Source organism: Cornus florida, unplaced genomic scaffold, assembly GCF_030987335.1.
Source record: "Cornus florida cultivar Cherokee Brave unplaced genomic scaffold, ASM3098733v1 CherokeeBrave_3.0.0_Hap2_Chr04, whole genome shotgun sequence".
NCBI lineage: Eukaryota > Viridiplantae > Streptophyta > Magnoliopsida > Cornales > Cornaceae > Cornus > Cornus florida.
Window position 1 is genome coordinate 70,712,685 of NW_026775574.1, and position 144,179 is coordinate 70,856,863.

The following is a 144,179-nucleotide window of genomic DNA, read 5'->3' on the forward strand; positions in this document are numbered from 1 at the left end:
GATCCTCCAAACCAAATTTCTTGCTGATTAAAATTAAGTCCTTGGGTGTTCAAAAGTTAATTAACTTCCTTGATTAATAATCACATTCAGTGGGAACAAGAATTAAACAAAATAATTTAAAAATGGTTAACATGCACCTACAAGGAAACATGTTGTTCAACTTCTTCTCCAACTCTGGCAACTTTGTTCCTCCAACCCAAGTTTATAACTGATCAAAACTAAGTCTTAAGGTATTTTAGAGTTAACTAAATTCTTTACTTATTAATCAAATTCAATCAGAACAAGAATCAAGCAAAACAGATTAAAACCGAATGGAAACACATACATGAACACATACTATTTTGAAACAATTACTTGTGCAACCATATTAATTTAACTTTATTACTTCCTGGAACTAAATTAGCGATGCAAAGAACACAGACCAAAGAGATAGAGTTAGTTATAGAACTTGCCTATGAGATTCGGTTCAAAAATCTCAACGTCTTTCTTCTAAGTTTTCCGGCGAACTACCTTCTCCTAACTCCCCTGATACTTCTGCCTCCAATACGTGTGGTTAGGGTTCTAAACCCTTGGCAGTCTTATACGGATATATATATAGGCCAACTAAACCTAGGTGCAATTAAACCCTAATCCTATTACTAGACAGAAAAAAAAAAAACAAGTCGGCTAAATACGTGGCTTCCCTAAACTGATAAAACCCTAATTTAATAAATAAAACATTTAACTTAATTCAAATAAATACTAACTAACATAAACAACCAATTTAAAACAAAACAATTTAAAGTAAAACAAATAATCAATTTAAGTAATTAAAGCAAAACAAAAATTTAACTAAATAACAATTTAAATAAATAAACAAACACAACAACTACAAATAACCAACTAAATAAACTAAAAATACAATTAAACATTTAAATAAATTCCAGAACTATCCTTATAAAATTAGGGGTGTTACAGCAACTGTATACTTTGTGCCCTAAAATTGCTTATTGTTAGCAATATCCTTTTCTTTAGTGGCACAGGTGTAGACTTACTTTAAAATGTCCTCTAGGTGGAGTCTATTGACTTTCCTAGTTGATTTATTCAAAGTTTCTAACTTTGAGTTATATTAAGAACACACAACTACACCTTTAATATAAAAGACATATTCACTCTTGGATTTGAAGTCTTTAATATCCCACATCCAGATTGCATCACTATTATACCTCCAATTTAGTTAGACACCTTGATCTATGCAATATTGGACTTAGGGTGTATCTCAACTACCCAATTTGTTGCTTTTCAGTGATCCTATCTTGGATTGAAAATGTGTAACTAAACATAGTTATTAAGATGCCTTGCAATCTCAACCAATGATGTACTTTGACTAGTATTTATATTTGAGATTTACATCTACAAAAGTTAGCTACGCTTTTGTTGTCATAACTAGTATTATCACAATCTCACTCTATTGAGAATATACTATGTTATCAGATGTTAAATCTTTCACATCAAATACACTAATTAGTATATAATTAAATTTTTTTTTTAAAGCATACAATGACTTATGCATCATATTTATGTCATTCTCTTGGTAGTAGCTTTAATCCATTCAAGGACTTATAAGCTTGCACACTTGACTTTTCAACTAGAACAAATAACTCAGCTCTTCAGCTGTAAAAAGAACTTTTTTAGTTGTTCCATAATATTTTCCTCGTAGGAAACAACATTCACTATTGTTATAATACTATAAATGATTTTTGGTTCTATCCAAAATCTCTTAGGATTAAAAACCTCCATATTTATAAGTATTTCTTATCTGATGAGGTAACCCGTAACAAATTTCATCTATGGACAATATCCCCCCGTAACTTTGGGATAATCCTGAAATTTTATATATGATATACTTCTTATGGTTTTTCAACTCTTGAAATACCATATATTAAATATTTCACCTCATCTACCTTTCTAATGTTCTATATTCGTTTCTCAACAAGCATGTATAACAGTCTCTAGTGCATATGTATTTACTTTATCTCTAGTTCGTTCTTATAATATGTCACAGACGTTACTGCGAATTAATGCTAGAGATATTAATTACAATGGGCTCAAATTAATATTTGCTTCTACATCTCTTGTATTTATGAATTGAGTTATACATGTGTCACACATCACATAACTCAATCATTTAAGTAAATAATTATCTTATTATTTAAACTTTGGATACAATCACCACAGAGTGAACACTCACTTCTCAGCTATCATTATCATTACTAGTTAAAAGTGAGTTCTTAGCTATCATTACTAGCTTAGATTAAGCACACTCTTCTCATTAATCACTTCTAGTTTATAATAAGCACCCACTTTTCTGCTATTACCACTAGCTTGAAGTTAAGTTTACCCAATTTTCAATTCTAGTAGCTCTTAACTTTAGTACACACCTATCTAAGTAGTTTAACTTGGTAGTAGAGTAATTTGTTTTGAAGAATATTATTTAAAAACTATTATTTTACAAGTAGTATTATTCCCTTTTACATGAGCAAATATGATGTATAACTCAAATAGCTTATGGCTAAAATGACTACTGATCACCCTCGTGTTTTTTTACTACCAAGTTGAGAGTTAGAATCAGCTAACAGATTTTCATCTTCCTCTTAGATTTTGTGCACCTCATTAATCATTTTAATTTATAGTTAAGCTAACTAGTTTGCAACTCAATAACATTTTAGCTTTTAGTTAAATTGTATATTAGAGCTAACTAGCTTGATTTAGCTTGTCTCGATGTACTTGCTTAGTGTATCCATAACATTTTTCATTAAACTCTTTAGAGTTATTAGAAAATCTTCTCTTATTTAGCCCATTTACAGCTATACGTGTCTTAAACACCAGTACAGATCTTTTTCCCTTGACTATCGGAAGAATTGACATAGTTGGACTAGTCAACTTTTGTTTGTTGTATTACATACACAAACTAGTCATGAACTCATACAAATTTAATAATATCACAGATTAAATAAACTATATTGTAAAATTGAATTACAATGCACACTAACTAATTCAATTACATAGTTTAATATTATAATAAATATTTATAATTACAATATTGAACTCGCATAAATAAATATAGTTTAATATTATATTACATGATGAATTATATCACATAATTAATTTTAAGAAATAATAATAATCAAGAGAAGAATTTGCTTCCTTAAAACTTTATGGCTCATTCTCCAATAAACATGCTAGAAAATCAGGAATAAAAGATTTAGACGTTCTAGTCTTCTTACTACCTCTAAGCTCATCTTTATTGTATGATTTATGCACAAGAAAATGATATGTAATACTGTTATGAGCATAACCTATCAAAGGTTTTATGTACCGATCCACTCCACCACATGGTATGATATTATCTGTTTTGGGCCCGAGCCGGCATGGTTTTGTTTTTGGGTTTTATCCCAAAAGGCCTCATACCAATTAGAGATAACTCCACCACGTAAAAACACTTCACATTTCCCTTACGTAGGTGGTGTGAGACTGTGCACCTGTAGCTCGCTCAGTGTGGTAGCATGTCGTGCCTCTTGCACTCTCCCACGGTATACCCACCCACAAGGTCGCCACATTATAGGTCCTACTTTAACTTTCTTAGGAGTATGAACTGTAACCTTAGTTAAACACCCACACACTTCTAAGAATTTATAGTAAGGTTTTCGACCTTTCCATAATTCATATAGTGTCGCCTTAGTTTCTTTTGAGGTATTTTATTGATAACATAATTTGCGGAAAACAAAACTTCCCCCACAAATTCTGAGTTAAACCAAAACTTGTCAACATAACATTCATCATTTCTTCGTGAATGATACCATGTTCTGAATAAATATCAGCAAATGACGTTTCGTATTCACGAACTCTGTCATTTCTTAACACCTTGATTTTTTTGTCAAGTTGATTGTCAACCTCATTTATGTAATGTTTAAACATTTTTAAAGTTTTATCTTTGCTTTGTAGCAAATATAGATAACATCATCTTGTGCAATAGTTGGCACAAATTTAGAATAATATAATATACTTCATAATATCATATTACAAAATTAAAATAATTCAACCAATATTGAATTATATAAATAATTCAATAATCTACTTATATAACATGTTTCAATTTCACATAATATTGAACACATCAATATTTAGCTTATTATCATATAATAATGTATATAATATTATTTTATTATATCTCAATTATTAGTATAATCTCTACTTTTTTATATCTGAAATAGAAGTATATAATAAATTCTATGCAAAGAAGAATCTGTCTTAAGATTGTTGGTAAAATATATGTTTCATGTGACTTTTAAGGTATAACAACCCTTATACTAATATGATATGAGATAATTAACAATATGTTAAGAAATGATTAATTAAATATGCAACTATATATTTAATTAAATATGCAAAATAAAACAATAAATTAATAAATAATAAATAAAGAACCTGGACCGAGGTTAGTATTGATACTATGTCCTTAAGACAGATTTGCCCCGCTATGGTGCTAACGGACTCAGTGACGTCTATCACCCAGGATACAATGGTCTACATCCACCAGTAGCAACACTACAAACTCGTGGATACGGCGAACCTCCTCCATGTAATACTTTCTCTGACTCAAAAATGCATCTATACTATATAAATGCTGAATTGGATGCAATCTGAACCAAATGGTTCGGACCAATCTTAATATGGCTTGATGAAATTCGATTAGGGTATAAGTGACTTCGACCACTTGACCTATGGCTTGAACCCATTTGGGTTAGGTTCAAGTCTAGAGAGGGAGAGAGAGAAAATTGAATTGAACAAAAACAAATGGCAGCCTAAGGGGGTATTTATAGAAATAAAAGTGCCTTTTTTGGATTGGGTGTGTCTCTTTATCATTAGACACAACCATTTATATGTGTCTCTTCATCATTGGACACATCCTTCCAATTGGTTGCAATGGTTCACATGGTGTCTGTTCACCAATAGACATGTCCACTCTAATAAGTTGCAACCCTTTAGAAACAGATGCAACTCTTTAGAACACAGATGCAACCCTTTTGAAATAGATACAACCATTTGAAAAAAAAACTAACTTTCAATTTAAATTTAAAAACCAACTACCCATTTAAATAAGCTCAGTCAAAAAATAAAGGCCCAATTCAAAATTCCATTTAAAAAGAATAATCGGACTTTACAATTAGGCCCAAGCCCAAATCTAGCTTATTTAAATTTCAATTGTTTTAAACATTTTTTCAATGTGGGACAAACATTTCCCATATTTTGCATACCCATTTAGGCTTATCAAAATACCACACTTTGGAACTAATTTCTCATTCACCCGGAAACGGATTTGAGAAAATAAATATATCACGTTCATCTCCTTGCGGAGAGAAACGCGCTCGTCTAGAGATCCACAAAAAAAATTCTTAGCGGAATCTATTCCAAATCTCATCCAAAGTTTATGTTTTTAATACCTCCGTTTCCAACATATATATATGTGTGTGTGTGTGTGCGCGCGCGCGTGTGCTAACATTGATATGTCCTATAAAAGATTAATCTTATGCTAGCAATTTAAGGTCTCTAATACCTTGGCAACTCAAACATGTAAGCATAACATATGATGATTAATATAGGAAATAAATCATACACTACTTAGACAAACATTATACATAAGACTAACAAGTTATAATGGTGAATGCAATACAAGAATAATGGAAATTAAATCTCAATGAAGTTAACATTCAACTATCATCCTAGCATATAAATAATAAGCTTTCAAGTTATGTATAATCATATATTGAACATCATAGAGCCTAAGTTATGAAGCAAAAATGACTAAATCTCTCTATAACTCACACAACACACATACAACTCATGATAAACCCTAAAACACGATGAAAATCCTAGGTTACAATCATACTACACGCCCTACCTCACTAGAGAAAGTCTCTCTAGAATCCAAGAAAAAAAAAAGGTGCAAATAAAGAATCCAAAACAAGGGTTTTATTGTCCAAAGTGCCACCAAGCTTTATTCCTTCAATGGTGTGGTCAAAGGGTGTGAGGAAGGTTAGAGAAACTAAGCTCTAAGGTTGTGTATAAATGGAGATAGATAGAGAAAGTGGGAGGAAGAAGATGAAGATTAGGGATATTATGATACAATATATGATATATATATATATATATATAAACTACCCTAGCACTATCTCTCACACACACACACTTAAATCTAAACCATCCACTTGTCACTATCATAGCATTCCACACAAAACACACATCCAACCACACACTTGGCACCATCCATGCCCTATATATGTCACCAATCCCCTTTAAGCACATGGTCCAATGAAAACGAGACACTTGTCCCAAGTTTCCCTAATTGCACAGAAGTTCCTCCAAGAAATATCTCCAAAAGATAATCGCATTATTGCCCCAAAAAAATATTTTCAAAAGATATTAGCACAAAGACCCCAAAAATAAAAATGTCCCCACAACATAATCACACAAATACCCCCACAAAATATAAATTAAAATGTATACAAGTGCTATGCAATTCTATAATGTCATTAGGGTATAATATATAATGATGAAGTGAATGAAGTGTTGGGAGCCATTCCCAAAAACTTGACCATGTATCGGGTCCACATAACCCAAAGACAAAATAGAAATAAAGTAAAATAATAAAAACAATAAATAATAATAATAATAAATAACTCGAAAAAGAAGAAGATGACAGGGTCATCACATAAAATGTATATAAATAAATGGATATGCAGTACTACCAACAACTTAAACTTTTGAATAAATGGAAAAACACCCACCCTTTACACAAAGTCATCATATGCCCTCCCATGACTTGAAATTGCACAACAATGTGAATTATAGCTTCAAGATTAAGCTACATTTGAAATGACATTGTAGTTACTTTGATTTAAGGGTGTGCAAGATCCCATAATCTTTTTATTTCAAATTTCTACTGATAAACTTATATTTTTCAGCTTGACTTTTAGGGATTAAAAAGTTTTTGAAATATGCTTCGAGGTTTTGAGGTCTTTTAATGCAATTAGACAATTACATGATTTTAATTTTTTTTTTTTTTTGTTTATTATTATTATTTTTTAAACAGAGATCATGTAGTGTGATAAGTCTGAGCACGTGACAATCATGGTTTAACAATAGTCGAAAGATTTGGATTCAAGTAAAAAGAGTGCAGTGTAGGCTTGAAAACTCTTAATTATAAAATTGAGAAAAATATAGAAAATATAGGTGATCAAATGGGTCTACATTGATCAGAAGTTGTAATTTGAAGTTTAATACAATTAGGGCTAGTTTTGTGTGGTTGAATGAAATAAAAGTAGGAATGGAATGAAACCATTATCATTTTCATGTTTGGTTGCACAGAAAAATATCCTATTTTTGTAATATATATATATATAGCCGACATTTCATTAAATGTTTTTTTTTATTAATTTATTTTTTATTATTATTTTTAAAGTGGGAATGGAATGGTAATTCCTTTAATTGGAAAGTGGAATCAATTAGTGGGAATCACCATTATTTGAGAATGGGTAAGAATTATCATTCCAACTTTAAAGTAAAGAATGGAAATAAAAGCATTTCATTCCTACTTTATTTGATTCAATTTACTTACACCAAACATGGCCTTAATATTGATTGAAATTGTGAATAATTGCACCTGTATTTAAAAAAGGATTAGAAATGTGATATAGCACCATATAATGCTGATTATGAATTAAGACCAATGAAAAGAAAAATGATTCTTGTATTGAATAGTTGCAGTGAATTATTAGACTTACTTTTTAAATTGGTCAATTATATAACAAATAAGAAAGTAAAACCCTCTACTTAGTTATATTTCGTATAAATAACCAATTAAAATTTATTTAATTAGGTAATTTACTTTCGGTGCAAGTTTCACTACTTGAATGAAAAATAACCATTTAATGAAATATTATATTCAATCAAAAAGTGATTGCTTTAAAAATCCTTAACCGATTGAAGTAGGGTGAAGCAAACAAAAGACTTGGATTCTTCAAACGAGTGTGAGCACTGTTTCTTACCATTTAAAGAAAAAGAAAAAGAAAAAGAAAAGAAAAAAAGAATAGGGTGGAACAAAATGTGATATTTATACCTGTAATTCTGTAAAGACTTCGAGTATTCAAAACCTCACATTTGATCACATTTCTTTTATATTTAAATATATTTTTTCAAATTATATCGTCACTTTAATTATGTGTGATCATAAACAATCTCATGGTTATTTAGAACTCACTTTGGTGGGTCAACACAAACCCACCTAATTTTGTTCTTTTAAGCGGATCTCAAATTGGGTTTGCGTTGAAAAAAAATTCAATCTGAATTTTATTTGGGTTAAAACCCCGCCGAATCAATATGCCAACTGTCAACGAACAAAGAGAATAGAAAAGTAGACAAACTTTTTCTTCCACTTCTGAAAATAAAATATCTCTCTCTCGTTTCGAATCTTCCAGAGCTCGCTTTCTGAAACTCGGATCTATAGCTCGAATCTGTAAGTTCTTACAATTCACACATCTAATATATATATATTTATATATATGTATATGTGACTGTCTAGTGTTCTGAATCTTCTGAAAGACGACATAACTCGAGAATTATATGAAAAAATTTCATCTTTTTTCACTTAGCAATTTTTTAATTTTCGCGAAAGTTAGTCTCTAGAATTTTTCTCGAGAATCTGAATTCGAATTTTCCTGGGAATTCGCGTGTATTCCATTCTTTGGACGAGGCTTTATCAGAAACGCAATTCCATATAATTGCGTCAGATTCCGTCGTTGAATCGAAGAATTTATCTTTAAGCTATTTGTTTTCCTACAGAAAATAGTAGTTATTTATGAAATTTTCTGATTTGTATGCGTATATGTATATGTATGTATGTATTTTTCCTTTTATCTAATTTTGAACTTTGTTTTTGATTTCCTTTTTCGTGCTTAAGGTATTGATTGGTTGGATAAATGGGGGTTTAAGTTGAAGGAAATTGAAGAGTTGATGAAATTGAAGGAACTTTTTAAGAGTTGTTATTGAAGGGATTTGAGGGGTTGTAGAGGATGGCGTGTAAGGGGTGTTTGGAGTGTCTACTGAAGCTTCTAAACTTCTTGTTAACTCTTGTGGGTTTGGCCATAGTGGGTTACGGAATCTACTTATTTGTGGAGTATAAAAGAGCATCTTCTGGCGGCAGCCCATCTCCTGCGCCCACAGGTGATGATGTGATCCAGCTCGGCCGGCCGATGCTTATGGCTTTGTCTCTGTCTAGCAGCATTTTCGATAACCTGCCGAAAGCTTGGTACTGTGGCCCAATTTACTTAAAATTTTGTTTTTCGTTTCCATCTTATTGCTAATTTAGGCTTATTCTTATTTATTGCTGGGAATGCTGTTTAAATCCCATTGTTGCATTTTTACTCAAAACTCTCATTTTCATTCAAAGTTTTTTAACTTTTTACATTAAAACACTATTGTGACTTCAAGGGTACTTGAATAAGGTAATCTTTTCTAAAAATTATGATGTCGAGCCCATTTTTTGTTAATTTCCCTTCATAGTTCAATTTGTGTTCTTTATGTTGCATTTTGGCTGCTAATAAAAGGCAGTTGAAGGGGAACTAACAAGAAGAACTTAGATAGAACTAAATATTTTGAACTCGGGTAATGTATTGTTGTGGGATTTAAGAAATTAAAAGCACCACTTGACATAGCATAACAGAAATATTTGACTTAGTAGAGGTGAGCTTTAAAGAGAAACTCAAACATCAGTAAACATGTGTTGTTTCTGTTGTTTTTATTATTTATTAAAAAAAATTGAAACAGCATTAGACATGAGATTTTATATACTCATCTATTTATTTATTTTTGTGTTTTGAAAGTGGTTGGATGAGAATGGGGGCATAATTTCTCTCTTCATATTTTCTTTTATGTTCATCCCTTGTAAGTATATGATGTAGGACAACACTAGGGAACTTAAAATGTGCGGCCTCCAGTTGATTTTGCCATGGTCAAAGGTTATGGAGGAAAATTTGTGGGATTAGGTTTTCAAGGGTAGAAAGAAGGTTGCAAGTTTCATAAATGGAAAAGGCTTGAAACTGCTTTGGTTTTCAATGTAATAAGTTATTGGATTTGTGGAAAATTTGTTGCTGAAAAATTTGGGCCGAAGTTAATTATTTGTTTTCAGGTGTTAATGTAAAGTTGAAAGGATAAAGAGAAAATGTTGAGGGTTGTTAGGTTAAGATTTAGGATGAAATAGTATGAGAATTAGGGGCTGATTGTGATCAAAGTGATTTATTAGACAATTAGTTAGGAGGAGGTGGAGCCTGTTCTATGACTCTCACTTATATTCTTTAAATTTCAACCACCTAAGGAAAGGTTGCATAACACATAAGAATTGCAAATTTTTTCCCAATTTCCAAAACTCAATTGTACTGAATTAAAAGATTATATAGATATTTGTGGGCTATTGGGGTTGTACTTTTTCCAGGACTATGACTCTAAAGTTGTTAAGTCAAAAACTTTGAATAGGTTGGGCATTCTAGACTCTAGAGGTACTAGATACCTCTTATGAAGACCCAGTAACATGGCTTGACTCAATATCTATTAGGATGGGTTTATGGTGGTTTAATCGGGGACGGGCAGGGACAAGTTGAGGGAGTAAAATGTAGAAACTTACATGGGTGCTGGGCGGGGGCTTAGAAAGGTACTCCTGCCCGCCCTGCCCGGTTTATTTAATAAAATTACTATAATATCCTTTTTATTAATTAGATTTCCTAAATTACCCTTCAGTAGTTACCCACCTAAACCCTAATTTCTATTTTACATTGTCTTATCATCCCATTACTCCACCTACCAGCAGTCATCCAGTTGTCGACTCCCCCCTTCTCTCTCTCTTTCTATATATATATATATATATATATATATATATATTGGCAAAAAATAAAATAAAATAAAAATATGTCTCTCCCTTTAGAATTTAAATGGGGCAGGGACGTGCGGGGGAATATAAATGGCAGTGAGAATGGGGTATGGGGGTCTTTCACTAAACGGTTTTGGGCAAGAAGGGGGTGCGCTCTGTTAAACAGGGATGGGGAAGAGCTCCCCCGCCTCATGCTATTCCTATGTCTACCACCACATTATCAGGGAAAATTAACTCCACATACTCAAAAGCCACCTCCAAGAACTTCAACCCGTGGGGCTCCTCTCAAGTGATATAATGTCTTTGTTTGTGTCCGCCTGTATTATGCAAAGAGGGTGATTTAGAAAAAAACACACTTACAAGTGCATGGTATTTGCTTTTTTCTTTGTTTGCTTCGCATAGATCTCCTCTTATTATACGGAATGAACCCACTATTTGTGTTTAAATATATGTGTGTATGTGTGTATGTGTGTGTGTGTGTGTAAATATATGTGTGTCTTTGTGTATATATAAATAATGAACATATGAGAATAATTGTAAGAGACAGTGAGCGAGAGCAACATTGTAGTGAGAGAGCACTTGTTTTGTTAGTGGGAGAGAACAACAAGAACCTAGGTGAAATAAGTGTGAGAGGAAAGATTTTTGTAAGATTGAGATAAGGGCAGTTTTGTCAAAAAGTCTTCCAAAGTGGTATTTTAGTCATTTCATGTTAGTACATAAGGACGATAAGGTCTTTTCAAACGTTTTAAGGATAAAATTGAATTTTAACATTTTACAGAACCTGACATCAGTAGATTCCGTCAATCACCATTACCGACTATAATGATGGGGGATGCTAGTGTACAAAACTATCAGTGACAGGGGAGGTGAGTGTTCTTTTTGAAAACACAGAGGAGGTGCCTATATTTAAAGGTTATTATTATTTTTTTTTCCTAATTGGTGCCCCCTCCCCCCCCCCCAACGAATGGAATTGTTTGCACCCAAGAGGAGTCGAACCTTAGACTTGATACTTCCTGAGGCACCAAGGCCAAGTGAGCCAACCCCTTGGGTTTATTTAAGGATTTCTATTGGGAAGATCAATGCAATTATCCATTTTTAAACAAAATTGGTGTATCAGCCTATCGTTCTCTATGAATGTCCTAGGAAATAATTTATTAAGATTCTTGTATTAAATTTTCTTTTATTATTATTTTTTTATAAAAGAACCAAGAAAATATGGATTCTAGTTAAATTTATTTAGACTTCTTATTTAATTAAAAGTTAAAACTAAGATATTCATTTTCTTATTCTAGTATTTGATACTAATAAGGGCAATTTAGGTAAGTCAAATCATTTTCTTGTAACTTTCATGCTATCTAGACCATGAAATGACAAATTTTCACCATTTTCTTGAGTATATATTTTTTTCCAAGCTAATCAAATGTTTGTCAGAAAAATTCTCTCTTTCATTTACTTCACTTTCTTTTACTTTCACTTTCTACTGTCTGTTTCCATCTAACCAAACAGACAGAGTGAATCATTGACCTTGATTTTGGTAATTTGAAAGTCAAATTGGCAATTCAATAATTTTCATTAAAAAAGCGGAGTGCATCACAAAATGATTCTTGGGGCATTGTAAAAATGCTTCTTGAGGGACGCCAAACATTCTCAAAAACTGATATAACTAAATAATGTTTTTCATATGCCAAAATCATCATGCCAAACTGGGCCACACCAGACCAAGCAAATGTCACTTTCTGGGTGAGTTGCACTGGAACTATAGGTTTATTTCTTTATGTCTTTCTGTTTTGTTATGTTTATCTTTTCCTTTTTGGGGTGTGTAGAGGGTTGTAATCATTAGGTGACCAGAGTAACTGCGTTACAGTGTCACCAGTCATGATTCTAGTAGCTAGTCCATCTGGATTTGATCAGTATAGTTGAGATTGAAGCTCAGTATAAGTTCAGCGGTTCAGTCTAGATGAGTTCAATCAGTCCAATCTCAGCTTGAATTGGACTTTATAAAGTTGGTACACTAATACAGCTCCTATATTTTGACCTGTTAACTAGTGCAAAGGACTATTTGTTTTTGACTTTCTGAGAAAAAAAGGGACTATTCGTTTATCATTTCTTGTATTCTAAATCTCTTAGCAAATATCAATATTTTCTGTACATTTCCTCTACTTTATGTATATTTGTGTATTGATAGTTTGAAAGGGCTAGCCCGATGCATGAGGCTCCTGCCACTGCAGGGTCTGTGGAGAGGCTGTATTGATGGTTTGGAGTTATCTGAAATTTCTTTAAACTGTCTGATTTTTTACACTTGCTGATGTCATGGAACTTCTGTCTGTAATTTTCACATTGTTGGCTAATACTTTTGCTATGGCGATCATTTTTTTGCAGGTTCATATATTTATTTATTGGTATTGGTGTGGTTCTCTTCATCATATCTTGTTTTGGTTGTATTGGAGCAGCAACAAGGAACGGATGCTGCCTGACTTGTGTATCCTACATACTCATGTGTATAATAATGCAAATTAGTTTAAGTGGAGGACAATTATGGCATAAATCCTGTGTGCTGGGACTCCTATGCCATGCCATTCCATTTTGTCTGAAAATGATAATGTTATACTGATTATGAGATGCTATCATATTTCACATTTTTCTTCTTTTCCAAATGATAGAATAATATCTAGGAACATTGATTCCATTCCCATGTTCCAAGTGAGCCTCTATCAGCTGAAGTTTCTCAGGTCCAGCTTTATACCATTGGACTAACAGGTTGCTTGTTATCATTGCACAATTTAATGAGCAACAGCAGGTGGTGATTGTTTAAATGTTGCTGGTGCCATGATATAATTGTCCTGAACAGAAATCAATTTTATATTCTTTATATCTCTTAAGCTTGGCTAGTTTATTATATTCCATTGATGAACTTCTTGGAGATGGAACCACGCAAGATTTTTGAATCTTGCATGAGTTGTGGGATCATTTTTCTCTTTCTTCTTCTATTTTATATTATCTTATTTTTATGTTTGTTTCCTTAAGCCAACACAGTATTCAGTATTGGTGATCTTGTTGATCTTGGTGGAACTGGGATGTGCTGCTTTTATATATTTTGACAAAAGTTGGAAAGAGGTGAGCGTTATTTAACTGGTGTTTTGAGTCCTAAAATGGTACATTCAGTTATCTAAATACTGGTGGTATATATACCTGTTTTAGGAAATTCCAACTGACAAAACTGGAGACTTTGATTCGATATATGAGTTTCTGGAAAAGCACTGGGAAATCGTCAAATGGGTTGCTCTTGGGGCTGTTATTTTGGAGGTATGCTCAACATAATGTCATCATTTGCCCCAATGTAGATTTAGGATCAATATGTTCTCTTTGAAATTGAGATGGCAGATGCCATGAAGTGAAAGCAACACCTCATTGGTAAATTTTTGGACAGTCATGTTACTTTCGACATCTTTGATTGCTTGCTATATGAAAAATCATGTCTTAGTCCTGCAATAGTGTTCGCTTTTGTATAGGCACCAATTACTAAAGGGAAATTATGATGGCTATTATTTGATTTGACTGTGATGAGCTGACAATAGTAGAAAAGATTACAGTGTGCTTGGCTTGAGAGAAGAGAAGAGAAGAGGAGAGAATTTTAGAATTCTTCACCCTCTCTTCTCAACCAAACAAATAAAAATAATTTTTTATTTCCGTTGCTCTTTCCTTCTTAAACTTTTCTTTCATTTTCCTTCTCTTTTCGTGTTCTACCAAACACAAGAAGGTACATTTATAAAATCTCTCTTAAAATTTATCTTTCCTTCTCTTCTTTTATTTCCTTCTCCTTTTCTATTTTCTGCACACTCTCTCTTTTTAACCAAACAACATAATAACATAATAATCATAATAATAATAATTTATTCTTCCCTTCTTTTCTATTCTTTTATTTCTCCTTCTCTTCCCTTCCTTTATCTCCCCTTGCCACCATTCCTAACACTGCATTATGGTACTCAATTGCTACTCTTTATATTCTGCAAAATGGAACGGAAGTATTTTTAAATTTTTTCTAAATGGTGGGCATCTTGCAATTTGAAAACTCGGGCTTAGTTGTCGCAGAGAATGGTGTCTTGAGAAAATAAAGAATAGTATTGAGCCTAAAGGAATCCTTCAAGAAAGCACAACCATAATTTTTTTCTCTTCTTTTCTCTCTTTTATTTATTAATTTTTTGTTGTTGGTAGAAAATTGTGAATTGGAACTTTTTGATTGAGACTGACTACGTTAACCATTTGTCACAAACATTCTCATTGTGAGATATGTACCAAGGGAGTCTAGTGGCCAAGTCTCAGAGAAGAATCATTGATTATGATGGGCTATGAACATTGCTTAACTTGAATGGTAGAACCAGTGGTTTGTTAACTTGAATGTTATTGTTGTCGTGATAGATTGGGGTTTCTGGGTTTTGTTTTCATTGCCTGTTCGTTGGCTTACTATTTGCAATGTTTTTGCAGTTTTTTAGTTAAGATGTATATCTATAGGACAAGACTTGCCTACTCACTGGTGAGTAGGTCATCCATACTGACCGTTGATGTAGTCTAATCACAAATGCACACAAATAATCTGTAATTACAAAATCAGGAAAATGATAAATAAGGAAATCAAAGAGGGTGATTGAATTTATTCCAAAAAAAATTATTGTCCTTATTTATCACTTTCCTAATTTTGTAATTACGGACTATTTGTGCATATGTGATTGGACCACATCAGCAGTCAGTGGAAATGACCTACTTACCGGTGAGTGGGCAAGTCTTGTCCTTATTTATATATTTGATTTTAGTCTTTCCATATCATATTCATCTTTCTACTTGGCTAAAATTGTGAGAGAACAGTCAGAATGAAAGCATCTGCTATGGTGGCTGTTAATTTTGATGCGGTTGTATTTCCATATGAAGTTGCAATGCTAAGGGTTCCACTAACAAATCTCCAATGAGTTAATTGGGTGATTTGGACTAGTTGGCAATCCTACCTAAATGATATAAAACATTTTTTTTTTTTTCTGATGCTTCTGTATGGTAAAACAGTGTGATGAACCTATCAACTGGGTTGAATATTGCTTGTGTACTCTGATTAAATGGGGTTTGCGGTAAAACAGTGCATTCTGATTTTTGATACTATTGAATTACTGTGTGACATTGCAATGCTTAAAGTTGCACTGTTCGTCATGGTTTAATTCTTTTTACATTGCAGAATAATTTCTCAAGCATTATAGTTTAGCACATATATTGAGCTGGTAAATGGGGTTTTAGGGGTTATCTCCAATGAGGTAACTGGGTGATTGGGACTTGGTGGCAATCCTAGCTAGATGATCTTCTGCAATTTAATTTAATTTTATTTGTTTATTTTTTTAATTCCTGATGCTGCTGTACAGTGAAACAGTGCGATAAATCTATCAACCGGGTTGAATCTGGCTTGTGCATTTCGGGTAGATTGTTTCAAGTGGATGGCTTGGATATATGATCATATGTGCTTTCGATACCTTGTAATTCCTTAGGAAGTTTTATTTTAGGGAGTCTTTATCATGAAAGGAACCTATGTTATTTATTTATTTTTTTTCTTTTCTGCCTTGGCATTGGCATTTTGTACCCATGTCCATTTCCATACTTGAATGGCTTTCTTCTGAGTTTTTTTAATTTAATTTAATTTAATTTTTTTATGTTTTGCAGTCATCTTTCTTTTCTCCTTTGAGTAGTGTTAGACAACAACTTATGTTGGACATCGTCATTTTTTCTCTCCTGTTTCCTAGACTTTACTTTTGAACCGCAAAACTAGTTTTCAATTATTTTAATTATTTAGTTTAAAAGAAGAAGTTTTGGGTTTTGGCTTTTTCAAACCGAGAGCCAAGAGCTATATTTATATACATGAATATGGTACAAAGAAAGGAAACCAAATCAAAGAAAAACAGAAAAATATGCCAAAATCTACGCGATCCCATGATTATGGGGATCTTATCCACGGGATCCCATGATTACGTGGATCTTATCTATGGGATCCCATGATTATAAAGATCTTACATAAAACACCTGATAAAAGGGTAAAAACAGTTAATAAAAAAAAATAAAATCATAATAAAGATATTTCAACACTTCCCCTCAAGCTAGAGTGAAGATATTAATGAAGCCCAACTTGATAATCGAGGAATGAAGCAAAGATGGACCAATAAATTTGGTGGGCACATCGGCCGACTGATTAGAGGACTGGACAAAGCACGACTTGATAATTCCCGAACGAACCTTCTGTCTGATAAAATTAATGTCCACCTCTATATGTTTAGCCCTCTCATGAAGGACTGAATATGAAGCAAGCATAATGACTGACTTATTATCACAAAACAAGTCCGAGGACTATTTTTCACCTAGCCATAGCACCTCCAAGAAAGATTGAAGCCAGATAATCTCACAAGTACCCTGAGCTATGGCACGATACTTAGCCTCTGTTGAAGATCTCGAAACTATAGGTTGTTTCTTACTTTTCCAGGATATAAGATGGTCTCCATAGAAAGTACATAAGCCAGATGTGGAACGTCTGTCAGTGTTGGACCCAACATAGTCTGCATTACTGAAACATGATAGCCCAACCTGCTTGCTAGAAGAATAGAATAATCAAAGTCCAGGACTGGACTTAAGATATCGAAGAATATGATATACCGCATCCATATGAGCTGTACTTGGAGCATGCATAAACTGGCTCACAACACTAACCGCAAAAGCCAAATTAGGACGGATGTTGGTAAGATAAATCAATCTTCCTACCAAGCGTTGATACTGCGAGGGATCAGAAAGGAGATCTCTAGACTCATCAGAGATCTTCAGATTAGGATCCATAGGAGTGGAAACAGGTTTACACCCAAGCATACCCGTGTCTCGAAGAAGATCCAAGACATACTTCCTTTGTGATAAAGGGATACTCTGCTTAGATCTAGCAACCTCAATTCTCAAGAAATATCTGAGCTGCCTAAGGTCTTTCACATCAAAAGTTTTAGCCAATTGAAGCTTTACTTGAGCAATTCCAGGGATGTCATTGCCAGTAATGATGATATCATCAACATAGACAAGAAGAATGATACATCGACCAGTGGAGGAATGGTGGATAAAACATGTATGGTCAGAATGGTATCTAACAAACTCCATGGATAGAATTACATCACTGAAGCGGTTGAATCAAGCTCTAGGAGATTGTTTTAATCCATACAAAGACTTTCACAATCAACAGACCTTTCCAGCATACTCCCCCTCAGCCCGAAAACTAGGTGGAGGATCCATGTAAATAATCTCAAGAAGATCACTGTTAAGGAAAGCATTCTTCACATCAAGCTAATGAATAGGCCAATTGTAAGAGACAGTCAGGGAGACAAGCAAACGAACTGAGCTCAATTTAGCCACAGGAGTGAATGTGTCATTAAAGTCTTTACCAGGAATCTGAGTAAACCCTTTGGCCACCAAACGGGCCTTATACCGATCAATAGAGCCATCAACTAGATATTTAACACTGAATACCCATTTGCAACCAACAGTCTTTTCACCAGGAGGGAGAGATACAAGCTCCCATGTTTCATTATGCTGCAAAACATCCATTTCTACCTTCACAGCAGATATCCAATTGGGATTCCGGAAAGCCTCAGACACATTCTGGGAATGGAAATGGAATAAAGTCCTAGAAAGGCTCGGTAAGATCCTGAAAGACTATCATAAGAGAGATACTGCAAAATAAGATGATCAGTACTGCAAGTGATTCCAAATCGAGGAGGGGATTTGTGGTCCCGAGTGGGATACTAAGACTCAGGAACATGGTCAGGACAATGTAAAGGAGAGGGATGTACCTGAACCTGAATCTGAGGAGGATTAAGGCAGTGGAGGTGAAGCACGAGGGCGGTGAGAATAGACGTGCAAAGGGAGTGAGGAAACCACAAGAGAATACTCTTCTTGAAAAATAGGAAGAGGACAAGTAAGAGGAGAAGCCTCTTGATTGAGAGTAGAAGTTTTCTGCAAGATAGTGTTGGAACCATAAAAAGGGGTATGCTCATGAAAGGTGATATCAAGAGAGTGATACATGTGTTTGTGTACTGGATCATAGCACCGATATCCTTTTGACATGGAAGAGTATCCTAAAAAGATACATTTAGTGGCATTGTCATCAAGTTTAGTACGAGAAGGGCTACGATTTTGAACAAAACATGTGCATCCAAACACCTGAGGCATGATGGAAAAAAGAGTAATATCAGGCTGAAGCACTTGTAAGGGGCCTTACCATTTAAGACTCTACTAGGGGTACGATTAATGAGAAAATTAGTTGTAAGAACTGCCATGTGTTAGTATGACGTTGGCACATTCATACCACTTAAAAGATATCGAACAACTAACATTAATTGGCGGTTTTTACACTCTGCCACACCATTCTGTTCAGGGGTATATGGGCAAGTAAGCTGATGAAGAATACCCTGTTGGTTAAGTTGAGACCAAAACTCATTGGAAACATATTCATGACCATTGTCAGACCAAATATTCCTAACAACAGTTTTATATTGAGTTTATATCATTTGGAGGAATTGAATGAACGAGGGAAAAATTTCAGATTTCTTTTTAAGCAAATATACCCATGTGCAGCGGGAATAATCATCAATGAATGTGACATAATAACGATGCCCCTGAAAAAGCAGTAACAAAAGAAGGACCCCACACATTAGAATGTACGAGATCAAACATACTAGGTGCACGATGCATATGAGAAATATAACTGGTTCTAGTATGTTTAGAAAGCTCACAAATCTCACATTGAAACTTATTATCCTTACAAGCCGTTATTAATGAAAGGAAAAGCAGACATGAATACTGAAAGTTTACATGCCCAAGACGAGCATTCCATAAACCTTAAGTCTGAAAAGAAAAATGAAGAACTGAGGCTTGAAGGCTTGAAGCAAGTGGAGGCATAGTTGTTAAAGGCTCAAGGCGCACTAAAGCGCTAAGGCCTCCTGGAGTGTAAGGCGAGGCGCGTGCCCGACTGAAGTGAGGTGCAAGTTGAGAAAAAAAATAAAAAAATGGCACAAGAGAAAATAACAAGCATTTTAATAGTTAACATAACAGTCATTTTCATTTTTCATAGTAAAAAAAAAAAAAGAAAAGAAAAGAAAAGAAAGAAAGAGAGAGAAAAATAACATGCATTGTACTAATTAGTATGGAATAATTATTAAAGTAGTAAGCAATAAAGCACAAAGCAGGGAAAAAAAAAAGAAAAGAATAAGAAGCAATAGAGAGAGAGAAGTGAGAACAGGAGGAGGAAAAAGACAGAAGAAATGGAGAGAGAAGAAAAGAAGCAGCAGTAGAAGAAGAACAAAGCAAAAAAGTGGTAGGGTCTACCACTTAACATATTCAGCAGAAGAGAAAAGAAGAAGCAGCGTGTTTGAGCCCATTCTTTTGTCTTTATATAACTTATAATAAGTGGTAGGGTCCACCGCTTGACATATGCAGCAGAGAAGAATAAAGAAGCAGCAGCATTGAAAAAAAGAAAAACAAAAAAGAAGCAGCAGCAGAGCCCTTGTTTGCTTTACCTTTTTGGCTTTATATAACTTATAATAAGTGGTAGGGTCCACCACTTAACATATGCATACCAATTATATGAAAAGTCAAACCAACAATGAAAAGTCACAACTCTTTAAATAACATAAAAACAAAGCCCTTCAAACAGGCGCGCCCCACATGCGCCTTGGGCCTATCGCCTTTAGCAAATAGGCGCGCGCCTATGCAAAGAGCCTCGCCTGGGTGCATGTAAGGCGCCAAGGCTGCGCCTTGATGCACCCGGCGCCCGAGGCGCGCTCCCGGAATGCCTTTGACAACTATGAGTGGAGGAGGTGTCGGTGGAGGATCCCTAAAGTAGTAGAGGCCATTGTGCTCATATCCCCTGCCAAAAATCCTCTTCGAACACAGGTCCTTTAAAACACAGTAATGAGGAAAGAAAATAACTACACAGTTTAGTGATTTGGCAAGTTTGCTAACAGATAGAATATTAAGAACAGATGGCAAAATAATATCAGGGGCTAGATGAACATCTCATTTACTACGAATAATGGTGGTTGACCCATCAACTAGACTAGCAACCTGATTAACAGGGGTAATGGGAGTAGATAATAATGACAACTCACCGGTCATGTGATCATTGGCTTCGGAATCCAGAACCCAAGTAGGTTTTCCCGCTTTAACATGAAAAGCAAAAGGAGTACCTGTAGCTATAGTAGCCGTGGGAGTAGAAGAGCCGGCCCTGGTAGATAAAGCTCCGAACTGTTCCTGAAGTTGACCAGTCTGGGACTACAATTGATTGAAGTCCTGAAAAGATGGTCTGGGAGGAGTTGAAGCAGGATGTACAATAATCTATGGAGTAGTATACCCACCAATAGTATCAGCTACTGCGGCAGTGCGGCCACAGCCCGAAGATAAAGTGTCCTTTTGGCTACTAGAATCACTCGTAGTACCAAAAGAAGCTTGTTCAGACGTCAAAGAGGGAGGAAAGAGAAAACAAGGCCAAAAAAATCGGCGCCTTCCTCCAAATATGTTGCCAAACAAACACCAGTAGCCCATAAAGGGAAAAGAAAAAAAAAACCAAAAGTACCCTTAAGTAATAAACAACCTAAGGAAATTCTCCTAAAAAAGGAGTAAAAAACAGAGGGTTACCCTAGGGGTCTAGCGTAAGGGCTGGAAGGAGATGGAGGTACGCCGGAGGTGAGGGAAAATGGAGAGAGGGAGAGAGAAGGTGGCCACTTTGGGGAGGAAGGTGGCGAAGGTTTTTGTTTCGCTTTGGTACGAAAAAGAAGAAGTTTTGGGTTTTGGCTTTCTCAAACCGATAGCCAAAAGCTATATTTATATACAGGAATAGGGTACAAAGAAAGAAAGCCAAATCAAAGAAAAACAGAAAATATGCCAAAATCTACGTGATCCCATGATTATGGGGATCTTATCTACGCCCATGATTACGGGGATCTTGTCTATTTGATCACATGATTATGGGGATCTTATAAAACACCTAATAAAAGGCTAAAAACAGCTAATAATAATAATAATAATAATAATAAAGATAATTTCAACAAGTTTTTAAAGTTACTGAACTGACTCTTCCCAATTTATTTTGTGACCGGCTAGCTTATTCCTTATGGAAAGTAGTGATTGTTTTAGTGGTGATGTGGGGTTCCTGAGTTGTTTGTGAGTAGCTCCAGCCATCTTATGATTTCATATTGACATATTTTCGCGCTATCATTGTATGAATGTTATTTGCAAAGTTATTTATTTCCTATAAACTTAAATCTTATCTGACCATTCATGATATACTTGGTTGTTTGAACCAGAAAATATGGCATTTTGTTGCTGGATGGTATAAAATGCATTTTGTTCTCCATATGCCACTAGCACCGCAAGGTTGGAGCGCGCGCGCACACACACACACACACACACACACTTGTAACAACAGAAGAAGTCATCTTTCTAAAGCTGAGAACGAAAAGGCTTTATTTTAATGCATTGGGACAAAAACACGTCTCCTTGAGTAGACTTGTCACTGAAAGGTGTCGTCTGTTTATGTCTGTTTTCGACATGGCTCTTTCTCGAAGTAGCCATATACCCTTCTAAGCTCAAAAACAACATGAATTGTGACATGGGTTTTGAGGTCTGCAGTGGCGTCAGAACAAAACATGCTACAAGGGAGGAGTTCTTTTTTTTTTTTTTTTCCTTTCCTCTTTTATCCCTCTTTTTTTGAATGTGGGCAGGGGAGGGAGATGGTGTTAGTGAAGTTAAATTCACAGACAAATGGTCATCAATAAAATATCTAAAAAGAGCAATCCTCCCTCTTTCCTGAAATAAATAAATGAAGAAAAGTAAAATCTTTATTTGCTGAAGTCCTAAGATGATCTTATTTATTGGCTAGTGTTAACAAACTAGAACAACTTATTTAAATGCTATAGAAAATAGATCCAATTTTAAACACTATGGACTGCTTCACTTTCTTGTGATGTCCTATTGCCTCGAATTTTATTGACTGCATGTGGAATTGCAGGCTCTGGTGTTCTTGTTAGCTTTTGTGGTAAGGGCTGCAAACAGACCAGCAGATTATGACAGTGATGATGAGTATATAAATGTACAGAGGCAACAAATCAGACAACCATTGATCAACAGGCCACCAGTTCCAGCAACGGGGGTCCCTGTTGCTGGTACCCTTGATCAGCGTTCAAACAGAAATGACACTTGGAGCAATCGTCTGAGGGAAAAGGTGTGATTTCTTTTGGTAGAATGTTCTTTATGTTCAAAAATATTTTGGCTTCTCCATATGCATAGCTACATGATCTGCACAATGAATTCCTTATGATGTGCTTTAAGTAATACCAATCTTTTCAGTAAGAGGATTTCACCTGATTATGTCATGCTTGCGTTGTTAATTCCTGATCCATTTATGAATAGATCAATTAATTTGTACCATTCCTGATTTTTATATGATTTTTTTGAATTTATTTTTTTATTCCAAGGAAGTTTAAAAATAACTTTCATGCTTCACTTTTGATTTTGCTATATTGATTTCTGACTTTTTGCAACTTAACCCAATTTATCTGCCAGTTCTCAGTTTTTCGCCGTACTAACTAGATTCTGAATGTGTCCATATGATAATAAACTGCACATGCAGTATTCTTTTTGCTGAATATTTTAAAATGCGATTTGATAATTTACAGGATTCGGAATGTAATGAAATGCAATTGTTGATTGGTGCGATGATCTTGATAACTGTGTATCGACTTTTTATTTCCTGTTCTTGCCAGTGGGAGGGGTGTGTGTAATTTTTAATTCATTTGTTCTTCTGAGTAAAGTTCTTATGTGCAAGTCTCTCAGGAAGTTGAAACTCCAAGTTGTCTGCCAGAAAGCACAAATCTAAATCACTCAATTAATAGTTAAAGAATTATGTAGCCTGTTCAGGGATGAAAATGGGCTTTTGTTTTTTTCCCCTGGGGCTTTGATGATCTAAAACCGGAAAAAGATAATTGATTACCAATATGAGAGTTTTTTCTTTCTCTCTCCCCCCACCCAAACCCCAAAGCCAATAAAATGTTTTATTAATATAAATCAGAAATTCAAACAATCAGTCTCCTACAGCTTTTCTCACCCCTAAAGGAAGAGAATCTAAGTTATTACAACTGCAACCATTCCCTAATGCCTTCCTTGCCAAGTGAGCTGCCATATTAGCATTCTGTCTGATATGCTCTACCTTCAACTCCTCAAAAAGAGCTAACATCTTGGTAATGTCTTGAATAATATTGAGATGGATGATATTACATGAGCATGCCTGTTATAGCACCAATCACCAACTTAGCATTTTTCCCAAAGGTGACTTTCTGCAAGATCAATTGAATCGCACACTGAACAGCCGATCGAAGGATTAGTGCTTCAGCTCACATCTTCAATATTTTGCAAATATTTCATTGCAGCATGAAGAGCACCACCAGAAGAGCATCTCACAATAAATCTTCCCCTCGCTTTATCCGCTTTCTTGTTAAAGGATGCATGATGCATCCACTTTTACCTTGCACCATCCATTATCTGGGGGTTTCTCCTGCATTACCACAGATTCTCTGTTATCATCGCTTAACATCGCTCCTACTGCTAAATTCCAGTTCTGTTTCCTTCAAGACATTCCAATATTCATGAAATTGCTTTCTTTGTTAATCTCTTGAGTTCCCAACATTCTCCATAAAACCGTGTCATTGGGTGTTTTGGCAAACTATTAGTTTTTATATTTTTCTCAAACACTTGGTGTGTAAGTGAATATAGCAAAAAAAACTACACTAGTGGGCAAAAAGCAAAACTCAAAGATAAAGAAATAGGGTTAGGGAAATGGAAACACAAGGACACCAAATCTTTACGTGGTTCAGCTCCCCCACCTACGTCCACACCCCTAGAGCACTTCTTGAGGATTCCCAAAATGCACTATCTCACTCTCCTTCACAGGTTAAGAGAAAAGCTGTACAAAGCTCCTCGAGCTTGTCTCTCTTTGCTAAGTGAGCACCTCACTTGCTTTGAGGGACTAGCCCTTTATAACAATGACAAGAATGATAAGAGTTTGAGCACAACAGTAGATGTCCCTCAATGGACTAATATACAACTCACAGCTCACTACAATAATCCCTCAATGGATAGATATACAAATCAAAGTTCTCTCTCCAGAGTAATAGACGAAGCAAGTAATGAAAGCTCAGTTCTAGATGAAAATAGCAAATATCTCTAAGATTTTCAAGTATGATGTAAGATTTTGCACCCCAAAATGAGTATGCGTATAAGTTGCTCAAAAGGGTATGGGACCTCTTATTTATAGCCTCATTGGGAAATGTGTCCGTTGGAGTACTTTTAAGAAGTTGTTTTGAAACAGGTTTATAAAAACGTGTATAGGATTCCATGTAGACATCTAGTCCTTTTGTTATCACTTTCAGCACTTGTCTGTTCCGTATTCATGTAGACGTTTAGAATACAAAATGTAGACATCTAGTTGCAGATTAATCTTTTGATATAGATGTTTAGATAATCTCTTGTAGACGTCTAGTTCTTAAGCCATGAGAAATCTGCCCTTGCATTCCTTTTATTGGACATGAAGAGATAGATGGTTATCAGTAACCATGTTGACGTCTACTTGGCAATTTCCCTAAACTTCTGCACTTGCAGTCCCTTGCCAAGTCTTTAAGAGGTAGACATCTATAGTAGATCACGTGGACTTCTTATAAGGCCATTGCTGAAACTCAACACTTGCAGTGCTTTGGCCAAGTCATCAAGGTGTAGATGTCTACTGAAATTAATCTAGATGTCTATTTACTTTAAGTGGTCAAATGACTCTTTTGCTCATTTATCACAGGGACCTTAAAGTAATTATATCCAAAATTTAGGGCTCTAGGTCCTTAATTCATTTAGATCCTAGAGTTGAGCTTTCAAATCAAATGCATCAAGAATTACTGTACAAGGATTCTAGCTCTCACCAAGCCATATAATCCCATGGTCTTGAACTTGATCTTCCAACATTCGAGTTCCATTGGCCATGAGCTTAGATCCAAGAGAGCTTGTGTATTTGTCCATGGATCTTTAGATACTTGAGTTTATAGAATACCCTGAAATTGATCACGCTTAAGTAGAATATCAAATTCCCACATTAATAGGTTGTTATTATCAAAATTACCAATTTGCCCTTGGTATGAAACTCCAAGGATTTTTCCAGAACATGTCCATCCGTCTTGAAGGGCTTTCTTCTCTTAAGACCCCTAAAGAAGGAGTTTGCTTCTGTAAACTCAACTTAGCTGCATAGTCTGCTGTTTTGACATCCTTTGAAAAGCCCCATATTAATTTATCTTCTTCCTGATGCACACTGGGGTATTTATTTGCATATCTACTATTAAAATCTCTTCAAATTAAGTCCGCCTTCCACTGGTGGTTCTCATTATCTATAAGATCTGCTACTTTTTCTGTAGGAGTCTCATTAGAGGGTCTTGATATAAACTTGGTTATTCCAATACCAGGCTGTTTCCAGCAGTTGACTTTCTTACCATATTCAAATCTCCATTTTAAGCCTGTTTTGAGTGTTCTCTTAGTTGATATGATGTTTTGCTAAACCCACGAAGCATTAGATTTATGTTCATCATCTAGGAAAATGGTATTGTGGAAATATTTTGCTTTAAAGACATTGTAAAACAAACTCTTATCACGGTCATCACCCATAAACAGCCCCCTACCTTCTTTAGCAAGCAGTCCGAAATTGGGAATTTCTAAATCTCTATACCCCAGCCCACCTTCATTCTTTGGGCAGCATACTTTATCCCATCTTATCCAGTGAATCTTCTTTCACCATCTTGTGTATTCCGCCAGAAATCCCTCATTGTTCTTGTCAATGCTCTGAATGCGGTCTCTGGTATTTTGAAACAAGATATTGTATAATTTGGTATTACTGAGATAATGATCTCAGAAGCACATCTTTGCCAGCCGTTAGTACCTAAAGTTAAAATTCCATTTTCTGTTAAGCAGTATAGACCAAGATAAGAGATTCCCTTACAATCTAGCTCTCATTTCGTTTTGCAAGAAAGCCAAGACTTACTTCTTTGATCTCCCTCGTTATGTATCCCTGATATAGAGCATAATCTTTCTCTTTCTTAAAATTCTGTATTTACTTCTTAAGAAGATCGCAGAATTATCAAAATTCACTTCTTGCCCACAGATGCCACTTCATACCATTGTAACAAGCCTTTTAATATATGCACCTCATTACTAGTTTGCCTTGCATAACAGTAGTCATCCACAAAAAGGTGTGTAATCTCTGGAGCTCTTCTGCATATTTTAACACGCGAAATCTAACCTGTAGCACTTGCATTTACCATTGCCCTTGATAAGCCTTTTGCACATGTTAAGAAAAGATTATGAGATAATGGATTTTGTCACTATCAGAAAGGAGTAAAAAGAAGTGTTAAAAAATTGGGCTTATTTCAGCAGCTTATTGCGGTGGTCTTTTTTTATTGGGTTACCCAAGAAATTTTCATCACTCCTATGTAATAAAGCTCTGTAATACCAACATTGCGTCCAAATGATGTTTCCAAATTTTCATCTCAGGCTTTGAAATTAGTCAGATTATGAATAATTATTATGTAGATTTATGAAAGAGTCAGATTATGAATAATTATTATGTAGATTTATGAAAGAGGAGAGAGAGAGAGAGAACCACCGGAAGTCCGTTCTTATCATTCAGCATGTTGTAGTAGTCTACCCGACAAGGAGTCCCATGGGTTCATCAAATCCCGTGATCTTGGACGGTATTATCAAATGTCGTAGGTTGATTGAGTCCAGAGGTATTTAAAATCCCAGAAATGGGCCTAAATAAGATTTCAAAATCTTCAGATCTTTGGAATATATCCCTGAAATCTCATTTAAAAGACATGATTCAAAAAGAAATAAGAATTTGATTCTTGATTGTCGTGTCTATAGATTTCCCATTCATCTCAGAAATCTTTTGCTTTACCCATATTCTTGATGCAGATTTCTTGAGTAGGACTTGATTTGTCTGGTGGTGCCCTGCTTGTTTATGCACAATTAAGTTGCCACATACTACCTTCCATAGTAGCATGTCCATTGGATGCCATATAATTTCATGTATGTTTGTGTGTGTATATATATACTTCATCTTCTGCATAGCTTTTCTTCGTTTGCATGCTCTCTCTCTCTCTCTCTCTCTCTGTCTGTCTCTCTCTGTGGATCAGTTTCTATATATTGATGGTCTTTTGTATCTCTCTGGAATATACCAGTATGGGCTTGGTACACACAATCCTTCCGAGGCAAACAGTTATCAGCAAGCAGCAGAACAGCCGGCAGAAGAAAGGAGTCGTTGCAGCATCATGTGATGATCATCCGAGTTATGCTCAAATTCGAAATTGGCTCAGTTCTGGAAACTGAATTTATTCTACTGGTGCTAGAAACATTGTATTACATTCTGTTTTTTTTTCATGGAGCTGACAATGAGTTACAGATTTTGTATGAAGCTGTGAGTTGCATTCAGCTGGTTTAATGGTAAAATTGAGACACACAGGCAAATGCATAGATTAAACTCCTCAAAAAATTGCAAAAATGATATTAAATCCTCTGATCGAAAAAAAAAAAAAGGAAAAAAAGGGGAAATTCAAAGATGCACTTTGAAAAATTCACATCCAGAACATAATTCAAATGCAAACAATGTCAAGGGTCATTGCAAATTGCTTCAAGGGCAAAAAATAAAGCATGTTCAAGGTCTGCATATATAAAGCTTGTGAATGCAGCTGATATAGCCTAACATGATCATTCCGAAAGTGCAAGGCCAATGCACGATGAATGATTCACAACCTATAGATTCAACAAAATCGAAACGAAAAGAACCCGAAACAAAAACAATATGCAAAATCACTAACAAGGAAAGCCATACTAAGCAATGTCATATAAGGTCTTCTAGTAACTCTATTCTTCTCTTATTCCTGCTGGTAAAAACCTCGTTACTCTATTCTTCTCTTATTCCTGCTGGTAAAAACCTCGACTTACGATAACAAATGGCACTCGAGAAATTGAAGAAGCACTTAAATAATTTCACATCCAAAGAAAAAACAAATGCAGACAATATTAAGGGTCATTGAAAACTGTTTCAAGGCAAAAGTTAAAGCATTGTTCAAGTTTAGTATCTTAGGTTTATTTCCTGATTCTTAAAAGGGCCAAATTTTATATTTAGGTCTCTCCCAAACAGATTTAACTGTAAATTAACCTCTTTAGTAAGCCTGATTAAGCTTTCCTGTTGATCAGTGTTAGGGAGCCAATTTTGAATTGACTTACATTCCCGATTGCGAATGACGTCTACTACCGCTCCTCAGTCATCCCCAAACACTGCCCAATAGGATCCATGGGAATCCAAAAAACATTTAATGAGATGGATAGCACCCATTCAGCCTAAAGAGTTTTCGTCCTGAATTCAAAGAAATGCCCAAAACAACTTTCGGAAGTCACTAAGCACACCCTACGGTATTTGGCATACAAAACGAGATGCGAAAGGGAAAATCTCAATAATTAAAAAAATCTCGGAAAATAAAAAATAAGAAAAATCAGAGACACTACGATCTACCCTCCTTAAAGAGATTTCATTCTCAAAATTTACCCTTCTTAAAGAAAGAAGCTTACAGTTACCGTCCTTCCTAAGAAACTCTTCACAAAATCGCAAGATCAAGAACTCACTAACCTTATTGCCTTAACACCGGACATAAACATGCAATCACGTACTACTGCCACTAAACACAATGCTCACCACCTTATATTTTTTAGATGCTTTGATCCATTACTTGTGCATGACAGTGCATTGTTGTGGTATTGATAACTTTATAGTGTTAGTATTCTGCACGCTTCTTGGTTTAATGCAATGACTTACATTGCTTACTAATAAAGATAACACATTGCTTCATATTTATGGTTTGTTTCTGTATATGAAAATATAAATTATGTGTATATTTATTCTACCATCAACCTAAAGAATACACACACACATATACACATACATACATACATACATACAGTGTAAGGTCCTTGTGACCCAATGTTATCTCCTTTACTTTTTAAGTTGTTTTTCAGTCATTGACTTCGGTATATTGTATATAATGAGTCTAATCCTTGAAATGTGGAAATTTGGAGATTGAAACTTGGTCGTCTTTTTCCTTTCCAACCTGCAAAGCATGTCAATGACGTTAGGGACCCATGCAAAGAAAAGTGAAATTTCACGGAAGAAAACAACCACCAACATCTGGAAATGGAAAACCATCCTGCGTCATTACATCTCAAGAGGCTTCTTATTTTTATATTCTATGGTTACAATTGTGAAATTCTAGTAGTCCATAAAAACTCTACCCAGAATAAAAACGGAGACACTTCTAAATAACTTTACGAAGGAGAATCCATAAGCAAAATAAGCATTACAAACATGAACATGAATCTTGCTTAATACATAGAAATTTGATTAATTTATTTAATTTGACGCTCTAAGGGTATGTATGGTTTATAATCTCAATAAATCTGAGGAACGTTACCCAAGGCTCTGAAAGGTTTGAGCTGTTACCCAAGGCTCTGAAAGGTTAGAGTATGCGCTATGAGTTAGAGCAGGGGGTGAATAGGTCTTATTCATATTATTTTGAATCTAACTAACATTTTGAAATTCTGTTGATCTTTGTTAAATTTCAATTGATCTTATTCACCAAACTCTCCACTCAGTCTCCAAGTTGTCCGCTTTGTCAATAGATTCACCCCTAAGTGTCCATGGTTTTTTCAATCCTTCTGCTCTTAATAGATTAAATTGTTCTTTGATGATAATTTTGATGATCACTTGTTTAAAACTCACGATCACATATAATGGTCAAACTATAAGAAACCCTAGATTGAGAAACAAGGCTCTCTCTATAATATAGATTCACTATAGAATATGTATAGACTTGGTTAGAGATACAGGACTGACTATAATCCCATATTTGATGACCTTATTGAGGTTATTGGTAGAGTGAGTTATGGAAAGAGGAGAAATTGAGAAATAATATTTTATATAATTTATATATATAATAAATATTATTATTTTTATTACCGTATTCTTGCCGTGTTCGTGTTCGTGTTCGTGTCCATGTCCTTTTTTCTTTTCTTTTTTTCTTTTTTTTTTTAATATTTGGCATATCATAGACCATGTCGTATTATGTCCATCTCCTTGTCCGTGCTTTCTTGCCCACCACTGACAACAAGGACCAACCTTACTCACTACCACAACCTAATCATCCAACAAACTCTCTCTCTCTCTCTCTCTATATATATATATATAATATAATGTATCCATCTCTCATCTAGTTTTCCCTCTCATATTTCTCATGTCGATATCATTGAAGGAATCACAAACATCTTGATGGAGATTGCGAATCTATAAAGACCGCGTCTACAAGCTCGAGCTTACTGAAATATTGTCATATCAAGACGAGCTTGAGCTAAGTTAGGCTAAGCTCGTCCAAACACAAGGTGAGCCTAGACACATACTTGGCTCTAGTCAAGTGCAGATGTAGGGGTGGGCTCTGGTGAGTTTGAGCCCACTCAAAAAAAAACAAAAAAAAAAAAAAATCATTTTTAACTGCGTTAATTTTAGTCCAGCCAAAAAATAATATATTAATAGAATTAACCCACTCAATAAGCCCAAGTCAACTAAGCCAGCATACTAAAATAAAGGCCCAAGTCCAATAAGCGCAGGGCCGGCCCTGACCCAAGGCGACAAAGGTGGTCAACTAGGGCCTCAAAATTTATGGGGCCTCAACATTATAGGCCCATGGATGATGAGTCACAAAAAAACAAAAATAGTTTTAGGGCAAATCATTTCAGCCTCCCCAATCGTCTCTTATTTTTAGGGCAAATCATTTCAACCTCCCCAATCGCCTCCATCTCTATTCTCGTTCTCAACTCTCTCTCTCTCTCTCTGCAAGTGCAAAACACAAGATCTACAAGAATCAGAAGTTCAAAACCCATATATTTCAGTTTATCTATCTGTCTGCAAGAATCAAAAGTTCAAAACCCATATCGGCATATGATTTCAGATTGTTCAAAAAATCAAAACCCATATCTTTCAGTTTCCATCGCCCGTTGTTCCAGTTCGGGTTCGCTGTTCCGCTGGCTCTCAACTCTCAAGCTTGCCCTTCTCTCTCTCTGCAACTGCTAACTTGTATGTATGGGTTTTGTTTTAATTTTTTTTCTAAATCAACTAATCAAGGTCTGTAATTCTTGTTTTGCAAACTAAATCCTATTTGGTGAATTTTTTTTGATCTTTTTAATTTTTTTTTTTACAATATAAAGTAAAAAAATTTGCATTGCATTTCGAGGTAATCACCGTAATCTACATTTTATTTCAGCAAAACAAATATATATATATTTTATTTCTATAACTTCTGTTTTTTTGTTGTCAATTATGTCGACAAGAAAATTTGAATCTGGGCATGAAAAAAGAAAAAAAGAAAAAGAAAAAAAGAATCTGAATTGGATTAGAAATCTTCAAAGATTGAATCTGAAACAATTTTTATCAACATGCCAAGCTTTTTGAAGATGGAATTCTTTTCAGACCTAAAAAAAAAAAATTATAACAAGAACTTTGACAAGCAAAAGTACTTAATATAGGGTAAAGCTCTAAAGTTACTTCTTGAAAATTAAAATACTTACAAAAAGCATGCTTTTGAGTGAATTCCATAGTGTTGGAAGGGGCTTGCCATGAACTACCTCACACTCTGCTTCCACTAGTAGATTCTCAAATAGGATTAGGAAATTGGTGAAAAGAAGAGATAGGGTACTGAGTGGTGAATTGTTCAGAAATAAATTGGTATATTTTTTTTTATTAATTACCCAAATGGGATTTTCTATGCTTTATTCAGTCAATTGTCTAAAGAACCATTGTTAGTTAACTAACATTGAATTAAACAACAGTTGATTTTGGTTGATATATTTTGATTTAGCCCACCCCATTGATAAATCTTGGATGTTTTGTTTCACATAGAAATACAATCTGTGTAATGCACAAAGGATATATTCAATCTTTCTGCGGTATTTTTATTTTCAAATTTTGGTATTTGATTTTCTTTTGTTATTAGAATGCAGAATATCAGGATATTGATTTGTTGATTTTGAAGATTATTCCTAAACTGGTGCATTGTACTTTGTTATTGGACTAATTAGTCATAAGAGCTGAGTATAATATGTGCTAATAACACCTATCCGTAATCACACCTCTTTCTACGGATAGGTGTCCAACATTTTGACTAAAAGCATAGTTGGGTTGGGTTGGGTTGATACATGATACATATGGTACTTAGATGATGGTGTTTTTATTGTTATGAGTGAGATTGTGAAACATCTTCCTCACAACTTGAGTGTTTTCTTATTTTTAGGGTTAGCATCGGGCCTTAACATTTAGCAACAACAAGGTTTAAGAAACATGCCTCCTCAGTCATCAGGTACAAACTCTTACTTTTTCTGAAATTTTAATTGTCATTTTTAGCTATTGGTTACGTTTATTTATTCATGTTTTACATACTGATTTTTTGTTTTTGTTTTTGTTTCTACATACATATGTATAATATTGTTATGATGTGATGCTCGAACAATTTATTAAAGGGAATTAAAGACTTTTAAGTTTAGTTTTTAATTTCAGAATATATATTTTACAAGTTTATTAACGCTTTTAAAACTTTTCCTCTTTTGTCCTAATAATATAGGTCTCTTTTCTGAAAGAAGAAAGTTGATGGGAATGGGTGGAGTAGGCAAAAAGGTATGTTTTTTTTGCCTAGCTAATTGAATTATATAAATCCGCTTACCGTTGTAGCAGTGATGTTAGTTTTAAAATGACCAATTATGATAGGAAATCTCTTTTTAGTTGATCTTAATCAAATGTATATCTATGCAAGGAGATTACGTGATTCTAGATGACGATTCTAGATGAGGATGTTGATGTCAACGTTATGAGAATGACGGGATGTTGATGTCAACGTTGACCCTAGTGATGATGAATGATGTTGATAATATATTGATGCACTCAAATTAAGTCAAAGCACTTAGAATTAAAGGAAATTTAGAGTTGAAGACATACTATTGAGCGTAGTTTCTAATTCTTTTAGTTACAAGAATCTTTGGTCACTTCACACACGGATTTTCAGTTCCTGAAATTCTAAAACGATGGTGTGTAATATGATTCATCTACTTGGGCTCTCTTCTTTTTCATCTCTCTAAACCCTAATTTTATCTGTGACAAAGAAAAAGAAGACTTTATGTAATTGTAATTTAACTTTATCAGTTTGAGCATTGACAGAGCTTCTGAAATGTTGAAACTGAAACAGCAAGGAAGAGAGAGTGCACCAATAAGAATTACTCAACTTAGGACAAAATAAGCTCTCTGAGCGTCTTGACTAATATTGGCATGGGCGACTTCTATAGATATGGATTTGTAGAGGGAAAGATATATGGTTGGGGGCACAAAAGTGTATGACAACTGTGAACCAACGATATGGTTGTGAGCTTTTGGCTTGTTTCATGCATCGGATCTAGGAAGTGTACAACAATGAAATGGAAAGCTCTGATGCACTCAAAGTTACAGGCAGAGACAATAATTAATATTATATATTTATAACTTACTTTCCTAATCTAGTATGATACTACGTATATCATACAGATACACACACACACACACACACACACACACACACACACATATATATATGTTTGTAACTTTATACTTAAATATGTTTTGATTTAGTCCACCCCATTGAGAAATCCTTGATCCGCCCTTGGCTATTGTGAGTTGAGCCAGAACATGTTGGAGCTCTGTTCTGTTGGGTTCATCTGCAGCACTACTCCTCTAGCCCAAACCTACCATTGAAGACCATTTCAATAGTTTACAGTGGAAAGAGTTACACACTTCTTATTGATCATTTTCTGCCTTCACACTCGAGAGTCGTGTATATGTTCTTGATCCTACATGCAAACTCAGAAGTCGTGTATATGCTTATTTTGGTCAAAAAGGGTCTATAATTATTTTCTGTGTTATGTATGTTCATGGAACCTTCTTTAGATGGAGACACCGTCTAAAGAAGAAGCAATAGTTTCATGGGTCGACAAGGTTGTACAGAGAAAATGTTTTGTTGGGTTGAGTTGAAATTGTATTTTCTTTACCAAGGGTACTAGATAAGATTTATCAGTAATGGTAACCATTTTTGGTAGTATAGTTGATATTTTACTATTATTTCATTGTCAAGATACTAGCAGTGCACCCAATAAAATTTGGGTCATATATGAAGAATGTACAAGTGGTACAGTTATGCCTATCCTTTGTACTGCTCAGCTAATGAGCTTGTAATGATGTTTCTGGGCTGATCTTGGTGAGGCAAATATCTCTATCTAGAGTAATGCTACTAAGGGGGCGCGCTCTTTGGTAATTATTATCATTATTTACATTTTGTACACATTTTCTTTCACCATTCCCCTTCTTAACACACGAGAATAAATATGGTATTTAGCTCTGATGTCAACCTTCATAGGCATTCTATATTTTTGCTATCAAATCGTCTTTGAGAACTCCCTCATCCAGCATGACCAAGAATACTTTTTGGTAAATCTTTATCAGGCATATGTTTAAAATGTCCCCTGCAAATCTGTTTGTTTCTTAGAATGCAGTTTTGACAATGCAAAATGCAATTCCTACTTTCTGTATGTGTGTCAAGGTCAGTTGATTTTTCATTTTGCTTTTCTGCTTGCCACTTTAGTAAGATTTTTTCTTATTAGTTGCTGTTCTTAGGTGAGTGTTGTCAGCCACTGTTTTCTTATTTCCTGGTATCATTTGGTATATTATTGCATTAATACGGCCACATTCAGAAAAAATAATAATATATATTTATAAGAGTTAGCCGTGTTATATCGTTGGCATAGGTTGTGAACATTGAAAGAGTATGTCAAATAAGGGATGATTGAAGCAATTAGATGCTATAGCCTAAGCTTAGAGATGCCATTACCCGTGAGACACGAAATCAACTTATTTCTAATTTGTAATATAAATACAAAATGGTATTATAGTAAATTGGTTAAAATAGTATCTATTCTATGCTATCATTTCCTTTCTTTTCCTTCCTAATTTATTATCCAAACATGAATACATTAGCTATACTTTCTTTACTTCTCTTTTCTCTAGTAATTAATGCTGTCCTTTCTTTTCTTTTCTCTCATGCTAAACAAAAGGTCAGAAGTCGAAATGGCTTAGAGCAATAAGGTGTCTACAACAGGCTATTTTTGTCCATAAACCACCTCTGCCTCCAGTGGCTCGCGACTTGATCAACTCCAACCACCAGGTGCATGGACTGTGGAATTTCTTAATTAATTCGTACAATTACAGATATTGGGATTTTGCCTGGTGTAGCACTTGGATGGAAAATGTATTACAATTGGAAGTTGTTGAAAATAACAGAATAAGGAGTGAAGGGGACGGAAGAAGCGGAAAAAGAAAGAAAATCAGATGCATTGAAATTGATCGACTATGTGGACAAGAACACCACGGTTGGTTGTGTCCAAAAATCTTATTTGTTAACAAATTAGTTGTAATCTGATTTCATTGCAATTCTTCAGGAAGTTGAAGCCATAAGTGTTGCCATTGAGGAACAGGCCAAAAGTGAGTGTTTTTTATCAACCAAGATGATTGCTATAACATTTTTATTAAATTATTTATAAATTTAATAGTGTATATTGGAAATATTGCATATATAACTCACTTCTTCTCAGTTATGCTATTTTATTTATCCACTATAAGTTGTAATAGCGTACCAACTTATTTGTACATAAGCATTTTAAAATCGTAATTACTCTTTACATTTCTACCCTTACCGGGGATTCATTGGAATTGTGAAAGGGCATGTGGCGAAAGGAAAAAAAGGAATCTGAATTGGATTAGAAATCTGAGATTGAATCTGAAACAATTTTTATTAACATGCCAAGCGTTTTGAAGATCGAAATCTTTTTAGAACTAAAAAAAAAAAAAAAAAATCATAACAAGAGCTTTGACAAGCAAAGGTACTTAATATAGGGTAAAGCTCTAAAGTTTCTTCTTGAAAATTAAAATACTTAAAAAAGCATGCTTTTGAGTGAATTCCATAGTGCTGGAAGGGGCTTGCCATGAACTACGTCACACTCTGCTTCCACTAGTAGATTCTCAAATAGGATTAGTAAATTGGTCAAAAGAAGAGATAGGGTACTGAGTGGTGAAATAAATTGGTATTTTATTTATTTTTTATTAATTACCTAAATAGGATTTTCTATGCCTTAATTAGTCAATTGTCTAAAGAAACATTGTTAGTTAACTAAAATGAATTAAACAACCGTTGATTTTGTTAATATATCTTGATTTAGCCCACCCTATTGAGAAATCCTGGATGTTTTGTTTCACATAGAAATACAATCTGTGTAATGCACGAAGGATATATTCAATCTTTTTGCCATATTTTTATTTTCAAATTTTGGTTTTTGATTTTCTTTTGTTATTAGAATGCAGAATATCAGGATATTGATTTGTTAATTTTGAAGATTATTCCTAAACTGATGCATTGTACTTTGTTATTGGATTAATTTAACATAAGAGCTGAGTATAATATGTGCTAATTACACCTATCCGTAGTCACACCTCTTTCTACGGATAGGTGTCCAACATTTTGACTGAAAGCATAGTTGGGTGGGTTGATACATGATACATATAGTATTTAGATGGTGGTGTTTTAATTGTTATGAGTGAGATTGTGAAAACCTCTTCCTCACAACTTGAGTGTTTTCTTATTTTTAGGGTTAGCCTTAACATTTAGCAAGAACAAGGTTCAAAAAACATGCCTCCTCAGTCATCAGGTACAAACTCTTACTTTTTCTAAAATTTTAATTGGCATGTTTAGTTATTGGTTACGTTTATTTATTCATGTTTTACATACTAATATTTTGTTTCTACATACATATATATAATATTGTTATGATGTGATGCTCGAACAATTTATTAATGGGAATTAAAGACTTGGAAGTTTAGTTTTCAATTTCAGAATATATGTTTTACAAGTTTATTAACGCTTTTAAAACTTTTCCTCTTTTGTGCTAATAATGTAGGTCTTTTTTAATAGAAAGAAGAGAGTTGATTAGAATGGGTGGAGTAGGAAATACGAAAATAGGTATGTTTTTTTTGCCTAACTAATTGAATTATATAAATCCCCTTACCGTTGTAGCAGTGATGTTGGTTTTAAAATGACCAATTATGATAGGAAGTCTCTTTTCAATTTATCTTAATCAAATGTATATCTATGCCAGAGGATTACATGATTCTAGATAACGATTCTAGATGAGGATGTTGATGTCAACGTTGACTCTAGTGATGATGACGACTGATGATGTTGATAATATGTTGAAGCACTCAAATTAAATCAAAACACTTAGAATTGAAGGAAATTTAGAGTTGAAGACATACTATTGAGCATAGTGTCTAATTCTTTTAGTTACAAGAATCTTTGGTCAGTTCACACACGATTTTTCAGTTCCTGAAATTCTGAAACAATGGTGTGTAATATGATTCATCTACATGGGCTCTCTTCTTTTTCATCTCACTAAACCCTAATTTTATCTGTGAAAAAGAAAAAGAAGACTCTCTGTAGTTTTAATTTAACTTTAGCAGTTTGAGCAATGATAGAGCTTTTGAAATGTTGAAACTGAAACAGCAAAGAAGAGGGAGTACAAGGCTCCTACTTCTCAAAGGGAGGTAAGGGGTTCGGACCTCATTGGAAGCAGTGTGTGTGAGTCCCAACTAGGGAAAAAAAAAGAAAAAAAAAAGAAGAGAGAGCCCACCAATAAGAATTACCCAACTGAGGACAAAATAAGCTCTCTGAGCGTCTTGACTAATATTGGCATGGGCGACTTCTATAGATATGGACTTGTAGAGGGAAAGATATATAGTCGGGGGCACCAAAGTGTACGATAACTGTGAACCAAGGATAGGGCTGTGAGATTTTGGCTTGTTTCATACATCGGATCTAGGAAGTGTACAACAATGAAATGGAAAGCTCTGATGCACTCAAAGTTACAAGCAAAGACAATAATCAATATTTTATATTTATAACTTACTTTGCTAATCTAATATGATACTACATATATCATACATATATATATATATTAATTATTGTCTTTGCATACATATATATATATGTATACATATATATATACATACATATATATACATACATATATATATGTTTGTAACTTTATACTTAGATATATTTTGATTTAGCCCACCCCATTGAGAAATCCTGGATCCGCCCTTGGCCCTAGTGAGCTGAGCCAGAACATGTTGGAGCTCTGTTCTGCTCGGTTCATCTGCAGCCCTACTCCTCTAGCCCAAACCTATCATTGAAGACCATTTCAATAGTTTACTGTGGAAAGAGTTAAACACTTCTTATTGATCATTTTCTGCATTTACACTCGAGAGTCGTGTATACGTTTTTGATCCTACATGCAAACTCAGAAGTCGTGTATATGCTTATTTTGGTCAAAAAGGGTCTATAATCATTTTCTGTGTTATGTGTGTTCATGGATCCTTCTTTAGATGGAGACACTATCTAAAGAAGAAGCAACAGTTTCATGGGTCTACAAGGTTGTATAGACATTTCACAGGTTTTTTTTAAAGGAAAAAGCTAACAGGGGGTGCCACTGTTCAAAAAATGGCCAACTTTCATCTAGCTGTTAATATATCAAAACTCAGGGGGTGTGAGTGTAATTAACCCAATTTCTCTTTTCATTTAAAGACTCCGTAGATTTCATTCATAATTCCTGATCCATTTATGAATAGATCAATTAATTTGTACCATTCCTGATTTTTATATGATTTTTTTGAATTTATTTTTTTATTCCAAGGAAGTTTAAAAATAACTTTCATACTTCACATTTGATTTTGCTATTCTGACTTAATTTGCAACTTAATCCCAATTTATCTACCAGTTCTCAGTTTTTCGCTGTACTAAATAGATTCTGAGTGTGTCCATATGATAATAAACTGCACATGCAGGATACGAGCTTAAAATTTTCTGGCTATGCTTAACACATTGTATTCTTTTTGCTGAATGCGATTTGATAATTTAAATGATTCGGAATGTGTAATGAAATGCAATTTATGATTGGTGCGTGATCTTGATAACTGCATATCGACTTTTTATTTCGTGTTCCTGCGATGGGAGGGGTGTGTGTAATTTTTAATTCATTTGTTCTTCTGAGTCAAGTTCTTATGTGCAAGTCTCTCAGGAAGTTGAAACTCCAAGTTGTCTGCCAGAAAGCCCAAATCTAAATCACTCAATTAATAGTTAAAGAATTACGTAGCTTGTTCAGGGATGAAAATGTACTTTTTTTCCCCCTGGGGCTTTGATGATCTAAAACCGGAAAAAGATAATTGATTACCAATATGAGAGGTTTTTCTTTCTCTCTCTCTCCCCCCAACCCAAAAGCCAATAAAATGTTTTATTAATATAAATCAGAAATTCAAACAATCAGTCTCCTACAGCTTTTCTCACCCCTAACGGAAGAGAATCTAGGTTATTACAACTACAGCCATTCCTTAATGCCTTCCTTGCCAAGTGAGCTGCCATATTAGCTTTCTGTCTGATATGCTTCAACTCCTCAAAAAGAGCTAACATCTTGTTAATGTCTTGAATAATATTGAGTTGGATGATATTACATGAGCATGCCTGTTATAGCACCAATCTCCAACTTAGCATTATTTCCAAAGACGACTTTCTGCAAGATCAATTCAATCACACACTGAACAGCCGATCGAAGGATTAGTGCTTCAGCCCACATCTTCAATATTTTGCAAATATTTCATTGCAGCATGAAGAGCACCACCAGAAGACCATCTCACAAAATCTTCCCCTTGCTTTATTCACTTTCTTGTTAAAGGATGCATGATGCATCCACTTATACCTTGCACCATCCATTATCTGGGGGTTTCTCCAGCATTACTACAGATTCTCTGTTATCATCGCTTAACATTGCTCCTACTGCTAAATTCCAGTTCTGTTTCCTTCAAAACATTCCGATATTCATGAAATTGCTTTCTTTGTTAATCTCGAGTTCCCAACATTCTCCATAAACTGTGTCATTGGGTGTTTCGGCAAACTATTAGTTTTTATATTTTTCTCAAACACTTGGTGTGTAACTGAATATAGCAAAAATAACTACAATAGTGTGTGCTAAAAGCAAAACTCAAAGATAAATAAATAGGGTTAGGGAAATGCAAACACAAGGACACCAAATCTTTATGTGGTTCAGCTCCCCCACCTACGTCCACGCCCCTAGAGCACTTCTTGTGGATTCCCAAAATGCACTATCTCACTCTCCTTCACAGGTGAAGAGAAAAGCTTTACAGAGCTCCTCAAGCTTGTCTCTCTTTGCTAAGTGAGCACCTCACTTACTTTGAGGGTTACACTAGCCCTTGACAACAATGACAAGAATGATAAGAGTTTGAGCACAACAGTAGATGCCACTCAATGGACTAATATACAACTCAAAGCTCACTACAATTATCCCTCAATGAATAGATATACAAATCAAAGCTCTCTCTCCAGAGTAATAGATGAAGCAAGTAATGAAAGCTCAGCTCTAGATGAAAATAACAAATATCTCTAAGATTTTCAAATATGATGTAAGATTTTGCAAGAGGTTTACCCCAAAATGAGTATGCGTATAAGTTGCTCAAAAGGGAAGGGACCTCTTATTTATAGCCTCATTGGGAAATGTGTCGGTTGGAGTACTTTTAAGAAGTTGTTTTGAAACAGGTTTATAAAAATGTGTATAGGACCTCTTATTTATAGCCTCATTGGGAAATGTGTCCATTGGAGTACTTTTAAGAAGTTGTTTTGAAACAGGTTTATAAAAACGTGTATAGGATTCCATGTAGACATCTATTCCATGTAGCTCTCATTACGTTTTGCAGGAAAGCCAAGATTTCCTTCTTGGATCTCCCTCGTTATGATTCCCTGATAAAGAGCATAATTTCTCTCTTAAAATTCTGTATTTACTTCTGAAGAAGATAGCAGAATTATCAAAATTCACTTCTTGCCCACATATGCCACTTCATACCATTGTAACAATCCTTTTAATATATGCACCTCATTACTAGTTTGCCTTGCAAAACAGTAGTCATCCACAAAAAGGTGTGTAATCTCTGGAGCTCTTCTGCATATTTTAACACCCGAAATCTAACCTATAGCACTTGCATTTGCCATTTCCCTTGATAAGCCTTTTGCACATGTTAAGAAAAGGTGATGAGATAATGGATGTCGTCACTATCAGAAAGAGTAAAAAGAAGTGTTAAAAAATTGGGCTTATTTCAGCAGCTTATTGTGATGGTCTTTTTTATTGGGTTACCCATGAATTTTTCATCACTTCTATGTAATAAAGCTCTGTAATACCAACATTGTGCCCAATTGATGTTTCCAAATTTTCATCTCAGGCTTTGAAATTAGTCAGATTATGAATTATTATTATGTAGATTTGTGAGTGAGAGAGAGAGAGAGAGAGAGAGAGAGAGAGAGAGAGATTATGAATTATTATTATGTAGATTTGTGAGTGGAGAGAGAGAGTCTGTTCTTATCATTCAGCATGTTGTAGTAGTCTACCCGACAATGAGTCCTATGGGTTCATCAAATCCCGTGATCTTGGATGGTATTCTCAAATGTTGTAGGTTGATCGAGTCCAGAGGTATTTAAAATCCCAGAAATGGGCCTAAATAAGATTTCAAAATCTTCAGGTCTTTGGAATATATCCCTGAAATCTCATGTAAAAGACATGACTTAAAAGAAATAAGAATTTGATTCTTGATTGTCGTGTCTATAGATTTCTCATTCCTCTCAGAAATCATTTGCTTTACCCATATTCTTGATGCAGATTTCTTAAGTAGGACTTGATTTGTCTGGTGGTGCCCTGCTTGTTTGTGCACAATTAAGTTGCCACATACTACCTTCCATGGTAGTATGTCCAATGGATGCCATATAATTTCATGTTTGTTTGTGTGTGTATATATACTTCCATCTTCTGCATAGCTTTTCTTCGTGTTGCATGCTCTCTCTGTCTCTGTCTTTGTGGATCAGTTTCTATATATTGATGTTCTTTTGTATCTCTCTGGAATATACCAGTATGGGCTTGGTACAGGCAAACAGTTATCAGCAAGCAGCAGAACAGCTGGCAGAAGAAAGGAGTCGTTGCAGCATCATTTGATGTTCATCCGAGTTATGCTCAAATTCGAAATTGGCTCAGTTCTGGAAACTGAATTTATTCTACTGGTGCTAGAAACATTGTATTTTCAGACGACAATTTCTTTCCTTATTGACGAGTTTGTGTACAAAACCCCTCTTGCAGAAGCTTCACTCATTTACACCTCCCTGCTACTCTTCGGTCTCTTCTCAAATAGACATCGTTTCTACCATTATCTCCATTGCCAATATGCTACGTTCTGTTTTTTTTCATGAAACTGACAATGTGTTACAGATTTTGTATGAAGCCGTGAGTTGCATTCAGCTGGTTTAATTGTAAAATTGAGACACACTGGCAATTGCAAAGATTGAACTCCTCAAGTAATTGAGTTTTCATAATGTAAATCTATGCAGATGTAATATATTGATCTAATTGAACTCTGTATAGAAAAATGGAACATGTTGCTCTGTTTTCATACCTAATTCCGTTATTTATTCATAATTTTTGTTTTTCCCACCAGGAATGAAAGCAAGTATTAGTTGTTAATTTTTGCAAGTCTTTTTAATTATCAGTAGTTATTCATTTGTTTTGTATTATATATATGTCTATATGTGAGTATGTGTGTATATATATACATGTATAGCTGTATAATTGAGGTCCTAGGTATTGGGTACGTTTTGTCATTTGTTTGATCAATTTCCTTAGATAATGATGATTACACATGCAAGAAATGAATTTTGTCATACCTATTTTAATGAATTAATATTGTGCAATTTCTAAAATAACATGACTAGTGATGGAACTGTAACCAAATAAAGGTAACCCTCTATGCTTGGCCTTGAGAGGAGAGTTTGATGCTGTTTTATTCTACGGAATGGTGGGTTTGAAAGGAGATGAGAAACATAATTGTGTTTGGGGGTAGCATTCGACTTAAGGCCATGTTTGGTAAGCGGGAAGGAAGAGCGAGGGAGGGAATGGAGGATGGATTGTTCAAAGTCATCCCCTCTCGTACAAATCTTGGGTACGAGGGAGAGGACTAGGAGAAGGAGCCTCATCCCTCCGGCACCACTGCTTCGCCCTTCCATCCTAATGTGGGAGGAAATGAAGAGAGAGAGAGATATTGTCCCTTTTTACCCTCATTTAAATTTATAATATATTTTTTTTAATTAATTCCTACTCGCATGTTTTCAAATGCAAACAATATTTAAAAGGGCCAAATTTTATATTATATATATATATTTTTCCCAAGTGAGCTTTTATTAAAAAAACTAAACCAAAACAAGAGAGAAACCCCCACAGAGTACATAGGACTAAACCAGTCCAAAATCCAGCAATCAAGGAAAGTAAAAACCACCAGCAAACACACAGAGTGCCTATACAAAAACACTAACCAACAAAAACCACCCCAGTTCAGCCCCCAAAACTAATAAACAACAACACACCATCTAACAGCCTAATATGCTGAATAGAGGCACAAGGAAAGGAGGCCTGAAGCTTCCCCAGCAGATAGGAAGGTAACTGGACTTCCCCAACAACTCCACACCAGCTAAGGATTTCACATAGATACAACTCAGTCATTTGGAGCATTCAAAATTTCCGAAAGTTTAAGACTCCTCATATCCACTACTTCCCACATAATCAGTCTAACACTATGATCACTACTGCAAGAGACTGAATTAAGAAAATTTTGATTCTTGACTCTTCAAATGGTCCGGGTGAAGTAATATTTGTCTGTAAGTGTATTTCTTAGTGAATCCTGTCAGAACTGAAAAATGAACCAGTCTCCATAGTTCTTGAGCAAAATGAACCAATCAATACTATCTTCAGCTCCAATGCAATTATGCAGACTGCAGTTAGCTTAATACCTCGAATCTGAAGGTTAAGCAGGGAGAGAATCTTGTTTTAATATTTCTTTGTTTTGAAAAATTAAAAAGGCCATTTTTGTATCAAAGAAGAGGGAGTACACTGACTAGGGCTTACCCTGGGGACAAAGTTAACTAGCAATATCGTGAACCAAACTCCTAAAAAACAAAGTTAACTAGCAACAAAAAATATCAGAAACACAAAGTTCCAGTTAAACTAACAGGAATTCAGCAGCAAACTGAAATCCAGGCACACACTTAAACTGCAACCCACCATCAGAACAACAACTACCAATAAGGCCACAGAAAAACTGAAGCTAAACCAGAATGCAGTGAAATATCAACAGCCTAATACGCTAAAAATGTGAATAACTGTACAAACGTGATGATTTGTATCCCAATAAGGCCATGAACATCAAGAGGGAGGAATGTTCCAAACTGCAGCAAATTATTATTAATTTTTTCCCAGTAAGGAAATAATTTGTATATATATATGTGAATAACTGTACAAATGTAACACGTGGTGTCCCTATACATATTAACAGCCTAATATGCTACATATAATCAGGCAGTGTTTCCATTTCTCAACAAAGGAAACCTGCACGGCATCAAAGCTGATTAAAATACAAAACACCAAAGCAAAAGATCTTCAGTCAGGCTGATCATTGGCTTTCAGCATCCAAGATATAGATAGATATCACCATAGCCCTTCCAAAGAGAAATTGACAGGATCCCTTGAATCATTAACTGTTGCAGTTCTCTTCACTCCCCAGTAACGTTGATAGCATTTTGCATTAGGCTGTTGTGCCAATTCCTGGACCTCTTCCATTTTTCTTCTTCTCTTACTGCTGCAATTCACTTCAATTTGTTGTCTATCAAGCCTTCTCTTTGACATAATCTTATAAGGATTTATTTGAAGTTCAAGTGATGAAGTCAGAGGTGATGAAACACGTGCTGTGTTTCTTGTTTCTTCTTTAACATCCTTAGTAGCACTGCCCATAGATGTCACAAAGGAATGGCCCAAGAGCATGTCGGCAGACCACCGTGACTTTGGATCATCAACCAAACACTTCTCCAAGAAATCTTTCGCCTCTTTAGACACCCAGCTTGGAATCTCAGGCAGTTTTTTACCCCAACCGATGTGATACAAAAGATCACAAGGCTGAGTGTGTGGCTCGCAATGCCATGGAGATGTCCCAGTAATCAGCTGTAACACAGTACACCCAAATGCCCAAATATCCGAATGAGGTTGGTATTCTTGATGACGAACCGACTCTGGCGCCAAATACATAGCGGTCCCCCTCAACTTGGGACTTCTCTTCTTTCCAATCTTCATTGCAAGCCCAAAATCAGCAATTTTTGCTATTTCTTTGTCCCTTTTCAAATTCAACCTCGGAATAATAAAACTCTTAGTATCCTCACTCACAAGTAGGATATTATGGGGCTTTATATCACAATGAACGTAACCCATCTTGTGAATGTAACTGAGACCAATGAGAACCGTTTTTGTGTATTGCTTGACCTAAAACTCTGACAATCCTTTACCACCGGACCCCTCTACACGGTCAGCCAAGCTACCGCCGGATGCAAACTCCAGCATTATATTGTACAGAGTAATTCCTTTCTCAGTCGTAAGCCCGTCCCCGAAACAGCTAAGAATGTAAGGACAGCCTTCAAGTTGCTGAAGAATCCTTTTCTCTTTGGCAAGGGAGTGTGAGACAGAGATCTCTGCAGATTTGACAGCCATAAAAATACCTTCCTGATATTCCTTTGCTAAAGACACCACACCAAAGCTCCCCATCCCCAATTTTCTTCCTCGCATCCACAGCATCTTCCTTTCCATCTCTCTGTTCCTGATATTGATGATGATGATGATCAAGCAATTAGAAGGAAATCTTGAGGAATTGATGATGATGATGATGATGATACAGCAATTAGAAGGAAAAGAACTCCTCCTTAATTTGGTGAAGAATTGATGATGATGATGATAAAGCAATTAGAAGTATGAAACTTTCGTATTAAGTCTTACAGATTACTTAAATGGCAGGAAGATATTCCAATTGGTGATGATGATAAAGCAATTGCACTTCTTTTAAATTTGAGAGGAGGGCACGAATTTATTCTTCAGAATATTGATAATAACCGTTGGAAAGACAAGGACATAAGAATTAACGGAGAGCGTTAATTACCAAGATTGAAGCTTTGAGTTTGAGAGAGAGACACAGTAATCAAGCCGAGATGGTGTTGAAGGAAGCCACGCCTAACCCTATAATGGGTTCTTCTGATCAAGTCTAAACCAAGAAAGAGAGACAGACTGAATCGCGAAACCAACAAGCTTAAAAGGATTCTTCTGTAATCAATCAGAGATGGTGTTGAAGGGACTGATTCGTGACGTAACAATTGCAATAGGGTTTCAATCTCTGTGTTTTCAATCAGCGTGTGTCTGAGAGAGCGAGCAACGGTTATATGTTTTCAATCAGAAAGCGACTAATTCGTGAAGTAACAATTGCAGTAGGGTTTCAATCTGTGTGAGTGTGTGTTTGTGGGTTTCAATCTGCCAACGGCTATATGTTTTGATCTTGTGTGTGTGATAAGAGAGAGAAAGCAACGGATATATGTTTTCTAATTTTGGTTGTTGGTTTCACAAATTGCTCGTTACGGGACTCGACCCCTCAACTCGTAAGTGTTAATCATGGTGCAGTTCAAAAGGACTCAAAACCCATTCCATTTCCAAAACCCTAACGGGGGCTTTTGATCAGTCATAAATGGTATTCGTTGGGTATTTGACCGTCCGTTTCAAAAAATTGGGGCACCAAAGGAAAAGGTAAAGGTAACATAGCCAAAGGTAACGCTTACCATATTATGTATGTATGTATGTATATCTTATCATATTATTACATATATGGCGTCGATTTAGTGTGTGTGTGTATATATATATATAATATAAGGGTAAACAGTAATATATATAAGGGTAATATATATATAAGGATATTATCGGAAGAGAAATGAGTATTTTTAAAATTTTATATCTTTGCAGTAATTTCAATCCATTCTTTGCTCATTTTTCATACTTAAGGGATTTATATACACAACATAAACCTTTCTTTACTCATTTTTTTTTTCAAGCTTAACGGATTTATATACACAACATAAAGGATAAAGGTGTCATTTGCCCTAAATGTAAATATTAGGGGTGTTTTTCCCACTTTACCCAATCATTTTTCTTGTGCAAATTAAATTTTCTTTTATTTACTTTTTCTCGTTTTAGCAACTCATAAAATTAAACCCTCAAATTTTTATATTTTTGTATATTTTTTTGGGTAAGGTAATATATATATATATATATATATATATATATATATAACCTCCCATGAGGTTTTAGCAAATTATACACAGGTGACCTACTAGAAATCAAGGCACGGAATAAAGGGAGACAAACCTCCTGAGTACAATCAAATGAAAGAAGCAAAGTGTAGCATGAGGAGGTCTATACTCTATATCAGGACACCCAAGAGACAATTATAAGACTGGGAGTTCCATCATAAATTTAGAAGAAAACATTTTAGGATTCTATGAAGTTGATACTTCCAATTGTTTCTTGCATAGTTGTTGCTAGTCATCTGAGGAGATGGTTAAGCTCATTAGATTGAGGCCATTCGAGACCTTCCTTGACGGAAATGCACCAGAGATGAGACACTATTTCTCTGAGCTAGACTCCTTGGAAACACGACATTCAGAGTTTGGAGTATGCTAAAATATAAAGCAGTGTCTGGTAATTTGCTCAGACAACCCTGTCATGGTAATAGATAAAAAGTGGAGTTAGCCAAGTATGACCAATCAACTTATACAACTTTAATCCAGTTCGGATATCGTCAAGCGATTTACTAGTTGGACTTTGGAACTTAGTAAGCTCAAGGTCTGAAGTTCGAATCTCACCAGGTGTTCTTTGTGACTAGCGTTCGCTACCTCTGCAGTGACTTATCCGGCCTGGGTAGGGAGGTGCCCTTCGAAGTCCTCGGGAATTAGTCTGGTTATTGAGGGGTTTTAAGGGTTCGTATCATCCCGGACACCTTGGGTAAACTAAAAAAAAAAAAAAAAAAAAAAAACTTATACAACTTTATGAACTAATACCATATATAAAAAATTAAATGAATAATTTACCAGCCGAGTTTCTTGCCTTAATTTAAAGGTATTATCGTCATAGATAACCAAATCACTAAATTGAAGCCAGGTGAGAATATTGCCCCAATCAGTAGGCAACTGATATTAATTCCTTCCCAAGAAAATCATTCAAGATGTAGTGGATTCAATAGATACAAATGGGCCCTTTTTGTAAATAGAATTCCGAATAAGACAATAAATAAAATATTAAGTTGGTTTTTTTTTTTTTTGTTTTTTGCAATTCTAAGTCCGAATTAGATTTATTTTAACAAAATTAAATAAGAAAATTATCTGTCAGAGCCTACTAAAGTTTGCATACAATCAAAATATAGAGCAATGTGCTTGAAATTCAATATATTAGTACAAGATCAACTTTGGAGAACAATAATTATGGAAAAAAAAAATACGGTTTGTACGGGGAGTTTGAAGGGAAAATATGGCTTATTTTATGTATGCAGTCATAAAATGAGATTAAGAGAAGTTTAATAGGGGTTGAGACAGGTTTGGTGGAGAATAAGAACAGGGTGGGAGAATCATCCATTTATCTAACAAATTTACCTAAGATCCTTTATTTTTAATTTAATTACTATTCTGATTTTTTTTTTTTTTTTTTTCGGAGGTTGAAGCAAACATGTACACCCATTGAGGTTGAGGGACTTGAACCCTCAACCTCCCCCATTTGAGAAAGAAAGGTTATGCTATTGGGCTGCAAGCCTTTTAATTACTAAAATTTAAGAACTATATAAACATTACACTAATCTCAAATTATTTTTCTTTTTTTTTCAAATTATCTTTTTTGAAAGTTAAAGGCTTACAGCAAACACGCATGCACATGCCCACGTACAATAAGTACTTAGTAAGACTCAAACTCTTAACATCCCATTTGAAAATGATCGATCATACCATTTAGACTAGAGTCCTCATAGTGTTTTATATGTTCATAGCATGGTGATAATATAATGCTAAAAAATTGTAGTTAATGGTCCACCGGTGCAAAATAATAATAAATAATAACGGTTCACCGGTATAAAACAATATATTTTACTTTACATTTTTTTTAAAAAAAAAAATACGTCAATAAATATTTTTTGTATGTATTGGTGTTTTATCTAGAGAATTAGTGATAAAATATTGTCCTATACAAGAGTTGTTAGTAGAGAGCACTAGCATATGTTCTAGAATAACCAAATTTTGTCGATACATGCGATATCTAGCTCATTCTATTTCCGTGGTGGAACTTTCAGTTGCACTTGTTAAACTTGCCTAAAGTTAATTTTAACACGTTTTTTTTTAATGCAATTCTAAGTCCGAAATAGATTTATTTTAACAAAATTGAGTGAAAATTATTTGTCACAACCTACTAAAGTTTTCATACAATTAAAATATAAATCAATGTGCTTGAAATCCAATACATAAGTACAAGATCGACTTTGGAGAACAATAATTATTAGAAAAATATAAATTGTTCGTACGGGAGTTTGAACGAAAAAGATGACTTATTTTATGTATCGGAGCCACTATAAGAAACTACGAAAATAATTATATTATCTAAATGGCAAAGTGCAAGAGTAAGCAAGTATTCTGGGGATGACAATTTTATATAAGCCAATGGGTACCAGCCTTGGATTGGATTAAGAGAAGTTTAATAGGGGTTGAGACATGTTTGGTGGAGAATATGAGCAGGGTGGGAGAAATATCCAATTATCTAACAAATTTATCTAAGATCCCTTATTTTTTTATTTAATTACATTTTTTTTTTTTTTGGAAATTAAAGCAAACAAATATACCCATTGAGGTTGAGGGACTTGAACTCTTCATCTCTGCCATTTGGGAAAGAAAGGTTATACCATTATGCTACAAGCCTTTTAATTACTAAACTTATATAAGTGCAAGCCCAACGGTAGAGCATGTATTGTTTGTGGCATTTGACCTGTGCTGAAACCCATCAGCATCATTCCCCCTCCCCCTTAACCTATAATTCCCTAATCCCCCTAACCATTGCCAAGTCAAAATGAAACTTTAAGAACTATATAAACATTACACTAATCTCAAATTATTTTTCTTTCTTTTTTCAATAAATTTTTTTTCCCGAAAGTCAAAGGCTTAAAGCAAACACGCACATGCCCACAATAATCCATGGCAGCGCTCAAACTCTCAGCATCCCCTTTGAGAAGGATAGATCATGCCATTTAGACTGAAGTTCTGGTGGTATTTTATATGTTCATACAATGGTAATAATATATATATATATATATATATATATATATATAAGAGTAGCTTAAAAAAAATGTAGAGAAAGGATTAAGGCAAGTGAGGGGTAGTGTATGTTCGAGCCCGTCCATCTCCATTATTCTCCCTGACTTACCTTGCTGCTTACAATGTGGGGCCGGCGTCGGCAGCTGGGGGTTTAGCTTGTAGCTTCGGCCCGAAGAGTGGTAGCGGTGAGGGTTCCCACGTCATCAAAAAAGAAAAAGAAAAAGTAAAGGGTAGGACCAAGGTGATAATGTGATATCTGTATATAACTAGGTAAAAATGAGGCTTCTTCAGAATTAAGGGGTGGGGTAGTGTGTGTTCCTTAAAGAGTGTCAAGGGCGAGAATCCATTCAATTTAATTATTGATATACTTCAATCACGTACATTCAATTCATCCATCTAAAATTTAGTATAGAGATGAAGTCATTAGTCACTTTAGATGAAAATTTGTGAGACCTAATCCAAGAGATTTTTCAATTCGTGGAATGTATGTGATGAAATGAAATCAGTGAGATAATGTAAAATTTTCATGTTATATTATAAAAAATATTTTCTTCAACAATAAGGTTCTATTGTATTTGTATCCACTAACCTCAAAGTGATAATTTTCTATCAATTTCTTTCCATTTCTTTGTCCCACGATTTGGCTCTCAACTTATAAATAAGGAAAGAAAATAAAAAAAAAAACAAGAAAAATGTAAAATTAGGAAGATTCTTTTTCCATTTTGATCAGAGACAAAAGGAGGAAAAAAAAAAAAATGAGAGAAAAATGAAGAGTGATATCAAGTATGCATTGCATGCATAAGAACTTTCAGGAAGCTGGCCCCAAAGATGAAACCATGGAGTTGTAAAAACTCTAATGCTATGTTTGTTTAGAGGGAAGGATATGGGGAGGGAGGGGCATAGAAGAATGTTTTCATGTTTGGTTAGAGAAAGGGAAGAGAGGGAGGAAACAAGGACGGATGAAACATCCTCCCTTGCTATATGTTTTTCTATCCACCCAAATTTGGGGGAAGAGTGGAGAGGAAAAAAATGATAACCACCAAAATTTGTTATAATTTTTATTTTTATCTTTCCTAAAAATTTGCCAGTAAAACCCTATTGCGTTAAACAACAATGGTGCGTTCATTGAAGATAGATTCTTAATGAACTACTAAACTTCGTTAAAGATCAATTCATGAAAAGGATTCAAATGTACCTTTGCACAATTTTTCTTATCATACATTCAATAATAATAATAATAAAGCACCTCAAACAACTTGTCATGGTCGACACAACTTGTTGGAATGGAGAGCTCAATATTATTAAATAATTTAAAATTAATATCTAATTTTATAACTTTATATAGGGAGGGTATATTAGTTAAAAGTAAATAAAAATTATCATTTCCTTCCTTCCAAAATAAAAAAAAAATAAAATAAAAAAATAAAAAAATAAAACAACTGTCACTCCATCAATCCATCAATCCCCTTCCATTCAACCAAACAAAAAGGGAATGAAACACTTTCCCTTCCCTATGGATACCTCATTCATCCATCTCTTTCTCCATTCCATCCATTTTTTCATCCCTCCAACCAAACTGGGCATAAGACACTCTTAGCCTTTCAAAACCTCAAAAAGCAATTTCTGATTATAAAAAATCCTAAGACATTCTTTTAGGTCCCTCACAAGCACAAGGAGTAATCTTCATGTCCCAAAAATCTTAGGACACTTTTCACATTCTTAAAAACCTCATAATCCGCCAATACCACCTAACACCCACCGCCAAGAAGAAAATAATTGTTGTCTAAGTCCTTGAGCTTTGAAAAAAAATATTTGATGATAAAAATTAAAAATATGTCAATTTGAAAAGATATATTTGCCACTCGACATGGATTGTTGAAGGAAAGCTTTCATGTTTGTTTACAGCTGTGAGTTGTTGCAACGGAAGATTACTTGCGGAAAGTTTGAGTTTTCTTGAAAAAGATCTAAATTTATGTCTTTTCTATTTTAAATAGCTTTACTTAATTTTAGCAATTAATCAATTAATTACGTGAAAGATAAAAGTAAAGTAAATCAAATAGAGTTGAGAGATGACACCAAGATTTTTAGCGAGGAAATCCCAATTGATATAATAGACCAACTGTTGTGGGAAAAACCTCGTAGACTGTGCAGCCCAAAGTAAACCGATCCACTATATTTGAAATAAAGTACAATGGAGTTTGACTTAGGTTCACACCCTATCATTCTACCAAACACCAATCGCTAACAATATTCTGGTTTTGCGATGTCCTGTCCAACAGTTTTTAACTTTAGGCTTACTCTTGATCTCTGTGGAAGGATTGCTGGTAGATTAAATAACACTCCTCGAATGCTTTGACCTTTCAAAGTGTGATCGCTTCACCATTGTTCTTCAAGATCTGATTTTGATGTAGAAGAAATAGATATGATTTCTCCAATTGTTGTAGATGCAATATTCAATAGACTTTGAACAAGATTAAGAATTGAACAACACCTTAAAATCACTCTTGTATTTATGTTTGTGTTCTAGAAAGAAAGACATAAAAATCAGTTTTGATTTTCTAGAAAATATCTCTCAAATAGGCTTTTTAATAATTAGAAGATGTAATGCAAAAGCCGTATCAACCTAGATGAAAATCAAGGTTTATATAGAATTTTCAAAGACCTAGATATGCATAGGAAAGGTAATTTTCGTGCATAGAATTTTTAGAAAGAATTCTATATCAAATAGGAAATTTAGACAGAAAAGGTAACAAATTACCTAAATTGTATCAGCATGTGGAACCAATAGCCACGAAGTGGAACCGGTTCCCAAAGGACAGAATGCAATTCTTTGAAGCACAGGTTCTTGAACAGGTAGAAGAAGTTCGGTACTAATTCCCAAAGGACAAATTTATGAGGAAAGGTTTAAAACTTGGAAAAATTCATGTTTCGGTAACTTCAAAAAACATACCATGTATGTATAGTGTTCTAAGTGGGTGACAAGCCTTTTCTTATTTTAATGAAACTTTTATAATTCCCATCGTGCCCTTTATTTTATGAGTAAACAAATGTTTATTCCAATTATGTCCCAAGTAAAACCCTTGCCTTTGATGCCCATTCACGAATGTATCTTCTAGGTTTCTGCTCTTGTCTTCTTCGGCGATTTCTTTTAATCTTCACTTCTAAGTTTTTTCCGACGATAGCATCAACGCTCACATCCACCGGCGGCATTCACTTGGGACGGATGACCATCCACAACCACAAATTTGGGAGAACACCCGGTCACCAACTTTGGCAATGCTTTTTTGTTTAATTTCGGCGATTCTCTCTTGAAGACGTCAACGTTCTGCTCACGCTGCCTAGTTTCTCACGATTCCGTTGATTATCTCTCGACACTGGCAATGGTTTTCTCACCCGACTATTTCTAATGATTCCGGTGATTATGTCTCATATTGGCTACAAACATGAAATTGAAATGCCTTCTTGAATTTTCACCCTTCTTTCTGTTAATAGTTACAAGCGTATTACTGTAGTTTCTTTTTGCTACAAGCGTATTACTATAGTTTCTTTTTGCTACAAGCGTATTACTATAGTTTCTTTTTGTTAAAATTGACATACAGAGAAGCAAATGCTAAGCTTGAACCACTCAAGTAATTGAGTTTACATAATGCAGTGAATGCAGACGTAAGATATCAAATATTGGTGCTGACAAAAGAAACTACAGTAATACGTTTGATCTCCTTACTTCAAAATTTGAACTCTAGACCCTTCCATTTGATAGGATAGAAGAAATTTGGATGGAACGAAGAGAGGAGAGATAAATGAAACGTCTCTATATTAGACTCTTTCTTTCCTCTTTTTGTTTAGTTGGATAGAAGAGAATAATATGATCGACAATACTTTATTTTGTTTATTATGAGAGAAGAAAAAAAAAAGTGTTAATTATATGTAAGGAAAACTTTGTAATTTTAAAACATTTATAATAGTCTTACTTTTCTTTCTTCGTGTCATCCGCTCATATTTGGAGGAATAAAAATTTATAAAGTATGAAGGATGACTCATCCATCCTCTTTTCTCTCCTCTCTACCAAACTAAGGAAATTTGTTTCTTCTTTCCTATCTTCCATCCACCCCTCTTCCTTCCTTCGTACCAAACGGAGCATAAGTCACATAATTTTTCTCAACGGGTGTCGCTTGTGTTTCGAGCACGCTCTCGCTCCCGTTCCGACTATTTGTGACTTAATTTTGCCCTTTTTGCTCTCGTTTTTGCTCCACTTTATGCGACTTAGATTAAACTTTACTCTTCTATCCATGACCGAATAAGAGAAAATCAAACTATATAGGAAAAAAAATGTTTTTGTACAATTTTTTAATTTTCGGTTCATGAAAATAGAAAAATCTGAAATCAAAAAATTATTCTTAAAATTGTATCAACAATTTTTTCGTAAAATTATATTTGTTGCAGTTTTTTTAAAATTCTTTTATGATAACTACTTTTTGAAAATACGTTTTTAAAAAAATTACTTTTTGAATTTTGATTTTCAAAAAAGTAACCAAACAATATATAATTTCGTTTTTATTCTGTTTCCTCCAATTTCAGTATATTGGTTGGCTATAAGTTATCTTGAAGTGTCCCTAGCTTAGATCTCTTCTGTCAAAAGTATATGCTAATATGCAATTTGCAATATTTATATAAGCCAGTCATGCCTAATTACATAATTTATTCATACTTTTTGTTTTTCCCACAAGGAATGAGAGCAAAATGATAGAAGGAAAGCAAGTATTAGTGGTTAATTGTGAGACTGGGGATTTTTTTTAATTTTTTAATTTTTGTTAAAGTCCTCTCAAAATATGATTATTTGATATTTCAACAAAAGCAACATTGAATACAAGTCAATACAAGTTATCCTAATCAATATGTATAATATCAACACAACCAAGGCAATTTCAGTATCTACCATCGTTTATTTGTTTATTTTATCTTGCTTCTAGTGGATTTCTGTTTTCTTTATTCCTTATTTAGTTAACTTTATTTTTTTGTCAAGTCATTTTTTGGATTGGATTGCTAGCTGAGAAGCATGATACCTCTCCCTGCTTTTATTTTGACCCGACCCGGCCCAACCCAAATTCAATCATTTTTGTAATATCTATCCAATACTAAGCTCCGTTTATTTAGATGTAAATTATTTTTAAAAAAATAAATTTTTTTTTTAATGTTTAGTTGTTATAAAATATTTATATAATATATATATATATAAACTTGACGACCCATCAATTTTTAGCGACATTTCTAAAAATGGGAAGTTGTTTCCTCACTTTTTATATTGTTGAATGGAAATAGAAGAGATTTTGGAAATTAAGATAAAGAAATAAAACAAGTTCTTTTCTTTTAAGTAGTTATTTGGATTTGGACCCATTTGACCATTGTATGTATATATGTTTTGTGTATTGACTAACTATGAAATAGGTGGCTGAATTGAAAGAGTTACCTAGAATACATTCTCTTGGTCCCAGCTGACAATTTATTTGGAAGTTTGTATATGAGATATAATTTATGTCTTCTTATATATGCATTCTAAACTAAGCAATTAAACACAAATTAGTCTCAGTTGGTTGCATCTACTTTTGATTAGGGCCCAGATTAAAGGAATGAATGTCTTTAAGATAAAGTTGGTTTGAAAAAACGAAAAGATTCAGACATCATAATCATTAGAAAATAAAACCCATCTCTTTGTCCAAACTATATATATTTATGTATATATATATATACATATATATATATAAGTGCTAGCTAGGTTGCTAGCTAGCTCATTCCCTTGCCATTGAACTCAATCTTAGCAATGTTCTTTACGTGAACCTATTTTCAGTAATGGCTTTTACAGGAAGAGTATCAATCTTCATTACAGTGCTAGTAGTTTTGATCTTCCATGGCGTGAGAAGCTTGAGCTATGATGATGATGGACTACCTCTGGTTCTGGGTTACTACAAACAAACATGCCCCTTGCTGGAAAAGATTGTGCTACGCCAAGTCCAAGTTGCGGTGTTCAGAGATCCTCGGATGGCTGCCTCACTCCTTCGCTTGCATTTTCACGATTGTTTTGTCACGGTGAACTCTAGCCCTCTCTCTCTCTCTCTATATATATATATATATATATGTCAAAGATGGTGGTGTCAGAGATATATATATATTTGTCAAAGATGGTGCTATAGGAGCTCTTAGAGCACCCTTAAAACACCATCGGCAGGGTCCCACATGGGAGAAAATTTCTGTCCCAAGGATTCAAACTTTCTACACCTAAAAATTTTGAGGTGACAGTGTCCGATCGGCAATCCCCTATATATTTTCCCATGAAATATTATTTCTCCAAAATCCCTCTCTTCCTTTGGCTAGAACCATAAAGGGGATTCGCTAGATTGGCCAAAAATATAAATGGGCTGACATGGCTCTCTACATTTATAGATATAGAGAGTCAAATCTCTCACGTGTATGTTTAATTTCTTGTAGAAAACGAATAATGAATTTTGATATGATTTATCAGGGATGTGATGCATCAGTTTTACTGGACAGCTATGGGGGCATAGTAAGTGAAAAACAAGCTGGGCCTAATATTGACTCTCTAAGAGGATTTGAGGTGATTGATGAGATCAAGTACATTTTGGAGGAGGCATGTCCATACACTGTTTCATGTGCTGATATTTTAGCCCTTGCTGCTCGTGACGCTGTTGCTTCGGTACATCTCTCTTGTTTTAAATTTGGATTTGGTTGTGCAAATAAAACACACAAGCTTGATCTCTCTAATAAGAGTGATTTAGGGAAGGCAACTGTGGAATTAAGCTTATGTGAGATAGATGGTGGGTCTCATCACATGACGTTATGATCACATAATATAATCAGTTACACCACTCTACTCACATAAATTGAATTCAGTAATTATGAAATTTGGTTCTTAAATCATTATTCCTCTAATAAGAGAAAAAATCTATAATATCTCGGGATATCATACTCCAGGGGCCTCTTAACCGTTGGATCATCTATCAGATGGGTTCCACCACTAGGTACAACCATATCTAACGATTGGGAACCTCAGGATATCTTATAGTAGAACTCACCTGATAGATGATCCAACGACCGAGAGACTCGGGGGTATTGTTGACTTTCACCTAATTAACGAGCATATATTTTTTATTGCCTTGGAGATAATTAATTGCTAGTTTTTCTCGTGAGGGAAGACAAGCATGAAGATTTTGTACTTACTAGTGCTATAATTTGTGTCTAAAAACAAACCTACTTATTGATAATAAATGATCAGCCTTGCAAAGTGAAAATTGAGTTTGTCACATGTAGAATCCGTTTGTTTGGACGTAAAATATTTTTTACAAAATATTTTTTTATTTTTTAGTGTTTGGTTGTTGTAAAATATTTATGAAGAAAAAAAATATTAAAATTTAATAAAAATAACTTATCCATCAATTTTCAACAAGTTATTTTACATACCTTACTCGATGAATTCAACCTCAACCTAGACCTTTGCCAAATACCGAAAAAGTAAAAATAAAAGAATATTTTACTTTGAAAAAAAAAATTTTATTTCGAAACAAACGGAGCCTACGTAACGAAATTTTACCAATGCAACAAATCTAGGAATAAAATAAAATAAAATAAAAGTTGAACCATAAAAGGGGGGTTAATGCTCTTTTTTCACAAATATTGCACCGGGCTAGAACCAGATTATTTGACAAGGTCTTGTTTATAAATATTCATATATACACACAAATGCATGTATATTATATATAGAGTTATGCTACTTGAGCACAAAATAGGCAGATTAAACAACGCAAAAAAAAAAAAATAATAAATAAATAAAATAATAATAATAATAATAATAAGTAACTTATGTGAGTCTAACTTGATGCAGCCTCCTTAATATGTATTGAAATAGATCATTTAATCAACATAAATGAAAAGTGACTGATAAATATATTTATGTGTGTGTCACGTGATGCCATTTCGTCAATATAGGTTAGATATTCTGTCATACTTTTTAGCAATCTTTGCTGATTTTTTTTTTTTTAAAATAACAGAGAGGTGGTCCCAGATGGAATGTATATTTGGGCAGGAGAGACTCTTTAAAAGCAAGCTTCAATGGTTCCAACCAATACATACCTGCTCCAAATTCCTCTTTAGAGACTCTCATTGCCAATTTTCGACAACAGGGTCTTGACATCAAAGACTTGGTTGCTTTATCAGGTAATTTTCTGAACATCCACATTACTCAAATGTGCAAATATAGAAATATGTGAGTCTAATAAATTAGATTGACCCTCGGGACAGAAACTTATACCTACGGAGGTTTGTCGCATGATTAAACTAACCCACGGTTTAACATCCTAGTGGAAAGATGTAACAGGTGAACGCTTGCCTATTTACCCAAAAACTTATGGTATTAGGAAGTGTTACATACCCACCCATTTATACCTTTTCACTTTTCATTCAGATCCGATGCGAGATCAAATACCCTTGTAACATTCTCCCCCACCCAAACTCGAACAGCCCTCGTTGCGCGATCGGGTCACCCTACCTACTCGGATGGCACACTCGGACACCTCCGAGCCTGGCGCTTGCTGTGACACCGGATCAAGAATTGGGTCTGACTCTGATAGTAACTGTAACGAGTGGGTATTGGGTAATATTATATTCCCACTCATTTATACCCCTTTTACTTTCCATCCGAATTCAACGTGGGAGGCAAATACCCCTGGTAACAAAAGACCTCTTTAACACTAAAGCATGACCGGATAAAACCAAAATAACCCCTAATAGTTTTATTTATGGAAAATTTTATCCTCTCTTTTCTTTCTATTTTCCTTCACAATGTAATCTTCATGGGTTTGTCTATAGGTAGTCACACAATGGGAGAGGCAAGATGCTTAAGCTTCAGGCAAAGAGTCTATGACCAGAACACTGAAGAACACTTGTACCATCGCAAGAGAAACACAGAATTCAGAAGAATCCTACGGTCCATATGTCCGAAATCAGGGAGAGACAGTGAACTGGCACCGCTTGATCTAATGACTCCGGCGAGGTTCGACAACCACTACTTCCACAATATTATTCGAGGAGAAGGATTGTTAATATCCGATAATGTGTTGGTCAATGAAGATTTTGAAGGGGAGATAAAAAAATATGTGTGGACTTATGCCTTTAATCAAGAACTTTTCTTTGCTGCATTTGTGGATTCAATGGTCAAGATGGGGAACATCAATGTACTCACTGGAGAAGAGGGAGAGATCAGGAGAGATTGCAGGTTTGTAAACACCTAGGCAGTGAACTAGAAGAACTATTTATATGCATTTCAAAATGTTGTACTTGGACTAGCAAATTAACCTTTTTTACAAGTTACAAGCTAGTATGTAAATAAACTTTTTTAGACTTACTAACTTTACTTTGTCAAACCGGACGGGGACGGGGATGGCGCCAAGGGCGGATCCAGTCTTTTTGAATGAGGTAGGCTAATTTTGGATTGGCTAACTTTGGATTGGATTACCATTACTATTTTTTATTTATTTATTTATTTTTATTTTTATTTTTATTTTTTTTGGACTGGGCTTAAAGTAGTATGGTAAAAAAAAATTTTTTTTTTTTTGGGGTGAGCTGAAGCCCTGCTTCGCCCACCCTTGGATCCGCCCTTGATAGCGCCGTTGTCATTCTGAATGCCTAGGAACCTAATTAGGCCGAACTTATCTTATCATTTATCATTTAGCAAACTCGTAAAAATAAATCTACTATCTGTTTTACGTCAAACAATATGTGATGGAATCTAATTAGGCCGAGCTTATTTTATCCTTTATCATTTCATAACCTCGTAAAAACAAATCCGCTTTTATGTCAAGCAATACTCATTTAGCAAGACTCGAACCTCTCACCTCTACTTGGAGAGAGGAGAGGTTAAAATCATTGCTTAAAACAGGAATGAGAGAGTTCATAGGAAAGAAGAATCTTGTGCAATTTGATACTTGCTCAAAAGCTTCCAAAACTAGACGGCTATTAGTCATTGTTTTACTAGTTTTTTTTAAAATAAAATAAAAAATTGAAAACAAAAATAAAAAATTAGTAGTCGGCAAGAATATGTGAATTCCAATGCATTTTAATCCATCCAAAAATACAAAAAATAAAAAATAAATAAAAATTGATCATCTCAATATAAGCAATAGGAAGTGTGACAAGTATAGAGCAATGGAGACTGAGGTGGGTATAAGGGACTTTGGTGGTTCACTCCCTGTTGATAATGTGCAAACACTAGCTTCCAAGAAGCCCAAGGACATTCCCAACCGGTATATTCGGCCGGAGGTTGAGCTTGATATAATTTCCGTTGATGAGTCTTTACGAATCCCGGTCATCGACATGAGCAAACTTCCCGGTGACACTGATGAATTATCAAAACTTCATCATGCATGTAAAGACTCGGGTTTCTTTCAGGTATATTACACTTTTGTTCACAACCCATTATAGCCCCATGCTTCTTAATCAGTCCAATCATGTTAATACATATATAAATGTTAACATGATTGTTTGCCTCTTTAACATATTGAATAGAATATCTAATTAACTGATTAAGATATATATATATATATATATATATATATATATATGTTTGGTGGCACCAAATTTGGAATTAGAGAAAATTTAGTACAAATTTTAAATTAAACTTTCTTCAATCACAAGTCCAAGGCACCGATTCGATGCTCCCAAATATTAGGAAAAATAATAATAATAATAATAATAAATTTAAAAAATTAAAAAAAAAATTAGTTACACCATTACATTATAGTAAGTGTAACATTTAGGTTGTCATCTTTACCCTTTTGATCTTCCAAACATTTGGTCCACTTAACAATATTCCAATTAGTTTTACAAAACCATCTTCAATAAAGAATATAGTACATAATATGTATAATCATGCTTCAATAAAGGGCTAAATTCTAACATAACTGTGTTGGCAAAACAGTTGATCAATCATGGAGTATCAGAGGCAATTGAGAAAATGAAAGTGGTCACCGAGGAGTTCTTTAAGCTGCCATTAGAGGAGAAGGTAGCATATGCACAGCCACCAAATAGTATTGAAGGTTATGGCCAAGCCTTTGTTGTGTCTGAAGATCAAAAGCTTGACTGGGGTGACATGCTCTTCCTTTTACCCCTACCAATCACCCAGAGAAACATGAGCCTCTGGCCTAAAACTCCCACTTCTTTCAGGTAAACAAAACATTTTAAAACAAAATTTTTGATCAAGTGAATATAAATAAAATGAAATTTTGTAACAAAATGTATGTATATATGTATCAGATCAACCTTGGAGAAGTACTCATCAGAGCTGCACAAAGTATCAATCAGCCTTTTCATGTTGATGGCTAAAAACCTTGGGATTGACCCTGAGAAACTCACGAGCATGTTTGAGGATTGCACACAAGGGATAAGAATGAACTACTATCCACCTTGTGTGCTTGCAGATAATGTCATGGGTCTCACTCCACATTCGGATGCAACCGGACTGACCTTGCTGGTTCAAGTCAATGATGTGCAAGGGCTTCAGATCAAGAAAAACTGTAAGTGGGTACCTGTTAAACCTATTCCCGGTGCAATTATCATCAACATTGGTGATGTTATGGAGGTAATTAGACCATAATACAACAACACTTAACAAGCAAGCAAAGGGTTGCTATTGTTCATCTTTTTCATTGAAGATTTTGTGATATTGAACACTTTTACCTTCTTTGAGTGCAGATAATGAGCAATGGAGAATACAGTAGCATTGAGCACAGAGCCGTTGTGAACTCGGAGAAAGAGCGCCTTTCCATTGCTGCATTTCACAGTCCAAACCTTAGGGCTGTGGTTGGTCCTTTGCCAGATCTCATGAAGGAGAATGGAGCAAATTATAAGACATTGAGCAGTGAGGACTATATGAGACTGGTGATAAGTACCAAACTTGATGGTAAAAGCCTAGTGGATCATATGAAAATTAAATATGCATGACTATCAAATAATTTTAATCTACCATACTAGCTCAACTTGATAGAGATTGTTCCTACTTCAACTTGACATTCAGCATGGACTAATATACTTCCAGTTTAGCAAATCCGACATGGAATAACTATCTCAGGAAATCTTCTGGCTTTCTGGTGTACTTTCTTTATTGGTGAAAATTCCAATAGTTTTTTTTTTATTTTTCCTTTTTTTGGTATAACTTCCAAGATTCATTTAAAATTGTAAACAAACATCCAACATATCATTTAGGAGCACAACAAACTCACATCTGTCAATCTTTCCTGTGGCTGCAATTCTGTTTCTAAATTGGCATTTAATTGTGTTTATTCCTTTGCCTACAGTGGCTACCAGTGCTCTTTAAGTTTTGTCAGAAAGCGTTCCTTCTACATCATCTTCTTATAAAAAGATCTTCCTACCAGGAAGAAACTCAGTAGAAAAGATGAAGTAGAAGGAAATAGAATACTAACCCTTATCCGCTATCTCTTCAAGATAACTCCTAGAGACCCTTCCTTCTCGAAAAGATAGTTAGAAAGAAGGACCACTAAGAGCTATCTTGAAGAAATAGCTGATCTTATTACCATGTAAAACAAGAACACCAATGTTGTCAAGAATAATCACATCCCTAAATAATATAATTATTTAGTAAAATATGACCTCCTTGAAAATTTTGAATTCTAAAGTACAATTACAATAATATTGTAATACTTAATGTAGGTTAGCATTCTATTTACTAATCACCTCTTGCAATTATCCAAAACAAAATTGAAAACACCATTGGGTTGGGAGGATCCTACCTTGACCTAACAATCGAAGGGTTGGGAGGGTCCTTGATCTAAGAATGGAAGGGGAGGGGTACAATCAGGATAGCTTGCCCTGGCTTGTGTTTGCCTATAACACCAACAAATTAGTAGTTATTCCAAGAAAATAAAATTTATTTCCAAGTTTTTTTTTCTATTAACCCATTGAATGAAAATGAATTGGATCAACTATATGGCACGCATTCCAGGATAACCCAAAATCAATTCCTAAAAACTTGTAACCTTAAACATTAAAACAATTGTGATAGTCTAAGGTGTCTATATAATTGTGATTACTAAGGCATTTAATAATCACTTTCTCAACATTTAATTTTCCAACTATTTTTCTTTTTCCAAATTTACAGTCTCAATTTTGTTAAAACTTTGTTATCTCTAAATTAAGGTAACTTGAATGGTTTGAAATCTTCTCTCTCAATTAAGATTAAGTATCAAACTTGTGTTTAAGACTGAATGTACCTATTGTAGCTTCATTTAAAGATATCAATTCATTTAAATTACCATCATTGAAAGAAAAAATACATTGGCTTTAGGCAACTTATCCTCTAGAATTCTGTCCATAAAACCCAACTTTATTACACAAACTGACATTGATTACATGAGATCTTAGAAAGAAACGAAACAAAAAAAAAAAAAAAAAAAAGAAAAAAAAAAAAGAAAAGAAAAGAAAAGAAAGAACTAAGCAAAACTGTCCTTCAAGGAATTTTTATCAATCCATTCTAGGTTGAAGTTTTAAGTCTATGTAGCATTGAGCTATGTTGAAACCTAAATCAGTTGTTCCCAGCAATCACATTTTCTAAAAAGAAGCTAAATTGGCAAAAGCAACATTTTTCTTATTAGTACAATTAGTAAAAAAAAAAATTATAATAAAAATTTTTTAAAAAATGGGCATCAGTTCTCCGAGGTGATTTAGCATCACAGAAACATTCAGATGCAAATTACCCATTTGTTATGAGATTCATCACATGCCCATGAAAAAGAAAATAAGAACATAAACATACTTGCATATAGATACATACACACATATATATAGAACCTGTCAGGATTCGTGATTAACATCACACAAAGTCGGTGGATTGACAGACCAATGAATTTCTTCGTCACCTCGTCTTTCTCCTCCCAAATTTCAGATCAAAAAACTAATCACAAAAAGGTTTGTATTCAGAAGAAAATGCTAAAATCACTAGCAAAAAAAACAAGAGAATTTAAAACTAGATTAGAATAAAAATAGATGAGTTTTGTGCTCGGAACTTCTTAGAGGATTGTGTGCCATCACAGACAGTTTCATGAGAGACACTATCTTTGGAACACGAAAATTAGATCTTCACAGCACATCATGTCTGTCAAATACAACATTGGAATAACTATCTCAGAAAATCTTCCTTCTATTTCTTTACTGGTGAAAATTCCAGTTCTGCACAAGCCTATTTATTTATACCAGATCCATAAGGTAAGATTGTAAACAACTTTCTAAAATAGCATGCAAGATGATATTGTGTCTTTCAATCAACTACTGTGTCGTTAGGAACCCGTGCACGTGGCATAAGGTCACCTATTTATTATATTCATTTTCATCTTTTATATTCTATTTATTAATATATCTATTTTAAATTGCAAAGCAAGTTGGGCAAGTGCAGCTTGCATGGCGCTCACTGGCCCTTTGCCCATTTAGTGGACCTCACTTGTTGGGCAAATGACAAGTGAGCACTGGGCATTTGTTCAGCGAGTGGGATCCGCTCACTGGGCAATGGCCCAGCGAGCAAAGCCAAAACCCCAAAACCTAGAAAAATGATTGGAAATCCTTTTGATCATCAAATTACTCTAGGAAGTAAGATGATCATAAAGTAGTTCCGTTTGATGGTTGTTCAATTCTTTTTCCATTTCATTTTCACTCCACAGGATAAGCCAAAAACAATTCCAAACAAGACATATAAAAATAGCCATCCCATTCAAAATACCACAACTGACTAGGACTCAAAACACATGTAAAACATAAAAATAGAATGATTGGCTCAATCATGACCAGCCAACGGTACCCATTACAAGAGGCAAGTACTTGCAGATATTGACCTCTATCTACTGCTCAATCTAGATTTGGGCGAATCTCTAAAAAAGATTAAAGAAAAATTAGATATAAGTATTCAAATCTAAATAAAATTATTCTAAACTATGAAGTACCGGCAAAATGAATAATTCCCAAATTTAATACTTAAATGCTAAAAAGTAACCATTTGAGAATTATTAAGTAATGCCTTTCTTATAATGAATTATTTTATATTTAAACAAATTTACACTTTAAAACGCTACGAAATCCCTGATTGGAATTTGTTTATTGGGTCTAGAGAGTGTTTTGGTCAATGGCTTGCACTTGGTGTGGGCTTCTCCATTTGGTGGAGCCCACAACAAATTCCACACTCCACACTCCACAAGTGAAGTGGGGTATAGCGCCTCACCAAGGACTCAAAGTGAGCCATTTTGTATATTTTTTGTTTTTTAAAAAAGAAAAGTGATGGTGTGTGTAGCAAAAAAAAAAAAAAAAAAACAATAAAATAATAAAGTGGAGAGCGGGAGAGAACACCAGCCAATTTTTGCACACTGGATGCTCTAAACCCTAAAACATCTTCTCCAAGAGTTTACATAGAGATATACACTCTAATCCTACACATTTTATATTTCCAGATTTCCCACGAATTTAGGCTTAGAAATCTCATAAATAAAATGATGTGATACACAAAGACCACTACTTTCTTCCAATCTTCAATCTCACTTTTACGGCATCTTACGTGGAAGGAAGCAATTGTGGCTCTACACTTTTTTTAAAAGTGTAGAGCCACAATTGCTAACGTGGCTCTACAGTTTTATTGGACAGTCCATCCTATTGGTGTGCACTCTTCTCTCCCACTATCCACTTTATTATTTTATTATTTTTTGGCTCCACACTTTTTATTACTTGACTCAGACCCCATCACTTAAAAAAAAAAAAAAGATACACAAGGACAAGGACCCACTTTAGGCCTGGTCAAATATCAAGGGCACTACTCCACAAGTGGAGCATGGAATTTGGTGTGGACTCCACCAAGTGGAGAAGCCCAACCCAAGGGATTTAATTCTTTATAGTGCAAGCCATCGGCCAAAAAGGCTTGCGATGCTCTTAGATCGTAGAAACTCCAAACCCTTGCTTGCTAGATCTCCTCTTCCTTACACCACATTATTGCTCCACCAATCTTCAATGTCCAAATATGTCATTTGTAATGAAATGAGTATTTGATGTTTTGGGAAGAATGAAAACTCTTGATGCAGAGATGAAAATCCTTTTCAAAAAAACTTTCGAGAGTGCATCTCCTTCAGCTCTCAAGCTCTGTGTTCTCCTCCTTTCCCTGATCTACTTGCTCACTTCTTCCTATTGTAGAGATTTCTAAAGCTTAAACTTGCCTTGTGAGAGATTTAGACACAGAATTTTGTGGAAGACTTGAATGAATAATTTCAAAGAGAGAAATTCTCTTGTGGAATGCATTTAGGGTTTTATAAAACCTAAACACAATGTCTTCTAAAAGGATCTAGGAAGGGATCCAAATCCATCAGACATTTATTTTTGTGACTTTTTATCTTTTTTCCTGCTTTATAATCAGGGCTATTTTGTTTAGGCTTCTATAAAATACTCAATTAAAGCAACTTAGAAGATTTCAAATCTTCGTCTCTTTAAATTAAGATCTAAATTACCCAACCGATACATAAGATATAAAGTACCAAAGCAGTAACTTACGTTATGGCAGAATGTGGTTGCACAAAATTTTGATATGGTCATAATTGAGAGGGAATCTAAAAAAATCAATTCATTTAAATTGTTTACTGAGAAAAAAATAATCACTTCATTTATTTAAACACATCAAACAACTTAACCAACACACAACACCAAATGATGCATCAGATATTGGCATTAGGCAACTTACCCCAAGTACAAATAATTTTTGAGATCCTCTCCGGCAACATAAGAGAGTCAGATCCAGTAATTAACACTTATCAATCCTAATCAGAACGACCTGAAAAAAAACAACATTATTACATAAAGTAAACTTGGTTAAATGAGATCTTAGAAACAACATTGTTACAACTTAAGCTACAATGTTATACATCAGAAGATGACTGAAAAAAAATTAAGCAAACCTTATCTTCAAGGAAGTGAAACAAGAACTGAGATCATTAATGATTAAATTTAGAATATGCACATCCCCATACGTAGTACTCCCTCTATCCCAAGATAGTTGGGTACTTTGGGAACTGTGACTCATTGTGAGTAAAGTACCCAACTATTTTGGGACGCAGGGAGTAAATAAAAAGAGTTAAATAATACAATGCCACCTTATTGCAACCAATGTCAAGATAGAGAAGTTTAAGACTTAAAGTGTTCCACCATTGCACAATTAAATGTTCCAAAGGCAAAAAATTCAAAAACCCTTGAAAGTACTTCATGTTAGGTCCAAAACAAATACCTCACATGGGTATCAAGCATTGTTAATTCAGAACCACCCAATTAATTAAACCAAAATCACAAAAATGTTTACAATAATATATTTTACTTAGTCCATACATTTTTCAAATAGCTAAATTTGTCACTAATGTACATGGGAAAAAAATAGCATACCTATGACAATTGGCAACATAATGTAAAAGATTAAATTCATTTTAAACTCCTAAAATTCAAATTTTGCTTTTACTATAATAACCCAATTCACATTCTTTTTTTTTTTTTTTGATAAGTTACCATTCACATTCATATTATTAAAATCTAAAAAAAAAAAAGTTGTTGCCATCACACACTGTCCAAAAAGAAGCTAAACACGCAATAAAAGGATGCATCAGTTCTCCAAGGTGATTTAGCATCACTGAAACATTAAGACGCAAATTACCCATTTGTTATGAGATTCATCACATGCCCATTACTAATAAAATAAGAACATAAACATACTCATGCATATTAAGTACATACATACATACATATATATATATATATATATATATAAAGATGTGAGTTAGTGTGTGATAATTTGTAGGTTTTTTTGGGTGTGGGAAGAAAAAGACAATCAGAACCAGTCGGGATTCATTATTAACATCACATATATGTCAGTGGATTGAAAGACCAATGAATTTCATCATCACCTCGTCTTTTTCCTCCCCAATGTCAAATCAAAACCAATAAAATCACTTAAATCGGGAAGAAACACTACAATCACTAGCAAATAAAATAACGATAGAGCAAAAAATACTAAGGATTTAAAGGTAGAATATAATAGAATCTAGTAAAATAGGGTCCTTGATCTAAGAATGGAAGGGGAGGGGTACAATCAGGAAAGCTTGCTCTGGCTTGTGTTTGACCATAACACCAACAAATTAGTAGTTATTCCTAGAAACTAAAATTTGATTCCAAGTTTATTTTCTATAACTCATCGAATGAATATGTATTGGATTAACTGTAAGGCATTCCAGGATAACCCAAAATCAATTCCAAATAAAAACCTGTAACCTTAAACATTAAAACTATTGTGATAGTCTAAGGTGTCTATATAATTGTGATTAGTGCTAAGGCATTCAGAAATCACTTTATCAACATTTAATTTTCCAATTATTTCTCCTTTTCCAAATTTATTCTCAATTTTGTTTAAACTTTGTTATCTCTCAATTAAGTTAAGCTTGTTCTCTCTCAATTAAGGTAACTTGAATGGTTTGAAATCATCTCTCTCAATTAAGATTTAAAGTATCAAACTTGTGTTTATGGTAGAATGTAGCCCTATGATAGCTTCATTTAAAGATATCAATTCATTTAAATTACCTTAATTGAAAGAAAAAATACATTAGCTTTAGGCAACTTACCCTCTAGACTTCTGTCCACAAAACCCAACTTTATTACACAAACTGACAATGGCTACATGAGATCTTAGAAAGAAAAAAAATAAAAACTAAGCAAAACTGCCCTTCAAGGAATTTTTATCAATCCATTTTAGGTCTATGTAGCATTGAGCTTTGTTGAAACCTAAAATCAGTTGTTGCCAGCAATCACACTTTTTTTTTCTTTTTTTCTTTTTTTTTTTAATAAGTAAAAATCAATTAGAAAAGCGTTCAAAAAGAGAGCGCATCCCTAATACAAAAACAAAAGTGGAACCTAAGGACCAATAGAGTCCAAAAGATCAACTAAGTCATTAGTCGAGGAGCAATTGCTTCCTTTCACATAACAGAAAATAGAACGAAGAATATGCGTGTTCAATATCGCCACAAAATTTTCCTTTCCTTCAAAATTTTTGCTATTCCTCGCTCTCCATATACACCACCAAACACAATGTGGAACTATCCTCCAATAGTCATGAGCATGGCTTTTCACTGGGCATTTTCTCCATGCATTAATCAATCCTATGGAGGATTGAGGCATTACCCAATGGACGCCAAAAATGCCAAATATCAGGTTTCAACAATCATACGCCACAGGACAATGCAAAAGAATGTGATCCACAGACTCACCATTTGTTTTACATAGACAACACCAATTAACAATAGTGTTTCCTCTTTTCCTTAAATTATCCAACGTCAACATCTTACCCCAAACGACAGTCCAAACAAAGAATGCAAAGTGGATCCTTAGAACGCCATATAATCCTCCATGGGACATCATGACCAACGAAATTGGACAGACAAATGAACATGGACCGAACACCAAATCTACCATGGGTGGAAGGGACCCGCAAAATGTCATCATTACATCTACCAACATCCTTCTGCTGATACAACAAATCCAAAAAAACACATACCTCGTCTATCTCCCAATCCTAGAAAGAACGCCTAAAGCGCACATCCCACGTAACTCCACTGCTATCAAGCCGAAAACAATCAGCTACGCAGGCGTGCCTATTCTCGGCAATACTATAAAGTCTAGGAAAGGAATGAGACAACAACTGCTCTCCACACCATAAATCCTCCCAAAAGCAGACACGCCTACCATCACGAACCTTAAATCTGATGTGTGAGGAAAAGACATCCCAACCCTCCTTAATGAATTTCCACACGCCGACGCCTCCCCCAACAGCGACTGGACGAGAGGACCAGCCTCCACTCTCCTCCCCAAAGCGACACAAGACAATCCTTTTCCACTAGCGATGCCTTACCTTGCCGAATCTCCATAACCACTTCCCCAATAAAGCTCTGCTATTTACTTTCTTTCTTTTGGGGGCTCGGGTAGATCTTGTTGTCTTCCTGAGAATTTGATCGATTTTCTGTCTTCTCTGGCGCCTTAGGGCCCTTGTTTGTGTCTTTTCTGTTTCTGTATGTGGGATGCGTTCCCCTGTTGAACGCTTTTCTTTCTTAAATAAATTTACTTATCAAAAATAAAAAATAAAGCTCTATTAAAAGGAACCAGCTTTCGGATGCCTAAAACGCCTAACTTCAAGGGTTTGCAAACTTGCTCCCAGTTAACAAGACGATACTTGAACTCCTCTCACCTTCCACCCCATAGAAAGTCCCTTTGGATTTTTTCAATCCTTTCAGCGACAAAGCATGGAATTTGAAACAAAGATAAATATTAGAGTGACCTTCCCCCCTCCCCCCTCCCGACAGATATTGTTTCTTCCATTCTGCCAACCTCTTCTCATACCTATTAATCACCGGATCCCAATTCCCCACTCTCCTAGAGGAAACCCCCAAAGGCAATCCCAAATAAGGAGGAGGAAAAGCACCCACCCCACATCCAAGAACTGCAGCTAAGGAGGAAATATTTGGAACATCCGACAAGCACTCTCTTTCCAACATTGATCTTTAACCCAGAAACCGCCTGGAAATAAACAAGAATACACCTCAAATATCTAAGTTGAGAGATATCGGCATCACAAAAAACCAAGGTATCATCTGTAAACAACAGATGGGAAATCTCCATCTGATGAGCTACATCTCTGCCGACCTTGAATCCCCTGATATAACCCAAATCCTCCGCTCTCCTCATTAGTCGACTCAAATCCTTCATGACTATAAGGAATAGAAAAGACGACAAGGGGTCCCCTTGTCTCAAACCTCGAGAAATCGCGAAGAAACCAGCAGGAGATCCGTTCACTAGAACAGAGAACATGACGGATGAAATACATGCTTCGATCCATTTCCTCCACCTAACTCCGAACCCCATCCTCTTAAGCAAGTAAAGGAGAAACTTCCAATTAATGTGATCATAAGCTTTCTCAATGTCGAGTTTGCATAAGACGCCAGGGACCCCACTTTCCAACCTGGAATCTATGCATTCCCCTGCTATAAGAACAGAATCCAAAATTTGCCGTCCTCCAACAAAAGCATTCTGGGACATCGAAATAATACCATCCAATACATTACTTATCCTAAGAACAAGAAACTTGGCAATAAGCTTGTACATGCATCCCACTAAGCTAATTGGCCGAAAATCCTTAATATCAAAAGCACCGCCCTTCTTAAGAATAAGGGCAATAAAAGATGCATTTAACAACTTCTCAAATATGCCATGAGAGTGAAATTCCTGGAAGGTGCCCATCACCTCACTACGCACTACTTCCCAACTCTCCATAAGAAACTGCATAGTAAACCCATCTAGCCCCGGAGCTTTGTCACCATTGCAGCTCGATAACGCCTTGAGCACTTCTTCTTCAAAGAATGGAACCTCAAGCCTGTCTCTATCCAACTCAGAAATGGCATCAAAGTAGAGACCATCAAGCTTAGGCCTCCACTCCAACGTCTCAGTGTAAAGCTGCTGATAAAAGGAAGCAATCCCCCCACACACCTCATCCTCTCTCCACAACTCCGAACCATTCACACGAATACACCCAATCTAATTGCTCCTTCTATAAGCATTGGCAAGCTTGTGGAAAAATTTTGTATTGTGATCCCCTTTTTTAAGCCACAAAGCCCGAGATTTCTAACTCCACGAGATCTCCTCCATAATAGCGATCTCAGCAATTTCGCCTGACAAGAGGCTCTCGTAGAGCGCAAAGACTCCACATCCTCAAGACGATCAAGCTCAGCGATTTCAACGAGGACTCTATTCTTCTTCAATTCAAGGTTCCCAAACACCTCCTTGTTCCACTTTATAAGCTCAGATTTGAGAAACTGAAACTTCCTAGCTAATATATAGCTAGAGGAACCTGTAACAATCGCCTCCTCCCACCAAGACTGTACTTTCCCTTGGAAATCATCTGATCTCAGCCACAAATTCTCAAAACGGAATGGGGTGCGCCGAGATCTCAAACCCCCACAATCAAGAACTAAAGGAACGTGATCAGATGTCACCCTTACGAGAGATGCCTGAGTAACATCTGGGAATTTCTCTTCCCATTTCCCAGAAATCAGGAATCTATCCAGCCTTGAAAAAGTAACTGGATCCCTACCATTGGACCACATAAAGGTTGCCCCTTCCATTGGCAGATTAATAGGAAAACGACTATCAATAAACTCTGAAAACTGGGTCATTTCCGAAGACCACCTAACCCCAGTGGACCTCTCAAACGGAGTCCTAACAGAATTAAAATCCCCGCCCAGACACCAAGGCAACGCCCACAGTCCCTTAATGTAGTAAAGCTCTTCCCAAAAGGCAGGTCTTTTGCTATCAATAACTGGCACGTAAACCCCAGAAAAAACCCATCTGAAATTGTCCTCCTCCATCTTGAACTCACATGACAGAGTAAATTCCCTTCCAGATAATCATCCTTGACAACCATCTTCGATCCCACATAACTAGGATTCCACCAGAGGTGCCTGAGGCATCTAACGCTTCCCATTCCACGAATCTTCCTCCCTAAAGACTCCTAACCACCCTGTCAGAAATAGAGGCTAACTTAGTTTCTTGCAAGCAAACAACATGGGCACTACATTTCCTCACAGCTACCTTAACCACCCTCCTTTTGTCCGGATCATTTTGACCACGAACGTTCCGCATAATGATTCATAGCTTCATTAAAAACCATAAACAATCATCTCCCCTCCTCCCCGTTTCCCACTTTTGGTCCTTCCCCTTTCCCTCGCCACCCCATCCTTCTCCTCATAGTTAACATAAGAAATGAGGTTTTTAACCTCCTGCTCCCCTTTCCAAGACGTTAAAGGTCTCCTACTTTTGACCTCTTTCGTGCCTTGAATATACTCTGCAGCATCTCCCCCTGCCACCATTGCGTGAAGAATGGACAAGGCTTGATCATCATTGCCCTCTGTAGAGACACCCAAAGTTTCACTGATAACACCAATATTCTCTGCCACCTAGTCCGTGCCCAAATCATTAGTCGTTTCTAAACTGTCAGGTCACACTACTGCCAACGGTTCCACTATTCCCACAACGGATTGATCCGTTTCTGTCCATAGAAGCAAGTCATTGGAATAATCATGCTGAGAGGGAACCCAATCTCCATTCTCCTCCCCCTCACTCTCCATGCCATTAACATATATATCCATCTGTAAATCCAAATCTGTAGCAATATCACCTGAATCAAGTGTCATCAGACTATGAATATCATTCGTCTCTGGACCTTCGGAAGACAAGCAATTAAGACCTTTTAGAGCTACAAAAAGTTGCACCTCTTTAAGCAAGGCCACGGCTGATTCGTCGGTCAACCTGAAGTGGAGATCTCGTCCCACACAGACCGTCACCCCATCAGAGCTTCCTACGCTTCTAGACATTTCCTTTGCAGCCTTAGTCACTGACCCATCAAACCGTGGAACAATAAGCCTAGAAACATCCCTCTGTTGAACACAAACATCCTCCATACCACCACCACTTCTCATCACCCCACAAGGAGTAGAAAAAGCAGAAGAAAGCTCCGAGGATGAGCAATAGAGGACGTACATGGAGTGACGAAAGCATGAGAGTGTGCTATCCACTTCTGTTTGTCATTGCGAGACCATCAAGAGCCATGGCGAGAACTCCAGCTCTCTTTCGCAGTCGAACCAGTCATGCTTACGCTCATCTTCTTCCACCTTGATTTCTCAGACATGGACCAATGTCTAGTGGTAGATAACAAATCCTTGTGTGCAGAACATTGTGAAACAAACTGAGAATGGGCCTGGACCTGGACCAGGGCCTGGGCTAATCTTCCATTACATGACTCCATTAAAACATTTGGGGCGGGCTTGTCATTTAATAATGAAATGGACAAGGATCTATGGGGCCCTCTCTGGACCCTCCTTTTAATCCCTTGGGGGACCCGTAGCCCAGTCCAGGCCAAAGATCCATTAGACTTGGGCCTGTAAAGCCCATTGATCAAAACAGGCCTGTTATAGCCATATCCCAGCCTGTCACAAGCATATTCACGTGTGTGGACCTCCGTAAAGCGCGTACTCATTTTATTTCTGATTTCGTTTGCCCCACTCGCAGACGGTGTGTTGAAGTGCACGCGTCTCTTCCCTTGAGGACCGAGGATGATCTGAAACTCCGGCCGGGCAAAGGGACAACGAAGCTTTCCAATTCTCGACTCCTCGTGCCCAATCTGTGAAGTAAATCTGGCATATGGATCTAGGGAGGCTTTCGGCAGAATGGATGGTCATGATTCCTCCCTCAATTCAACTTTAAATGTAACTCTCTGATCTTCGACTTAACTAAATTCCGGGATCAAACCTTCATCAGCAACGAAGATAACAATTCTCTCTCCTGCCACCATATCGTCCATCTCCAGGTCACAATAACCACCACACAGATTCCGTATTGCTTCGAACAACCTTCGACATCGAAGATGAAGAGGCAATCCGTACATCACTACACGTCGTCCTCTTCCACTTGGTCTCACCACCGAGCAACCGACTTCAAAATACCATACATCAATGGCTAAAGAAGCAACGCCCCAGTTTTTTCTGCCATAACTGAGAACCCATTGTGCCTTTTTCTCCGATGGTAATCTGAACAGAAGAAGACAGTCAAGCAAAATTGAAACCCTTACTCTACACGCAGTCTTCCATGTCTGCCCCACTTCTCAATAGAGTCAATGCTTCCCACATCTCTATCAAAGCGTCCAACAAGGCAAAATTTCAAAACTGATTCTCGGCTGGCCATGCTATGATGATCAACCCTGAATGTCCTACCATCTGTAGTTGGAAGGCTTTCGATCTCACTATCAAGAATGAGACGTGGTAGATTCGCAACTTCGAGAAACGATCCTCCCATGTACCCTATTCCATGATCGCATCAGAAATCTCCAGGAAACCCTAATCACCCAAAATTGCCTCTAACAGAGAGAAAAAAGGTTTTTAAAAAAATAATAAAAAAATATAAAATAAAATAAAATATAAAAAAATCCAGCAATCGCACTTTCTAAATAGAAGCCAAAGAGGCAAAAGCAACATTTTTCTTATTTGTACATGTAGTAAAAATATATATACAAAAATAAAAAAATGCATCAGTTCTCCAAGGTGATTTAGCATCACAGAAACATTCAGATGCAAATTACCCATTTGTTATGAGATTCATCACATGCCCATGAGAAAGAAAGTGAGAACATAAACATACTTGCATATGGATACGTACAAACATATATACATATCATACAAAGATTTGAGTTTGCGTGTATTTGAATCTCATATGCCCATGAAAAAGAAATTAACATAAACTTGTTTACACACAGGTACATGCATACATGTGTGTGTGTGTGTGTGTGTGTGTGTATTATATAAAGGTTTGAATTTGTGTGATGAATTGTGTTTTTTTGGATCTGGGAAGAGAGACGATCAGAACCTGTCGGGATTCATGATTAACATCACACGGTAATATGTCAGTGGATTGACAGACCAATGAATTTCTTCATCACCTCGTCTTTCTCCTCCCAAATTTCACATCAAAAACTAATCACAAAAAGGCTTGTATTCAGAAGAAAACCCTAAAATCACTAGCAAAAAAAAAAAAAATAAGAGGATTTAAAACTAGATTAGAATAATAGTAGACGAGTTTTGTGCTCAAAACTTCTTAGAGGATTGTGTGCCATCACAATGTCATGAGAGACTATCTTTGGAACACGAAAATTAGATCTTCACAGCACACCATGTCTATCAAATATTCAAGATAATATATATATATATATATAAAACCAAATCCAACATTGGAATCACTATCTCAGAAAATCATAACTATCTCAGAAAATCTTCCCTCTAGCAAACTTTCTTTACTCGTGAAAATTCCAGTTCTGCACAAGTCTATACATAAGGTAAGATTGTAAACAAATTTCTAAAACAGCATGCAACATGATAGTGTGTCTTTCGATGAACTACTATCTGTGTTGTTAGGAACTGGCATAAGGTCACCGTTTTTTTATATTCAATTTCATCTTTTATATTCTATTTATTTATATATTTTTTTAAAATTACAAAGCAAGTTGGTCAAGTGCAGCTTGCATGGCGCTCGCTGGGCCTTTGCCCATTTAGTGGACCTCACTTGTTGGGCAAATGACAAGTGAGCACCAGGCATTTGTTCAGCGAGTGGGATCCACTCACTGGGCAACGGCCCAGCAAGCAAAGCCAATACCCCAAAACCTAGAAAAATGATTGGCAATCATTTTTATCATAAAATTATTCTAGGAAGCAAGATGATCATAAAGGCAGTTCCGTTTGATAATTGTTCAGTCCTAAATGTCTACAAGTTACTATAATTTCATTATCTTTTTCTATTTCATTTTCACTCCACAGGATAAGCCAAAAACAATTCCAAACAAGACCTTAAAACATAGCCATTCCATTCAAAATAACCATACCACAACTGACTAGAACTAAAAACACATGTTAAAATAGAATGATTGTCTCAATCATGACCAGCTAACGGTACCCATTACAAGAGGCAAGTACTTGCAGATATCGACTTCTATCTACTGCTGAGGCAAGTACTTGCAGATATCGACTTCTATCTACTGCTCAATCTAGAAGAGGGCAAATCCCTAAGAAAAATTAGATATAAGTACTCAAACCTAAACAAAATTATTCTAAACTATAAAGAATTGACAAAATGAATAATTCCCAAATTTAATACTCATATGCTAATAAGTACCAATTGAGAATCATTAACTAATGCCTTTCCTATAATGAATTATTTTATATTTAAAAAAATTTACACTCTAAAACGCTATGTAAATCCCTGATTGGAATTGTTTATTGGGTGAGAGTGTTTTGGCCAATGGCTAGCCATTTTGAGCAATGGCACACCAAATTCCACACTCCACACTCCACTTGTGGAGTGTTGTATAGCGGCTCACCAAGGGCCCAAAGTGAGGTGTATATTTTTTATTTAAAAAGAACAGAAAATTGATGGTGTGTGGAAACAAAAAATAATAAAACAATAAAGTGAAGAGCGGGAGAGAACAACAAGAGGAAGGACTCTACAAAAAAAAGTGTACAGCCAATTTTTGCACACCGTATGCATTAAACCCTAAAACGTCTTTCTCCAAGAGACTACAGAGATATACACTCTAGTCCTACACATTTTATATTTCTATATTCCCACGAATTTAGGCTTAGAAATCTCATAAATAGAATGATGTGATCTCTCTCACACACAAAGACCAACACTTTCTTCCAATCTTTTTTTTTTTTTTTTTTTTTTTTTTTTTGATAAGTAAAAAATATATTAGAAAAGCGTTCAAAAGGGGAACGTGTCCCTAATACAAGAAGAAAAAAGACCTAAGGACCAATAGCATCCAAAAGATCAAAGAAATCATCAATCGAGGAGCATGCGCTTACTCTTACCTAACAGAACAGAGAATGAAGAATATGAATTTTCAGATTTGCTAAAGACGATTCTTTTCCTTCAAAGGTTCTGTTATTCCTCTCACGCCATAGACACCACCAAACACAATGTGGAAGAATCCTCCAATAATCACGAGCATGTTTTTTAATAGGACATCGTCTCCATGCGTTGATCAATTGTGAGAAGTGCTTAGGCATTACCCAAAAAAAGCCAAACATGCTAAAAATAAAACTCCAACAATCATACGCCACAGGACAGTGCAAAAGAATATGATCCACGGATTCACTATCTGCTTTACATAAACAACACCAATTGACAATGATGTTGCCTCTCTTTCTCAAGTTGTCCAATGTCAAAATCTTTCCCAATGTGGCAATCCAAACGAAGAATGCAATTCTAAGAGGAGCTTTAGAACGCCAAACAGACTTCCATGGAAAATCGTGACCAATGAAGTTGGACAGACACAAGAACATGGATCGGACATCATACCTACCATGAGCTAAAGGAACCCACAAAATATTATCACTACCTCTGCCAACATCCTTCTGCCTATACAACGTATCCAAAAAAACACAAGCTTCCTCCATTTCCCAGTCTTGAAAGGGGCGCCAAAAACGCACATCCCACGTAACTCCACTGTTATCAAGTTGATAACAATCAATTACGTAGACATGCTTATTTTCTGCAATACTGTAAAGTCTAGGAAAGGAGTGAGACAGTAGCTGATCTCCGCACCAAAGGTCCTCCCAAAAACGGACATGTCTACCATCATGAACTTTGAATCTAATGTGCGAGGAGAAAACATCCCAGACCTTCCGAATGAATTTCCACACACCAACGCCTCCCGTAATAGTGACTGGGACAAAGGACCAGCCCCCACTTTCCTCACCAAAACGACATGAGACAACTCTTCTCCACTGACGATGGCGCTCCTTTCCAAATCTCCATAACCACTTTCCCAAGAGAGCTCGATTAAAAGGGACCAACTTTCGAATGCCTAACCGCCTAATTTCAGCGGTTGGCAGACTTGTTCCCAATTAACGAGATGATACTTAAACACTTCTCCCCTTCCACCCCATAGAAAATCCCTCTAGATTTTTTCAATCCTTTCAGCAATAGAGCATGGAATTTGAAACAAAGATAAAAAGTAGGTAGGAAGGGACGAGAGAGTACTCTTAATGAGTGTGACTTTCCCACCCTTAGAAAGATACTATTTTTTCCATCCTGTTAATCTCTTCTCATATCTATTAATCACTGGGTCCCAATTTCCAACTCGCACAGAAGAAACTCCCAAAGGCAATTCTAAGTAAGGAAGAGGAAAAGCATCCACTCCACACCCAAGGACAGTAGCTAAGGAAGAAATATCTGGAACATCCCCCACTGGAACAAGCACACTCTTTCCAACATTAATCTTTAGCCCATAAACCGCTTGGAAACAAGCAAGAATGCACCTCAGATATCTGAGTTGAGAGACTTCGGCATCACAAAAAACCAAAGTATCATCCGCAAACAATAAATGGGAGATCTGCATCTGATGTTCAACATCTCTGCTAACTCTGAACCCCTGACGTAACCCAAATCCTCCGCTTTTCTCATTAATCTGCTCAATCCTTCCATGACAATAAGGAAAAGAAAAGACGATAATGGGTCTCCTTGTGTCGGACCACGCGAGCTAGCAAAAAAACCAGTAGGGGAACCATTCACGAGCACAAAGAACATAACTGACGAGATACCTGTTTCAATCCATTTTATCCACCTGTCTCCAAACCCCATCCTCCGAAGTAGATACAGAACAAACTTCCAATTAACGTGATCATAGGCTTTCTCAATATCAAGCTTACATAAAACGCACCCCACTTTTCAATCTAGAGCTAACACATTCCCCTGCAATAAGAACAGAATCCAAAATTTGCCGTCCACCAACAAAAGCATTATGTGATTCTGAAATAAGACCATCCAAAACATTACTCATCCTGGAGACAAGAACCTTGGCAATAAGCTTATACAAACATCCTATTAAGCTAATTGGCCGAAAGTCCTTAATAACAGAGGCACCGCCCTTCTTGGGAATGAGAGCAATAAAAGATGCGTTCAGTGATTTCTCAAATGTGCCATGAGAATAAAAATCCTAAAAGGTGCCCATCACCTCAATACGCACCACCTCCCAACTCTCCTTAAGAAACCACATAGTAAACCCATCTGGTCCTGGAGCTTTGTCCCCATTAAAACTAGAAAGTGCCTTAAGCACTTCCTCCTCCGTGAATGGAACCTCAATCCTATCACTATCCAACGCAGAAATAGAGTTAAAAGGAAGACCATCAAGAGTAGGTCTCCAATCCAAAGTCTCAGTGTAAAGCTGCTGATAAAAAGAAACAATTCCCCTGCGCACCTCATCCTCTCTCCACAGCTCAGAACCATTGACACAGATACGCCCTATGTGATTACATCTTCTGTGAGCGTTGGCAAGTCTATGAAAGAATTTTGTATTACAATCCCCTTTTCTTAACCATAATGCCCGAGACTTCTGGCGCCACGAAATCTCCTCCATAAAAGCAATCTCAGCAAAATTCGCCTAGCAAGAGGCTCTTTTAGAGCGTAATGGCTCCCCATCCTGCCCCACCTCATCAAGACGATCGAGCTCAACAATATCAGCAAGAACTCTATTATTCTTCCATTCAAGATTCCCAAACACTTCTTTATTCCACCTCTTTAACTCAGTTTTAAGAAACTGAAACTTTCTAGCTAACACAAAACTAGCAGAGCCTGTAAAACTCGCTTCCTCCCACCAAGACTGAACTTTCCCTTGGAAATCCTCAAATCTTAGCCACATATTTTCAAAACGGAAAGGTGTGCGTCTAGAACTCATACCACCACAATCAAGAAGTAAAGACACATGATCAGATGTCACTCTAACCAGAACAGCCTGAGAGACATCCAGGAAATGCTCTTCCCACGCCCCAGAAATCAGAAATCTATCCAACCGTGAAAAAGTAACCGGTTCTCTACCATTAGACCAAGTAAAGGCTGCTCCTTCGAATGGTAGGTCAATGAGAAAATGACTATCAATGAATTCTGAAAACATGGTCGTTTCAGAGGACCACCTGCCCCCTGTGGACCTCTCAAACGGGGACCTAATAGAATTAAAATCCCCGCCTAAACACTAAGGCAATGACCACAATCCCTTAACATAGCAAAGCTCTTCCCACAAGACTGGTTTGTCACTATCAATAACAGGCCCATAAACACCTGAAAACACCCATCTGAAATTGTCTTCCTCCATTTGAAACAGACATAACACAGAGAAAATACCCTTCCAACTATTCAAACTTGATAACCACCTTCGATCCCACATAAAAAGAATACCACCCGAAGTTCCAGAGGCGTTCAACACTACCCATCCACAAACCTTCCTCCCCAAAGACTCATGACAATCTCAACAGTGATAGAAGCCATCTTAGTTTCCTGTAAACAAACGACATGGGCACTCCACTTTCTCAAAGCTACCTTGACAACTCTTCTTTTGTCCGGATCATTTAAACCACGAACATTCCACATTATAAGTCGTAGCTTCATGAAGAACCAAAAACGATCAACTCCCCTCCTCCTCCCCATTTACCACTTTTGGTTCTTCCCCTTTCTTTGGTCGTCCCATTCTTCCCGTCATAATTAACACAAGAAATCAGATTCTTCACTTCATGTTCCCCTTTCCGATGCGAAAAATGTTTTCTGGCTTTGACTTCTTTTGTGCCACGATTAGGTTCAGTACTGTCATTACCTGCAACTATTTCGTGAAGAATAGACAAGGTTCAATCATCATAACCTTCTGAAGAGACACCCAAGGCTTCACTTACTGCTCCAATGTTCTCGATAACCCATTCCATACCCAGATCATTGGTCATCTCCAAACAATCTGGCCACACAACTGCCAAAGGTTCCATTAAATCCACTTCTGATTGATCCAAATCCATCCAGGAAAAGGAGTCATTAGAACAGTGCTGCTGAGAAGGAAAATCAACCACTCCTAACTGCATATCCCCCTCTGTTTCCGAATCATCCTGTTCAGTTGACAAATTCACCTCATTCGCAGATGGTTGACTGTTCAGTCCTTCAAACGCAGCAAAGAGCCGAAGCTCTTTAAGCAGAGCTACAGCTGAGTCATTAGTCAGTTTGAAGTGCAGGTCTTTCCCAACGCAAACTGTCACTCCATTGAAACACCCTACACTCCCAGTTGTGGCTTTTGAGACATCCAACACTGACCCATCACACCATGAACCTGAAGACCCAAGAAGACCACTCTGTTGATTCGATACATCCTCCACAACATCCCCAGTTCTCACCACTCCACCCGAAGAAGGAGTAGAAGTAGAAATAGCACTTTGAGAATGAACAGAGCTCAAACCTGAATGTGAAGCGTGAGATCGTGCAACCCATTTCTGCTTTTCAGTCCGAGTCCTCCGAGAACCATGGCAACCGACATCCATCATCCTCCGCTCAGGTTTATCCGATGAAGAATTAAACTTAGACAAATGAGGCGAAGGCTTAACATGGACTTAAACTTCATTATATGGCCTCAAAGGATTAGGGCCTGGTTTGGTGTCTGAGAAAGAGATAGTTAAAGAATTTGGCCCTTTTCGCACCCTTCTATTAGGCCCAGATCCAATAGACCAGTCTGAATCCGTTTATTTGGCCCGAATCTAATCGGCCCTGTCTGTACCCGTCGATTAGGCCCAGAACCAAAAATCGCTCTGTTGGGTTTAGGCTGAGTGAGCCCAGAATTAAGACTAGGCCCAATCTGACTCCTGGCCTGCCTTGACATCTTCTGGCCCATCTCACCGCCATCCTCAGCCCGATTAGAATTTTCCTCCCCTACCTTATCATCAAGAGATAAGGATAAGGGGGAATCCGGATGAGTATCCAGTCGACCTTCACGTGTAATCCTTCTCTGTTCATCATCAACGCATTTGGACGGCGCGTGAAGATCACTTCGTCTTCTACCTCCTATATACTTCACTGCTCGTTGGATTTCTCAATCCTTCAACCACTGTTGAATCTCGAGAACCCCCTCTTTTCCTTTACTGAGAATCTCATTCCATTTCTCTTCCGTCATAAGGTGTGATCCGTCACTACCTTCGAGACTCTCCGTTGAAAGAACAAGCTCCGGCAAGATTTTTTCCTAGATCGCGACCTTATAGCAGAAGGTGTCGTCGTTAATAAACAGGCCGGATCTCACTGTTATCCAAACGCCTTCGGCATCCCTAGTCTCATCCGCATCAGATCTCACATACCCACCACAAAGCTCTCCCACTTCGACGAACAAAGCATGACACCAAGGATGCAAAGGAAGGCCAAACAGCCTGATCTGTTTGAGACCTTTATCGCTAAGCTCTGTTACATGGACTCTTCAAAAGTTGTGAAGTACCCGTGTCGGACACATATCCCTCGGACATAGGTATGGGATATGTGTCCGACACTTTTGATTGGACATGTATTTAAAAAGCATATCCAATCATTCAATTACAATATATTATTACTTTAAAATGAGTTAAAAGTCTATATTGAACATTATATTAGATAAAAACATTACTTTACTCTAGAAAATAAAATAAAATAATTAATAAAATGAATATTTAGCCATGTCCGTGTGTCATTCTATTTGGAGATTTGACACGTCCGACGCATGGATACACATCCGTGTCCGATACCCGTACCCGAGTCCATGTAACATAGTCGCTAAGAACGCCAAAACACCCAACTCTGAAGGACCACACGTCGATCCTCAGAGTTGCAGAACCCCACTATCATCGCCCTTCCTTCAACACACGTTTGGCCTCTACCTACGAAGGAAACCGGAAAAGGAGCAGTGAGTTGGATAAGGGTGTTAACCCCACTCCACAAGTCATATTTCAAGCCCGCGCTGCCAATTCTTTCACTCGATCACAACCCCCCACTTCCTTATCAAATCTTTCGACCAAACAGGATGAGAGAACTGACTTCCTTCCTCCAACGAACTCCCCGTCTATGTACAACGATGGTCCTCAGTGAGGAACTACCGTCTTCACTTCCCCTCCAAGCGAGATTCTTGGTAATCTTGCAATTTCCAGAAAGGATTTCATCCCAAACCTAACAAAACCGCAGTCACACAAATCGCCCCTAGTGTGGTGAAATCGCACTCTCTTAGTTTTAAGCTCCTTTCTTCCAATCTTCAATCTCACTTTTAGAGCATCCTGTGTGGAAGGAAGCAAATTGACTCTACATTTTTTTTTTTTTGGAGAGTCTTTCCTCTTGGTGTGCACTCTTCTCTCCTACTCTTCACTTTATTATTTTATTATTTTTTGACTCTACACTTTTATGACTTGTCTCACACACCATCACTTTTTTTAAAAAAAACAAACATATACACAAGGGCCCACTTTAGGCCCTTGGTCAGACATCGTGGCACTACTCCACAAGTGTAGAGTTTTGGAGAGTCTTTCCTCTTGGATCAATAATGAATAGCTACAAGCCCTTGTGTCCGATACTCATTTTTTTTATCTTGTGATGCTCTTAGATCGTAGGAACTCCAAGCCCTTGCTTGCTAGATCTCCTCTTCCTTGTACCACATTATTGATCCACCAATTTTCAATGTACAAAGATGTCATTTGTAATGAAATGAGTATTTGATGTTTTGGGAAGCATGAAAGCTCTTGATACAAAAAGATGAAAATCCTTTTCAAAAAATACTTCCAAGAGTGTATCTCCTTCAACTTTCAAGCTCTATGTTCTCCTCCTTTCCGTGATCTACTTGCTCACTTCTTTGCCATTGTAGAGATTTTAAAAGCTTAAACTTGACTTGTGAGAGATTAGACAGAATTTTGTGGAGGACTTGAATGAATAATTTTAAAGAGAGAAATTCTCTTGTGGAATGAATTTAGGGTTTATAAACTATAAATACAATATCTTCTAAAAGGATCTAGGAAGGGATCCAAATCCATAAGACATTTATTTTGTGACTTTTTATCTTTTTTCCTGCTTTATAATCATACCTATTTTGTTTAGACTTCTTTAAAATACTCGATTAAAGCAACTTAAAAGATTCAAATCTTCATCTCTCTAAATTAAGATCTAAATTACCCAACCGATACCATAAGATTTAAAGTACCCAAGCGGTAACTTACGTTATGGCAGAATGTGGTTTCACAAGATTTTGATATGGTCATAATTGAGAGGGAATCTAAAAATATCAAGTCATTAAAACTGTTTACTGAGAGAAAAAATAATAACTTAATTTATTTAAGCACATCAAACAACTTAACCAACACACAATACAAAAGTGATGTGTCAGATATTGGCATAAGGCAACTTACCCCAAGTACAAATAATTTTAGAGATCCCCTCCGGCAAAATAAGAGAATCAGATCCAGTACTTAACACTATCAATCCTAATGAGAACTACCTGAAAAACACAACATTGTTACATAAAGTAAACTTGGTTAAATGAGATCTTAGAAACAACATTGTTAAGAAGATGACTGGGAAAAAAGAAAAAGAAAAAAGGCAAGCCTTATCTTCAAGAGAGTGAAACTGGAGCTGAGAGCATTAATGATAAAATTTAGAATATGCACATCCCCATCAGTAGCGAGCTTCACAAATAGCAAATGTAAAGAGTTAAATGATACAAAGCCACCTTATTGCAACCAATATCAAGATAGAGAGTTTAAGACTAAAGTCATTGCCTACAACTTACACGAAAACAAATACCCCACATAGGTATCAAGCATTGTTAATTCAGAAGAACCCAATTAATTTTTTTGATAAGTAGAAGAACCCAATTAATTAAAACCAAAATCACAAAAAAGTTTACAATAATATATTTTACTTGGTACAGACATCTTTCAAATGAATAGCTAAATATGTCACTGATGTACAAGAAAAAAATTAACATTCTTGTTATAATTGGCAACATAATGTAAAAGACCAACTTCATTTTAAACTCGTAAAATTCAAATTCTGCTTTTACTCGATATCAAAACCATTAACATTATTAACATTAAGACCCAAAAAAAAGAGGCATCAGTTCTCCAAGGTGATTAAGCATCACTGAAACATTCAGACGCAAATTACCCATTTGTTATGAGATTCATCACATGCCCATTACCAAGAAAATAAGAACATAAACATACTCATACATATTAAGTACATAATATATATATATATATATATATATATATATATATAATTATATAAAGATGTGACTTTGTGTGTGATAATTTGTAGGTTTCTTTTGGGTGTGGGAAGAAAGAAACGATCAGAACTTGTCGGGATTCATTATTAACATCACACATATGTCAGTGGATTGACAGACCAATGAATTTCATCATCGCCTCGTCTTTTTCCTCCCCAAGGTCAAATCAAAACCGAATAAAAATAACTAAAATCGGAAGAAACCCTATAATCACTAGCAAATAAAATAACGATAGAGCAAAAAATACTAAGGATTTAAAGGTAGAATATAATAGAATCTAGTAAAATAGGTTAGTTCTGCACTCAGAACTTAGAGGATTGTGTGCCGTCACAGACAGTGTCGTGAGAGAGACAATCTTTGGAACCCGAATATTAAATCTTCACCATTGCTGCTCGTGACGCTGTTGCTTCAGTACATCTCTCTCTCATAAGAGTAGTGATGTAGGGACCAAATTCGGCAATTGTCGAATTTAATTTATGTAAGAGATGTGGTGGGTCTTATCACACGACATTATGGTGATATCATATAGTGGGTCCCACCACCCCACTCACATAAATTGAATTCAGACACTACCAAATTTTGGAGATAATTAATTGCTACTTTTTCTCATGAGGGAAAACAAACAAACATGAAGATTTTGTACTTACTAGTGCTATAATTTGTGCCTAAAAACAAACCTAATTAATACTAAATGATCGGCCTTGCAAAGTGAAAATTGAGTTTGTCACAAATAATGTAACCAAATTTTACCAATGCAACAAATCTATGAATAAAACAAAATAAAATACAAATTGAACCATAAAAGGGGGTTAATGCAGTTTTTTAATAAATATTGCACTGGGCTAGACCCAGATTACTTGACAAGGTCTTATTTATAAATATTTATATATATACATATATACACACACACATGCATGTATATAGACTAATACTACTTGAGCGCAAAATAGGCAGATTAAACAACGCAAATAAAAAAAATAATAATAATAAAAATTAATAGATATACTTATGTGAGTCTAACTTAATACAGCCTCGTTAATATATATTAAAATAGATGGATTAATCAACATAAATGAAAAGTGACCGATAACATATTTATGTGTGTCGCGTGATGTCATCTCATCAATACAAATGAAAAGTAACCAATAGACATTTATGTGAGAGTCACATTCTGTTTCACTTTTTAGCAATCTTTGCTGTTCTTTTTTATCAACAGAGAGGTGGTCCCAGATGGAATGTCTATTTGGGCAGGAGAGACTCTTTAAAAGCAAGCTTCAATGGTGCCAACCAATTCATACCTGCTCCAAATTCCTCTTTAGAGACTCTCATTGCCAATTTTCAACAACAGGGTCTTGACATCAAAGACTTGGTTGCTTTATCAGGTAATTTTCTGAACATCCACATTCCACAAATGCGCAAAGATAGAGAAATAATTGAGTAATGAATAACATGTTGTGTCATGGAAGACTTGGAAATAAGAGGGAGTTTGTGATCCTAATACTATGTGGTCTTTCATATATATGCTCATAACATTCCAATTTGAATGCTTTTCATTAGTCATTTTCTCACCAACCAAACATTATCTCTTGGCTAAATTACATTGACCCTATGGAGGTTAGATCTAATTACACATGCTTGCATAATTTGGATAAACCTACTCCACTTACACCTCCTAAGGTTGGCACGTGATTTCTACCAACCCCAACGGTCATCTAGGCGTTTGAAGAGCACACTTACACAGTATGAAAAGACCCTTTTAACCCCTAGTGAAAAGACCTCTTTAACCCTAAAGTATGACCGGATAAGACAAAAATAACCCTTAACACTTTTATTTATGGAAAATTTTATCCTCTCTTTTCTTTCTATTTTCCTTTGAATTTCCTCTGCAAATGGGAATAACACATTGTAATCTTCATGGGTTTGTTTATAGGTAGTCACACAATGGGAAAGGCAAGATGTTTAAGCTTCAGGCAAAGAGTCTATGACCAGAACACCAAAGAACACTTGTACCATCGCAAGAGAAACACAGAGTTCAGAAGAATCCTACGGTCCATATGTCAGAAATCAGGGAGAGACAGTGAATTGGCACCGCTTGATTTGATGACTCCGGCTAGGTTTGACAACCACTACTTCCACAATATTATTCAAGGACAAGGATTGCTAATATCTGATAATGTGTTAGCCAATAAAGATTTTGAAGGGGAGATAAAAAAAAATGTGTGGACTTATGCCTCAAATCAATAACTTTTATTTGCTTCATTTGTGGATTCAATGATCAAGATGGGGAACATCAATGTGCTCACTGGAGAACAGGGAGAGATCAGGAGAGATTGCAGGTTTGTAAACACCTAGGTAGTGAACTAGAAGTACAATTTATATGCATTTCAAAATGTTATACTTGGACTAGCAAATTAACCTTTTTTACAAGTTACAAGCTAGTGTGTAAACTTAGTCATTTGCTAGTTCGTTGCCTTATGAGCAGTGTTATATTAAATCTATAACCTGCAAGATGACTCAATTTTCAATCTAAAATTGAGCTTGAACAAGATAAGTAATGAATCATACTTGAGTTGTTCAAGGACAGATTGTAATTTGTGATGCTGTAATGCTTAGTAGGGATCGGGGAGGTGCAGGGATGGCTTGAGATAAAAACCAGCACAGGTGTGGATGGTGATAGGTACTCTTCCCATCTCGTTTATATTGCATAATTACTTAAATACCTTTCATAAACTAAAAAATCAAAAACTTAAATATCTTATCCCTATACCATTTGATAAAACTCATATGATCCATATCATTTTTTTAATTAAAATATTTGTTAAGGGAGAGGGATGGAGTACGTGAATCTTTTGATAAGCGAGTTTGGCAGGGACAGATTTACTTTGTCAAACTGGATGAGGATGGGAAGGGATCCCAACCCGTTGTCATTCATAATGCTGAGGAACCTAATTAGGCTGACCTTATGTTATCCCTTTATCATTTCATAAATCCTCAGATCCCCCATGGACAGTATGGTGTACTTTCTTTTTTGGTGAAAGTTCCATCACTGCACAAGATTAATGTACAATTGTAAACAAACATCCAAAATATCACAAGGAAAAAGATAAATTATTAGGAGCACAACAAATTCACACCTGTGGAAGGGAATGGTATTCCAATAAAAAAGATCTTCCGATCCAAGAAATTGTGTACAGAATTAAGAGATGGAGGTTTTCAAAAACTTTGGATGAATGAATGGTGTAAAAGGAAATAAAATTTTAACCCAGCTATCTCCTCAAGATAGATCCTAAAGGCCCTTCCTTCTCTTGATCTACAATCCAAACACCTTCAATCTCAATCTCCTCCAAGCCTCTTGAAGAAGCACCCCAAAGACTTCTTCACTCCTATGACCTTGAGAAGATGTATAAGACTTTGCAATGTAGGAGCTTCCAACAGTGTGTAAGAGTTATGGTTTCACTACTAGAGAGAAATCTCCGCACTTTTCCACTTTGTATGTCAAAACAATAGTAGCTCACTCTCTCTCTCTCGCTACCTTGTTGGATCAATGTGAAACCCATTTTGAAAATCTCAAAATCTCTACCCAAATTCAAATGTTCTGATACCAATTAAAGAAAATGGTATTGTAGATCAAGAGAATAAAAGGCCTCTAGACGCTATTTTGATATCTTCAAGGGTTAGACCTTCTACATCATCTGGAAGATCTTTTTTATTAAAATCCCATTTCCTTCAATTGGTACCAGAGCATTTGATGTTGGAGAGACATGTAGCCAGTGAAAACAAATAGTGTGAAACTGAAACTTGTTTAAGGGTTTTTGGGAAGCGAATGGCTATTCAAAAAACAAAAGCACTTAACAAGAATTAGAGAGCCCCAAACCAACCATTTGTTTTCACTGTCCAAGGCTGCAAATTTTGGCTCTAACCTTCCAAATGCCTTCAGAAATCACTTTATCAACATTTAATTTTGTAACAATTTCTCTTTTTTCTACTTTATAGTCATCAATTTTGTTTAAACTTGTGTAAAGCACCAGATGCTAACTTTCAATTAAAGCAACTTTAAATGTTTTGAAATCTTCTCTCTCAATTTAGATTTTAAAGTACACTTATGTTATAGCATAATGTAGCCATATGACTGCTTCACAAAGTTTGATACGGTCAAAACTGAGAGAATTTAAAGATAACAACTCATTTAAATTACCTTAATAGAAAGAAAAAAGACATTAGCTTCAATCTCAATAGACGGCTAAGTCACACAAATCTAAAACACAGTACTGATCTTGCTTATGACATTAGCAGTACTTGCACCCACCAATCCTAATGACAACTCCCTACCACCACCTGAACAACCCAACTTTATTACACAAACTGACCCAACTTTATTACACAAACCGGCATTCATTGCATTAGATCTTAGAAAAAACTACACAAAAATTCAAACATACTTAATGAACCTACTTAGTGTAATAAATAAATCACTTAGTGACAATATAGTGACAAGAAGCAAACAATTTAATGTCATTTTTATTACATTGACAGCAGTCTACTTAATGAACCTATAAGTAGTTTGATGTTGTGCACAAAATAATTAATTCATAAGGTTACAATTACTCAATAGTAAATTACTACTACCTCCGTCCCATAATAATTGTCCAATCAAAAAATTTTGACTCACTACCACCTTTTATTTTTGAGGTCATTTTTAGTCATATTCATTTTTTATACTTATATACTACCTATATCCCATATTAGATGTCTATTTGGGTAACTTTAACTCACAAAAATTGTGAGTCAAAGTTTTTGATGGGGACAACTAATATGGGACGGAGGGAGTAAAATACTCGTAAGAATATCAACTATATTTCAGGTGTTTGGCTAAAGATTTGCGTAACCACATATTTTCCAAACTGCTTTGTCTAGCCTATAGAGTTTTTATCTCTTTGACGTAGTAGATAAAGTTTAGCCTAAGAATTTTTATCCCTTGGTGCAGTAAATGGAACAGCAAACACTATGAATAGAGAGTACTGCACCAACACAACACAACACACTGCCTAGTGTTTTCACACATGTTGTCTTACACATTTAGAGTTTATCCACTAATAACCCTTATTAAAAAAAATCAGCTTAAAAATAGAACTAAGCATCAATTTCAAACAACTAATCATATGCCTATATTAAAAACAACTCCATTTCATATATTTGACTACCCAATGCAAAAGAATAATGTGGATAAATTTATTAAAGGATAATGATTCTCTAAGCCTTAAAACCTAACCAAGAAGCCTGGCCAAGGAATTTTCATCAATCCATTATAGGTTAAAGTTTTAGATCTATGTAGCATTGACCTTTTTTAAAACCTAAAATCAGTTGTTGCCATCACACTATCTAAAAAGAAGCTAATGAGGCAAAAGCAACATTTTTCATATCAGAACATGAACAAAAAAAAAAGCATCAGTTCTCCAAGGTGATTTAGCATCACTGAAACATCAGGCGCAAATTACCCATTTGTTATGAGATTCATCATATGCCCACGAAAAAGAAAATAAGAACATAAACATACTCACACATAGATACATACATACAAACATATATTATACAAAGATTTGAGTTTGTGTGTGATGAATTGTGTGTTTAAACCTCATATGCCCATGAAAAAGAAAATAACATAAACTTACGTGCACACAGATAGATACATATATATACATATATATATATTATATTATATTATACAGAGATATGAGTTTGTGCGCGATGAATTGTGTGTGTTTTGGATCTGGGAAGATAGAGACGATCAGAACCTGTCGGGATTCATTATTAACATCACATGGAAATATGTCAGTGGATTGACAGACCAATGAATTTCTTCGTCACCTCGTCTTTTTCCCCCCAAATTTCAGATAAAAAACTAATCACAAAATCAGAAGAAAACCTAAAATCACGAGCAAAAAAATAAGAGGATTTAAAACTAGATTAGAATAATAGTAGATGAGTTTTGTGCTCAGAACTTCTTAAAGGATAGTGTGCCATCACAGACACTGTCATGAGAGACACTATCTTTGGAACACAAAAATTAGTTCTTCACAGCACATCATGTCTATCAAATATTCAAAAAAAAAAAAAAAAACTTTATAAAAACAATATATATAAATATATATATAAGCAAATCCAGCATTGGAATAACTATCTCAGAAAATCTTCCTTCTAGAAAACTTACTTTACAGGTAAAAATTCCATTTCTGCACAAGTCTCTTTTCTTATACCAGAATCATAAGGTAAGATTGTAAACAAATTTCCAAAATAGCATGCAAGATGATATTGTGTCTTTCGATGAACTACTATCTGCGTTGTTAGGAACATGTGCATGTGAGATAAGGTCACCTTTTTTTATTATATTCATTTTCATCTTTTATATTCTATTTATTAATATATATTTTTAAATTGCAAAGCAAGTTCGGCAAGTCCAGCTTAAATAGCACTCGATGGGCCTTTACCCATTTAGTGGACCTCAATTGTTGGGCAAATGACCAGTGAGCACTGGGCATTTGTTCAGCAAGTGGGATACACACACTGAGCAATAGCCCAGCGAGCAAAGCCAATACCCCAAAACCTAGAAAAATGATTGGCAATCCTTTTGATCATCGAATTATTCTAGGAAGTAAGATGATCATGAAGCAGTTCTGTTTGATAGTTGTTCAGTCCTAAATGTCTACAAGTTACTATAATTTCTTTTTCTTTTTCTTTTTCTTTTTCACTCAAGATAAGCCAAAAACAATTCCAAACAAGACCTTAAACATAGCCATTCCATTCAAAATACCCGTACCACAACTGACTAGGACTCGAAACACATGTAAAAATAGAATAATTGGCTCAATCATGACCAACCAACAGTACCCATTACAAGAGGCAAGTACCTGCAGATATCAACTTCTATCTACTGCTCAATCTAGAAGAGGGCGAATCTCTAGAAAAAATTAAAGAACAATTAGATATAAGTAATGAAACCCAAACAAAATTATTCTAAACTATAAAGTACTGACAAAATGAATAATTCCCAAATTTAATACTTACATGCTAATTAGTAACCATTTGAGAATTATTTAGTAATGCCTTTCTTATAATGAATTATTTTATATTAAAACGACTTTGCACTTTAAATTTGCTACGAAAATCCCTGATTGGAATTTGTTTATTGCATCTAGAGAGTGTTATGGCCAATGGCAAGTCTTTATGGACAATGGCTTTCACTTGGTGTGGGCTCCTCCATTTGGTGGAGCCCACACCAAATTCCACACTCCACACTCCACAAGTGGAGTGTGGTATACTAAGGCCCCAAAGTGAACCCTTGTGTATATATTTTTTTTTTTAAAAAGATAAGTGATGGTGTGTGGAGCCTAAAAATAATAAAGGGGTGAACGAGAGAGAGCACTAGGAGGATGGACTCTCCAAATAAAGTGTAGAGCCAATTTTTGCAAACGGGATGCTCCAAACCCTAAAACATCTTCTCCGAGAGCCTACATAGAGATATACACTCTAGTCCTACATATTTTATATTTCTAGATTCCCATGAATTTAGGCTTAGAAATCTCATAAATAAAATGATGTGGCCTCATACACAAAGGCCAGTACTTTCTTCCAATCTTCAATCTCACATTTAGAGCATCCTGTGTGGAATGATGCAAATTGGCTACACAATTGCTAACGTGGCTCTACTCTTTTTTTTTTGGAATGTCCTTCCTCTTGGTGTGCACTCCTCTCCCATTCTCCACTTTATTATTTTATTATTTTTTGGCCTATACTTTTTATTATTTGTCTCACACACCATCACTTTTTATAAATAAAAAAAACACAAAATATACACAAGGGAATGGTCATATATCAAGGGCGCTACTCCACAAGTGGAGTGTGGAATTTGGTGTGGACAACACCAAATGGAGAAGCCCAACCCAAGGGATTTAATTCGTTACACTGCAAGCCATTGGCCGAAAAGGCTTGTGATGCTCTTAGATCGTAGGAACTCCAAGCCCTTGCTTGCTAGATCTCCTCTTCCTTATACCACATTATTGATCCACCAATCTTCAATGACCAAAGATGTCATTTGTAATGAAATGAGTATTTGATGTTTTGGGAAGCATGAAAACTCTTGATGCAGAGAAAATCCTTTTCAAAAAAAACTTTCAAGAATGTATCTCCTTCAGCTTTCAAGCTCTATGTTCTCCTTTCCGTGATCTACTTTCTCACTTCTTTCCCATTGTACAGATTTTTAAAGCTTAAACTTGACTTGTAAGAGATTAGACGGAGAATTTTGTGGAAGACTTGAATGAATAATTTTAAAGACAGAAATTCTCTTGTGGAATGCATTTAGGGTTTATAAACTCTAAATACAATATCTTCTAAAAGGATCTAGGAAGGGATCCAAATCCATAAGACATTTATTTTTGTGACTTTCTATCTTTTTTCCTGCTTTAAAATCATAGCTATTTTGTTTAGACTTCTTTAAAATACTCGATTAAAGCAACTTAAAAGATTTCAAATCTTCATCTCTCTTAATTAAGATCTAAATTAACCAACCAAGTACCCAAGCGGTAACTTACGTTGTGGCAAAATGTGGTTTCACAAAATTTTGATATGCTCATAATTGAGAGGGAATCTAAAACTATCAATTCATTTAAATTGTTTACTGAGAGAAAATATAATCACTTCATTTATCTAAACACATCAAACAACTTAACCAACACACGATACCAAAGTGATGTGCCAGATATTGGCATTAGGCAACTTACCCCAAGTATTAGAGATCCTCACCGGCAACATAATGGAGTCAGATCCAGTACTTAACACTAATCAATCCTAATCAGAACTACCTGAAAAGCACAACGTTGTTACATAAAGTAAACTTGGTTAAATGAGATCGTAGAAACAACATTGTTACAACTTAAGCCACAATGCCATACATAAGAAGATGACTGAAAAAAAAATTAAGCAAACCTTATCTTCAAGGAAGTGAAACTGGAACTGAGAGCATTAATGATAAAATTTAGAATATGCACATCCCCATCAGTAGCAAGCTTCACAAGTAGCAAATGTAAAGATTTAAATGATACTAAGCCACCTTATTGCAACCAATGTCAAGATAGAGAAGTTTAAGACTTAAGTCATTGCCTACAACCTCCACTATTGCACAATTAAATGTTCCAAAGGCAAAAAATTCAAAAACCCTTGAAAGTACTTCATGCTAGGTCCAAAACAAATACCTCACATGGGTATCAAGCATTGTTAATTCAGAAGAACCCAATTAATTAAACCAATATCACAAAATGTTTACAATAATATATTTTACTTAGTCCATAAATCTTTCAAATAGCTAAATATGTCACTAATATACATGAGAAAAAATAACATACCTGAAGTAATTGGCAACTTAGTGATTTAGCATCACTGAAACGTTCAGACGCAAATTACCCATTTGTTATGAGATTCATGATTCATCACATGCCCATTACCAAGAAAATGAGAACATAAACATACTCATACATATTAAGTACATACATATATATAATATATATATATATATATATAAAGATGTGATTTAGTGTGTGATAATTTGTAGGTTTTTTTGGGTGTGAAAAGAAAAAGACGATCAGAACCTGTCGGGATTCATTATTAACATCACACACGTGTCAGTGGATTGACAAACCAATGAATTTCATCATCACCTCGTCTTTTTCCTACCTAATTTCAAATCAAAACCGAATAAAATCACTAAAATCGAAAGAAACCATAAAATCACTAGCAAATAAAATAACGATAGATCAAAAAATAATAGAGGATTTAAAGGCAGAATATAATAGAATCTCGTAAAATAGGTCAGTTTTGCGCTCAGAACTCCTTAGAGAATTGTGCGCCGTCATAGACAACGCCACGAGAGAGACAATCTTTTGGAACGCGAATATTAAATCTTCACCGCACATCAATGCATCATATCTATCAAATATTCAAGAAAAATAAAACAACAATAAAAAGTTTGAGAATTCGTAGGATAACTCAGAGAAGACTCATCTTAGCGAAGTCGAGTCTCCAAATTTTAGTTATTAAATAGTTACTTTTTAAATATATTAATATTTTTAAGTAAATAAATAAAATTGAATTTGTCCTATTTAAAAATTTTTTTAAAAAAATTTGGTCCAAAATCCTCTTTAAAACACTGTTTGTGCGAGCTAAACCATAAGGGCAGGTTGTGACTGAATTTTTAAAAATAAAGTAAAATTTTTAAAAAAAGAAATCAAATTTAAGGAAAAAACAAAGAAAAAAATAATTTTTTTTGTTAATTTTTAAGCCAAATCAAAAAATTTTTTTTTAAACAAATAGTGCCTAAACAATACATTTTTTATTTAATAAATTTTATTTATTTATATATTTTTTAAAAATAAAATGAGCTCAAAATAACTCATATTTGGATTTTTTTCAAAAATTATTTCTGCCAAACAATGCCTTAGGGGCTTTTTGGCATAGCCTTTGTTTCTACATTTATGCCGTAGAAGAAGAGAAGCGGAAGCAATAACTTCTATTTAGAGTGCGTTTAGTAACGTTTTCGTTTTCTATTTTTGCAATCTCAAGAAAACAAAAATATAATTTTGTCTTCTTGAGCGACAATAAAAAAGAAAAATGACTTTTATTAATACTTGTTATTGTCACAATTTTGAAAGTAAAAAATAATAGCAGTGTTTAATAATACAGATTTGTTATAGATTTACATAACATTTTTTAATTATTTTATTTTAATTTTAATTTTTTTCATTAGTACAAAAAAACTTAAAATATGTATGCAATTCAGTTATTTCAAATATAATATTCAATTTAAAATCCCAAATTCTAATAATACCCAATACATGAGTACAAAATAAGATATATTAAAACAAAAACATTCACACCAATTATGTATATAAGTGCATGCATATGCATCATCTATACATTTATTATAAAATATATAATATATTTAACATATATTATATTATAATAAATAATAAATATTAAATAATATAATATAGATATGGTATATAATAATATATTATATTTGTTGCATAATAATTTAATAATATTAAATAAAATATATAATAAATGATTTTTTTTGTCCCAAAAAATAATTTATACTATTATATAATATATTATATTTTAAAAATATGCAAAGTATTTTTGTTAAATAAAAAATAATTTACACTAATATATAATATAAATATAATTCTATATTAAAATTATATTTTTATTAGTATTTAATATGCAACATTAGTATATAACGTTAATAACATACATTTTATTTGAAATGAATAGTGTATATATAATAATAATAGTGAAAACGTTGTTGCTCAATAATGTCGATTACATGAGAAAAACTTTTTTTATATTTCCTCATTTCTTCACAAAAATGGAAAATGTTTTTTGTTACAGAAAAATAAAAATATATTTTAAACATGTTTTTTATTTTTGTTTTTCCTTTTTAGGGGCTGATAACATAAAACAGAAAACGTTTTCGATTACTAAACGCAGACACTTATTTGTTATTGTTTGGAAATTGTATTTTAAAAGAGCTTTTAATGTCAAAAGAAATTTTGTGTGTGTTTGGAAAAACATTTGGTGAATTCCTTTTACTATCAAAATAACTATTATACCCTTACATGAAGTATTTGTTTCGGCTTGTTTGACAACATAAATTGGCTTTGTAAGGACCTGTTTGGTGGATGCTTCTGCCACTTGTTTTTTACTTTGGGCCAGTTACTGTAGCACAATTCTGGGCCAAAGCATGTTTGGTAAGTTATGCAACGCTTCCAAACAGGTCAGAAACACTTCCAAAATTAGGCCTATTTTCATAAGCACAAAAAATTGTTGATTCCAGCACTGTAGCTCATTAGTGGAAGCATTTGGGCCCAAATACTAGAAAGCATCGATACACATATCGACCACAAATCCTGAAAGCACACAGAGCGAACCTTAGGCTATGTTTGGTAGGGTGGGTTTGAAAGGGAAGGATAAGATTAGTTATGAGGGAAATGGAAGGAAAGGGAAGGGAAGGATAATTTTAATTTAGTATTGTGTTTGGTTGATTAAGGAAGGAAAAGGAAGGGAAGGATAATAATTATGTTTGGGGAAAGAAAGGAAAGGAAAGTATTTCGGTAAATTTACTATTATACCCTTTTATAATTTAAAATAAAAATTAATAACTTAAGTATGTAATATTTGTAAAAAAAAAAAAAAAAAAAAAAAAAAAGAAAATAAAAGAAAAAGAAAAAGAAAAGAAAAACATTAATATAAATATAATATTTTTAGGGTCATCATTTTAGGGTCCCCGCCTCCATCTCTATTCTCGTTCTCTCTCTGCAACACTCTCTCTCTTTTGCAACTGCAAACCACAAAACTACAACAATCCAAGTTCCAAACCCATATGTTTATCTATCATTTGCAAGAATCAAAGGTTCAAAACCCATATCCGCATATTGTTTCAGATTGTTCCAAAAATCAAAACCCATATCTTTCAGTTTCTCTTGCCCGCTGTTCTAGTTTGGGTTCGCCGTTTCCATCGCCGGTTGTTCCAGTTCGGGTTCGCTGTACGCAAGTTTCAGCCGCTGTAAGCTTCCCCCCTCTCTTTCTCTGTGCAATGGCTAACTTATATGTACGGGTTTTGTTTTGCTAAATCAACCAATTAAGGTCTGTAATTCTTGTTTTGCTTAACTAAATCCTTGATTTTGTGTGGGTAAAATTGGCATCACGATTATCACATGTGCCATTGCCTTCCTTTTCCTTCCGTTTCCGCCCATTTTTGAGAGGTTAACAAATCTACTGTTCAAGCCTTGCCTTAACCCTCCAAACCCTTCCCTCTCCTTTCCTTCCCTTCCACCAATTTTACCCAAACACAATTTTTTTATAACCTTCCATCACCTTCCCTTCCCTTTCCCTTCAAACCCACTCTACCAAACTGAGCCTTAGGGCGATTCAAAAGCGATTCACTGTGCACAGAGCTTGAACCATCCCCTCGCTGCAGACGACCTTCTTGCAAGCTCCGATCGGTAAAACATAACTCCATTATGTTCTTGTTCCTTTTCTTCTTCCTCTTATGGTCTTTTTTTCCTATTTCGGGTCGGTTTTTGTGCTTCGATCTGGAAACCTAGTGCTGAGGGTTTCAGTTTTGTTACTTGGATAAGATTTTTGTCATGTCGTGTATAATTTTGGGTTGATTTTGTGCTTGGGTCTGGAAACCGTACTTCCAAAATTCAAGTTTTGTTACTTCGATTCATATTTTTTTTATGTTGTGTATAATTTTGGGTTTATTTTTGTTTTGGATTGGGAAATCTTACTTCTGAAATTACAGTTCTGGTACTTCGACTCAAATTTTTTTTTTTTTTTATGTTGTGTATAACTTTGGATCTATTTCTGTTTTCGATTTTGAAATCCTACTTCTGAAATTACAGATTTGTTACTTGGATTAATTTTTCTTTTATGCTGTGTATAATTTTGGGTTTATTTCTGTCTTAGATTTGGAAACCCTACTTCTGAAATTACAGATTTGTTACTTAGATTAATTTTTCTTTTATGTTGTGTATAATTTTGGGTTTATTTCTGTCTTCGATTTGGAAACCCTACTTCTGAAATTACAGATTTGTTACTTAGATTAATTTTTCTTTTATTTTGTGTATAATTTTGGGTTTATTTCTGTCTTCCTTTTGGAAACCCTACTTCAGAAATTACAGATTTGTTACTTGGATTAATTTTTCTTTTATGTTGTGTATAATTTTGAGTTTATTTCTGTCTTCGATTTGAAAACCCTATTTCTGAAATTACACAATTTTGGTACTTCAATTCATTTTTTTATATTGTGTATAACATTGGGTTTTTTTTATGTCTTCCATTTGGAAACTCTACTTCTAAAATTACAGTTTGGTTACTTTAATTCATTTTTTATATGTTGTGTATAATGATCTTGTATATGTTGATATCAGTTTAAAATGACAATCCTTGGTTTCAATTTGAAACCAGTAATTGATCCATTTGTTAAACTGTGTATCAAGCTACCTATATACAACACTGACTTCCAACTTGTAAAAGTTTTTTAGTTTTAAAAATCTAATGTGATTGGTTTTCAGTGAAAGTTGTAATACTTCTTCTTATAATTTTTTTTTTTAATTAACCTGAGGTGTTCGGGATGGCACGAATCCTTAGGACCCCTCAATAACCCGACTAATCTCCGAGGACCCGGAAGTGCGTATCCCCACCCGGGCAGGGTAAGTCACTGCATGGGCAGCTTCTTATAATTTGTTCATTTGTACTGAACCTCAATTTTTGTGTACAAGTATATTCAAACTGAATTGAAACACCCAATTGATTCATTTGTTAAACTGTGTATCACGCAACACTGACTTCCAACTTGTAAGTTTTTTTGCTTTAATAATCTATTATGATTGGTTTTCACTGAAATAATTTGTTCATTTCTCTAAACCTCAGTTTTTGTGTACAAGTATATGCAAAGTGAATTGAAACCCCCAATTGATCCATTTGTTAAATTGTGTATCATGCTACCTATATGCAACACTGACTGCTAACTTGTAAGTTTTTTTGTTTTAAAAATCTATTGTGACTGGTTTTCAGTGAAAGTTATAATATTTCTAAATGTAATTTGTTCATTTCTACTGAACCTCAGTTTTTGTGTACAAGTATATGCAAAGTGAACTGAAACCCCAATTGATCCATTTGTTAAACTGTGTATCATGCTACATATATGTAACACTGACTTCCAACTTGTAACTTTTTTTGTTTGAAAAATCTATTGTGATTGGTTTTTATTGAAAGTTATAATTTTTATTCTTATAATTTGTTCATGTGTATTTAATCTCAGTTTTTGTGTACAACTATATGCAAACTGAATTGAAACCCAATTGATCCATCTGTTAAACAATGTATCATGCTACCTATATGCAAACTGACTTCCAACTTGTAACTTTTTTTGATTTAAAAATCTTTTCTAATTGGTTCTCAGTAAAAGTTATAATATTTCTTCTTATACTTTTTATTTGTACTGAACCTCAGTTTTTGTGTATAACTATATGAAAACTAAATTGAAACTCAATTGATCAAATTGTAAAATTGTGTATCATGCTACCTATATGCAAACTGACTTTCAACTTGTAACTTTTTTTCATTTAAAAATCTATTGTGATTGGTTACTAAACCTCAGTTTTTGTGTACAACTATATGCAAACTGAATTGAAACCCAATCGATCTATTTGTTAAACTGTGTATCATGCTACCGATATGCAAACTGACTTACAACTTGTAACTTTTTTTCATTTAAAAATCTTTTGTGATTGGTTTTCAGTGAAAGTTATAATATTTCTTCTTATAATTTGTTTGGTTGGTTACTGAACCTCAATTTTTGTGTACAACTATATGCAAATTGAATTGAAACCCAATTGATCCATTTGTTAAACTGTGTATCATGCTACCTATATCCATTTGTTAAACTGTTTTAGTCTATGTAATGCATGATACTTGCAATGTATTTTCAATTTATTAAACTGTATATCATGGTACTTATAACCGTTCTGTTTATTAGATGGATCTTAATCCCAATAATCTATATGATTATGCCAATGAAATGAGCTTGGGTGATGAGGTGCTAGTAGATATGATAGACACAACGGATGATGGGAAAAATATTTGGGATAACTATTCAGAAGAGAAATTCATTTTGCTGATGAGGGAAGAGGTTAGGCAAGGAAATCATACTTATGCAACTTTTAACAATGTTGGATGGAGAAACATAACGGAAGGAATGATGGTTGAAACAGGCCAGACATACACCAATAAACAACTTAGAAGTAAATTCAACCAATTGAGGGCAATACACGAGGATTTCAAAATTTTGTTGTCTGAGACGGGTGTGGGCTATAATGCTAAGAGTGGAATGCTTGTAATGGAAGATGAGAGATGGGAATGTTTGACAAAGGTTAGTGATAAATAATGCAATCTATTGTACTATTATTTACCTTTTTGGGATACACATATTTTTATAATAAACTTATTATGACATGTAGGTTCTTAAATATGGGAAAAAAATTTGTAAAAAAGGTTGTAAGCATTTTGAGAAGTTGTCTGCCATCTTTGGAGACACACATGCAACATGATCTCAAGTCTATCCTTCTACTAGATCTCACACAACGTCACATGTACCCACAAATATGGCTCACATTAATTCTCTTGGTGATACTATCAATGAGGAATGAAATGATGTACAGGGTAAAGAGAAGACTCCATCACCTGAACCTTGACGTAAGAAAGCTATGAAAGATAGTTTTGCATCCACAATGTCTGCAGTCATGGTAACCATGATTGAGAATTCAAAGAGGAAAGCTGAGGCAATAGAAAAAGCCATAGTTGCTACCTCTTCCAATCGTGTAGGATCCCATGAGGCAGATGATTGTAACTCTCCCACCCAAAGGGACAAGGATAGGGAAGAAGTGCAAGATTGCATTAAGGTTATGACTAATTTGGATAGACTTGATACTGTCCATTACAATAAGGCCTTAGTGATGTTCCATGACTCACCATTGTGAAGGGATATCTTTCTTAGCATTCCAGATGATAGGAAAGTGGGATGGGTGATGGGCCTGTAAGGATTTTTTTGACGTTCTTGGTTGATAGACTTCTTCTGTCATATGGTTGTTTTAAAACTTAGATGACTATATAACTGCTATTTCTTTATTTTTCCGGATGACTGTACTATATTTAATTTTTTTGTTGGATGACTGTACTAACTGCTATGTTTTATGTATTTGCTGTCTAAAACTGCTATGTTGACTGTTGTTTACTTTTGCTTTAATTATCATCAATTTTTTTAACCCTTTCTTAATTGATATGTTACTTACTGCTCTGTTTTAATTAATGGCCTTGTAATTTTTAATGTTATAATAATAACTTGTATGTCGTCATGATGTGATATCTTTGATTTCCATTAAAATAGGTTTCTATATATGGATGTAAGGACATTAATTAAGTTGATTGATTCTGATGAAGAAGACAACGAAAATTTATTGTTGATAGACATTGTGTTTAAATATTTTGCAAAGTATTAGGATAGATGACCAGGTAAGGATTCCTGTTTGAAAGGTCCAAACTACGTAATAGAGGTTTTAACTGGTCACCCTGATAGATGCTATTAGAACTTTAGGATGTAACCCCTGTTTAAATCTTTAGGATTTAAACATTCAAGATTTTTAACTATTCAAGAACAAGTTACAATCTTCCTACTTACATTGGCACACAATGAAAGGAACCGTGTAGTGGCCAAAAGATTCCAGCACTCAACTTGGACAATTTTAGTACATTTCCATAAGATCTTAAATAAAGTTTGTGAGCTAGGCACGAAGGTCATTGTCCCCCCTAACTTGACTGTCACTCCTCAAGAGATTAGATTCAATCCTAAATATTACCGATTCTTTGGAGATTGTGTCGAAGCTATAGATGGAACCCACATCCATGCACATGTGCCAGCTGATATGTAGATTCCATTTCGTGGGAGAAAAAATGATACAACTCAAAATGTCATGTGTGTTTGCTCGTTTAATATGAAATTCACTTATGTACTAACAGGGTGGGAAGGGTCAGCTAATGACTCAAGAATTTTAAATGAAACCATAAACAACGTGGAGCTTCAATTTCTAAGATCTCCTTTTGGTAAAAATAATTGGAAAGACTTACGAGTTATATGTAAGTATAAAATATATTATCTAGTTATCTAAAAAGCTAAAATTAAATACAAGGAAATTCTATTTGGTGGACTCCGGTTATGCAAATCAACCAGGTTACTTGGCTCCGTATCGCAACGGTATCACTTATAAGATTACCGTAGGAATTAGAAAGGACCACGTGATCATGAAGAAGTATATAATAATAGACACTCATCATTGAGGAATGCTATAGAGCGTTGTTTTGGTTTGTTAAAGATGTGATTCCCTATTTTGAAACAGGTGCCTCCATTTAGTTTTGATACTCAAAAACTTATTGTCATAGTATGTTGTACAATACATAATTTTATAAAAATGCAGTGTCAAAGTGATACTATCTTTGATGGTAATGAGTTAGGGGACAACCCAGAATCTTCTTCTTCGCAAAGTGAGCCCCATGTAGAGGTAAACGGTACGCCAGGTCAGGTACGAGTAATGGATCACGTCTATGATAGTATTGTTGATGCAATATGAAGCCGTGTGCAACACCATTGAGAATATCCATTTTAACCTGACTTATATGACACTGGATGACTCAACTTTATTAGTACTTCTAACTGACCTGAATTGCTTTTAGTTTCACTTATTACATTGCGGGATGACTGTATGTAATGCTGTAGTATATTTGTTGTATTTGGGGTTCTTGTTGCATGTTAACTCTATTTGATGAATATGCAGCCATGTATCAAGTATAGGGACCACCGTGTGCATGTGGTAGAGGTCCTATGAATCTTTACAGGGCAGGAACTCCGAAAAATAAAGGACGTTTCTTCTATAGATGTCCAAAATGGGAGGTGTGGTTAAATATATACATTCTAATTGATATGATTTAATATGTTGAATATGTTATCAAATTTCTTGTCATAATATGTTGAACAAACTAAGCACAAGTACATGGTATATGGTGGTTGTGGGTGTATTACACTTACCATACTATTTATGGTGGTTGTGATATTGTTCTTGTTCATTGTTGTTGTTGTTGAGAAATAATATGTGTAATATATTTATATATGATAACTGTGACATTCATACGATATGTTTTATTTTGGAAGTAATATTATGATTTTAGTAGCTTATGCTTACTTTTGGGTCTGTAAATGAGTTAAACATGGTAGTAGTCTTTCTTTGGTTGCTGATGTTTGCAACAAGTATAAAAAAAGGTATATATTTTCTATGATTTTGCCTTTAAGTTGTTACACATTTGCTATAACTGTATGCCAATGGTAAATTTTTTTTTTTGGTGGATAATGTTACTACTTCTACTAAGTTGGACATGATGGTGGTCGTAATTTAGTTGATGATGTTTGCAACAAGTCTGAAAAAAGGTATATATTTTTTATGATTTTGCCTTTAAGTTGTTATACATTTGCTAGTTTCTTTTTTTTCTTTTTTTCTTTTTTTGTGGTGGCAGATAATGCTACTACTTCTACTGAGTTGAACATGGTGGTGGTCGTAATTTGGTTGCCGTTGTTTGGAACAAGTCTGAAAAAATGTACTCCCTCTGTCTCAATATAAGTGTCACTTATAAGGAGTAGTAATTTTTAAGGGGACATGTAGAACATACATTGTTAGTCTGAAAAATTATTAACTTGCTCTTTTAAGTTTTGAATGTTTAAGTTTAAAATCGAAACTCAAAGGACATTTTTGGAATGATGTGAAATATATTGTTTGAAAAAGGAAAATGGACACTTATTTTGGGACAGACAAAAAAGAAAGCATGACACTTATTTTGGGACGGAGGGAGTATATATTTTTTTATGAATTTGCCTTTAAGTTGTTTTACATTTTCTATGACTCTATACCAATGGTAATTTTATTATTATTTTTGTGGATAATGCTACTACTTCTATTAAGTTAAATATGGTAGTGGTCGCAATTTGATTGCCATGACTATATGCCAATGGTATTTTTTTTTTTGGGTAATGCTACTACTTCTACTGAGTTGAGATTGGCGGTAGTTGTAATTTGGTTGTTGCTGTTTGTTACAAGTCTGAAAATTTAAATGATTGTATGCCAATGGTGAATTTTTTTATTATTATTATTTTTTTTTTGTGTGTGTGTGTGGATAAAGCTACTACTTCTACTGAGTTGAACATGGTGGTGGTCATTCTTTGCTTGCTGCTATTTGCAACAAATCTGAAAAAAGGTATATATTTTCTAACATTTTGCCTTAAGTTGTTATACATTTATACAAGTCTATTCCAATGGTCATTTTCTTACTTTTTTATTTTTATTTTTTATGGGTAATGCTACTTCTACTGAGTTCAACATGGTGGTACTCATTATTTGATAGCTACTGTTTGGACAAAGCTTGAAAAAATTCAACAAATAATGGCCTCCACACGGGCCGTTACTTGGACAAAGATTTAAGCAATATAATGAGCTTCAACAAGGGCTATCACAAACATGCAAAGAAGTGAAACAATTAAACTACGAGATTTTCAAGAAATGCTCATAAAGGTCCTTAAGCAACTTCAAACTCCAACGCTAGTTTTAAGCTCCAATGATTGCTTTAAGATCCAATGTTTGTCTTTCTTGTAGTCAAGTACCTAATTGAACAAATAATATCAAGAGAAAGAAAAGAATATACAATGGAAAACAAAATAAAAAAGAAGTAATCAAATGAATACTATTGTTTAGTCTAATTTTAACAAAATCGCAACGAAGCTAAAATTTGACGAGCCCATTCCTATGTGTTTAGAAAATGGACTTTTTGATGAGAGAGGTTGTTTCGCAAGGTCAAAACATGAATGTTGTTTTGGAAGCCTTTCTAGTTAAATTTACATTTATAAAAATCACTACTACAACTAATGAAGTATATCGACTAAGGATCGTTCAAAGAGATTATACGTGTTGGAATTTAACTTTGATTATAGCGTATCAAAAGATTGCAAAGGAGGATTGGTTGTTTGATTATTCTAGAAAATAATTAAATTAAAATGCAATTAAAGTAAACTAGTGAGAGATAGGGATTTAAGAGATATGAAGAGAGGTCTTAAGGTATTGGAATCATCACTAAGCTCATGTAATTAACCACTTGTTTTTCATTAATTGGGAATACGATGTGGCCACAAACATAAACACAATTTGCATGTAAAAGTGTGAACTATATAATGCAAGAGTGAATTATCTACCTAATTAACAAGTAAGCTAAGTGTAGAACAACCCACCAAGACAAAGGTATAATCCATCAATTAGTTAACAAATGGGTCTAATGAGAGCACACATCAATCTAGAGAATCATGGAATTTGCAATAACAAGTGTGGAGTATCAAACCAAGTAAAGATTGTCTACCTATCTAAAAACATGAATTAAATTGTAGAACAACCCATCAAGTGTAAACATAATCCATTAAATTAATTGACAAACCCATTCAATGAAAACCCATGCTTAGCCATCACTAAATCCTTAATTAATCACAGATAGACATGCAACCAATATAGAGAATCTAGTGTATATATCAATTCTCAAATAATCAAATATAAGACAACATGTAATTAAAATAGAGAATCATAAGGAAGAATTAAAGCAACAATCACAAAGCTAAGCACTAATCACAACAATATATATATATAAATTCCCAAAAATAGAAATACATGGGTTTAGATTACACAAGACTTAAGGCTCATCCAAGCCCTAAGTGTAGATCTAGCCAATCATGGAGGAGGTAGATATGGTCTTGAAACCCTCAAAGGCAAGCTCCAAATATGGCTTCATCTTTTTCTTCCTCTTCTTCTTCTTTGAAGCTCTAGAGATAGAGAGTATGTGGATCTAGAGATGTGTTCTTGGATTGTACCTCCACTTCCCTCTTTCTTCTAACCCTAATCTCTAACTTTCTAGAGAGAGAAAACTACAACAATATAAAAATTACAATGTAAAAATATGAATCTCCCTACAAAAATGGTTCAATCCCTTTTATATACAAGGCTTTTAGAGCTCAAAAATATGAGAACTTGGCCCTAGGATCTCCCCTTTCAAGCACAGCCCAAGTTAGTTCAAAATGAGCTTTAGATCTGCTTTTCAATAACTTCTGCGAATAATTCGATCGATCTAACCAACAATGTGATCGATTAGAGGTATAGTGTGATCGTTCAGAGGTATGGTTCGATCGATCAGAGTTGGTTCGATCGTTCAGAGATACGATCGTTCAGACGTATGGTTCGATCGATCATAGTTGGTTCGATCGTTTACGGTTCGATCGATCTGGGTTCGATCGATCACACGATCGTTCCAACTAGGCAGTTTTCAGCATCAGCCTCATTTTGCTCCAGATGATTCTCCTTTTGCTCCAAATTCTCACCAAGACTTAGTTTGACTCCAAAAAGGTCTTAATGGACCGAAATTAGCTTGTTTTAACATTATTGACCTGAAATAGACAAAAACACAAATAAATACTAAAACGAGTAAATAAAGATAGATAAATGGACTAAAATACCCTCGCTTAGGTGTTAAAATGCATCACATTTGAGCACTCATCACACCCTCAAACTTAGATATTGCTAGTCCCTAACAATGAAGTACAAGGAAAAGAAAGAAATAAATAACTAAGTAACTATGAATTAGAAAACAATGAAATGATAGTGCCACTTTTGTAAGGAACACGATTGCATTTAACATATGCAACAAGCCTTTTAAACTCCTAGGTTACCCCTAGTGGACGAGTGAAGTCTTGTGAGGGTTTCCAGAAATGAAACCCACAAACATTAAGCTCATTCTCACTAAAGAGGCACCAATATTCCAAACAATTATTGGGAGAAAACTATCTCAAGTATGCAATTTTTCAATCATTTCCAGGCAATCTCCCAAAATCTCAATATCAAGTAAGCAAGTATGGTCCTCCACACATCAAGACAATGATCATACAGATCAAAACAACTCTAGAATCCTTTTTAAGTGAACCGACATCAAATATGTTGCTAAATAAGCCAACTAAAGAAATGATCACATCCGACTTCAAACTAGCACACAAATCTAGTACCGATCATCAAGACAAAGAATGGACCTTTTATTAAAGCTTTATTGATCTAGTTGCGTTTATTCTTTTCACTCGATTTTTATTTTATATACTAGCCTTAAGGATCAAATATGGAAGCATAGTGCAATATGTTGATCTATTAAGCTTTCTTGTGATCCATGGGGTCGAGCGTCAGGTCAATGACTCCCAAACCGGACGACTTTAGGGCTTAGGTGTTAAAACACCTCTAAGGACTTACAAGCTCAAATCAACTAGGCTACAAATTAAAACAACTTCCATCTAATCATTTCCCACTTCTCATCTTTTGGGAGAAGTCCTCACTTTTTTTTTTTTTTTAATTTGCTTTCGTAATTTTTTTTTTTCTTTTAACCTAGTGATGAGTACTAAAAAGTGCGTATTTAAATCCCTTAAGTTCGAGTATTCTAGAACCTTTATTTATCTTATTTTTTCGTTTTAGACTAATTTCATATTATTACCCTTTTCAGGCGCTTATCCCCAAAATAAGTCAACTCAGCTAAATTAGAGTATAAAAGAAGTAATCTCAAGCTAAATAGAAGAAATGAGCAAAGTGGTGGAAAACAGCAAGTTTTGATCGATCAGAACAAGCCCAGATCGATCTCACAGTGATCGATCCAGTCTCACCAAGATAGATCAAACACCTTGTCCTTATTCTCAAGAATTTCCATCTTCGATCGATCCAACTTTCCTTCAGATCAATCGAGCTTCTTTTATCTTATCCCCGCCTACCACTTTTGTCTTTTTCCCAAAATATCCTAAAAATATCTCAGATTTGTCGTATTCTAAAAAGGCGCTGTAAAGGATTGATCAATCTGGCTATACTTTGATCGATTTGGCCAGAGTTCGATCAATCTCATCAAAATTTGATCGATCGAACCTCCTCAAGCTAAAAAAAAAAAAACAGAGTCCAGCTCATTAAAAAATGGCTTGTGGTGCAATCATTGAAAGGGCCTTAGTGCACGAGACCTAACCATTAGGTGTGACACTTGAGTTACCTATATAAAGATTTTGAGCCATTTTACACATATAGAACAATAAATATTTACACAATCTTGGAGAGGAGGCTAGAGATTAGAGAGATATACACCATTTGGGAGTTCTTCCATTCATCTAGGGTTTCTATCAAGAAGAAGATCACTCCTACCATAGAGATGGCCCTTAAGGGTTGGATGACTACATCAATGAGTGGCTAAACATCTTTTTGGGGCTAGAATTAGCAATAAGCATGCCTTCTAGATCTTGATGTTTTGTATTTTGAGGGGATCTGTATTGTAATCCTGTCTTGACATTAGATTTATATATGAATCTTGTTTCTACAATGATTTGTGTTGTTTAATACTTCCAATTGATCATTTTATCCTACTCATATGTCTATATATGCTAAAATAGATGTTCATGTGTTTATCTCTAGGTTTTGTATTATTAATACATGTCTATGTGTGTTGATGCTATGAAACTAGAGATTGTCAAGACATAGTGCTTTAATGGAATATTCTTGTGATTTGTTTGATGGTTCATACTCTGTGCCTCTACCTTAGTTTAATTAGTTTAATTTCCATGTCCTTAGCTTAGTTATAGTGTAGTTGCTTTACTTTCTTAGATATGAGGACAATTCATGCTTGTTGTTTGATGTTCCATACTTATGAATGCAAGTAGTATAATTTTCTAACTTGTTAATGTGTTAATTGTGAGCTTAAAGGAAGGAATAATGGCTTAATTTGATATATTGTGCTATTTATTAGGTTGTCTAGATAATGTATACTTTATTAGTCATTCATGCTTATTGATTCAATCAATCACACCCCTTAGTATTGCAACACATATTTCCCCTCATCCATTACACATTGAATATCTAGAAAGGTGATGTTTAGTGGTGACCTCTAAATCTCAAGATCTCTTTTTCTTATTCTCTACCCGTTATTTACTTTAGTTGCTTTTTATTGAATTTATTTACATTGTAATTTAATTAACCAATCAAACCACATTTTGATCACTCGACCTACTAATCCAATATTGTTTCCATTTACGCATCCGATCCCTTAGGATGATCCCTACTCACCCTAGTTATATTAGTAGTGAGAGGTAGTAATGGCATTTTATAACTTCAAACTTGGCCACACTTCATTGCAATTTGGGTGTATCGCGACAGTACGCACCAAGTTCTGGCGCCGTTGCCGGGGATTTGGCAATGCCTTATTTTGAGAACAATTAGGAATTAGTACTCTTTTGATCGTGTTTTTACTTTATTTTATTTTTAGTCACTTATTGTGTTTGTTCTTGATTGGCTAGGTGAATTGAGCAAAGGAAGTTAAGTAAGGGAGAATTGAAAAGTAAGGAGCTAAGCTAAGCATAAAAAGGCTAAAATCTTTTTTTTTTTTGGCAAAGCATAGCAAAAATTGAAAACTAAATTGAAGTTGCTTGAGGACCCTTTGTGAGCCTTTCTAAACTCAATCTCTAGTTAAATCGTCGGCCCGTATGGAGGCATGTTTTTACTTTCTTAGATAGATCGTGACCCCACGTGGAGGCAATTTAATTTTTCTTGCATATTGTTCAAAGCATGGGAGTATGGGATAAATATATGTGAAGGATAGTTGATTATCGATTTGTTGCGAAAGCGAAGTGATTGCTACTTGCTTGTTTCTTGTTTTTGTTTTGTTTGTGCATGCATGGTCGTAAGTCATTAAATCCTACTCTTGTCCCACTTAATTTGACTATTGAATCCATTGTTCATAACCCTAGGGGAAGGGTAGCTCTCTTTATTCCATTTTTCCAATAGAGGAGCAAAATAATGACCATGTGGAGGACCTTGGTCACATAAACCAACAAGGCATCCTCCACCCTAATGTGTATCATGACAACATTCAAGTACCTTTAGGCATGCCAAGACCTTTCATTCCACAACAAGGCCAAGTTTCATTGGGAATGCCTCGGCTAATTTTTGTTCCACCCCCACCTCCAATTGCTCAAGTAAATCAAGGTGTTCGTGTTGTACCACCAGTTGTGAATCCTCCTCTTGCTTTGCGTGATCATTATGTGCTAATTGAATATAATGCACCTACATGCATTCAATTACCCCCATTTAGAGTACATCACTATGAGATTAAACCACAAACTATTCAAATGCTTCCCAACTATCATGGACTTCCAAGTGAAGAACCTTACAAGCATTTGGATGAGTTTCTTGAAGCGTGTTCCACCGTGAAATACACGGACATGTCAGAAGAAGTGTTAAGACTCAAACTTTTTCCTTTTACGCTTAAGGATAAGGCAAAATATTAGTTCAACAATCTTAAGCCTTTTTCGATAACTTCTTGGGCAGAAATGCAATAAGAGTTCTTGAAGAAGTACTCTCCGATTTCAAAGACCAATGCAATGAGAACTTCAATTAGAGAATTTTCTCAAGGGGAAGGGGAATTGTTTCACGAGGCATGGGAGCACCTCAATGACTTGCTTAGGAAGTGTCCACATCATGACATTCCTAAATAGCAATTGGTGTAATTTTTCTTTGAAAGTTTGTCGGATAATTTCAAGGGTATGGTTGATGCTTCCATAGGTGGTTCTTATCTTGATAGACATTAAGATGATGTGTGGCGTCTATATGAGAGCATGACTAAGAATTCAATGCATAGATCCTTGTCTTCTAAAAATGGTAGAATCTAGGTGGAAGGAAGAATGTCGGCTTATATCAAGTTGACAATTCCAATGACATAGTCGCCTAGGTGAAATTTTTATCTCAAAGGTTTGATCAATTTTTGATCAACCAAAATTCGATAAATCAAGTGCCTTCCTCCCCTATTCATGTTCATCATTCATCTAATGAATCTTGTATGACTTGTTCTAGTGTCTTACATTCTACTTCCAATTGTCCCCATGGACATGTGCAAAGTGAGAACCATGAACAAGTGAATGCCGCATTTGTTAACCAAGGGAATAATCCCAATGGCTCACACTATAATCCTGAGTGGAGGAACCATCCAAATTTCTCTTGAAAAAGCCAAGGGGAAGGCTCAAACCCTCCCCAAGGTGGTTTTCAAAACAAGTATGTTCCATTTTCAATGCAAAGCCAGGGTTCCCAAGGTTATAGATCTTCTTTTCAATCACATGGAAATCAATTTTCTAACTCTCATTTTCCTAATCTATTATTTTATTCTCAAGGAAATTTTAGGAGTCCCACTTTTGAGGAAAAAGTGTTGACCGCTTTGGGTACTTTGGAGGCAAACACTCAATTGCTTCATTCTCATTCCCAATCCATTGCGAAGTTAGAAACCCAAGTCGGGCAAACAGCTAATACATTGAATGCTAGAGAGAAAGGGAAGATGCCTCTAAATACCCCACCAAAGCAACAATTTGTTGTAGAGTCAAATTCAATGTACTAGCTATTTGCCCGACTTGGAGGCAAACACTCAATTGCTTCATTCTCATTCCCAATCCATTGTGAAACTAGAAACCCAAGTCGGACAAATAACTAGTACATTGAATGCTAGCGAGAAAGAGAAGATGCCTCTAAATACCCCACCAAAGCAATAATTTGTTGTAAAGTCAAATTCCTCATCGGAAGGTCACACAATTGAGCATGTCAATGCGGTGACAACTCTTAGAAGTGGAAAAATTGTTGACAACCAAGTTGGTGTCCAAAATGAAGAGAGTGAACCGGTGCAACCGAAAGTTGGCACTCGTCCCGTTTCACATTTTATTCCTCCTTCATTGCATGAGCATGAACCCTTTGTTGAAAAAGTGTTGAAAAATGATTAGAACAATGGTTTGAAAAATTCTTGCGTTGAAGATGTTGAGCAAAATGATTTTTAAAATGTTTATGAGCCAAGGGCTCCATTTCCGGATGCCTTGAATGGGTCCATTTCTCTTGAAAAACAAAATACCAAAGTGAATGAAATCATTAAAGTGTTTAGGCAAGTGAAGATCAATCTTCTGCTCTTGGATGCAATCAAACAAATTTTGGCTTATGCCAAGTTCTTAAAAGATCTTTGCACCCAAAAGAGGAAGAATAAAAGCCAAGCACTAAAAAAAGTGGTCTTGACCGAGCAGGTAAGCTCTATTTTGCAACACAATACTCTCCCAAAATTTAAGGACCCCGGTTCACCTACTACTTCTTGCATCATTGGTGACCATGTCACTAATCGGGCACTTTTAGATTCAGGAGTAAGTGTTAACCTTCTTCTATACTTGGTATATGTTAAATTGGGCTTAGGAGACTTGAAACCGACGTCGGTAGTTTTGCAACTTGCTGACCGATCCATCAAAAAGCCCCGGGGTATTATTGTGGATGTATTGATCAAGATTGACAAGTTATTCTTCCCGGTTGATTTCGTTGTCATTGACACAGAACCGGTTCCGAATCCTAAGAGCCAAATTCCCGTTATCCTTGGCCATTCTTTCTTAACAACCGCAAATGCCAACATAAATTGTAGGACGGGGATAATGAAAATCTCATTTGGCCACATGAAAGTGAAGTTGAACATTTTAAATCTAACCCCGAGTTCAATGGACAAGCATGAAGAAACTTGTGTTATTGAAAAATGTCTTGACAATGAATGTGACAAAGTTGAGTCTTTGCTCGAAAATGGAATTTCCAAAAGTTCATCTTCCAAAAAGACTCAAAGGAATGTTGTTTTCAAAAAATGTGTTGAAAGGGCATGGAAGCCCAAAAATTGCATAGATCAAAGACCGTCAATCTCCTTTGATTCAAATCCAACAAGTTCTTTAGAGAATAATTTGTTGGGTGGGATTCAAAGTGCCTTTCACCCCGTCAAGGAGGAGATGTACAACAAGATTTTCGATCTTGGCTAAAAGAGCCTAACATCTTGCTAGAGACATTAAAGACTAGTGCTTCGTAGGGTTTACAACCCTATTCCTCCCTCATTTCTATTTTACCTTTCATTTCTTGCATCGTCTAGATATGTTCTGAGTTCATACATATTGTTGAGGACTTTGATTGAGAATGCTTGCACTTTTAGTTTAGAATTAGACATTTATTGTATGTTCGATTGATCTAAGAAGAAGTCAGATTGATCGAACAATCATCTTTGCATCCAATCATCTCTCTGTCCCATCGTGCGTAAATTTCCTATATATTTCAGCTCTCTGTGTATCGTGCGAACTTCATTCTCGATCGATCTGAAATTCCAAGATCAATCCAATTTTCCCTTGGATCGATCTTCATTCCATACTTAGAAAAATTTCTGAAGCCTTGAAAAACCATCTCTTTGTGTATCGTTCGAACATGTCTGTAGGTTTTTACCTTTTGGATCGATCGATATTCGATCAATGTGGTTGCAAATTTTTGATTTTCACTTCTTTTCAAATTTCAATCTTCAAATTAATTTTAAAAAAAATCAGAAAAATCAAAAAAAAATTATTTTTCAAAAAATTCAAAAAAAATTTCAAAAATACTTTGTGGTTTTGTGTGTTCGATCGATCTGAGTTCCTTCATGATCGATCTGAGTTCGATCGATCTGATTTCCAAGTGATCGATTGATCTGATTTCCAAGTGATCAATCGAACTCATCGGAGATCATTTTTAAAAATATGACCTAAGGGTCATTTTGATCGATTTCAACATCGATCTCAGACCCTACCTCTCTCCCACCGCTGTTCCATCTTTTTCCCAACCTCCGGCGACATCCCAAGTTTTAAAACTCTCTCTTACCCTCGATCCCGATCTCATCTCTCTCGATCCACTTCTCTCATTCAATTTGGTAAGTTTTGGGTTCTATTTTTAATTTTGAGCTTCAATCTCGATTTGTCCATGTTTCCCATGTTTAGATCTTAGCTTTCCATGAATTTTTATTGCCATTTTTGAAGCTTTGAAGCATGTGTATATATATACATGTATATATTTTGTTCCGATTTTGGTTTAGGGGGTCACGTGCCTAATTAAGTGACTATTTTTGACTTGTTGAGGTGTAAAGGGGCCTACGAGCTTGCTCGGGTGCCACCCGTGTTATCCACATCACAGATTTGTGACTGGTCATGTTTTTGCAGAGTTCGATCAATCACATTTTTCTCTGATTGGTCAGAGAAAGATCAATCTTAACCATGTCTTAATTGATCCAACTTGGATCGATCCCACCTTTTGCATGATCGATCGAATTTCACTACTTTATTTATTCATACCCCTGCACCCTCCATAGTGTTTATGCTAGTTTATTTATGCCTAATGCCTGTGTTTTCCACATTGGATGCATTTCATACTTATATTGTTTAGCATGTTTCACTTAGTCACTGTCTATACCTGGTTGCGTTTTCACTTGCATAGATTCATTCTGAGTTGTCTATCTTAACTTGACAAACATGTTTCTATTTGTGAGCTTCAATTCTATATTTCATATACTATATCTGTTACTGACTCCAATTGCAAGTGTTTCTTTCTTTTGCAGACCATGGCTCGAGTCAAGACTGTTGCTCTCCGGCAGTATCAACGCCGAGTGCGACAGCAAGTGAAGGAGCCTAAGGAGCATAAGGAGCCAGCTCCAGCTCAATCTGAGCGCTCTGCTTCTTCTACTTCTGCATCTTCATCTTCTTCATTAGCAGATGAGGCTGAGCACATACAGTCTCCTTCACCACCTCCAGCACAGCCTGGCTAGGTCCGAGATAGACCTATCAGGAGATATTCACTCCTTTCAGTGGCTCATGAGTCTGTCTTTGACACTGCTTTCTTCTCCCGGTCGATTCTAACCAAGGTAGCCTTTGATGAGATTGATTGGCGCGGTATTTTAGCTATACTGGCCCCAGTAACCTACCCTGTTTACCCGCGGCTTGTCCGGCTGTTATACCAGAACCTTTGACAGGCCCCGAGTAATCTATTGAAGTTGAGGACCACTATTGATGGCCATGTCATCCATATCACAGTCGAGACATTGGCTACCTCTTCTCGATGCTCACACGTCTGCCCTCCCGGCCTTGATTATCCTATTTTGAAGAGGCTTTCTGACGCAGACATAGCCATTGCTCTGACTGGCCCTTACAGTGATGGCGAGACATTCGCCGCCTAGACTTATTTGCCCGATGATTTATGGTTCTTTGATTCGGTACTATACCAAAATGTATTTATGGAGGGCCATAAGATCCAGCGGCGTTCAGATTTTCTTGATGCCCTTTATGCCTTCTATACAAGGCATTGGTTTTCTGTTCCTGCACTCTACTGGAGTGTTATGATGAGATTATATGCGAGCTTCATAAGCAAAGCCAAGCCTGGGCTAGCCACCTTCCTTCCCTTTGCACATCTGATTACCCAAATTCTCAGGGTCCAGTATTATCCTTTTTCATGTAGCAAAACATCCTGAGTCAGGGCTTGCCGCTATGGCAAGAAGATTGGAATAAGAGCTACAACGCTCTTATGAAGAGTCTAGAGAATGAGGCCACCTTAGTAGCAGAGGAGGCAGAGATAGAGAAGCAAGCAGCAGTAGCAGCAGCAGCAACAGATGATCTAGCAGACCCATAGGTGGCTGCGGATGAGCATATGGATATAGACCTGGAGCGGAAGCCTCCAGCAGAGTCATCACATCACTCTTCGGCAGGGTCGCCATTACATTCTCAGGAGTAGAGTCAGGATGTACCTCAGTTTCATGATCCAGTCATCCCTGAAGCTCCGGTTCAAACGACCAGCCTAGGAGAGCGTATCTAGACCTTGGAGGATGCGGTTGTCTCTCTCCGAGTAGATGTGACTACTCTCCGCATAAATATCTTGACTGCGCTGTAGGACATTTCCAGAGATATCTAGGGATCATGCCCCGCCAGACCGACCTCCTCTGCTTGATCACCATATCTCTCTTTTATCCTTATTATATCTTTGTGATACTTGACTATTATTTTGACATTGTTACTATATTTTTTAGGCCAGTCTGTTGGCCCAGATCTTGTGTTGTACCTTACACTGCTTTTATTTTCTTTATCATATGCATGTTAATTCTAGATGTCAGGATATTATATTGATATCTTTATCTGTGATTGACTCCATTATCAAGTGCAGCCCAGTGACTTCAGTGAGAGAGTGCTGCCCAAAATTTTTCAGGACCATCCTTATTCCTCTCTCCTTAGTTCATTTATTATCCCCTTTGTTATCTGATCAGCTTTTCTCCCAGTGCCATCTTTTTAGGACCAGAGTAAATCCCAAGTTTGGGGAGGTTATATTACCCACTTTGGATACTTGTGTCCCGGCCATCATTTGCCTTGGCTGCACTGGTATACTCTTTTCCTTTATTCTTTTTGCACATTGAGGACACTGTGCCTTTTAAATTTGGGGGTAATGGGTGTTATTTGCAATGTTTGTTTTCAATTCAAAATTTTGAGCATAACTTGTGTATTTGAGGGATTTTCTATGATTGGTTCATGACTAGCTATGATTTTGATCTTTTGAGGACTATATTGCTTAGAATTTTAAAATTGCTTGACTTGAGAGTCCAATACTCCTTGTATGCCTCGTGGATGCCATTTAGGAGTAAATTTTTCGAAAGATTGATATCTTGCTTGCACTTGTGGTCCACATCATCTTGATTTAGTGATTGTTTCGAGATTCACTCTAGGTTTCTACACTAGCACAGGCGCACACTAGCATTCATTTGTGGGGTATATGCTTTGTTGATTATTGAATTGTTTATATCCTAATTGAGCTAGTAGTGCATTGAAAGCTTTCATTCTTGATAAAAGTGGATAACAAACCCTTTTCATTGAGTAGCCGGGATTCTAGCCTCATCAAGCACTGAATTTCTCACGCCGAAAGGTGGATGGCCCAAATTCTAGGTTAATAATTGAACTTGCTTAAAAAAAAAAAAAATAAATAAAAAAATAAAAAAAAAAAATAAATTGTTGCAAAAGCAAATAAAAAAGTAAGGACTTCTCCCAAAAGGTGAGAAGTAGGAAATGATTAGATGGAGGTTGTTTTGATTTGTAGCCTAGTCGATTTGAGCTTGTAAGTCCTTAGGGGTAGTTGAACACCTAGTGCCCTAAAGCCGTCTGGTTTAGGAGTCATTAACCTAACGCTCAACCTCATGGATCGCTAAAAGGCTTAATAGATCAACACATTTCACTATGCTTCCATCTTTGATCTTTAGGGATAGGTAAAAAAAAAAAAAAATCAAGTGAAAAGAATAAGAGCACCTAGTTGAATAACTTTTAAAAGGTCCAATCTTTGTCTTGATGATCGGTACTAGATTTGTGTGCTAGTTTAAGGGTAAGGATATGATCATTTCTTTAGTTGGCTAAGATAGCAACATACTTGATGCCGGTCCTCTAAAAAAGGATTCTAGAGTTGTTTTGATTTGCATGATCATTTTCTTGTTGTGTGGAGGACCATACTTGCTTGCTTGATGTTGAGATTTTGGGAGATTGCTTGGAAATGGTTGAAAAATTGCATACTTGAGGTAGTTTTCTCCCAATGCTTGTTTGCAATATTGGTACCTCTTTAGTAAGAAAGAGCTTAATGTTTCTGGGTATCATTTCTGGAAACCCTCACGAGACTTTACTCGTCCACTAGGGGTAACCTAGGGGTTTAAAAGGCTTGTTGCATGTGCTAAATGCAATCGTGTTCCCTACGAAAGTGGCGTTATCATTTTATTGCTTTTTAATTCATAGTTGTATAGTTGTTCATTTCATTCCTTTACTTTGTAGTTCATTGCTAGGGACTAGAAATATTTAAATTTGGGGGTGTGATGAGCACTGAAAAGTGCGTATTTAAACCCCTTATGCTCGATATTCTAGAACCTTTATCTATCTTATTTTCCCGTTTTAGACTATTTTCTTGTTATTGCCCTTTTCAGACGTTTATCCCTAAAATAAGTCAATTCATCCAAATTAGAGCATAAAAGAAGCAATCTCAAGCTAAATGGAAGAAATGAGCAAAGTGGTGGAAAACAACAAGTTTCGATCGATCAGACCAAGCCCAGATCGATCTCACAGTGATCGATCCATCCTCACCAAGATGGATCAAACTCCTTGTCTTTATCCTCAAGAATTTCTATCTTCGATCGATCCAACTTCCCTTCAGATCGATTGAACTTCTTTGATCTTATCCCCACCTACCACTTTTGTCTTTTCCAAAAATATCCCAAAAAGATCTCAGATATGTCATATTCCAAAAAGACGTCGTCAACGATTAATCGATCTAACCATACTTCGATTGATCTGGCCAGAGTTCGATCAATCTCATCAGAATTCGATTGATCGAACCTCCTCAAGCTTGAAAAAAAATATAGTACAGCTCATTAAAAGATGGCTCGTGGTGTAATCATTGAAAGGGCCCTAGTGCACGAGACCTGGCCATTAGGTGTGACACTTGAGCTACTTATATAAATATTTTGAGCCATTTTACATATATAGAACAATAGACATTTACACAATCTTGGAGAGGTGGCTAGAGATTAGAGAGATATACACCATTTGGGAGTTCTTCCATTCATATAGAGTTTCCATTAAGAAGAAAATCATTCCTACTATAGAGATGGCCCTTAAGGGTTGGATGACTACATCAATGAGTGGCTAAACATCTTATTCGGCTAGAGTTAGCCCTAAACATGCCTTCGAGATCTTGATGTTTTGTATTTTGAGGGAATTTGTGTTGTAATCTTGTCTTGACATTTGATTTATATATGAATCTTGTTTTTACAATGATTTGTGTTGTTTAATACTTCCAATTAATCATTTTATTCTACTCATATGCCTATGTATGCTAGAATATATGTTCATGTGTTTATCTCTAGATTTTGTATTATTGATGCATGTTTATTTGTATTGATGCTATGAATCTAGAGATCGTCAAGGCATAGTGCTTTAATGAAATACTCTTGTGATTTGTTTAATGGTTCATACTCATTTCTTGATGGATTGTGCCTCTACCTTAGTTTAATTTTCATGTCATTAGCTTAGTTGTAGTGTAGTTGCTTTACTTTCTTAGATATGATGACAATCTATACTTGTTGTTTGATGTTCCATGCTTATGCATGCAAATAGTATAATTCTCTAACTTGTTAATGTGTTGATTGTGAGCTTAAAGGAAGGAATAATGGCTTAGTTTGATATATTGTGCTATTCATTAGGTTATCTATACAATGTATACTTAATTAGTCATCCATGCTTGTTGATTCAATCAATCACACCCCTTAGTATTGTAACACATATTTTCCCTCATCCATTACACATTGAGTATCTAGAAAGGTGATGTTTAGTGGCGACCTCTAAATTCCAAGATCTCTCTTTCTTATTCTTTACCCTTTATTTACTTTAGTTGCTTTGGATTGAATTTGTTTTCATTGTAGTTTAATTAACCAATCAAACCACCTTTTGATCATTCGACCTACTAATCCAACCTTATTTCCATTTCAAATACTCATCCGATCCCTTGGGACGATCCATACTCACCCTTGGCCATACTTCATTGCAATTTGGGTGTACCGCGACAGTACGCACCACCTTGAGTTTGAGCCCTCTATCTTTTGGCGCAAGAAATTCATTACTTGATGAGGCTAGAATCCCTGCTACTCAATGAAAAGGGTTTGTTATCCACCTTTATCAAGAATAAAAACTTTCAATGTACTACTAGCTCAATTGTGATATAACCAAATTAATAGTCAACAAAGCATGTACCCAACAAATGAATACTAGTGTGCGCCTGTGTTAGTGTAGAATCCTAGATTGAATCTCAAAACAATCACAAAATCAGGATGATGTGGACCACAAATGGAAGTAAGATATCAATTTTTCAAAAAATTTACTCCTACATGGTATCCACAAGGCATATAAGGAGTATTGGACTCTCAAGTCAAGAAAATTTTAAATTCTAAGCAATATAGTCCTCAAAAGATCAAAATCATAGCTAACATGGATCTCAAATCTCAATCATGCAATTAAGTCTCAAACGTAAGTAGAATGCAACAAAGTCACCTTACCCCCAAACTTAAACTGCACATTATCCTCAATGGGCAATTAGAATAATGGAAAAAATGGAAATAATATACCGTGGTGGCAAAGACATGAAGCCCGGTAGTGATCCATTAAGAAAGAGTGTACCCCCAAACTTGGAATCAACAACCTACTTGAATAACCACACTGGCAAACTCACATCAAATATCAAATGGGATAAGATAAGTAAATCAAGCATTCTAAGGCAATATAGCACAAGATGAAAGAAAGATATGAGATCAAGCCCAATAGAAAATATGAAAGTAGCATGACTACACGTAAGGGCACAATGGTGAATGTTTTTATATATTTCTTTTTATGAAAGTATGTACAATGAAAAAAAAATACAATAAAAATAAAGAAATAAGAATGAAACTGAACATATATGGTACTAGAGATAAAAGACATAATGTGTCATGTGGGTGCTAAGTTTAACGTCTCTAGCAAGATGGAATGCTACTTTGAAACAAATGTTTTTGGTGCTTTTGGTGTTTTTTTTTTTTTTAATTTTTTTTAATTTTTAGACAAAACAAATATGTACACAAATTAAAATAAAAAGGCAAGTAAATAAAAATGTAAGAAGTAAAAATGCAACGAAATAAAGAATATAAAGAAATAATTTTTTTTTTTTTTAAAAAAGAGAAAATTAACAGAATAAAATAAAAATAGAAAGTAAAAAAAGTAAAAAAGTCAAAGGGTCAAAGCTATGATCGATCCGGACTTAGATCGATCATGATGAGTACTGAAAAGTGTGTATTTAAATCCCTTAAGTTTAGACATTCTAGTACATTTATCTATCTTACTTTGCCGTTTTAGATTAATTTCTTATTATTTTAATTTTCAGGCACTTATCCCAAAAATAAGCTAACTCAGCCAAATAAGAGCTTAATTGAAGCAATTCTGAGATTAAACAAAGAAATGAGCAAAGTGGAGGAAGAAAGAAGCAAAATGAAGCAAAGCAGCAAGTTCGATCGATCCAAGTCCAAGGTTCGATCGATCGAACATTGATCGATCTCAGCACTTCAAGATAAATCCAAGCCTTGACCCAAAAGCACTTAAGTCCAAAAGTTCGATCGATCCAATATCATTCTTCGATCAATCGAATACCTTTGTCCTTATCCAAATGATTGATCTTATCCATAACTATCCACCCACTAACCACATTTGTCCTTTTCCCAAAAATATCTCCCAAAATATCTCGGATTTGTCTTTTCCCAAAAAGCTCAGCTAGTTGGATCGATCCAGCCTCAGTTTGATCGATCTCAGCCAGTTTGATCGATCCAAGTCCAAGGTTCGATCGATCGAACTTCCTCCAAGTGCAAAAAGTTAAAATTCCAGCTCATTGAAGTTGTTCTTTATCCAATCATTGGAGAATATTGTGTGCACGACCCTAGCTCATTTGGGGAGTGATTTTAACCTACCTATATAAGGATAATGATTGCTTTTTAGTGAGAGGACACACATAGGAGATAGAGACCAATACTTGAATATTTTTAGATATATCATCTCTAAGGAAGCTTGGAGGAGGAGGCTAGAGACACCATTGGAGATCTTCATCAACAAGAAGCAAACCTCTTCCATGGAGTTAGCCATTGAGGGTTGGAGCATCCTCACCATGAGTGGCTAGACATCCTCTTGGGACTAGAGTTAGCCCCAAGCATGCTTTCTATATCTTAATCTTATGTATTATTGATGGATTAGTGTTGTAATTAATGTTTTGACACTTTGATATATATAGATCTTATTTAATCAATGATTTGTGTGGTTTAATGCTTCCAATTGATCATTTCATTCTATTCATATGTCTATGTATACTAGAATAGATGTTCATGTTCTAGTCTCTAGATTTTGTGTTGTTGATGCATGTCTATGTGTATTGATGCCATGGATTTAGAGATTGTCAAAACATAGTACTTAAAGGAATGCTATTGTGATTCTCTTGATGGTTCATACTTATTCCTTGATGGATTGTGCCTCTTCCCTAGTTTACTTTCATACTAGTAGTTTAGATGTAGTGTAGTTGTAATGTAGTGTTAAATGGGAGGACAATCCATGCTTGTTATTTGATGTTCCCAGCTTTTGAATACAAGTAGCGTATGTCTCTAATCTTGTGTTGTATTTGGATTGTAAGCCTAATGAAAGGATTAATAACTTGTTTTGATTTATTGTGCCTTTCACATGTTGTTTAGACAATATATGCTTCATTATTTAGATATATTGTGCATTTCACATGATGTTTAGACAATACATACTTAATTAGTCATCCTTGCTTGTTGAATCAACTAAATACACACACACCAATTTTTCAACACCCTAATTGCCCTCATTAGTCACTTGTCAATGATATAGGAATACATTGCTTGGTGGTGATCTCTAAACCTCAAGACTCTTCTCTCTCTTACTTACTCTCCATTACATTCAATTACTTAGTTTAATTTAGTTGCTCTCTAATCTAATCAACCAACCAACCAAATGTTTGACCACTCGACCTACTAGCCCTAATTGTGATTCCATGACATTGCTCAATCCCCATAATCCCTTGGGATGATCCCTTCTCACTCATACTACATAGTATAGGTGTTAAGCGGTTTATAAATTTGACTATGATGCCCACTTGACACTAATCTCCAAACTCAAAGTGTTGTGGATTGTTTTATGCACCGCCCGAGTCAAGACACCATAGTTTTTGGCGCCGTTGCCGGGGATTGATTGATTAGATTTGGCAACGTCGGATTTATGGAATTTATTAGGATTAGTACTCTTTTGATCGTGTCTTTACTTTGTTTTTATTTTTCTTTTAGTTATTTATTGTGTTTGTTCATATTTGACAAAGTGCATTGAGCAAGAGGCAAGCAAAGGAGCATCTAAGCAAAGGAGCAAAGCAAAGAAAGGAAAAATGCTAAAAACTTAAAAAAAATATTTGCTAAGTTAAGCTTTTAAATTTGGAGTTGAAGTGCTTAAGTACATTTGTGCGACTTTCTTTACTCAATCCCTTAGTTAAATCGTCGGCCCGCTTGGAGGCTTGTAATTCAATTCTTAGATAAATCGTGAGCCCGCGTGGAGGCTATTTTATTGTTTTTTTTTTTTTTTTGCATCATCTTTGTTAAAGCATAGGAATATGGGTTAAGTGTTTATGGAAGGAGTTTCATTGCATTGTTGTGAAGGTGAAGTGTGTGTCATTCTTTGTGTTTGTTGTTTTGCATTGTGCATGCATGGACGTCGTTCATTGAGACTAACTATTGTCCCTGTTGATTTGCATCTTGAATCCATCATTAGAAATCCTAAGGGAAGAGGAAGTTCAAATAGAACCAATCTATCAATGGATGACCATAATGATGACCATATTGAGGACATTGGTCACATAGACCAACAATGTATCCTTCATCCCAATGTGCACAATAAAAACATGCAAGTACCATTAGGCATGCCAAGTCCATTCATCCAACCACTTCAACAACATGGCCAAGTTCCATATGGAATGCCAAGGCCAATGTATGCTCCATAACCTCCCATTATTAATCAAGGAATTCATAACCAAGGTGTTCATGTTGCACCTCAAGTAGCTAATCCACTTCTTGCTTTGAGAGATCACTATGTGCCTAATGAATACAACGCACCCATATGCATTCAATTGCCACCATTTAGAGCACATCATTATGAAATTAAAGCACAAACTATTCAAATGCTTCCTAACTTTCATGGACTTTGTAGTAAATAACCTTACAAGCATTTGGATGAATTTCTTGAAGTATGTTCCACAATAAAATATACGGACATGCCGGAAGAGGTCTTAAGACTCAAACTTTTTCCATTCACCTTAAAGGACAAAGCAAAATATTGGTTTAACAATCTTAGGCCTTTTTCAATCACTTCTTGGGCGGAAATGCAACAAGAGTTTTTAAAGAAGTACTATCCGGTTTCTAAGACCAATGCTATGAGAACCTCAATTCGAGAATTTTCACATGGGGATGGAGAAACATTTCATGAGGCATGGGAACGCTTCAATGAATTGTTTAGGAAGTGTCCACATCATGACATGCCCAAATGGCAATTAGTTCAATATTTCTTTGAGAGTTTATCGGACAACTATAAGGGTATGGTTGATGCTTCCATGGGTGGCTCTTACATTGATAGGCATGAGGATGACGTGTGGTGTCTTTATGAAAGCATGAGTGAAAATTCTTTGTATAGAACATTATCATCCAAGAATGGTAGAAATTCACAAGGTAGGAAGAGTGTTGGCTTTCATCAAGTCAACCATTCAAATGAAATAGCCGCCGAAGTGAAGTCTTTAGCTCAAAGGTTTGATCAATTCTTGATTAACCAAAACTCGGTGAACCAAGTATCTTCCTTTCCTAACCATTCTCATCATGCATCAAATGAAACTTGTATGACTTGTTCTAGTGTTCTTCATTCTACTTCTCATTGTCCTCATGGACAAGTGCAAAATGAACCTAATGAACAAGTCAATGCAACTTTTGTGAACCAAGGGAACAATCCTTATGGTACTAATTACAATCCAAGTTGGAGGAATCATCCAAATTTCTTTTGGAAAAACCAAAGAGAAGGCTCAAACCCTTCTCAAGGCGGTTTCCAAGGGAAATACATTCCACCTCCACTTCAAAACCAATGATCCCAAGGTTATAGACCTTATCACAAGGGAATCAATTTGTTAATTCTCATTTTCCCAACCAATCTTATTCCCAAGGAAACACTAGAAGTCCCGCCTTTGAAGAAAAAGTTTTAAATGCTTTGGGGACTCTTGAGGCTAACACACAATTACTTCATTCTCACTCTCAATCCATTGCTAAGCTAAAAACCCAAGTAGGGCAAATAGCAAGCACTTTTAATGCAAGAGAGAATGGAAAGATGCCCATTAATGACCCACTTAAACAATAATGTGTTGTGGAAACCCGCTCCTCATCGGAAGGGCATACCATTGAACATGTTAATGCGGTGACTACCTTACGGAGTGGTAGAGTTGTGGACAATCAAGTTGAAATGTCCAATGGAGAGAGTGAACCGGTGCAACCTCAAGTTGCCACCCATCCCATTTCACATTCCATTCCTCCTTCATTGCATACACATGATCTTGCAAATGAGAAAGTTTTGAAAAATGTGTTTAAAAAAGAAGTTTTGAAAAATGATGTTGAAAATGTTTTATTGAAAAATGATTTGAAAACTTCTTGTGTTGAAGAGAGTTCAAAAGAAAATTTTGAAAAAATGTTTGAACCAAAGGTTCCATTTCCGAATGCCTTAAAAGGATCTATTTCAAAAGACAAGCAAAAGCCAAAAACCAATGAAAGTTTAGGTAAGTGAAAATTAACCTTCCACTATTGGATGTAATCAAGCAAATTTCGGCTTATGCCAAATTCTTGAAAGACTTGTGCATCCAAAAGCGGAAGAATAAGAGCCAAGCACCAAGAAAAGTGGTTTTGACCGAGCAAGTAAGCTCAATTTTGCAACATAACACTCTTTCATAGTTTAAGGACCCCGGTTCACCCACTACATCATGCATCATTGGTGATCATATCATTAATCAGGCACTTCTTGACTTAGGAGCAAGTGTTAACCTTCTTCCATATTCGATCTATGTTAAATTGGGCCTAGGTGAATTGAAACCGATGTCGGTAGTTTTGCAACTTGCCGACCGATCCATTAAGAAACCTAGGGGTGTCATTGAGGATGTTTTGATCAAGATTGATAAATTCTTCTTCCCGGTTGATTTCGTTGTCATTGACACGGAACTGGTTTCCAATCTTAAGAGCCAAATTCCCGTTATCCTTAGACGTCATTTCTTGGTAACCACTAATGCCAACATCAATTGTAGGACGGGGGTGATGAAGATTTCATTTGGCCACATGAAGGTAAAGTTGAATATCTTTAATCCCACACCCAATTCACTTGACAAGTATGAAGGAGAGGTCAATGTTGTAGAAAAATGTCATGATCTTCAATGCCAAGGAAATGAGCTTTTGTGTAAAACCAAAACTGCCAAAGGATCATCTTCAACCTTGCATTCTCAAAGTGTTGTTTCAAATTCTTGCTTTGAAAGGGCATGGAAGCCCAAAGGTTTTAATTGTATAGACAAAGGATCAAAAGCTTCTTTTGAGCTTGATCCAACAAGTTCTTCAAAAGACCATTTGTTGGGTGGAGTTCAAAGCATCTATTACCCCAACAAGGAGGGGATGCATTACAAGATCTTTGACCCGGGCTAAAAGAACCCAATGTCTTGCTAGAGACGTTAAAAACTAGCAAAAAGACATTCGTAGGGTGTCAAAACCCTATTCCTCCCCCATTTCTATCTTTCATTTTGTTTCTTGCGAAGTCTAGATAGTTGTTTTAGGTTCACATACATTGAAAGGAACTTTGGTGAGGATTGCATAAGCTTTTATGTCATAATTGAGCATTTGGAAAAGTTTGATCGATCTCACATTAGAGTTCGATCGATCGAACTGTGGATTGCACTCAACACTTAGAAAAATTTTCGACCTGCATCCACCTGCATCCAAAATCAGCTCTCGGTCCCATCGTTCGAACTTATTCTTAGATCGATCAGATATCTTTGATCGATCCAACTTCCAGGTTCAATCGATCTTAGGACTCAACACTTAGAAAAATTTTGAGTGTGCATAAACCTGCATATTTCAGCTCTCTGTCCCATCGTTCGAATTCAATTCAAGATCGATCTGAAAATCTTCGATCAATCTAACATTAAGGTTGGATCGATCTCAAGTTTCAGCACTTAGCCAATTTTTGAACCAAGAACCTGTATATTCTTACCTCTGTCTGATCGATCGAAGGCTTGTTTCGATCGATCACATTTCTTTCATTTCACAATTTTGACTTTAATTTGACTTTTCAACTTTTCAAAAATCCAAAAATATTTTTATTTTTATTTTATTCTATTTTTGTTCTCATTTTATTTGTTTTAATTTTCAACAAGTTTTCAAAAATTCGAAAATATTTTAATTTATTTAGTTTTTAATTAATTAATTTTTTTAAAAAAAATTTCAAATCAAATCAAAAATATTTTGTTTTACTTTATTTTCCAATTTTTAATTTTATTTTTGCAAATTTCAAAAAACCAAAAATCCAAAAATACTTTGAAAGAAGTTCATCAAAGTTCGATCAATCGAACTAGTCGGGAAATGTTTTTAAAAACAGATCCAAGGATCTTAAGATCGATCATTTGGATCGATCTCACTCACCAAACCCTAGCCTCTCGTCCCTCTTCACTGTGAATCATCTCTCCAAGCTCCGGCAACTCCTCCGGCGAGATCCAAGCATCTCGAATCTCAGTTCATCTCCATCCTCTTCATCTCAGATCATCTCAGTTCATTCTCCATTCTCTCGCTCTCTTGAGACTATGGCTCACGTCAAGACTGTAGCGCGTAGACACTATTACGGCACCAGACGCAGACTAGAGACGAGGCCGGTCCATCTCATACCCGGGATACTAGTCCCGAGGATACTCAAAGGAGAGTCCGACAGTGGACTGGGGGAATGCACAGCCCTCTCATTCAGAAGAGCCCTTGCATCCTACTCTACCACAGTCTCTGGCTCGTCCCGCATTCACTCCATCACTATCTCTACCTGCTCAGCCAGCTCGTCAGGTGCGTGATAGGCTCGCGCCTCGATATGCATACATGACTATCGAGCATGAGTCAGCATTCGACACTGCATTCTTCTCCAGATCGGTGCTGACTCGATCTGCCTATCAGGACATCATTCAGCGGGGCCTCTCAGCTATTCTTGCCCCAGTCACAGAGCCGATCTACCCGCGACTAGTACGGTTGTTCTACCAGAACCTCCGACCGTCGCCGCGCACTACAGCCGAGCTCATCACCTCTATCGATGGCCATGAGATCACCATTACGGTGGATACTCTGGCCTGTTCGACTCGCTGTCCACATCAGTGCCCGCCAGAGCTACATGAGACATATCCCAGGCTCCACAGGCCTTCTTACGCTGATATGGTGATTTTTCTCACAGGTCACCATGCCGGTGGCGAGACCTTTGCCACCTGGACATTCTTGCCGGATGACCTGTGGTTTACAGATTCGGTGCTCTACCGAAACATATACATGGCAGGACGACTATCTAGCAGCCCTGTACGCCTTCTATACCGGCCACTGGGTGTCTATTCCTGTGCTTATCTGGAGCGTGATGAGGAAGCTCTACAATGAGTACGTCAGCAAGGAGGCACCCGGAAGGGCCAAGTCTCTTCCATTCAGCCACCTCATCACCCAGATTCTCATTGACCAACGCTATCCTATCCACCCGCAGAAGGACCCCGAGAGAGGTTCCTGTCACTTCCGCAAGAAGGACTGGGACGAGAGCTACAGAGCTATTATCACTCGCCTGCAGGTCCATGCCGTACTGGCAGCTACAGAGCTGGAGTTAGAGACGGAGGCGGCAGTATAGGTAGCCCCGGCACCAGCAGAGCCAGCAATAGCAGCTCCCGCAGCGAATGATGCACCAGTCAATCCAGCTGTCGAGCATGATGACATTGATATAGACATTGACTTGGAGCACTCAGCGGATGACACAGCTCAGCATTCTCCAGCCGGGTCACCTATCCACGAGCAGGAGCAGACACAGGAGCTGTCTTCTGACTCATCCATACCAGACTTAACCCCCGGCTTCGGAGTGCGTCTGCAGACGCTCGAGGACGTTGTTGTTGCCATCAGAGCTGACCTCACGGCCCACAGAGCAGAGTTCGCTACCTTCCGCACGGATGTCATAGCTATGTTCAGAGATCTATCCCGAGACATCCGTGGTGCCAGACCTGCCGGCCCTACCTCATCCTATTGAGTCCCAGTCCCTTCTGTTTCATGATTTCTCTCATTATACATATTTTTGTCACTCTACTTTATTATTTTTACAGCCGGTCTGTCGGCTTTCATATTTTTGTACCTGTACTTTACTTTTCCTATATATATATATCTCTTTCTGCTATGGATGTCTTATTCTTGCATTCTCATACATGTATGTTTGACTCCATCAGGTACATCACAGTGACTTCAGTGAGAGAATGCTACCCAATTTTCAGGACCACCCTTATACCTCTCTCATTTCGTTATCTGTTTATCCTATTTACACTTGCATGTTCACTGTGCACTGATTATCCCATTTTGTTATCTGATAAGTTTATCCAAGTGCCAATTTTTAGGACCACAGTTCATCCTAAGTTTTTTTTTTTTTGGGGGGGGGGGGGGGGGCAATGCCACCCACTTTGGATACTTCAGTCCCGATTATTCTTCCTTAATTGCACTGGTATACTCTTTCCTTTGTTCTCTTGCACATTGAGGACATTGTGCCATTTAAGTTTAAGGGGAATGGTACTCTACAATGATAGTTTTAAATTTAAATTTTTAGCATGACTTGTGTATTTAAGAGATATTTTTATGATTGGTCCATACCTAGCTATGATTTTGATCTTTTGAAGACTATATTGCTTAAAATTTAAAAATTATTTGACTTGAGAGTCCAATACTCCTTGTATACCTTATGAATGCCATTTAGGAGTAAATTTTTCGAAGGATCGACATCTTGCTTACATTTGTGGTCCACATCATCTTGATTTTGTGATTGTTTTGAGATTCATTCTAGGATTCTACACTAGTACAGGCGCATACTAGCATTCATTTGTGGGGTATATGCTTTGTTAATTATTGAATTGGTTATATCCTAATTGGGCTAGTAGTGCATTGAAAGCTTTCATTCTCGATAAAGGTGGATAACAAACCATTTTCACTAAGTAGCCGGGATTCTTGCCTCATCAAGCACTGAACTTCTCGCGCCGAAAGGTGGAGGGCCCAAACTCTAGGTTAATAATTGAACTTGTTTATATAAAAAAATAAAATAAAATAAAATAAAAATAAATAATAATAATAATAATAATAATAATAATAATAATAATAATAATAATAATAAATAAATAAATAAATAAATAAATAAGTGAGGACTTCTCCCAAAAAGGAGAGAAGTGAGAAATGATTAGATGGTTGTTGTCTTGATTTGTAGCCTAGTTGATTTGAGCTTGTAAGTCCTTAGGGGTGTCTTAACACCTAGTGCCCTAAAGCCGTCTGGTTTGGGAGTCATTGATCTAACGCTTGATCTCATGAATCACTAGAAAGCTTAAGAGATCAACACATTGCACCATACTTCCATCTTTGAGCCTCTAAAAAAAAAAAAAAAAAAAAATCGAGTGAAAAGAATAAGCGCACCTAGATGAATAAAGCTTTAATAAAAAGGTCCACTTTTTGTCTTAATAATTGGTACTAGATTTGTATGCTAGTTTGAGGGTAAGGATGTGATTAATTCTTTAGTTGGCTAAGATAGCAACACATTGATGCCGGTCCACTCAAAAGAATTCTAGAGTTATTTTGATTTGCATGATCATTTCTTGATGTGTGGAGGACCATACTTACTTGCTTGATGTTGAAATTTTGGGAGATTACTTAGAAATGTTTGAAACATTGCATACTTGAGGTAGTTTTCTCCCAACGCTTGTTTGCAATATTGGTGCCTCTTTTGAAAGAATGAGCTTAATGTTTGTGGCTATCATTTCTAGAAACCCTCATGAGACTTCACTCGTCCACTAGGGGTAACCTAAGGGTTTAAAAGGCTTGTTGCATATGCTAAATGCAATCGTATTCCCTACGAAAGTGGCGTTATCCATTTATTGTTTTCTAGTTTATAGTCGTATAGTTGTTCATTTCATTCCTTTACTTTCTAGTTCATTACTAGGAACTAGCAATATTTAAGTTTGGCGGTGTGATGAGCACTGAAAAGTGCGTTTTTAAACCCCTTAAGCTTAGGCATTCTAGTACCTTTATCTATCTTACTTTGCCGTTTTAGATTGATTTCGTATTATTTCCATTTTCTGGCACTTACCCTGAAAATAAGCTAACTCAGCCAAATAAGAGCTTAATTGAAGCACATCTGAGATTAAATAAAGAAAGGAGCAAAGTGGAGGACGAAAGAAGTAAAATGAAGCAAAACAGTAAGTTCGATCGATCCAAGTCCAAGGTTCGATCAATCAAACATCGATCGATCTCAGCACTTCAAGATAGATCCAAGCCTTGACCCAAAAGCACTTAAGTCCAAAAGTTCGATCAATCCAACATCTTTCTTCGATCGATCGAACACCTTTGTCCTTATCCAAATGATTGATCTTATCCATAGCTGTCCACTCACTAACCACCTTTGTCCTTTTCCCAAAAATATCTCCCAAAATATCTCGGATTTGTCTTTTCCCAAAAAGCCCAGCCAGTTGGATCGATCCAGCCTCAGTTTGATCGATCCAAGTCCAAGGTTCGATCGATCGAACTTCCTCCAAGTGCAAAAAGTTAAAATTTCAGCTTATTGAAAGTTGTCCTTTATCCAATCATTAGAGAATATTGTGTGCACGACCCTAGTTCATTTGGGGAGTGATTTTAACCTACCTATATAAGGATAAGGATTGTTTTTTAGTGAGAGGACACACATAGGAGATAGAGACCAATACTTGAATATTTTTAGATATACTATCTCTAAGGAAACTTGGAGGAGGAGGCTAGAGACACCATTGGAGATCTTCATTAACAAGAAGCAAACCTCTTCCATGGAGTTAGCCCTTGAGGGTTGGAGCATCTTCACCATGAGTGGCCAGACATCCTCTTGGGACTAGAGTTAGCCCCAAGCATGCTTTCTATATCTTAATCTTGTGTATTATTGAAGGATTAGTGTTGTAATTAATGTTTTGACACTTTGATATATATAGATCTTGTTTAATCAATGATTTGTGTGGTTTAATGCTTCCAATTGATCATTTCATTCTATTCATATGTCTATGTATGCTAGAATAGATGTTCATGTTCTTGTCTCTAGATTTTATGTTATTGATGCATGTCTATGTGTATTGATGCCATAGATTTAGAGATTGTTAAAACATAGTGCTTAAAAGAATGCTATTGTGATTCTCTTGATGGTTTATACTTATTCCTTGATGGATTGTGCTCTTCCCTAGTTTACTTTCATGCTAGTAGTTTAGATGTAGTCTAGTTGTAGTGTAGTGTTAAATGGGAGGACAATCCATGCTTGTTGTTTGATGTTCCAAGCTTTTGAATACAAGTAGCATATGTCTCTAATCTTGTGTTGTATTTGGATTGTGAGCCTAATGAAAGGATTAATGACTTGTTTTGATTTATTGTGCCTTTCACATGTTGTTTAGACAATATATGCTTCATTGTTTAGATATATTGTGCCTTTTACATGATGTTTAGACAATACATGCTTAACTAGTCATCCTTGCTTGTTGAATCAACCAAATACACACACACCAATTTTGCAACACCCTAATTGCCCTCATTAGTCACTTGTCAATGATATAGGAATGCATTGCTTGGTGGTGATCTCTAAACCCCAAGACTCTTCTCTCTCTTACTTACTCTCCATTACATTCAATTACTTAGTTTAAATTAGTTGCTCTCTAATCTAATCAACCAACCAACCAAATGTTTGATCACTCGACCTACTAGCCCTAATTGTGATTCCACGACATTGCCCAATCCCCATAATCCCTTGGGACGATCCCTTCTCACTTATACTACATAGTATAGGTGTTAATTGATTTATAAATTTAACTATGATGCCCACTTGACACTAATCTCCAAACTCAAAGTGTTGTGCATTGTTTTGTGCACCGCCCGAGTCAAGACACTAGATCATACCATGATTGATCTCTATGCTCGTACGATGGGATAGAGTGTATGAAATTTATAGAGCTTTGAAATTTTTTCTAAGTATGGAAGTGAGATCGATCACAGGGACAACCGGATCGATCAAAGTGCACTTAGAATGATCGAACAGAAGTTCACATGATAGACAGAGACCTGAAATCTGTAGAGAATTGATTATAGAGCAGTTTAATCGATCCAGGGTACACTTGTGATCGATCGATCTGGCACCAAATGCCTAATTTTGAGTTGAAAGTGCAGAAAATCCTATGCTAAGCCCTAATTAGGGTAACAAGAATGGAGATTGAAAAATGGATGGAAGAATGTACACAAGAACGAAAAATAAAAAGAAATGAGGGAGGAATAGAGTTTTAAAACTCTACGGAAAACTAGTGTTTATGCCTAACATGCATGAAATCTTCAATGAAGCTCAATGAAACATATTTAGACGCCACAAGAAGTGAAAGATAAAAAGAAATGGGTGAGGAATAGGGTTGAAAACTCTACGAATGCTAGTGTTTAACGTCTCTAGCAAGACGTTGGGTCAACTCACTAGTCGAACGAATCAAAAATCGGATATGAAACATCCTTATTGACCCTCTTTCCCATTTCTCATTTAATGCCTCACTTACAACAATGAAATCATCCTCCAAAAGAATGATTTGAAAAGAAATGAAAGGGATGATTTCATTCCTTTCATCCATGGTTTTGAAAGGAAAATCAATCATGGTTGGCCTTGCCTCAATTTTGCGCTCTTGAAGTGTATTCAAAGAATCAATTTCTTTGTGAATTGGCAAGACAATGTCTTTCAAAGACTCATTTGGAATATGAAGAAACACCTTATCTACATCCCTTTTCTCTTCCTAAAAAATAACCATCTCTTCACCCTCTAAAATAGCCACGGAGTCCATGAGAGAGTTGACTTTATTTATGGAGCTTTCTTTGTCAAAACCACATCTTTCATACATTTGCAAAAGACACTCCTCAAGAGGGTCCTTGAAAAGAATAGAAGAAGGGTTCTTTTGAAGTTTTCTCTCCTCCACCTCTATTGTGGTCAACATCTCCTCACACTCAAAAGTAGTAATGGCCGGAATTAAATCATGATCAAAATAAGGAAAATACTCATAAGTTATGTTGTGCTCTATTGGATTAGCGATTGGTGGACTCATTAACTCCTTAAATTGCTCACTTGCTACTTCTTCCTCACTCTCCTCATCCTTATTTATGTAAATTGGAGTTCTTGCCATTTTTTCATTTGCCTTTTCCTCCTCCTCTTGATGAGAAAGAGTACTTGTAATTTGCTCAACTTGAGCTTCTAACTTGGCTAATATTTGATAATGAGAATTAATAAATGGAGTTTATGAAATATGCACATCAAGTAAAGCTAATACTTTTTCTTCAAATTCGGGTGAGTAACTAGAAGGTGGTGGATTTAGTTCTTCATAAAATGGTAGGGGAGGGTAATAGTCACAAAGAGGATTAAAAGAGTGATCAAGTCCGTGATAAAATGATGCATGTTGAAATGAATTGGACTTAACCTCATAAGGATCAAAATATGGTGGAGGGACATAAGGTGAGGGGAAGAAATTCCCCCTTAAACTTGGATCAAACAATGGCTCCATCCACATTCAAAATCCAAATGTAACAAATAATAGCCTCCACACAGGCTGATGCATGGACAAAGATTTAAGCAAGCATATAAAGAAGTGAAACAATTAAACTAAGAGATTTTCAAGAAATGCTCACAAAGGTCCTTAAGCAACTTCAAACTCCAATGCTAACTTTAAGCTCTAATGATTTCTTTAAGATCCAATGTTTGTCTTTCTTGTAGTCAAGTACTTAATTGAACAAATAATATCAAGAGTAAGAAAAGAATATACAATGGAAAATAAAATTAAAAAAGAAGCAATCAAATGAACACTATTGTCTAGTCTAATTCCAACAAAACCGTTAATCCCCGGCAATAACGCTAAAATTTGACGAGCCCCTTCCAGTGTGTTTAAAAAACGGACTTTTTAATGCGAGAGGTCGCTTCGCAAGGTTAAAATATGAATGTGGTTTCGGAAGCCTTTCTAGTCAAATTTACATTTATAAAAACCACTACTGCAACTAATGAAGTATAACGAGTAGGGATCGTCCACAGAGATTATACGTGTTGGAAATTAACTTCGACTCTAACGTATCAAAAGATTGCAAAGGAGGGTTGGTTGTTTAATTATTCTAGAAAATAATTAAATTAAAATGCAATTAAAGTAAACTAATAAAAGATAGGGATTTAAGAGATATAAAGAGAGGTCTTAGGGTGTTGGAATCACCACTAAGCTCATGTAATTAACCATTTATTTTCCATAAATGGGGAATACATTCTTGCAATCTAGATGTGGCCACAAACATAAACGCAATTTGCATGTAAAAGTGTGAACTATTGTAATACCCCTAATTTTAAAAAGGATATTTTTGGTATTTAATTTCTGATTTAATTGTATTTTTATTTGACTAATTGTTTAATTATTTTATTGTGGTGATTATATGGAATTAATTGAGTTACTTTAATTGTTTTATTGTGGTGATTAAATGGAAATAATTAAGTTAACTGTTTAATTGGATTTAATTAATTATTTGAATTAATTACTTGGAATAATTACCTGTTTAATTACTATGCTTATTTAATTGTTTTATTTAGTTAATGTAATATTTATTTATTTTTCTTTATGGTAAATTAGGGTTACAGTTATATCTTTGGTTTATAGTTCACGTATATGTGAGCCGCCGTAGGTTTGAACTGAGATAGTTTTATGGGCCAGTTAGGATTGGACTTAGGGATTAGTCTCTAATTATACATGGATTAGGGTTAGTGTTAATATACACCTATAAATATAAAACAATACACAGTTTAGGGTTTTAGAAAAATAAAGCAATACACGGTTTAGGGTTTTAGAAAAATAAACGTAATTTTTGTAAAAGCAGAGACAGTGAGATACAGAGGGAAAACAGATAGAGATAGGAGAGGAAGGCTAGGTGGGATCAAGGAGGAAGGAACGTGGTTTTGTGGAACAGCAGTAGGGAGTTTAACAGACAATTCAGAGAACAGTGGTGTTGAGTTTCAAATCTGAAACTCAAAAGCAAGTCTCTGTTCTATTCTTTTCCTTTAATTCGTGTTCTATGCATGCCTAGTTAGACTCCAGGGATTAAAAACGGATTAAACAAACATAATAACATGCCTTTTATGCATATATGAAGTTTACTTGATCTTGTTGAATTAACTGGTTTGCATGAATTTGTGACGCTCTATTATTTGTTCCTTCTATGGTTTACGATTGAGCGTTGTTTTAATTGAGATTAAAAATACAATTGGAGGCCTTGTAATTCGTCTGGGACTGAGTTTGAACTCTAGAACAAGTGCTTAGAATAGTATTTAATTGTACTAAATAAATCTGTTTTAAATATGTGATTAAACAAGTGCTTAGAACAACTGCTAACAGAGGTTCTGTAATCGTGACTTTAAAACTGGTGAATATATACATCTTAGGATTGGAGTTTAGTGGTTTAAATTTATCTAGGACTAAGATTGAACCTAGATTAAGAATTAGAACATATTATAGAAGTTCCGGAAATCACTGGGGATGGAGAATACGATGCAAGAACAGACTATGGCATCTAAGGAGAGAAGAGCATGCTCCAAAGAAGGAGGAGCCGCCTCTTCCTAACCTTAGAGCTGGCTCCCTAAGGTGTGGAGCCGGCTCTACCTTTCTAGGAGCCGGCTCCTACGGTATTGGAGCCCGCTCTTGTTGAAGAAGAGCAGGCTCCTCATTTTGGAAGAGCCTGCTCTCACCTGAGATCTTACGGTTGGGTTGTTTGGGGGCTATTTGGGCTGTACAGTTTTTACTAAAGCTGTTTAAAGGCTACTTCATGGTGTAATTAAATGATAGGGACTTATATAAATATTGGAAACATTTATTACAATAATGGATTAAGGAAAGGAGTAACGAATAGCTCAAGGAAAAATCTATACGTTATATTGTTTTGCTAAGAAATTTAAGTACCGGAACTTAGCAAATCTTTGGTATATGAATTAATTATATTTAATCATATTTTCACCATGTTATAAACATAGGGGATTATCTGTAAATTCAACTATGATTGGTTTGAAATAAATTGGTACTTAATGGCTGTTAATTATATCAGTTTACGAACTATATGGAGAATTTAAATGCTATGACTTACTTTAGCTATTTAAATTGTTGGAGCATGATATTTAGGTTCTGAATTAATTACCTAATATTGTTATATATGTATGAATTTATATTAATGTATATTTTGGAGGATGGTTGTTGCTTACATAGTGTTGATTTTGTAACTATGCTATGTGAATGATTGTATGTACCGGTATGGGACGGTGACATACTAGGTATATGGACTAGTTAAAACACTAAGTTCTACCTAATTTGGATTAAGGTATGGATTAACCATAAAGGTTAAGTCAATCTCATACTTGTGTCATGTTAATAAAATAATTGAATGACCTACTATGGTTTCAGGATGGAGTGTTATACATATATCAGACCACTATACAGATGGTTGATATCTTGTATTAGGTGTTCAAACTTTATATATTTAGTATATGATGCCACGGTATGAGCTTGAGTCTCAGGACCATGGTTAGGGCGCGTATATCGCCTAGGATGGATAACTGGACACAGGTGTTGTTCCCTGGTAGGTCTAGGTACTCATGACCACATTATGTGCGATTTGGATAGTATCTTTACTCAAGCTGAGGCAGACCTATTGGACTAGCGAGCGTCCTATTAGTGTGTACTATATATACATATATGGACTACTCTAGATATTGTTGAGTCTTTCTAGGATGTATCTGCGTATCGGATTACTGTTTGGATCGTAGTAGGACAGGACTTGCATGTGGGCCTAACCCACTCTCTTATTTTTCAGGTGTTCGTCAGTTCTAGGGTTAGAGATTGGACGTGCAGAGAAGATACAGATATTCACTCCTCCGACTACGTAGGAATCTTTTCTATGTTTAGTTTTAGATTTTATTTCAGCTATTTTATTGGGTTTTAATAAAGGGGTCCACTGGATGGATTCCCGAGTTGTATGGATTGGAGGTTTTGTTTTATTGAAATTTAATAATTATGATTTGAGGATTTTTATTTTAGTTTCTTTCAGCTTATAATGTTTATTTCTTAAATCATTTTTGTATTCCGTGTTCGTTTTAAAGTATTAATTGTTTGATATTTCCCTCGGGTTTGGGCCTGGGCCTGATCAACCCCGTGTCTCGGATCCAAGGGGTATCACAGTTGGTATCAGAGCACTCCAGGTTCAAGTGTTTCTAGGATGTTTCGTATTAAGACTTTCGCGCAGCGTTTTCTCTTGATTAGAGCTTAAGTTTAGGATTCATAGTATTCTTTTACGGTTCGTTTAGAAAGTACTGATGTCAAGTTTATTCTGTAATTTCAGAATGTTTGGCACTAAGAAAGGATGGGGTCCGCGATGAAAGCAAAGAAGGGCCCAAGGCCAAGGAAGGTTACTCCGATGATTCCCCTACGAAGGCCGACTAAGAAGGCGGAATTAGAGACCATGGAGTTGATTTCAATAGGCGTTGCTTCAGACTACAAGTCAAGGAAAGTTTCTTGTGTGCGAGATTGGCCACCATACTGTGGACCTAACACAACTTCGGTGGTGCTCGAGGCTGAGCCAAGTAGAGAGGAAGACCCCGAAGAAGATTAGGACGGAGGAGATACCGGCACATCCAAGATGGAGGGCATCGGAGTTCAGAGATAACTGCTCTTTTAAGAGTACTTATAATTACTAGTAATGGAGGAGGTATTAGTAAGAATGTAGTACGGATTTAATCACGTACATTAGGATTATATTAAAAAATATATATAATAAATACCTTAAGGTTATTTGTTTGACGGTTTTGGTTTAGAAAAGTTCTTAATTAAGTGAACTCACGGTTTTGGTTATTTTATTTTCTTTTATGATGGCTTGTGTGTGAGTTATACACATATGGTTTTATTAAGCTGTATTAGAATGTGTATGTTGGGGCTCATAAATGTCTATCACAGCAGAGTGATTGGTTTTGCTCAGGCAAACAGATAATTACTTGTGGTACATTATGTTGAGACAGGATGATTACCAAGGAGTTTATAAGAGAACTTGTGTAAATCAATATGGTAGGTTTGGTTTAGAAGGAGGCATTCCCAAGATAGAACCATAATCTAAAAAATGGGACGATTGCGGAGCATTTCGTTTTACCTTATATGTTTTGCTCTACAGAGTATTTCGAAACATGGAATTCTCATGGATTGGTTAGTGACACACGTATGTAGTAGACCTCATGGTATTTCTACACCGTTAGGTGATACAGCCATTCTTCATGAGAGTGATAGGCCTGTGACACTAGATATTGGCAGACTCAGATTTCTAGCCAATCTTTTGGTCTTGGACATGCACACTTATGATGTGATACTTGGGATGGATTGGTTATCACATTACCATGCCCAAGTTGATTATTATGATAGGTCAGTTGTTTTTACCATACCTAGTCAGGACATGTACGTCGTTGCTATGCCGCGTTCTAGCGGGGTCACTAGCACACCAATTGTACAGGATTTCCCGGATGTATTTTAGGAGATTCCAGGGTTGCCGCCTAGTCGTGAGATTAATTTTCTGATAGACTTAGCTCCAGGCACTGCGCTTATTACTAGGGCACCCTATAGGATGGCACCAGTGAAGATGCGCGAGCTGAGGGATCAGATTCAACAACTACTCAGCTAGGGTTTCATTCGCAGGAGTACTTCACCCTGGGGAGCACCAGTGTTATTTATGAAGAAGAAGGATGGTTCGTTCTTCTTGTGTATAGATTACAGGGAGTTGAACAAGGTTACTATTCGTAACAAGTATCCGTTGCGCAGGATTGATGACTTGTTTGATCAGTTGAAGGGAGCTACTTATTTCTCTAAGATTGATCTGCGGTCTGGATATCATCAACTTCGGGTTCGGGAGCAGGATGTTTCGAGGACAATGTTTCTCACTAGATATGGATCTTATGAGTTTCGGGTGATGCCGTTCGGGTTGACTAATGCACCAGCGATTTTCATGGATTTAATGAACAGAATCTTCAGGGCTTACTTGGATCAATTTGTCATTATTTTCATAGATGACATTTTGATTTACTCGAGGTCAGAGGACGATCATGCTAGACATCTTCGGAAAGTCTTACAGACGCTTTGTGAGCACCAGTTGTATGTCAAGTTCGAGAAATGTGAATTTTGGCAGCGAAAGGTGAAATTTCTGGGTCACATGGTGTCAGAAAGGGGAATAGCGGTGGATCCAGCCAAGGTTTTAGCGTGGGTTGAGTGGGGACAACCTACTTCACCTACCGAGATTCGGAGTTTTCTCAATTTGGCAGGATATTACAGGAGGTTCATCCAGGGATTCTTAAAGATAGCAAGACCACTCACTCATCTGACTAAGAAGGGTGTACGGTTCATGTGGGATGAACATTGTTAGAAAGCTTTTGATGAGCTGAAGACTAAGTTGACTTGTGCACCGATTTTGTCTACCCCACGGAGCGAGATAGAGTATCTGGTCTACACAGATGCTTCGTTGCAGGGTCTTGGATGTGTTTTAATGCAGGAAGAGCGACCGATTTCATATGGATCTCGGAAGCTTAAGCCTCATGAGCTTAATTATCCAACACATGATTTGGAGTTAGCAGCTGTGGTCTTTGCCTTACGCATTTGGAGGCATTATCTATTAGGTTAGTCCTTCAGATTGTTTAGCGACCACAAGAGTCAGCAGTATTTGTTCACTCAGCGGGAGCTGAATATGAGACAGCGCAGGTGGTTGGAATTCGTGAAAGACTATCACTTCTTTATATAGTATCATCCAGGAAAAGCGAATGTGGTGGCAGATGCACTCAGTCGCCGACCTGTTGGTACTCTTTCTGCTCTGTTCGCTACTGAGTGGAATGCTTTAAGGACGGTGGATGAGTTATCGGATGCTTTCATGGCTTGTATGGTAGTTACACCTTCTATCATTCACAAGGTTTTGAAGGCACAACTCACGGATAAGCAGTGCATTGACAAGGTTGCAGAGATAGCTTCCGGAGAGGTTCCATTCTACTATGTTGGGGCTGATGGGGGTTTGAGGTACAAGGGACGGTTAGTGGTTCCTTCTGCTGATGATTTGAGGAAGGATGTGATGACTGAGACTCACCACTCTGAGTTTTCTGTTTATCCAGGAGGCGACAAGATGTATCAGGATATGAAGCGGCAGTTTTGGTGGGCAGGTATGAAAAAGGATATTGCTCTTTTTGTCTCCCGATGTAGTACTTGTCAGATGGTCAAGATTGATCATCAGAGGCCGCCAGGAGCTTTACAACCATTGCCGATACCGGAGTGGAAATGGGAGAGCATTTCTATGGATTTTATAGATGGATTGCCAAACTCTT

At 35.7% G+C, this 144,179-nt stretch overlaps 6 protein-coding genes, 1 long non-coding RNA gene, 15 other non-coding genes and 1 pseudogene across 34 annotated transcripts; 5 read left to right on the top strand and 18 right to left on the bottom strand.

Moving 5' to 3' along the window:
- Positions 1 to 8,329: 8,329 nt before the first annotated feature.
- LOC132303483 (tobamovirus multiplication protein 2A-like) lies at positions 8,330 to 28,564 on the top strand. 2 transcript variants are annotated; one of them, XM_059800756.1, is made up of 7 exons: positions 8,330 to 8,554; positions 8,999 to 9,346; positions 13,340 to 13,439; positions 13,994 to 14,074; positions 14,159 to 14,263; positions 23,022 to 23,234; positions 28,279 to 28,564. In XM_059800756.1, the coding sequence occupies exons 2-7, from the start codon at positions 9,111 to 9,113 to the stop codon at positions 28,372 to 28,374; spliced, it is 831 nt and encodes a 276-aa protein (XP_059656739.1). In that variant the 5' UTR covers positions 8,330 to 8,554; positions 8,999 to 9,110; the 3' UTR covers positions 28,375 to 28,564. The 2 variants fall into 2 exon arrangements, with proteins under 2 accessions (XP_059656739.1, XP_059656740.1); XM_059800757.1 differs by having other exon boundaries at positions 9,031 to 9,346.
- A 3,314-nt stretch (positions 28,565 to 31,878) lies between these two features.
- On the top strand, positions 31,879 to 43,798 carry LOC132303484 (uncharacterized). Of its 12 annotated transcripts, none has more exons than XR_009481236.1 (8): positions 31,881 to 32,219; positions 33,433 to 33,498; positions 33,760 to 33,812; positions 36,269 to 36,583; positions 36,653 to 36,695; positions 37,857 to 37,915; positions 38,165 to 38,226; positions 43,228 to 43,717. XR_009481236.1 is itself a non-coding variant. In XM_059800758.1 (6 exons), exons 2-6 carry the CDS (start codon positions 33,480 to 33,482, stop codon positions 43,558 to 43,560), a joined length of 564 nt encoding a protein of 187 aa, XP_059656741.1. In that variant the 5' UTR covers positions 31,886 to 32,219; positions 33,433 to 33,479; the 3' UTR covers positions 43,561 to 43,717. The 12 variants fall into 12 exon arrangements, 2 of the variants coding, with proteins under 2 accessions (XP_059656742.1, XP_059656741.1); XR_009481238.1 differs by lacking the exon at positions 38,165 to 38,226 and having other exon boundaries at positions 31,882 to 32,219; positions 36,269 to 36,378; positions 36,495 to 36,583; XR_009481235.1 differs by having other exon boundaries at positions 31,880 to 32,219; positions 36,269 to 36,695.
- A 1,480-nt stretch (positions 43,799 to 45,278) lies between these two features.
- On the bottom strand, positions 45,279 to 46,618 carry LOC132305092 (mitogen-activated protein kinase kinase kinase 2-like). The gene is made up of 5 exons (XM_059802774.1): positions 45,849 to 46,618; positions 45,746 to 45,761; positions 45,530 to 45,585; positions 45,370 to 45,435; positions 45,279 to 45,306 (listed from the first exon to the last, which is right to left on the bottom strand). The coding sequence occupies exons 1-5, from the start codon at positions 46,616 to 46,618 to the stop codon at positions 45,279 to 45,281; spliced, it is 936 nt and encodes a 311-aa protein (XP_059658757.1).
- Positions 46,619 to 57,411: 10,793 nt separating this feature from the next.
- On the top strand, positions 57,412 to 61,269 carry LOC132305093 (peroxidase 20-like). Its single transcript, XM_059802775.1, has 4 exons — positions 57,412 to 57,648; positions 58,082 to 58,273; positions 59,625 to 59,790; positions 60,442 to 61,269. Exons 1-4 carry the CDS (start codon positions 57,412 to 57,414, stop codon positions 60,861 to 60,863), a joined length of 1,017 nt encoding a protein of 338 aa, XP_059658758.1. The 3' UTR covers positions 60,864 to 61,269.
- A 436-nt stretch (positions 61,270 to 61,705) lies between these two features.
- LOC132303485 (S-norcoclaurine synthase 1-like) lies at positions 61,706 to 65,997 on the top strand. The gene is made up of 4 exons (XM_059800761.1): positions 61,706 to 62,019; positions 62,549 to 62,793; positions 62,884 to 63,208; positions 63,322 to 65,997. The coding sequence occupies exons 1-4, from the start codon at positions 61,777 to 61,779 to the stop codon at positions 63,568 to 63,570; spliced, it is 1,062 nt and encodes a 353-aa protein (XP_059656744.1). The 5' UTR covers positions 61,706 to 61,776; the 3' UTR covers positions 63,571 to 65,997.
- On the bottom strand, positions 63,029 to 97,313 carry LOC132303486 (uncharacterized). Its single transcript, XR_009481243.1, has 5 exons — positions 96,094 to 97,313; positions 86,442 to 86,717; positions 68,348 to 68,437; positions 63,307 to 63,447; positions 63,029 to 63,164 (listed from the first exon to the last, which is right to left on the bottom strand). It is a non-coding gene; the product is annotated as an uncharacterized LOC132303486 (long non-coding RNA).
- On the bottom strand, positions 65,281 to 65,371 carry LOC132305967 (small nucleolar RNA Z101). The gene has a single exon (XR_009481766.1). It is a non-coding gene; the product is annotated as a small nucleolar RNA Z101 (small nucleolar RNA).
- Positions 65,419 to 65,506, bottom strand: LOC132305993 (small nucleolar RNA snoR14). Its single transcript, XR_009481790.1, has one exon. It is a non-coding gene; the product is annotated as a small nucleolar RNA snoR14 (small nucleolar RNA).
- On the bottom strand, positions 65,638 to 65,730 carry LOC132305976 (small nucleolar RNA U61). The gene has a single exon (XR_009481775.1). It is a non-coding gene; the product is annotated as a small nucleolar RNA U61 (small nucleolar RNA).
- On the bottom strand, positions 69,246 to 69,335 carry LOC132305972 (small nucleolar RNA Z101). Its single transcript, XR_009481771.1, has one exon. It is a non-coding gene; the product is annotated as a small nucleolar RNA Z101 (small nucleolar RNA).
- Positions 69,475 to 69,559, bottom strand: LOC132305992 (small nucleolar RNA snoR14). Its single transcript, XR_009481789.1, has one exon. It is a non-coding gene; the product is annotated as a small nucleolar RNA snoR14 (small nucleolar RNA).
- On the bottom strand, positions 76,761 to 76,851 carry LOC132305971 (small nucleolar RNA Z101). Its single transcript, XR_009481770.1, has one exon. It is a non-coding gene; the product is annotated as a small nucleolar RNA Z101 (small nucleolar RNA).
- Positions 77,093 to 77,181, bottom strand: LOC132305989 (small nucleolar RNA snoR14). The gene has a single exon (XR_009481786.1). It is a non-coding gene; the product is annotated as a small nucleolar RNA snoR14 (small nucleolar RNA).
- Positions 77,318 to 77,404, bottom strand: LOC132305978 (small nucleolar RNA U61). The gene has a single exon (XR_009481777.1). It is a non-coding gene; the product is annotated as a small nucleolar RNA U61 (small nucleolar RNA).
- LOC132305968 (small nucleolar RNA Z101) lies at positions 87,140 to 87,230 on the bottom strand. The gene has a single exon (XR_009481767.1). It is a non-coding gene; the product is annotated as a small nucleolar RNA Z101 (small nucleolar RNA).
- LOC132305990 (small nucleolar RNA snoR14) lies at positions 87,379 to 87,463 on the bottom strand. The gene has a single exon (XR_009481787.1). It is a non-coding gene; the product is annotated as a small nucleolar RNA snoR14 (small nucleolar RNA).
- LOC132305970 (small nucleolar RNA Z101) lies at positions 92,757 to 92,846 on the bottom strand. Its single transcript, XR_009481769.1, has one exon. It is a non-coding gene; the product is annotated as a small nucleolar RNA Z101 (small nucleolar RNA).
- Positions 93,101 to 93,189, bottom strand: LOC132305987 (small nucleolar RNA snoR14). The gene has a single exon (XR_009481785.1). It is a non-coding gene; the product is annotated as a small nucleolar RNA snoR14 (small nucleolar RNA).
- Positions 93,308 to 93,400, bottom strand: LOC132305977 (small nucleolar RNA U61). The gene has a single exon (XR_009481776.1). It is a non-coding gene; the product is annotated as a small nucleolar RNA U61 (small nucleolar RNA).
- LOC132305973 (small nucleolar RNA Z101) lies at positions 96,722 to 96,811 on the bottom strand. The gene has a single exon (XR_009481772.1). It is a non-coding gene; the product is annotated as a small nucleolar RNA Z101 (small nucleolar RNA).
- Positions 96,947 to 97,031, bottom strand: LOC132305985 (small nucleolar RNA snoR14). The gene has a single exon (XR_009481783.1). It is a non-coding gene; the product is annotated as a small nucleolar RNA snoR14 (small nucleolar RNA).
- A 2,971-nt stretch (positions 97,314 to 100,284) lies between the features above and the next one.
- Positions 100,285 to 104,174, top strand: LOC132303487 (uncharacterized). The gene is made up of 3 exons (XM_059800762.1): positions 100,285 to 100,368; positions 102,909 to 103,301; positions 103,390 to 104,174. Exons 2-3 carry the CDS (start codon positions 102,909 to 102,911, stop codon positions 103,477 to 103,479), a joined length of 483 nt encoding a protein of 160 aa, XP_059656745.1. The 5' UTR covers positions 100,285 to 100,368; the 3' UTR covers positions 103,480 to 104,174.
- Positions 104,175 to 126,920: 22,746 nt separating this feature from the next.
- Positions 126,921 to 127,019, bottom strand: LOC132305693 (small nucleolar RNA R71; annotated as a pseudogene).
- Positions 127,020 to 144,179: the final 17,160 nt, after the last annotated feature.

Bases quoted from the DNA above. Each gene is read 5' to 3' on its own strand.
- LOC132303483 (XM_059800756.1), top strand. From the start codon at position 9,111: ATGGCGTGTAAGGGGTGTTTGGAGTGTCTACTGAAGCTTCTAAACTTC. The intron at 13,440-13,993 runs GTATCCTACATA...AAGCCAACACAG, and splicing joins ACGGATGCTGCCTGACTTGT to TATTCAGTATTGGTGATCTT. The intron at 14,075-14,158 runs GTGAGCGTTATT...TACCTGTTTTAG, and splicing joins TTGACAAAAGTTGGAAAGAG to GAAATTCCAACTGACAAAAC.
- LOC132303484 (XM_059800758.1), top strand. The intron at 36,379-36,652 runs GTGCATGGACTG...GCAATTCTTCAG, and splicing joins TGATCAACTCCAACCACCAG to GAAGTTGAAGCCATAAGTGT. The intron at 37,916-43,227 runs GTACAAACTCTT...GGAATATACCAG, and splicing joins CATGCCTCCTCAGTCATCAG to TATGGGCTTGGTACAGGCAA.
- LOC132305092 (XM_059802774.1), bottom strand. From the start codon at position 46,618: ATGGGTTACGTTCATTGTGATATAAAGCCCCATAATATCCTACTTGTG. The intron at 45,436-45,529 runs GTTTGTACAGTT...CCTTATTGGTAG, and splicing joins ATTGGGATACAAATCATCAC to TTGTTGTTCTGATGGTGGGT. The intron at 45,307-45,369 runs GTTAGTTTAACT...TTTGTTTTTTAG, and splicing joins CAGTTTGCTGCTGAATTCCT to GAGTTTGGTTCACGATATTG.
- LOC132305093 (XM_059802775.1), top strand. From the start codon at position 57,412: ATGGCTTTTACAGGAAGAGTATCAATCTTCATTACAGTGCTAGTAGTT. The intron at 57,649-58,081 runs GTGAACTCTAGC...ATGATTTATCAG, and splicing joins TTCACGATTGTTTTGTCACG to GGATGTGATGCATCAGTTTT. The intron at 59,791-60,441 runs GTAATTTTCTGA...GTTTGTCTATAG, and splicing joins AGACTTGGTTGCTTTATCAG to GTAGTCACACAATGGGAGAG.
- LOC132303485 (XM_059800761.1), top strand. From the start codon at position 61,777: ATGGAGACTGAGGTGGGTATAAGGGACTTTGGTGGTTCACTCCCTGTT. The intron at 62,020-62,548 runs GTATATTACACT...TTGGCAAAACAG, and splicing joins AAGACTCGGGTTTCTTTCAG to TTGATCAATCATGGAGTATC. The intron at 63,209-63,321 runs GTAATTAGACCA...CTTTGAGTGCAG, and splicing joins ACATTGGTGATGTTATGGAG to ATAATGAGCAATGGAGAATA.
- LOC132303487 (XM_059800762.1), top strand. From the start codon at position 102,909: ATGGATCTTAATCCCAATAATCTATATGATTATGCCAATGAAATGAGC. The intron at 103,302-103,389 runs GTTAGTGATAAA...TATGACATGTAG, and splicing joins GATGGGAATGTTTGACAAAG to GTTCTTAAATATGGGAAAAA.